General features: G+C 41.7%; 1 protein-coding gene across 4 annotated transcripts; it reads right to left on the minus strand.

Moving 5' to 3' along the window:
* Nucleotides 1-47,243: 47,243 nt before the first annotated feature.
* On the minus strand, nucleotides 47,244-113,707 carry DUSP10 (dual specificity phosphatase 10). 4 transcript variants are annotated; one of them, XM_058275248.1, is made up of 4 exons: nucleotides 112,028-112,224; nucleotides 109,041-109,894; nucleotides 80,706-81,077; nucleotides 47,244-47,319 (listed from the first exon to the last, which is right to left on the minus strand). In XM_058275248.1, the coding sequence occupies exons 2-4, from the start codon at nucleotides 109,849-109,851 to the stop codon at nucleotides 47,291-47,293; spliced, it is 1,212 nt and encodes a 403-aa protein (XP_058131231.1). In that variant the 5' UTR covers nucleotides 109,852-109,894; nucleotides 112,028-112,224; the 3' UTR covers nucleotides 47,244-47,290. The 4 variants fall into 4 exon arrangements, with proteins under 4 accessions (XP_058131231.1, XP_004484596.1, XP_004484595.1 ...); XM_004484539.5 differs by lacking the exons at nucleotides 47,244-47,319; nucleotides 112,028-112,224 and adding exons at nucleotides 77,115-78,303; nucleotides 113,617-113,707; XM_004484538.4 differs by lacking the exon at nucleotides 47,244-47,319 and adding an exon at nucleotides 77,115-78,303 and having other exon boundaries at nucleotides 112,028-112,222.
* Between the last annotated feature and the right edge of the window lie 30,472 nt (nucleotides 113,708-144,179).

The following is a 144,179-nucleotide window of genomic DNA, read 5'->3' on the forward strand; positions in this document are numbered from 1 at the left end:
ATTTCCCCTCCCCCTTTGCAGCTTGCTTGCTGTCTGTGCTCTGTGTCCACTCACTGCACGCTTTTCTGTGTTTTTGCTCATCTCCCTTTTTTTGTTGTTGTTGCCTCACCTTGCTGAGTTGCCTCTCCACGGCGCTTGGGGGCCAGGGGCACTTCACGGCGCCTGCAGGCCAGGTAGCTCTCCACAGCGTACAGGGGAGCCTGCCTTCACAAGGAGGCCCCAGGATGGGAACCCAGGGCCTCCCATATGGTAGATAGGAGCCCAACTGATTGAGCCACAGCCACTTCCCTGTCCTGTCAATTTTTTAATAGTCTCTTTTTACTTATACTTTTGATCAATCCTTTCTTGGCCTGAAATATATAAAATATACTTATTTTAATTCTATATTTAATTATTCCAATATTTGATATCTTTGTGGATCAATGCTGTGATTCTTCACATTCTGCTGACCTTCACTCTTGATGCCTTGTCTCTTGAGATGTTTCTGGATTTTTGCATTGCAAACTGCTGTGGGAATTCTTAAAGGCCGAAGCTAAAACAGTATTACTTCACAGAAAATATATGTTTGTTTCTTCCACATGTTGGGAATACTACAAGCTTGGCACCAGTTAAACTAAATTTTCTTAATTATTTGCATCATGCACATAATGTGAATCCAGGCCCCAAGCCAAATGTGAGAGACAGATTGTTAAGAATGCTCAAGGGAGATTTTTATTTCCTGGTCAGACAAGTTTTCTCCTTATATCCCTTTATTCTTTGCTCTTTCACTGAGGATACAACCCAGTGGTTACACCATGGGAGCGTTTTGGCCATCTGTAGTGATATGTACGGTTGTCTCATTGATTGGGGAATGCTACTGATATTTCCTGGGAAGAGTCCAGGAATACTAGGTTCTCTGGGATGTGCAGAACAGTAGTACACAACAAAATTCACCACTCTTATAGATGGAAAAAATGTTCAGAATTATATGGTCCGAGCCTGTATCTCCTGTACATATAAACCTGAAGTATTTTTTTCTCCATTTTAAAATATTCTAATTTCTTCTAGGAATAAAGCTATCATATGAATCATTATTTTATTGGGTTCATAACTTTATCAAGAGTTGGTTACCATTTCAGAATATCAATACCAATGGAAATGCGATTCATGGAAGCTTCAGATTGTGTCAGCTTCAGCCGGAACTATCACCCTCACGGGGAGTCGACGTGTGAGTGCAAACATCTAATTTCTTTCTTATGTCTTAGAGTGTGGTTTGATTTGTAATTTACGTATTCAAATAAACTTTAACTTATAATTTACTTTTTCTATTATTTCTTATTTATGTTTTAGCTAGGGCAATAAATTATTTTAATTGTACAAGTTATATTTTGAATTTTAATTCAGAATAGCAAAGGAAGAATTAATTACAAAATAGATTAAAAATAGTTTTTTTTTTCCCCCTGATAGGCTTGTAAACCACAGGGGTTGCCCCTCCAGGGTTCTCAGATTCACGTAGGAAATTCAAATTCTACCTCCCATTTCAAGGAGACTCTGTCCTTAGTTCCCACTTAAAATCAAGCTCTAAGTCACTGGGAGTGATGGAATCACTGGTTCTTTCTCCTGTTTTACTTTTGTTCCCTAAGGATTTTCCTTAAAATCTCACCAGCTCAGCCATATGCATTTTAATAGATTCATTTTTTTAAAAAAATATTTCATTTAGGATTTGTATCTGAACAAATTTTGACCCAAATTTTCCTTGGGTCAAAGCAGAATGCATGTAAAAGCACTTTATAGACTATAAAGTCCTAAATAAACACAAATAATTGGGAGCTATAGTACTTTCCTAGCTTAATTATTTACACAAGAATCTCTAAGAAAAGACTTGGAAAACGAAAAATACCAACTTCCTAAACTGAAAAGTTCACCATTCAATGGCCTCGAGGTTTGAGGCTGACTCCTATTACCTTAGAATCCTATGAAAATCACTGGATATAAGGGAGGGAAACAGCACATGTTTGGATTGTTTTGAGAAGAAACAGATTATGTCATAGTAGCTAAAGATCTTTGAATAGACAACAAAATCTCTAAATTTGAGGAAACCATGATTATTTCAGATTAGCAGGAGGTCTCCTGAAATCTCAGTCCCTGCGGTCAGGATCCACCTGGCCTCTTTCCAGACTAGATAATTAAGGTTTGCCTCCAGGCTGGCTCCCAGTCGCTGCTTCCCCTGCTGCCTGTGGAGCCAATTGCTCACGCTAATCTCAGCAGAAGGACATCACTGCCTTCTGGGTTTGGGGAGTGGAGGGAGAAGTGCCTTTTGGGTCAGAAGAGAGTGAATCTAATCCTCACATTATTCTGGCTTGTTATTCTATGGAATCATAATCTGTTCTTTAAAAGTAGAGGCAACCTTTAGAAATCAGTAAGACAAACCTCCATTTAGTACATCTATTCAGTAGTGATATTAGGTATGGGTGATTATGGGTCTTTGGATGGACTTCTACTCCTTGAGAGCAGATATGGGTAGCCAGATGCATGGGACTGAGAGAATGTTACAAAAGAGCAGAGCAAAAGCAGCACTGAACACAAATGCTGTCAGGTCTGCATGAGAAAGTTACAGCATGGAGTGGGGCTAATTCTGGAAGGTGTGTGGAAGAGACAGACTTTGAAGATGAGTTTGACGGACAAGGACAAAGAGCCAGGAATTGGGACTGATAAAAGGAAGGGCACAGGGGTGGGAATTAGCAGCCAGACGAGGAACGACGGAGGCTTTAGACTCAGAGCCCCCTCCCCGCCCCCCAGCGCACACTTTTTTTTTTTCCGTAGTGATTTAGGGATAAGACTGAGCCAAGAATTCAGGACTCCAGATTCCAACTGCAGTTATACCACCTCTCCCATTCCAACTGCAGTTATACCACCTCTCCCATTCCAACTGCAGTTATAGCACCTCTCTGAAACTTATCAAGTACGCAGTTGGAAAGATGTGGCAGTATTCTGATATAAAATTTTGTTCAGCTTTTGTCCATCTAAGCCACAATATCTTCTCCTTCCAACCGGTGGCATTCTGATTTCCCGTTGCCTTAGCTGGGCAAAATTCCTGGCACTTTCTTCCATGAGTATGGGTGGGCCAGGAACTCTAATGGTAGCTGGAAAGATGCTATGAGTTAAGGAATACTTTTAACTTATTCTGCAAAGTTAATGTTGAGCCTCAAAGCATTGGCTCCACTCCTGGAAAATTTAGTAAGTGGCTATGGGAGCCTGGCTTCACTGATTGCACATCTAATTATTGGCCAATAAACTAGACCACCATTCTTGAAGCTTCTCAGTTTCTTTGTTAGCAGCACATGAGACTTGAAAATCAAATTTAAGAAGATTTTGCTGCTTTAAATCTGACGGTTATTAGCAACAGAAAAGTGAATTTGAGAAGATGCATGTCCCTGGTTCACAGTCACCCACGTGAGGTTCCAGGGATGAGAAAGCAGGAGTCTGGGACTACGCCAGGCAAACAAGTTTAGAAGGGTTCTGAACTATAACTATACACAGTATGGGTGAATACCAGAAATATGATGTTGAGAAAGATGTCAGACAGAAAAGAGAGCGAACTATCTGATTCCTTTTATAAAAGCTTTAAAATAGAAAGAAAATAATCTCCATTATTAGGAGTCTGTATAGTGATTATCCTCGCTGAGGGTAGCACAAGAGAATTTGGGGGGAGAGAGGGCTTGAAAGCTTCTGTGTCTTAAGTATCATTGCCATTTACATGGGTGTGTTCGCTCAGTAAAATTTCATCAAGATGTAACTTAGGACCACTCATTTTTCATTGTGTATGTTATACTCTAATGAAATTTGCACACACACAAAATAAGTATTAATAACTGGAGACATTCTGATATAAACTGCTGTCTAAGAAGCGAGTAATGCTGGTAGTAATATGATTGCTTCAAATTCCTACTTTCAATTTTGTCTCTTTAATTTTTGATAATAAGTTTAGAGGGGGAAAAAGAGGAAAAGAAAAGAAAAGAAAAGGATAGTACATATATAATGCATTGGAATTGGGTTTGAACTGTTGGAACAAGTATATGTGCTCTAAAATGGAGAACTCGAGAAATCTTTAAAGCTGTAAATCTAAGTTAATTCAAATCAACCCTTCAAATATTCACTGTACTCTATTATATTCATTGAACAGAAACTATTACTATAGGTACCTTCCCAACCAATGAAAGAATATCTTCTCAGCTTGGATTCAAATCAGGGAGTAACTCTTCTCCAAAAAGAAGGAAAATTCTCTTCCCTTCACTGCAGGGTGACAGCAAAGACAAGCAAAGGGACACAGAGAGCTCAGATGAGAACTAGTTAACATGCCAAAATGAGAGAGAAGTATGGTAGAAAACCAGCATTCTGAAGTACTTAATGGATAAAGCAACTCTCCTTAGCTATAAAGTAGTACAGACTATACCAGAAGAAACTTCGAATAAATGTTTCTGTAGAGAATAAGAATTTCAAATCACAGTATAGAACAGAGAGTACCATGTTTTATCATTCTTTTGCTATGTGGCAAGTACTGAGAATATGACATAATTAAAAGGAATGAAGTTTCTGCTCTCAATGAATTTCCAGTTCTAGTGTAAGTGTTAAGAAAAGAGAGAGAACATAACTAAATAACTAAATATATATAATATGTCAAAAGGTAATAATGAGGGAGTCCAAAAATGCTGGGGAGTTTCTTTTTTACACAGTGATTATAGAAGCCCTCCCTGTTCAAATGACATATGAAAAAAGACTCGAAGTAACAGACTGAGTGAGATATGTAGATATCTGGAAGAAAAATGTTCCAGGCCAAGGAAAGAGCAACTGACAACGTCTTGAGACAGGGGCATGTTCGGTGTTCAAGGAAGAACACAACTAGTATTGTTGAAGCAGAGCAAGTGGGAGGGAGGATGGTAGGAGAGGAGATCACAAAGAGCACTGTGGACCATTATTGGGAATTTGCAGGCAGTCATGGAAAGCCATTGAAGAGCTTTAAGAAGCTGTGAGACATAATGCATCTCATACTTGAAAAAATTTATTTTGGAAGCTAGATTGAGAATATTCTATAGAGGAGCCAGTACAGAAGCAGACACCCATTTGGAAGTGATTGCAATTGTCCAGAGAAGAAAAAACAAAGGATTAGTTCAGAGTGGCAGCTGTGAAGGAAGTGAGGAGTGGTTGGACTCTAGATTTATTTTGAAGGCACAATCTATAGATATTCTGATGTATTAGATATAGGAGGTGGGAAAAAAAAATTGAGGAAGATATCAATGATTTTGGCCAGAGAAACTTTGGGCATTTTGTAGAGAATCTTGAACTAGAGTATAAATTAGTGGGAAACCAAAGTTTAAATTTATTTAAACTCATGAAACTAGATAATATTACGTAAAGAGTTGATATAAGTTGAAAAGAGATGTGATGGCCAAACTCTGGTGATAAGCCAACATTTTAAAGATTGAAGGGATTAGGACAACCAGAAGCAAACACTGGCTTGGAAGACCAAAAGAGACCCAGCTGTCTAACACAGAAAGTGTTTCAAGACTGAGAGATTTACCAACCCTAAAAAAAATACTGTTCATAAATCTACTAGGATGAGGACTGAGACTTAACCATTGGATACATCAATGTTAAGGTGTTACTGATGACTTTACTGAAAAGCAGGACAATAGTATGAATAAACACCTAATTTGACTGATTCAAGAGTGAAAAGTGTTTAAGACTTAGTAAGACAAATTGCAAAGTGACAGAAGAAAGTTCTACATTATCAGTTACTTTTAATGTAAATGAAATAAATTTCTAGCCAAAAGGCAGAGAGTGGCAGAATAGATGAAACAAAAGTATAACCCAACTATATACTGTTTACAGAGACTTGCCTTAAATTCAAAGACACAATTAGATTGAAAGAGAAAAGATGGGGAAAATATCCTTGATATTACCACCAACTAGAGCTGGGGTAGCAACTTTATAATGATAAAGGGGACAATTGGACAAGAATACATAACAGCTAAATATATATCTGTACCAAGTGGCAAATCCCCAAAATGTATGAGGCAAAAAATTGACAGAGTTGATGGAAGAAATAGAAAGTTATGCATTAATAGTAGGAGATTTCAATAGACAACTTTCAAGAATGGATGGAATATCTAAACAGAAGATCAATAAGGAGAAAGAAGACTTGAATGGTACTCTAAACCAACTAAACCTAACAAAAATATATAGAACATTCCCCCATTAGCAGCAGAATACACATTCTTCTCTAGGGCACATGGATCATTCTCCTAGAAAGTCATATGTTAGGTCGAAAAACAAGTTTGATTACATTTTAAAAACATTGAAATTATGCAATGCATCATCTTCAACCACAATGGAATGAAACTAGAAATCAATAACAGAGGGAGAAATGGAAAATTCACAGATATATGGAAATTAAAAAATGTATTCTGAAATAATGATTGGGTCAAAGAAGAAATCACAAGGGAAATTAAGAAACATTTTGAGGTGAAAGAAAATGAAAATGCAACCTACCAAAACTTACAGGATATAGTAAAGGAGTACTGAGATGGGAATTTATAGCTCTAAATGTTTATATTACAGAAGAAGAAAGATATCAAATCAGAGACCTAACCTGCCAACTAGAGGATTGAGGGGGAAAAAAAAGTAAACTAAACCCAAAGCAAGCAAAAGGAAGGAAATAATAGAGATTAAAATGGCGATAAATGAAATAAAAAATTTTTAAAAAGTAGAAGCAAGAAAACCAAAAGTTGGTAGTGTAAAAAGATCAATAAAATGAACAAATCTTTTGTTAGACAGACACAGAAAAAAACGAGAACACAGGCAACTAAAATGACAAATGAAAGAGAGGATATTAATACTAAAACTCAAAGAAATAAAAAAAGTTAATCAAAGGATACGATGAACAGCTGTATGTCAACAAATTAAATAACCTAGAAAATGGACAAATTCATTGAAATGAACAAACTACCTATGCTGACTCAAGAAGAAATAGAAGATCTCAACATAACAATAACTGGTAAAGTAATGAATCAGTAATCAAACACTTCCCAACAATGAAAAGCCCAGAACCTGACTGCTTCACAAGTGAATTTTACCTAACATTCCACAAAGAATTAACATGAACCCTGCTCAAACCCTTCCAAAAAATTGAAGAGAATGGAACACTTCCTAACTCATTCTGTGAGGCCAAAAATCACTCTTATATAAAAACCAGATAAAGATACCACAAGAAAAAAAATTTACAGATGGTTATCTCTTATGAGGATAGATGCAAAAATACTCAACAGAATACTAGAAAACCAAACCCAACATTACATTAAAAATTATGCATCATGATCAGGTGGGATTTATCCCACGTGTACAAGGGTTGGTTCAACATAAGAAAATCAATTAATGTGATGCATCACATTAAGAGAATGAATGGAAAAAAAATTCACGATCATTTCAACCAGTGCAGAAAAGGCATTTGACAAAATTTAGCACCTTTTCTTGATAGAAAAAAATACAACACTTAGAACACTAGGATTAGACAGAAACTTCCTCAATATGATAAAGGGCATATATGAATAACCCACAGCTAATAATGTACATAGTATGAATGACCAAAAGCTTTCCCTCTAAGATCAGGAACAAAATGGAGATGCCACTGTCACCATTATTATTCAGCATTCTACTGGAAGTTCTAGCTAGAGCAATTAGGCCAGAGAAAGGAAAAGGTAAAACTTTGCTTATTTGCAGAGAATATGATCCTATGTACAGAAAATCCTGAAAATGAATTCAGCGAAGTGGCAGGGTACAAGATTAACATTCCAAAATTAGTAGTGTTTCTATACCCCAGTAATGAATACTCCGAAGAATAAATAAATAAATAATTTCACACTCAATAACAACTAAACACCAAATATCTAGGAATAAATATAAGGATGCAAAGGACTTATGCACATAAAACTATAAAACACTGCTAAAAGAAATTAGAGACATAAATAAATGGAAGGGCATTCTGTGTTCATGGAATGGAAAACTAAACAATGTTAAGATGTTAACTCTACCAAATTAATTTACAGATTCAACACTATCCAAATTACAACAGCCTTTTTTTCAGAAATAGAATAGTCAGTCATCAAATTTATTTGGAAAGTTAGGGGCACTGAACAGCCAAACACATTTTGAAGAAGAACAAAGCTGGAGGACTCACCCTTCCTGATCTTGCAACATATTGCAAAGTCACAGTATTCAAACAACACAGAACTGGCACAAGGACAGACATAAAGACCTTTATGTCTTTATGACCTTTATGTCTGGAGGGGGGTGTATTTCTGGATAACTGATTTTCAGCAAAGGAAGAAAGATAATTCAGTGGTGGAAGAATTTTTTTTTCAACAAAAGTTGCTGCAATAATAGGATACCTATATGCAGCAAAACAATAATAAATGAACTTTGAACTATACCTCACAACATATATTGAAAAATACAACAAATATAAGACATTGGCTATAGTTAGTAGTAACATTTTGAGGATGCTTTTTCATAGTTTGTAACAATTATTTCATAACAGTGTAAGGTGTTGGTGGTGTAGGGATGTATGGGAGCCCTGTGTGATATGCATGTTTGTTTTGTAAGCTCACAGCCTTTACTATATACTTATTGTTTAGGTATGTTCATGTATGAATGATATACTTCAATAAAAACGTTTAAATAAAAAGACCAGTGGAACAAATTGAGAGTTCAGAAATCAACCCTCACCTTTCAGCCATCTCATTTTTTGACAAGGGAGCAAAGACCACTTTATTGGGGAAAAATAGTCTTATCAACAAAAGGTGCTAAGAAAACTGAATCTCCATTTGCAAAAGAATGCCATATTAAAAATTGTCTCAAAATGGACCAAAGAACTAAACACAAGAGCCAGAACTATAAAACTCTTAGAAGAAAATGTGGGAAGCATTTCAGGATCTTGTGTTAGGCAATGATTTCTTAGACTTTATACCTAAAGCACAAGCAGCAATATAATAAATAGACCTCATCACAATTAAAAACTTCATGCTTTAAAGGACTTTTAATGAAAATAAAATGACAAATTGTACAATGGTAGAAAATATTTGGAAACCACATATCTGTTAAGGGCTTAATATCCAGAATATGTATAGAAATCCTTAAATACAACAACAACAAAAAAGACAACCCAGTTAACTATTGGGCAATAGACTTGCATAGAAATTTCTCCAAAGAAGTTATGCAATTGACCAAAAAGCACTTGAAAAGATACTCAATAACATTAGTCATAAAGGAAATACAAAGTAAATCTACAATGTGATACCATTTCACACCCACTAGAATGGCTTTTATTTTTAAAAATCAGAAAATAAGTGTTGGAGAAGATGTGGAGAAATATAATGGACCAGTATGATGTCTTGTGGGAGGGGGAGACCATCAAGGTCCCTGTGGACAATATTATGACATAAGGCTGGAGAGCTGATATACCCTTCAGAGAAGACAGTGAATGTATATTGCTGGCCTTCCCAGCTGAAAGCAAACTGTTTCTGGTGGTCCATACTAATGGCAATTAAGAAAAAATATTTGCCAGATCAATAGCTGCATACCAGTTACCAGAGCATGTGTTGATTTGCTCAAGCAAAAATATCATATCTGGGACAGCAGCTGCAATTGGCGTCACCTCCTGGTTAAGTTTATGATAATCCACCATCATCCTCCAAGATCCATCTATTTTCTGTACAGGCCAAATAGGAGAGATGAAAGGGGATGTGGTGGGAATCACCACCCCTGCATCCTTCAAGTCATTAATGGTGCCACTGATCTCTGCAATCCCTCTAGGAATCCACTATTGCTTTTGGTTTACTATTTTGCTAGGTAGGGGCAGTTCTAGTGGCTTCCACTTGGCCTTTCAAACCATGATAGTCCTCATTCCACAATTCAGGGATCCAATGTGGGGATTCTGCCAGTTACTGAGTATGTATAATCTAATTATGCATTCTGGAACTGGGGCAATAACCACAGAATGGTTCCAGGGACACATTAGATGAACTTTGAGATGGACCTGATCTAAGTCTCCACCAATCACCTGACCTCCATAAGCTCCTACTCTGACTGGTGGACCATGCTGATGTTTTGGATCTCCTAGAATTAATGACATTTCTGAGTCAGTGTCTAATAATCTCCCAAATGTGTGATGATTTCCTTTTCCCCAATGCACAGTGTGGCAGTTTGATATTGTTTATGAATTCCAAAAATAGAGATTGGAGTTTGTTGGTAAACTGATCTGTCCCTCCAGACATATTGGATTATATTGGATTCAGAGGTTTCACTTTTACTTGATTAAATAATGATTAAGGCTTTGATTGGGCCATGTCAGTAGAATGTTGCATCCCTGCCCTCTTGGGGACTCACAGAAAAAACACACCTCAGAGAAGGGAGGTTGGAGTTTTGAGCTGGAACCCAGGAAATAAGCTTACAGGAGCAGAGCAGCTGAGCCTGGAGAGAACTGAGCCCTGGGGAGAGAGACAGTGGGTCACCTGATAGTCTGGAGCTGGCCTTGTGGAGAGAGCGGGGCAGCTGAGCCCAGAGAACAAGCCCCGGAAAGAGAGGAACCCAGGAAGCCTGAACTCTTGGCATATGTCAGCAGCCATCTTGCTCCAACACATGGCAACAGACTTTGGTGCGGGAAGTAAATTTATACTTTTTGTCCTGGTAATTGTAAGCTTCTACCCCAAATAAATACCCTTTTCTAAAAGCCAACAGATTTCTGGTATTTTGCGTCTGCACCTCTTTGGCTGACTAATGTACACAGTTACCCTGATAAAAGGTCATAGGTTTCTTTGGGGAAAGCTGGGAGGAAGATTAACAGTATAAACTTTTGACAGTTTAACAGGATCCTTATCCAAGGGGACCTGTCTTACCCCTCATTCACAGGGCTCTGTCTCATGTCTGTAAACTGTCTCAAGTCTGGGAATTGACTAAGGGGTCATGACTCTTTGTGCTTGTGATTCAAATTAGGCTTTTGTTCACTACCTAGAACTCTTCTGCTTATACAGATCAAGTATAAATCAAGTATAGACTGCCTATATATTTTACTTCTAGGTAACCCATGATCTATTAGCCAATGCTATAGGTCTATGTGACTCAAACTACTTTGATTGCTGTTTTGGGTCTGCCTATCATTGTGGTAGCCACACCCACCTTGTCTTTGGTGATTAAGTGCTACCTCTTGGCTTCTGGCAGCCAAGGATCCAATCATCCCCATAGTGTTTAAGGATCCTACTTCTGTGACAGCAGTTCCCACAGTAATATATGATCCACAAAGTGCTTCAGGGAAGATAAAGTTAGTCTCACAAATTTATTCCCCACAGTCTTGGTGAAAGTGTGTTCTATGAACATTCCTGGTGTGAATGGGCAGGTCTTAGTGGATAAATCCATCTACCATATCAGTATCTCTAAGCCTTTGGATCTCCTCATTTATAATATACCATGGCAACCTGAAGCATCTGCATCTGAGTTACCAGGCACAGCCTACAGAGGCAGAGGATCCCAACCACAAAGCATCGTAAGTCTAGCCGAGAGCCAGGAGGCCTTCATATACCCCAGGAGCAACAGAGATCAGATTTCTTAGGCTCTGGCTTCCCTGGAAGAGAAAAATTAGAGGCAGAGACCAGACCCACTGTTCCCTGGAGAAGCCTTCCTGGTCACCCTGACCAGCTGCCCATGGACCAGGTAAGGCCCCCTTTTCTTCTCCAAAGACACCTGATATTGGCATGTGGCCACCCTGAGGCTGTGAGTTTCCATTGTAACTCTGCTACTAGCACAATGAGACTCTGAGTCTGGTTTTCAGAGGTCTCAAGCCTGTGACTGCACAAAATAAGATTTTCTTTCAGGGCACTCATAGAAACTTTCATATCATTCCTGCAGCATTTAAATTGTAAATTTGAATCCTTTAGCTCATCCTTTTCTTTGTAACTATATCTAGTTTATTTAGGAATAGCCAGCCAATGTCATTGTACTTTTTAACTCCACAAAACTCTGTGAGGGTGTTAAAAACACTCTCACCCAGACCCTTGCCTCTTACAAGCAAGGAAGTAGTCATATCTAGTGGGGATATTTCATGTATCTCTATAGTCAACTCATGCCATGAACTGTCAGTGGCCTCTTCATTATTGGAAACTGAGTCATTAGAGCCCTTGAATCTGATCAGAATAGAGAGCCAATTGCAAAAAGTTCAGAACCAATTCAGAAATGCCATTTTAAAGACACTATTTCTCAAGAACCATGACCATGGGGATGCACAAGTCCAAAATCTGTAGGGCAAGCTGTTTGCCAGGGATTCCGATGAAGGTCCTCAATGAGACACTGGGGACACAGCATCCCCAGGAAACATTGGCTGTCTGAAGTAGAGATGGGAATTCTCTGTCTGAATGCTGAAATCACCTTCCCTTTTAATATTGTCAACTGATAGTATGAAAAATGACTTATTGCTGAGAACATGGACATTGACCAGAATAGATACTGATCCTCAGAGTTTTTTAAAGGGAGTATCTAGAGATCCCTTCCCTTCCTTTTCCTTCCCTTCCCTTTCACCTTTTTTTCTCCTTTTTCTGTTTTTGTTTTTGTTTTTTTTTCTGTGTAAGATCCTGATTAGCTCAATATCTATAGAAATATGAACACCCCCAAATGACCTGCATACTTTTCAATTCAGAATGTATAATAATTCTTAAAGAATCTTATTTTATCTCTTCAAATTTCTGAATTTATGAAATGCTCTAAGAATTGTCATATGTGCATATATAAATGGGATGGTTCCTAATTAAAAATGACCCCCCAAAATTCAATGATACATTCAACAAATATTCATTAAATGCCTCCTATGCTTTTGATGTTGGGCTTAGCACTGGGGATATGATAGTGAGCAAGAGATATAGTCTTCAACCCCATGGAGCAGTGTCTGGGGCATGGGAGGGGTTTAAAAGAAAATAAGAAACACTCCTTACCAACAGCTGTCTGTATGGAATAGCAGGGAGGTAGAGAGCACATGTTTTTGAACCAGACAGACCTAGGTTCAAGTATGGGTCTATTGATTATCAGTTGTGTGACCTTAGTAGTTCTCTAAACTCAGTTTCGCCCTCTGTAAAATGAAGTTGCTAATGCTATCCTGTGCAAACAATTGTATGGACTAGAGAAGATAAAGCATATAAAGCACCTAGCATGGTTTTGGTACATATGAGAGGTGGGTAAATGCAGCTGTTGGTTTTAAGTGTGTTTTTTCAAGAAGACCTAATACTGGGAGGGTGGACTCTATGTCACATGAATATGTAAACATTACTTTCACAAAAATCACAAATAACTACGTAAATAATTTTGTCAAGGTACAACAATGTCCAAAAGTGCACCCACATGTTCACTACCTCCTCCAGTACCTCCGCTGCGGGGAGCGATTCCGCAGGGGTCTCTTACTGTGCACTTCCACCTTCTTCTTTCCCTTCCATTGTTTGCTTTTAATGCTATTGCTTTCACTCCCTGTTTACACAGCTATCAAATGGAGCACTTGAAAAGAAAAACAAAACAAAACTTTAGCTTTGGAATAAGATTTAATAATCAATATGAGAAGCAATTGGTACAACTGAGTTGGAACTAAATATAAACTTATTTTATTCATCCTCTTTTGTGCTCCCAAACAGGAAAATAGAAACTTTTCTGTGATATTTGGTGTCCTTGATGGGAAATGACCTTGTTTGATGCTACTTCCAAGAAGGACAGACACCATCTCTGCATCTGATAACTCCTCTCACTCTGCTTCTACCCTCACCCCCCTCCAAACAAACAAACAGACAAAAGTGGGGGGGAGAAGAAACTTATCAGGAGAATGATGACAAACAAACTCATCAGGAAAAGTGATAGGGCATTTATAAAAAACATGACTTTTCTTTCATAGAAATGCTGTTCTCAAGGTAAAATTTTAACAAGATAATGTCAGCTTCCAGCGGGGCAAATAGTCACAGACTCCTAGTCTTTAAAAGTGAGTTACTGATGTGGAGACAGTGGCCGCGTGGGAGTTGCTAAAGGCAGGGAGAGGGAAAAAAAGGTATGCTATTGGGGCATTTTTGGGAGTTGAAATTGTCCTCAGCAATGTTACAGAGACAGATGCAGGACATTATATATCCTGCCATAACCCCACTGTATAGACTGGGAGAGAGTGTAAACTACAACATAAATTATAATCCATGCTGTGTAGCAGTGCTCCAAAATGTACTTATCAAATACAATGAATGTACCACATTAATGTAAGAAGTTGTCGATGTGGGAGGAGTGGGGGATGTGGGGAGTGGGGTATATGGGGACTTCTTATATTTTTTTTAATGTAACGTTTTGTGAGATTTAACACATTAGCTATTCCAAAGCCCTCTACTTTGCAAATGAGGAGAGTGAGTCTGACAGGGCTTGTATGTCACCTATGAAGTTACCAACTCAACCAATTAATACAACTAACCAATTAGAGGTCCAAAATATTCACTTCAAAATTTCTTCAAAAGAGTGGACTCCAATACTAGAAGAAAAGACTTTCTTCAAATGCAGACCTTGCATCTGTTCTGTCCTACTTTCACTAGGCCCTGGGGAAGGGGAAGGGGTAGCTGACAGGTAAGAACAATGGGCATGCGTGACTCAACTCTGCTCTCCGGAGGGGAGTGCCCTTCCCCCCACCTCCAGTACCAACACCAGTGCACGGAAACCAGGGTGGGCCCTGAGGTGAGCACCTTTGCCTGATTCTAGGATCCAATAAAAGGAAGCCTACTTGCCCAACAGCCCTGTATCCATGCCCTCCCACCCGGCCCCTCGCAGCAGTGTAGGTAATGGCTTGGCCTTCATCTGTCATTCATTTCTCCCACCATTAATTCAAAGGCAGAGCAGGAAAGAGAAGCACCATTTATTGGGCCCCCTAAGACACCTGCACTTGAGTAAATTTTAAATTATATTAGCCTAATAATGGGAATATTAATAACTTTTCTGAGAGCATAGCTCCTGAGGAGACTGGAGCTTTACTGTTTGACACAAAGCAAGGCACCTTTGTAATGTCTCCTGTTTCTGTTAGGCACAGAAAATCTGGAGGCAGAATTTTGAATATGAGAGAAATGGTCAGACATATAGAGGGTCCAAACATCACATCTGTAAATTTTTAAAGGTCATGAATCTGTCAGCTGGGGGTGTATGTATAGAGAGGGAGAAGATGCAAGTAGAAACAGGAAAATATTGAAAGAGATCCAGTCGGTTGAAATTTATTTAATAAGGTTCCTTTGAGTGGTCAGCTTTTTAATTCGAACTTTTAAATTCCATCAGAATGTAGGGGATTCATTTATTTAACAGTATCCTTCATTCATTCATCTAACTATTGTTAACCAAGCACCTACCCTGTGCCAGAAAGGACACACCTCTGGTGGAACTGATAATACAATGGGAGATAGGTAAACAAAAGACGTACGTCTTGGGCTAGCTAAGAAGAAACTCAGCAGAGGGCTGTATAAAAAAACAGCAGAGGAAATCTGGCTCTACTTACAATAGAGGGGTCAGGGAAGGCTTCTCTGAGAAGATAATATTTAAATTAAGAAATGATGATATTGGTCATCCAAAGAGCCAGGGGAAGGATGTTCAGTCACAGCGAACAAAACTGCAAGGGTGCAGAGGCAGGGCGGAGTTGGACTGCAGTTAGAAGGCCAGAAGGCCAGGGTGGGCGAGTGTAGTGGACAAGGAGGGGAAGGGGCTAGGACTAGGCTAAAGAGGAGGAGGGAACAAATACTGTAGGAGGAGCGTGATGGGATCAAACAGGCGTGTTTAGAGAATCACTCTGCCCATTGTGCAGGAAATAGATTAGATAGGGCAAGTAAAGAAGCAGGAAGACTGGGTAGTGTCTTAGGACAGGCAAGATAGAAGGTGGCTTAGCGGTGGTAAGAGGAAGAGAAAAAAGAGGAAGGAGCCTGGGGGAGGCGGGAGGGAAAGGCTGTATCTGCGCTGTCCTGGCTAGAATTGCTATCCCTGAGGTGGGCCTGTGTCTCTGAGTGTTGAATTGACGCAGGGCAGTGTGTTCGTCCTCCAATACTTCTCAGACAGACAAGAATACCGAGGGCTTCACAGGTGTCACAGAAGCCAGAAATGGGCAAAGCAGTTTGGTCCAGACCCTCCATCCCCCGCTCCAGTACATAGGTCTTGAGTGCTTGCTGTGCCCCAGGGACCGCTCGAGAGAGAGATGAGTGAGGCAGGCCAGGTCCCTGCCCTCCTAGAGCTCCCACCGTTGAGGGGCAATGGGCGGTTAACTGGTGGATAAATGCGTTTGTCATTTAGGTTGGTAAGAAGCTCATAATGTGGTGGCAGCGTCTGGACAGGCCTTGGATGAAGGCGGGAGCAAGCCCTGCGACGACGGTGGGGGGCAGGGGTGCTTCCCAGTCAAGGGGCCCCAGCACGAAGCCCCCGAGGGCGGACTCGCTCGGCACAACCCTGTCCTGACCGTGTGGGCAACCTTGCCCTTGTGTTCAGAGCATGGGATCTATCCAGCCTCAACAATGCTAGCTCCTTTAAAATAGGAGTTATCTGACAAGAGCTTGGGAACAGTCACAAATGTATATTTCATTAACCTGATATTTATAAATTCCAATTTCCAGCCATAGTCCATGTAAGCACTTAGACTTTATAACAGAGAAGAAAATCCTTTCTAAACCACTCCAGTTTAGACAGAAATGGCACTTAGGAAGTGGGGGGGGGGGGGGGGGAGGAAGAGAAAGAAATTGGAAGGGTGGGGGGAGAGAAAGAGAAACTTTGGAACTTCAGACCAGAGAGGCTTTGTGCATTACAGATGAAATAATTTGTTTATAATTGTTCAGAAGAGATGTTTACTCAAGGAAAGGGTCGTAACTCTGAGCTGTCAGGTTGGCGAGTCTGTCGCCCCAGTGCCCCTGGCCTGAATGGCGCCGGCAGGCGCGTCCACAGATCCTGCTGGTTCTGATCTGCTGTGCTGGGCACCAGCCCATCTCAGATGCCCCCGCCTCTTACATGCGTTCTTGAACTCAGGAAGTCCTTGACCAGAGTCACTGTGATAAGGGAGGAGGACAATGAGTCTTAGCCATGAACCAGGTTTTAAACTGAGAGCCATCTTCCTCTGGATGACTGGACAACGTGCTTTCTTAAGTTTCCCTTCTATTGCCTGGAACAAAAAAATTGTGTATCTAGCCCTTACTAGGGCCTCTCTAGGGAATCTGTTTACATCGAAATTCCTCTCTAATAAGTGGCAAATCTTATTTTCGCCGGATAAGCATGCCTTGGAGCTGTCTCTGTGAACCTGCTCTGGAGGGCAGGTGAGTGAGACCAGGGATGGCATCTTGCCAGGTACTCTTGGTTATCCCATCAACCCCCAGGCTTGGGAGTATTTTTTATTCACGTAGACCTGCAAGAGCTCACCACCAGCCCACGCCCGCCCCTTGGAGCAGTCGGTATTTTGCCAGGGCCGTGCCTGGGCCTCTCCGTCTCTCTCCCCTCTGCAGCATCTCAGGCTCTCCTCATATGAGGAACGTCTCCTCTCTCCAGGGCACATCTTAACCTGATTGTCTTCATCAGTGAGATGGAAATGCCAGGTGCCAACAAACAGACGAAAGGATCCTGCTGTCCCTTTGCTTTCCAGAGCCAGGAAATGGCCCGACTTTCCTTGCCGAGCTCCTCTCCTCTGCCTGAAGAGCTGGTGTCTGTCGTCTGGCTGGCTGAGGGCTTGGAGCTGGTACAGTCCACTAGATCTTTGCGGATAACAGAGAGAGAGATGCCCGCTACCTGCAGCGAAACCCCTGCCACCAGGTCAGAAATGTTCTGGCCTCTTTTACCAATTGACTTTAAATAGTAATGGGCACGTCCAGTCACACCTTTCTAGTCTCATTTGGTGCTGGAAAGGGCCAGGAGTTTTTCAATTATTCTTTAATAAAAGCATTACAAAGCAGCAAACTTCCTAGACCAAAAGGGACTTTTCACAGTGATGTTGCAGATAGTACATATTTTTATCCCTTGTTGAAAATACATAATTTATCTCTGGGGAAGGCACACAGAGATAATTGCTTGAGACAACAGACAAATGGTCTGTAAATTCTTCCAACTTCCCATGAGAAAGAAAAGAAACATTATTAAATGATATTATCAACACGTCCATGAAAAGAGGCGTGTCCCTAGAGTTACCTGTTGCAGTGGGGGTGAAAGGGCAGGACAGGGCAGACGCCTTGTCTCTCTGACTCCCACCTGCACGGCCAGCCGCGTGGACAACTCCATGGCTAAGCCGGAGCAGGTATAGATGGGCATTTCAGAGGAGTGGGCAATGCTACTCACCCCACTGATCAGAACAGTCATTTTAAAAATCACACCCTTTTTCCCCCATATCTATTTGAGACGATTTCTATACTGTTTTATGGTTCCGCCTAGTCTTCTGCCAATACCGTATTGTTTTCATTACTACGGCTTTAATACATATTAGTACTCGGTAGAGCTACTCCCTCTGCTGTGGGAACTTGAGGGGCTGATGCTGAGGAAATGCAGGAACCCAGAACTGAAGGAGCGCAGTCATCCCCAGACACAGACAAGGTGAGTATGTTCAATACATTCTGTTAAAGCTGAATATTATCTTATGAAATGAAATGTGTCCACGTGTGGTTTTACAAAGCTGATGAGCATTTGCAAAAGTAGGGAATTACATGAATGTAAGAACGGTGCAATATTAGGAGGTTAATATGAGTTTATGACAAGATCAAAGAGGAAAACATAATTACAGTAGATGATGAAATGGCGTTTGATTCAATTCCACATCTATCCCAGATTTTTAAAACAATCTTAGTAAAGTATGATAGGGTAACATGACAGGAAGATGTACATCTTAACCCACAAGCCAGAGAATGGTAGCCAGTACAGTTGGACAACAGACCTAACCAAAGTCCTAGATATGGAAGAGAGAGAGAGAGAGAGAGAGAGAGAGAGAGAGAGAGAGACATAGACTTGCAGACAATCTTGTTCTATACCTGGAAAATCTAACAACCTTAACAGAAAATACAAACTTGTTTAAAAACAGTAATTCTATTGCTTTTGGTTTTTCTAATTTATTAATTTCTCCATATGTCATTATCAGTCTCTTCCTTTGACTTTTCTTAGGTTTATAGTTTGCCCTTTTCAAACTTCTTAAGTGGATCAATTTCCTTTCTTCTCTATGATGCCAATGCTTGAATTATGAATTTTTCTATATGAAAACCTCTAGATATATTCCATAAGCTTTTTACTACATCTCATCAATTCTAAGATGTACATGTTTTTTCACATTTTAATGTCTCTGAGATAGAAATATATCTTATAATATCATTGGCATCTAATCACCATGGCCAGGAAGTAGCTGTTATGTGGCCATCATGGCACAAACTTGATCAAAGCTCTTCCTATTTTTACCGATTCACTTGAAATACATGCATTGTTGAAACTTGCCATTTTAAAATGTCTTTACAAAGCTTCCTTTATACAGTTATTGTATATGTAGAAATACATAGAAATATATCAGCAGGGCACATATTTTGTAAGTGACATAAATTTTGCCATTAGAAAAATAATTACAATTCCATATTTCCTTGCAAAGCAACTACTAAATGCTTTACTGGACCTAATAAAGGAATATATCCCCAAGTAGATTAAGCTGTATTACAAGTTTTTCCTGAGATGCATAGAAAAAAGGATTGTTCACTTCACATTAAACAATGTAACTGAGCATATGAGAAATTGCCAAACCTCTTGGAAGAGATAAAAAGAAATTTCAAAGCAATGAGAGCTGGTATGGCTCATCCATGCATAATGCCTATTGTCAAAGCATAAAATATGAATTTGGCCAAAACTTCTTGCTGATTTTGAACAGGAGCTACTTTACTTCTAGTTACTTATCAATCAATTGAGAAGCAATTTTGTGTTTGGTCAAATAAGAAACATTGAAAAGACTACAGAATTTTTAAAATTAATTTATTTTTTCTTCTTTATAACAGTATTTTTGACATGCCTTTAAATTATAGTGAAAATGGTAAGGGTGATAAAGAGATTAATATAACAAGAAGATTATACAAAAGCAGCAATCACTGCTTTATGATGTTTTGCATAACTGTTATTAGCCAAACAATAACAGAATGTATTTGGTTATAAATACCATGGAACAATATTTGACAATGAGATATTCCTCAAAGATATTATTAGGTGTGCACAGAAAGATGGCTGGACAGTGGTTGAGCCAGTGGAGAGCTGACTAAATGTCGTCTGGAAAAGACATGCAGGACAATTTTTTAAAGAATAAGTAGGAGTTTTCCAGAAGCATAAAAAGGTATCCAGAAGCATAAAAAGGAAGGGTATAACAGAGACACAGAAGAACATCAACCCATTTGGAAAAAGAGACAGATCCAGGTGGATATGAGCTTTTACACGGCCAGGGGCATGACTGCTTGATCACACCCTTTAACAGGACGTCTGAGCCCTTGCAGAGCGCAAAGAGAGCGTGTTGGTTGCGGAGTCCTTCAGTGACTGCACAGGCTAAATCACATCTTTTGAGGTGTCACCTACTTCCAATTTTATTCTTCTTTGTTCTACCTCATGCCTAGCACAGTGTTTAATGCTTATTGGATACTGAAGAAGTATTTTTGAGTTGAAAATATTATATGATTTTTGTAGCTGCGGCGTTGTCCTGCAGAAGACAAGCTTACAAGGCCTCAGTAGATGTGGTAAATCTGATCCGCCAGAAATTGTCATGAGTTTAGGTGGCAGGATTCACTGCCCAGCATCATATGTGCTGTATGTCTTTCTCCCTCACATTGCTTGCTGTTTCCACCCCACAGATGCGCTCCTGCAGGGTCCTTCCGTACTGCCGCCCCAGATTCCGTACTTCTAGGCGCCCTTGACCTCTGCCTGCTCCCCACTCTGCCTTTTCGCCCAAATGATTGCAGGAATGAGGAGCTAAAGCAGCATTGCCAAATGAAGTATTGTCTTTCCTTCCAGCAAGAGCTCTTTGGGCATCAGCTCATTTCACTAGATTTGTTTTTTTGAAACTCCTATAAGTCATTTATAGAAAATGAAAACATGCTTAGTAGAATCTTATTTTAGATCACTTTGTTTTTAGCAAAAGCCAATGCGACTACACTTTCTCCCCATCGCCACCAAATAAATCAAAAGAAAATAAAACACAGTTCAGTCTTTGGCTCGGGGATTAAATTGTCTCTCTTACATGAACAGGAAAGGAGGATTTGAGTTGTGCATTACAAATATCCAAGATTGGATGGCTCTTACGTTGACCTGAGAATTTTCAGTATATCTAACACAAAACTGAAGAACCATGCTCAGATGTAGGTGGGAGTGTGGAGAGATACAGACAGACAGTCAGACAGGCAGACAGACGTTGGCTACTTCATAAATATGTTTTATATTTTAGCCCCAAATAAAATATCATGATTAATGTAAAATAACGGCAGAAAAATCTACTTTCATATCTTTTTTTTAGATTTAGTTTATTATTTAGATGGTTGGTGGTGCCTTTGTTTTAAAGAGAATTTTCTGTTTCACAGAGGGAGGACTGATTACCAACTCATGTCAGCCAAGGGGAGACACTGAGTACTGTGACACCAGTCCACCATGCCACCAATTTGGCAGAATGGCATTATACTTAATGGAGTGAAAGTAAGACACCACTTTCCTCTGTGTCTCCAAAGCCAAAAGTTTATGCTTTTTGAAAGAGAAGCAATCTCACAAATTTCAAAACTATAACACAGGTTTAAGAACTGACAGTGGCGTTAAAGGGTAGTTTTGATGATGCTCTTGCATAATTTGTAACTATTGTTTCACAACAATGCAAGGTGTTAGTGGTGGAATGGTATATGGGAGCCCTGTATGATGACGTGCCTGTTTGTTTGGTAAGTTCACAACTTTTGCTATACACTTGTTGCTTATGGATGTTCATTTATAAATGATACACTTCAATTTTTAAAAAAAAGTTTAAAAAAAGTACTTAGTCCCTTCCCTCATTTTACAGATGAGAATAAAAAATGAAGTGACTTGTCTAAGACTTAACAAGTTGGTGACAGGGCTAAGTTCAGAACCCAAGTCTCCTGACCCTACAGCTACAGTTACATGTAACTCATCTCCTCAAAATGTTTTATAGATCCAAGTCAAATCTAGAAGAGATACCAGTGTTGCCCATGAGATGCACACTGGGCTTCAGTGAAGTTCTAGAATGCTTAGAGTATATCCTTTTGCAGAAATTCATTGATTCAGGAACTACAGGTAAAGAGTACTAAGGTACATCTTACATGGAGGAACTCATAAATAAATGAGAGAAGAAAAGTCTTCATCACTGCAGCATCCTACCTAGCCTAGGCAGTTCTGAGAAGGAAATGAGAAACTCCATCATGCTTTCCTCACTGTGCATCAAGTCCTGAGAAAAACCACATGGAGCGAAGGCTCCTCTCTCCTGGGCTGTGAAATGCAGCCCATAATTTGTGTAATTCTGTAAAGCATTCAAGATTCAGCGAGGACTCCAGCCCAATCAATAAATTGTATGTAGAGCTGAGCGATTGAGGTCTCCCGGCCGCTTTAGCAAGATCTATTAAAAGTAATTTCAGTTGCCTTTTGAATTGCAGTCCTTTTTCTCTTAGCTCTGCCAGGAGACTTTCATTTTATTTGTTCTTGCATTTTGGATAGCCTCCTTTGTTGGCTGTGGGGTGGATTTGATTATTTTATTTCATTTGGTCCTTTCCAGCTGGTTTCTGTGATTGGAGTGGGTTGAAAATGGATTCCAAACTTGCTGCCTCAATGGGAAGAAGGAGGATTTTCCCAGCATCCTTGTTCCCTCCGGTGGACCGGAGGCCTGCATCTCCATCTGGAAGAGTTCTATGGGCCAAGACACTCCCATTCTCTTCTTGCCCCAGCCATGCTGTCTCCATTATTTGGTGTGGGGCAGTAGGATACCCCCAAACCTTGCAGGTATTTTTCCTACTTACTTTGTGGAGAGGAAGGCCTGTTGTTGACAGGATTCCTAGTCAATTTAAACATCAGTCAGCAAATCAAAGAGCAACTCTTTGTTGAGCAACCTCTGTGTCCTTGGCATATTGAGAAGACCTATAGTGAGCCCAGAGGAAATCTTGTCTCAGAGGGTTTAAAGCTGCCCCTTGCTGGCTCCCACTCCTTGTCCAAGCAGGGATAAGTGGCATTCCATCTCAGACGAGGAGGTTAAACTGATCAAGGTCATGCAGCCATTTTGTGACAGAGGTCAAAATCAAAGTAAGGCATATCTCCTAGACCACGGTATTTTTTTTCATTCACGATCATCCAGAACATTGTGATGTTCATCTGCAAAATGGCATGTTATGCCGTACACAGTGTTCTATGGAAAAGCACCTAATTACACCAAGTCCCTGCTATCTGCTTCCTGGAATTCAAGATGGCCTGCACTTTTGCAGAAGTTTACCATGATTCCAGCGATGAGAAGGGAAGGCAGAAGCGTGCTTCAGAGGCCCTGCAAATTGACAGTCCCCTGCCAAGCATGCAACACTGTACCTTATTTCACAGAGGTAAAGATAGGTAATATACCCATTCCTGGAAGTGGCCCAAGATAGCTTACATTTCTTCTCTCACCACAGCATGATGGAAATTGTGCTGCTCCCTTTCTTTCAGAGGGCATATCCTTTTTCAACCAGACACTCTGGAAACATTCTGGCCACTCTGTCAGTGGAGGCTTACAAGGCTCAGGGCTGACTGCTGCATTCTCAACCCCTGCTCTGACTAGAGCTAGGACGTAGTGGACCTGAAGCAGGGGCCTGGGAAAAGCTGAGGTTAGGAGATATAGTCAGAAACCTCTGGTCTACTTGGGATGCTGAGGAGGCCCCAGAAAGGGCTAACGAGGACCCCAACTGCTTTGGCATTAACAATTCACCATATTGTGTCTCATACAGAAGCACAGATTACCTCAGAAGTTTAGAGCCTCTCTCAGACCTGGTCCTGATTTATTTCTCAATAGTTAGGAATATAAGCCAACAACTGTAGTAGTTATTAATAACTTTCTACAAGCTCAGTGTGGTTCTGAAGACTGCTCTCCCTCACATTATATGTCTTATTGTGCAGCCAAGATTTATGGTATTGCAGAAAATAACAGAGGCTAGCAAATGATCAAATTGCAGGTTGAATGATTTCAGCAACACATGCTCGAATACTTGGTAAAAGAGAAACTCAATGTGGATTATTTTAGGTGGGTTATTTTTGAGCAAGGGGTTATGGAGAAAAAGAAATGAGCCAGGTCATAAAATGTGAGTTGAGTTCACAAAGAGGAGGGCAGGGTGGGGATTTCAGGTCTGCACGAAGGAGGACCACAAGGGCTGGATGGGAGCAGCGGTTGTGCAGGTGCCCCTTCCCTGGCTGTGGAGTTCCTCTCAAAACCCTGGTGCCAGGGCTAGAAGGACCTCTTAGAGAACGGCTAGCAGTCTGGAGTTAGCTACCTACAAAAGACACTTAAGGCAATAGGATTTTCCCTCTGTCAATAACAGGAACTTCCTGGTGAGGTTAAAAAGCCAATTTGGGTCCATTGAAAGAATTGCATTACATGAAAAATGAAGGAAACACCCTTTTCATAGAAAGATATATTACAGCCACTGCCTCCCCCTTCTGTATTAACCTTGTAATTCTCTCAAAAAGCAATAATGATTAACTTTGCTCAGCATTAATCTTAAATAAAATAACATGTATAGCTTAGGAGTGGTTATTTCCTAGTTATTTATGGATTTTTTTTTTCAGTTTAAAGGTAAACTGTCATATCACAGAATAGATACAGATAAGCTATAAGAAGGAAAGGTTATATTAGCTATAAGAAGGAAACTATAGAAGGAGATGGACACAGATTTGAATCCCAACTCTTCCTTCCAACAGCTGTGAGACCTGGAACAAGAAATTTACATTCTCTGAGCCTTGATTTCCTGCAAAATTAAATAGAATCCAGTACTTGCCTCATAAGTTGATGGAACATTTAAGTAAGATGGCATAAAAAGTACCTAGTGCATGGATGTCCACTTAATAAATGTGAACCATTCTTACTCTTTTTCATCTGTTGTTGCAAGGAGTTTCCTCTATTTGTGTGACTAGGCAGGTGGGGTACTGTTACCTTACAATCCTTCATTAAATTTTTACTTTTTTTTCTTTCCTTCATTTTGTATTGTCTTTCAAGTCTTGTGCTAGGAGTAAATCCAAGCAACTACTGAAACAAATCCCAAACTCCGAAGACTAAATATTGTCCATTAATAAGATACCAAATCTAGATCAAATTACCATAGCATTTGCAGGTTATGTAAATAAACCCTAGGCTCCTAAATCTTCATTTACTTTAATATATGGGGGGAAATGGTCCAACTGTCTCACCAGTAACTAAAATATTAACTTATCAGCAAGTTGAATTGGAATCATATCATTACTACTTCACATGGGATGACCAGAAATCTGTAGGATAAAATAGCATTAAGGATCAGGAAGAGGAAATTTCTATTGTCTGCATCTTTCTGAACTGTTTATTAACTACCAAGTTGTCAGGAACGTGAGAAGAAATGAGTAAGGCACCCACAGATTCAGCATATCATAGTGGGCCAGGAAGATTCTAATGAGCTTTTACTCTACTGTTTGCATCTAGAAAATACTCCCTCCCACTTCAATGTCAGACAACATATGCCGTATCAGCATTCGGATCTGTTCCCCTCGCCTCTTCTCTATTGAGGGCACTAAAAGAGCGACGTGGTTACCAAGAAAACAAATGTTATCTTGAGCCTCTGGAAGTGTGGCCTCTAGAATGAGGACTATATTGGAAAACACATTCCTCTCTTTTGGCTGGACCACACTTAAATCATTGTGCTCAATATTCATTTCCTTTAAAAGGAATATTGGCAAACTGGAAGGAAGAAAAGACTCAAAAACCTGTTTGATGGCAAATGATTGAAGAAACTGAATTGTTTGTCTTGGATACGAGTGGAGTGTGAGGAGGGAGAACTTAATTTCTACCTATCACTATTGGAAAGTCTGCCGTGCCTCTGCCAGCAAGGGGCTAACAACAGTGATACTGACAATAACTAACTTACACTGAGCACTTACTCTGTTACAGACTCTGTTCTATGCTTGTAACCTAGGAAGTAGATAATATCATTGTAGCCATTTTATAGATGAAGAAGTTACCAAGACATTAACTTGTAAAGTAGGGCTGGTCCATAACTCCAGAATCTACACTCCTAAGATTTGTTTGATGGAGCCCTGGAAGAAGAGAGGGTGACCGCTTGGTGGGAATAACCATTTGGTGACTGAGCCAGGTGGATGGTAAAACACTTGGGAGCAGTTACCAAGCCAGTCAGCTGAAATTAGTTTTCTATAGTTCCCCCATTAGTTTTTCTCTGTCCTCCCTGTTAAGGTTGATGGGCACACCCTGTCTTTAAGGTGTAGGATGTGGAGCTAGAGTAGCAAAGTGGAAAGGGTTTGGGCCAAGTTCAATGCTGAACTGTTGTTTCTCAGCTATGGGACTTTGGTACAAAAAGTTACTTAACCTCTTATGTCTCAGTTTCCTCCTCTTTAAATGTGCTTTAAAATACCTTTATTAAGTTGTACATTAATGATTATTATCATTAATAATAGGTATTACTAGAAGATGAATGATCACAATCTAGTCTCATTGATATTAAGCTAATTTTCCTACCCAGAAGAGATGGGGAGAAAGACATTTGGAGGAACAACTCTAGGAAACTGCAAGGGTTCTGCTAGGAATGGCACATGATAGCTTCTTTCTGGATTGTTATCTTTCACTGGTGAAAGCTATCAACCAGGATGCCATGTACACTATGTACAGATGAAATTAGAGATAACAACTGTATTTCTCACTGCTGCAGTTTGCAAACTTAGTTTTGAGATGTTAACAGGTGTTACATGAGACAGGGGCTCTGAATTCCCAACTCAAATTCAGATGGGAAATAGCCCTACTCAGTATCACTCTTATGGGGTCAAAGGATCATCAGCTTAAAAAAAAAGATTCTGAAAATCTGCTGTAAGTAACCTACGTTTCCTGGAAACTACAGAATCTTTTATTATGATTAAGTAATATTTATTCTACAAAAGCATGAGGAATTCAATACCAAGAAATCTATATGTTAAACCATTCATATATTAAATCAGACCCACTGATTCTGAAAAAGAATTTGAAATGCATAGCCAATATTATTAAGCTATTATATAAGATAGGAATAAAAAGAAATATTTTATATATTGCAAATGTTATTTGCCTAAACAACAGCAAATATTGCACCAAATGGTAAATAATAAAATTGTTTCATTTTAAAAGAGAAACTGGACAGAGATATTTGCTAAAATCATTCATTTTTTACATTTTAATATATGCAATAACATAAAATAACTGATATAAAATACTGAGAAAGTAGGACATTTTATCTGTTTTTGCCAATCAACACTCAGGAAAATCTTATTAAAAATGTACTAGAACACTTTTGGAAAAGTGACTAGAAGCAAGATGAAATTAAAGTCAAGAAAATTTCTTTAATCTAACAATAGCAACTAGAGAAGAAAATGAGAAAATTGATTCACTTAAAAGAGCAACAAAATCTATAAAATGTGTAAGAATAAATTTAACACAAAAGTCCTAGGGCCCATATGGAAAGAGCTATAAAATCTTATTAAAAATATATAAAAGACTATCTGAACAAAAATAAAGGTATACCATGTTTAAGAAAGCCAATTCTCTTAAAATTAATGTATCAATTTGGTTTGATTCCAATTAGAGTTTCTTCTTTTTAAAATTAGATAGCATCCTAAAGTCAATAGTATTAATAAATGAGTCAAGGCAAATAAAAAAGAAGAATAGTAGGGAAGACTTGTCTCATTAGATGTCAAACCAAACCAAAAGCATGACCAAATTAATATGATATTGGTGTAAGAACAGATTAGTAAAGAATAAATAATTTGAAAGTGGCATATATGGTATATAAATACTCATAAAATATTCACTTCAATTCAGTAGGAAAGAATGGAGTATTTAAGAAAAGTGTCAGCATGATTGAGTCTTTCCTAGAAGAGAGAAATGGAACCCCATACGATGCCATATTCAAAGTCAATTTCAGATAAATTAAAGATTTAATTATGAAAAACTGAACAATAAAATTTTTGTCAGAAATATTTCAGAAACTACAGAGGCAATGAAACATAACCAAATTGTATAATACAAAAGCTATAAAATAATGGATCAAAATATTTAACTATACAAAAATTTGAAACAATTGTACTGCAAAAGATTCCGTAGACAAATCCTGTATGGTATGCATGATTGTTTTGTAAACTGACAACTTCTCAAATAAAAAAAAAAGCAAAGATTCCATACACAAAGTCAATGGACACACCATAGTTTTGGATAAAAATTATTTTTACCACGCAGCAGCAAAAGGATTGCTATCCTTACTAAACAAAATGATTAAGAATTAAAGAATGGGCAAAAAATATAAAAAGACGTACATGGATAATTCATAGAAACACAGATATGTGTCAAACTTATAAGTGAAAGGATGATCAAATTAACTATTCATCAGGAAAATACAAATCAAAAGAAATAATGAGATGTTATTTTGTATCTATCAGGATGACAATTTCTTTTAACTGTAAACATTTGTAGTAGATTTTCCCATTAGAATGAAAGCCCCATTAAGAGAGTAATATTTTTTATCAGTTTTATTTACTGCTGTTCCCTTGGAGTCTGGAATAGATTTAAAAACAAACAGTAGGCAATTTATCAACATGAAATGAAATGAACCACGGGTATAACTAACAATTGTAGAGCATTTACTATGCGCCAGGCACTACTCTAGCTGGTCTCCAGGTGGGAACTCATTTCATCTTCGCAGCCTCCCATAAGGTAAGTTCTGCTGTGCAGATGCAGCATTGGAGGTCCAGGGTGGCACAGTCACACGTGGCAGAGCTGGAAGTAAAGTCAGGCCGTGACACCTCCTGGTAAGGACACACTGCCTCTCTCCGTACCCACAGTGCTGGTGGAGCAGTGGGGAACGGGACAGCCCTTTCTAAAAAGGAATCTGGCAGGATTCCTAAAAATAACAATAGCAACAAGTAAGGAAGGTACTAGGACATTTAGTGCTCCATTGTTCAAAGTGGGGAAAATGTAAAAAAAAAAAAAAAAGGAATGGGTAAATATTGTATGGTAAATGGACCGCACAGAATAGTATTCAGCTAAGAAAATGAAAAAAAAACATAAAAAAGCAAGACGCAAAAATGTAAATAGAATGTTTCCTTTTTTTGTTAAAAATGACAAAAAGAAACAAACTTGTTTTGGGGGACAGGTGGATATCTTTATATAACTAAATTAGTAGAGAACTACTTCTCGGTTCTTCTCAGGGTAGCCAGGGGATTAGTGCTGGGTACTATTACAAGTAGAGCAAGGAGAAGGATGTGGAAGCCAGGCAAAAAAGGGGAAAATAAAGACTGAATTTAAAAATTGATCACATTTATGCATGTGTATAAAATTATGTACACCAAAAATAAACTTAAAGTGTTGGTTAAAATTTGTCTTTTTTTCAAAGTGAGTTGATTTTCTGAGTTAGAGTTTTCATAGTTTCTAGATACAAGTCTTTTATCAAATGTGTTTATGGAAAATATTACCTCCCAATATTTGTGGCTATAGTTAAGGTTTAATAAAATTTAGTTTAACATTTTTTTTCTTTCCTGGTTAAATGTCTATCCCCAACATCTTAAAGATTTTTTCCAATTTTTCTTCTAAAAGGTTTCTAATTTTACTTTTTCTGGTTACATCTATAATTCATTTAAATGAATTAATTTTTATGCATAGTTTGAGGCAGGGGCCAATGCTTGTTCAAAGTCTAGTCACCCTTGAAATGGAAATTAACATTACAATGAGATAACTACATATCCACTAGAATGACTTAAATAAAAAAGACTGGCAGTACAAATGTTGACAAAGATGCTTAGCAAATGGAACTCTCATACATTATTGGTGGGAATTTAAAATGTTAATACCACTTTGAAAAGCATTTTGATAATTTCTTATAAAGTTAGACATACATTCACCATGTATAGTGGGTTGACTTATGTCCCCACAGATACATGCTTGGGTCCTCATACCTGGTACCTGTGAATATGATCTTATTTGGAAATAGGGTCTTTGCAGATTTAATCAAGTTAAGATGAGGTCAGGCTGGGTCAGGGTGATCATGGAGGCAAGAGCGGATGTCTATAGAAGAGCAAGAAGGGGGAGATTTGGATACAGAGGCAGAGGAGATGCCGGTGAAGGCCTTGCAGCAGTGGAGGAGGAGAGTGGAGAGACGCTGTGTGGCCGTGTGACGTATTTATGAGTCCCCAAAAGAGAAAGAGCATGTTTGTGAACTAATCTGTTTCTCTGGGTGTGGTACCCTTTGATTTTATTAGATTCAAAGGGTTTAAGTTGACTTGATAAAACCAATTTAGGGCTTTTGATTTGACCGTGTCAGTAGGGCATGCTTCAGGTTGAGTCCCCTCCCCTTGGTGGGCCGATAGAAATGGACGCTCACTCAAGAAGACACATAGAAGAAGAGAGAACTTTGCCATTTTTCATCCTGTGGCTCCGGGGAGGGTGGACCATTTGCCTGATCCCCTTACAGCTGACCTTGGGAAGAGAGCGAGGCATATAGGATGCCCTGAGAGATGAGTCCTAACCAGAAGAGAGGAGGACTGGAAGCCCCCAGGGAAAGGAGAGACAGACAAGGGTCAGCGGCCATCATGCTTCAACACGGGGCAACTGACTGGTGAGAAGGTAGCCTCGAGTTGGACTCTTCAGGGCCATGGAACTGTGAGCTTTTACCCCAAATGAATCCCCTTTATAAAAGCCAACAGATTTCTGGTACTTTGCATTGGCGCCCCTTTGGCTGACTAACACATGCAGCTACAGGCCATGGAAAGCCAAGGACTGCCGGAGCAGAAGAGGCAAGGAAGGAGTTTTCCCAGAATCTTCAGAGGGAGCATAGTCCTGCTGACCCCTGGATTTTGGACCTGCAGCCTCCAGAACCATGAGAGAATAAAGTTCTGTGGTTTTAACCCACCAGTTTGCGGTCCTTTGTTAGAGCAGCACACGGAAACAAGTACACAATGTGACCTAACAGTTCTAAGTATTTACCTAAAAGAAATTAAAGTGCATCTTCACACAAAGATTTGTACGTAAGTGCTCATACAGCTTTACTGACAGTAGCTCCAAACTGGAATTAGCCCAAATGTTAATCAGCAGGTGAATGCATAAAATGTGGAATATCCATAATACTATTCAGCAATAAAAGAAATATGTGAAGTACTGATATGGATGAATCTGAACAACACTTATGCTGAATGAAGGAGTCTGGTAGAAAAAGGAACATACTGCATTTTTGCCATTTATATGATATTCTAATCTATAGTGATAGAAATAGAAATAGAAAGCAGGGTTACCTAGGGCAGGAGGTGGAAGTAATTGGTTACAAAAATTCACAGGAGAACTTTTGTGATGGAAATATCTTATATCTTGTCTGGGATAACGTTTACACTGGTATATCATTTGTCAGACTCAATGAACCTTTCAAATGGGTCTGCTGTATAATATAGATAAATTATCATTCAATAAAGTGGAAAAAAGGAAAACAAATTTTAAAAGTAAAATACTTGAATAAAATTAAATCCCAGATGAAGACTGCCACAAAATCTCTTTGTGACTGCTCTTATTTCATGGCTTCTCTGAGTCTTCCCAAACTGCTCATAATTATTAAGATAGAGTTGCTTTCCAAATGGATTGAAATAAATGGATCCATTTCTTTTTTAAAGAGGAATACTCGACTCCTCCAAAGTTTTAGATCCAGTTATTTCCAGGGCATTTCCTACAAATGTCAATGTTTGTCTTTTAAAAATTTTAAATGTGAGTTTCTTGGGCTAATAAACTTTGTAAGCAGTGGGCCTAATTTTGGCTAATCTAGACAACTATCGACTGTCAACTCTATAATTCTGAACACTTTTTAATAAAATATGTCAGGCACAGGTACTAATTTATATAGAATTTATGATCCTGCTCCTGCCTTTTGACTCCTTGGTCAGCCTCTTGTTAACAGCTAAGCCAGGGCAGCTCTGGGTGAGCCCTGGTCTCTTTCCATCCAACGTGGATTCAGTCAGATCCCAATCAGAGGGCTCCTGACTGGGGAGCTTTTCAAAACCCTCCTCCCAGGCCCAACTTCCACCCTACTCAATAAAAATATTTTGGGATGCGGCATTGGCATCAATATTTCCAAGAAGCTCCCCATTTCAATCAAATGTGCAGGCAGGATTAGAAATCACCATTTCAAAGGGAGAGAGAAAAAGGTGTGTCATCTGGCACCTTTAAAAATACATTTACCTCAATGACACGAAGACATATTTAGAAGAACAAGAAACGTGTGCCCTGGTATTGAGTAAAGATAAATATATTTTTAATGAAGTTAAAAAGAAAGAAATCCACCCAACCCCAGAATTTCCCTCCTTCATTTTCAGTATCAATCGACAGCTCCACAAACAAAGTATGCTCCAGTGGACACAGTCTTGCAATTGCTGGCTCAGCGCAACACATCTAGACCTCACAAGAGAACCCCTGAAGGGCCCTTATGTGTGACTTAAGTTTTTTAAGCAGTATGTGCCCACCTCCCTCGTATAACTGAGCTTATCATTTTCTTGCACCTGTCTTTTATGTTTCTACCTTTCAACCATCTTATTCCTTCACCAAGAATATTACTGCCTTCCTGTTAAATAATTTACTTTCCTCTTCCTCCAAACAGTAGTCTAACCTTCTCTTCCAGGGGAGCCTCCCCTGGAAAACGAAGTGCCCACTTCCATGTCACCTAGAGCCTTACCAAGTCAATGTGGTCACCATCATCCATGCCAGAGTTTGTGAGAAACGCCGAATCTCGGGCTTCGCACCAGACCTCCGAGCTCAGAACTGAAATTTTAACAAGGTTTACCAGATGATTTACAATTTATTGAGGCCTTTCCCATCACTCACTGAAACCTCACACTAAGCGAATGAGGAAGGGCATGTTATACCTCAAGGTCAGAGTTTGTTCTGAGCTACATTTTGTAGGCTATGGGCTGCAGTGGTGAGTCACTGTAAGTTCCTGCTTGTTCTAACCCAGTTCAAATGTCAGCAAGCTGAAATGATGATTCAACTTCTTTGCTTCTCTCCCATGTGTCTGGAAAAGAAAGTAAGACTTTGCCATACACAGGTTAGGAGGAAAGACGGGTATTCACTTTTTTTAAAAATTGAGATATAATTCATATACCATAGGGTCATCCTTTTAAAATATGCAACACTGTAGTTTTTAGTATGTTCCCAAAGTCACGCAACTATCAACACTATCTAATTTCAGCACATTTAGCAGTCACACCCAAATCCCCTCTTCCTGCAACCCCTGGCAAACACTAATGTATATTTTTTCCTCTGGGATTTGCCCATTCTAAACATTTCATATAGATGGAATCATTCACTATGTGGCCTTTTGTGTCACTTCTTTCATTTAGCATAATGTTTTCAAAGTTCATTGATGTTGTATCATGTATCAGTACATCATTTCCTTTTATGGCTGAATAATATTCCATTGTTTGGCTATACCATATTTTATCTATCCATTATTAGTTAATAGACATTTTGGTTGTCTCCACTCTTTTTGACTCTCTTATGACTAACATGGCTATAAATTGTTAGAACAAGTTTTTGTGTGGACACATATTTCCAAGTCTTTGGGATATATACTTAGGGATACAAATGTTGGGTCATATAGTAACTTTGATTTTAACGTGTTGAAGAACTGTTGAAATGTTTTCCAAAGTGGCTTCACCATTTTACATTTATGTTTACATTCCCACAAGCAATATATGAAGGCTCCAGTTTCTTCACATCCTTGCTTGTTATTGTCTGTCTTTTTGATAATACTATCTTCATGAATGTGAAGAGGTGTCTTGTTGTGGTTTTGATTGTTATTTCCCTAATACTAATAATACTGAGCCCCTTATCATATGCTTATTGGCCTTCAGTATTTCTTCTTTGGAGAGATGTCTATTTAAATCATTTTTCCAAATGACTTGTCTGTTTATTGTTGAGTTGTATGAGTTCTTCACATATTCTGGAAACAAGTACATTATCAGATACATAATTTGCAAATTCTGTGGGTTGTCTTTTCCCTTTCTTGATGGGGTCATTTGAAGCACAAAAGTTTTTAATTTTGATGATGTCAAATTTATCTCTTATATCTTTTGTTGCTTGTGCTTTTGGTGTCATATCTAAGAAACCATTGTCAATCCAGAGTCACAAAGATTTACATCTGTGTTTTTTTCCTAAAAGTTTCTTAGTTCTAGCTCTTAAATTTAGGTTTTTCGTCCATTTGGAGTTAATTATATGGTGTGAGATAGGAATCCAACTTCACTCTTTCGCATGCATATAACCACTTTGTCCAGCACCATTTGTTGAAAAGACTGCTCTTTCTCTATTCGATTGTCATGGCTCTATTCAATGACAGATGCAGCCATTAAATATCTTGCCATAACTTACAAAATTGTGTGGGAGAAAGTGTAAACTATAATCCATGCTTAGTGGCAATGCTCCAAAATGTGTTCATCAATTGTAACAAATGTACCATACTAATGAAGGATGTTGTTAATTTTTAGAAAATGTGGGAGAGGTAGGGAGCGGGACATATGGGAATCCCCTATATTTTTTATGTAACATTTGTGTAATCTAAATAGCTTTTTAAAAATTTAAGAGTATATAAAAAATGCACTTTGGTAGTCTGGACTGCAATCTGGGATGGAAAAAAGACATTAATAGAAAAATGAGTGAAATCCATTAGTAGTAATACTGTACCAATGTTAAACTCTTAATTTGACAATTGTACCATGATAATGGGAGATTTCCTCAGTAACCTTAGAGTAAACTGAGACTGGGACTCTCTGTAGCTGCCTTTGCAATTCTGTAAATGATTTCAAAATAAAAGATTTATTGAAAAAAATCAACTGACCCTAAATGTGAGGACTTAGATCTAGACTTTCAACTCCATTCCATTGATCTACATGTCTATCCTCATGCCAGTATTGATCAACTTGATTACTGTTTGTGAAGTTTTGAAATCAGAAGTATGGAATTCTCCAATTTTATTTTATTCCTCTTTATCAAGATTATAGTGACTCTCCTGGATCCCTTAGATTTCCATATGAATTTTATTTAAGTAGGAGTAGCTTATTAATTTCTGCAAAGAAGTAACCTTGGATTTGATAGCTATTTTATTGAATTTGCAAATCAATATGTGGAATATTTCCATCTGAACATATTGTTTCCCAATCCATGAATATGGGATATCTTTCTGGGTTTTTTTTTATGTCTCCTTTATTCCAACAATGTTTTCTAGTATGATGAATATATATTTTGCACTTGTTTGTTAAATTTATTCGTAAGTATTTTGCTCTTGTGGACGCTGTTATAAATAGAATTGTTTTCTTAATTTCACTTTGGGTGTTTCATTGCTAGTATATAGAAATACATTTGATTTATGTATATGGGTAAAGTATTCTGCAACCTTGCAGAATTTATTCATTAGTTTCAGTAGTTGTGAATGCTTGAAGATTTCTACATACAAGATCATGTCATCTGGGAATAGAGATAGTTTTATTTCTTCCTCTGGATGCCTTTTATTACTTTTTCTTTCCTAATTCGCTTTACTAGAAATTCCAGTACGATGTTGAACAGAAATGGCAAGAGTAAAGAGTAGACATCTTTGTCTTATTCCTGATTTTTGAGGAAACGTTTTCAGTCTTTCAGAATTAAACATAATATTAATTGTTTGGGTTTTTTTTAATAAATGTTCTTTATTAGGTGGAGAAAGTTACCTTCCATCCTAGTTTTTGGGTGATTTTATTATTAAAAGGTGTTACATTTTGTCAAATGCTTTGTCAGTATCTATTGAGATGATCAAGTAGATTGTGCATCATTTTTTAAAATATGATGTATTGCATAGATTGATTTCCATATTTTGAGCCACCTTACATTCCAGGGATTAATCTCACTTGGTCTTGGTGTATATCTTTTTTATATGTTCCTGATTTCTGTTTGCTAGTATTTTGTTGAGGATTTTTGCAAAGTCATAAGAGATATTGGCCTATAGTTTTCTTTTTTTTTTAAATCTCCCCACCCCTTGCAGCATTTTACTTGCTGTCTGCTTTCTGAGTCCATTCGTTGTGCAATCTTCTGTGTCTGTATTTATTTTTATTTATCTCCCCCACCTTGCAACTTACTTGCTATCTGCTCTCTGTGTCCATTTGCTGTGTGTTCTTCTGTGTTTTTGCTTGTCTCCCTTTTGTTGTTGTTGTTGTTGTTGTTGTGTCACCTCACTGAGTCGGCTCTCCCCAGCACTTGCAGGTCAGTGGCACTCTGTGGCGCTTGCAGGCTGGTGGCTCTCTGCAGTGTGTGGGTGAGCCTGCCTTCACAAGGAGGCCCCGGGACACGAACCTAGGGCCTCCCATATTGTAGATGGGAGCCCAACTGATTGAGCCACAGCCGCTTCCCCTATAGTTTTCTTTTTTGTGTGTGATCTCCTTGTCTGATTTTGGTTTCAAAGGGTCTCTAATACTGGCCTCATAGAATTGGTTGGGAACTGTTCTTGCCCCTTCTATTTAAGTATTCCCCCCTCTTCTATTTTTGGCACAGTTAATCAAGAATTGGTGCTAGTTCTTATTCACACATTTGGTAGACTTTATCAGTGAAGTTATCTGAGTCTGGTTTGTATGTACATGAGTATATGTGTATAGATTTTTGGTTATAAATTCTATCTCTTTACTTAAAAGTTCATTTATATTTTCTATTTCTTTTTGAGTCAGGTGTAGGTTTCTGTCTTTCTAGAAATGCATCCACATCTGCGTTATCTAATATGCTGGCATCTAATTCTCTTATCATCTTTTTTAAAAAATTTCTCTAAGTTTGTTAGATCTTTCATTCCTGATTATAATTATTTACATCTTCTCTCTTTTCTTCTTTGTCTAGCTAAGAGTTTGCCAATTTTGTTTTCTTTCCAAAGAATCAAATTTTTGTTTCATTGAATCTCTGTTTTGTTTTTCTAGTCTGTATTTCACTTTTTTTCTACTCTAATTATCATTATTTCTTTCCTTCTGGCTGTTTTGGGTTTAATATATTATTTTATGGTTCCTTAAAGTGGTATGTTTTTAATGGCAATGGAGGAATACTGGTATAGGATACTATTGACAGGTGATATATGGCTGACAGGGAGCTATACAGGGCATATGTCCAGGGTGCATGATAATGTTTGGATATACTCATAGTGGCAACAATTAAAAACTACAGCTGGGGGGGGTACTGGGATCCTGGCCGGTGGTGCTCTGTCGTGGTCCCTAGGGGAGCAGCGACAGTCTCCCAGATGCAGCAGCAAGGACCGGGAAGGAATGAGGGTCCAACAGTGAGCCCCTGATGCTAATGACTATACTTGTGAGCTGATATGCCTGAAATAAGAACAAGGCCTAGAGCAGCATTGTGCCTGGGAATTTCCTCCTGACAGCCTTCATGTTACTCAAATGTGGCCAGTCTCGAAGCCAAACTCAGCATGTAAATGCAATGCCTTCCCCCCAGCGTGGGACAGGACACCCGGGGATGAGCCTCCCTGGCAACGAGGGACCACTATCAACTACCAACTGATGATGCAACTGGAGAATGACCTTGAATGGAAGGTTCAATGCAGATTAGCAGAATATCCCTGTCTACATAAAATAGCCAGGCCCTGAGCCTCAACAGACTCCAGCACCTACAATCTGATTTATTGGACTCATCTCACTCAGCTAAGACGGAGTTGAAGAAGGACAACCACCACACCATGGAGCCTACAACTGAAAGTGGGAGGATTGCATCCAGTATCCGTGTGGAATCTGAGCCTCCTCATGACATAGAGGTGCAATGGACACAACCAATCCAATGTCCACAGAGAAAAGGTGGCATTGGAGTGGGAAAAGTGGACACGGTGGCTAATGGGTATGGGGAATGGCAGGAAGAGACGAGATGTGGAGGCATCTTTGGGACTTGGAGCTGCCCTGGATGGTGCTTCAGGGGCAATCACCGGACATTGTAAATCCTCACAGGGCCCACTGGATGGAATGGGGGAGAGTATGGGCCATGATGTGGACCGTTGACCATGAGGTGCAGAGATGCCCAGAGATGTACTTACCAAATGCAATGGATGTGTCATGATGATGGGAATGAGTGTTGCTAGGGGGGGGGAGTGGTGGAGTGGGGGTGGTGGGGTTGAATGGGTCCTCATATATTTTTTTTAATGTAATGTTTTATTCATTTTTTTTCTTCCATTACTTCCTCCTATTGTCTTAAATTTTTTTTCAACTTAATTTTAGTAATATAAAAAATATGGAAAATTATATCTCCATTCCCTCCACCCCTTTTGTGCCATTATTGTCATACAGATTACATCTTGTGCATTACAAACTCATCAACATGGTTTTATCATCATGCTTTATGTAGTTGTCTTTTAAATCTAATGGGAAAACAAGAACTGCAAATGAAAAATACATTTATATTGTCTTCTATGTTTACATATATTGACCTTTACTAGTGGTGTTTATTTGTTCATGTGGATTTGAGTTACCATTTAGCATACTTTCCTTTTAACCTGAAGGACTACTTTTAGTATTTCTTATAGGACAAATCTGCTAGTAGAAAATTCTCTCAATTTTTGTTCATCTGGGAATGTCTTCACTGCTTCTTTTTTGTAGGACAGTTTTTGTGAATATAGAAAAGACTTGGTCAACAGTCTTTCTCTCTCAGCACTTTGTCTATGTCATCCCACTGCCTTCTGACCTCCATTTTTTCATGGAAATCAGCTGTTATTCCTGAAGATTCTTTTTATGAAATGAGTCACATTTCTCTTTCTGCTTTCAATATTCTTTTTTTTAACATTTAACAGTTTGATTATGATATACTAAGGGTAGATTTTATTGAACTTTTTGGATGTATAAAGTTTTTCACCAAATTTGGGAGATTTTTAATCATTATTTATTCAAATATTTTTCTGCCCTTTTCTATCTTTCTATTCACCTCCTGAGACTCTGTATTAGTCAGCCAAAGGGGCACTGATGCAAAATACCAGAAATTGGTTGGTTTTTATAAAGGGTATTTATTTGGAGTAGGAGCTTACAGATACCAGACCCTAAAGTATAAATTACTTCCCTCACCAAAGTCTATTTTCACATGTTGGAGCAAGATGGCTGCCAACATCTGCAAGGGTTCAGGCTTCCTGGGTTCCTTCCTTCCAGGATCTTGCTTCTGTCTGGGTTCAGCATTCCTCTCTTTCCAGGGTTTGCTTCTTCCTAGGCTCAGGTTTCCTCTCATCCTGAGGCTTGCTTCTCTTTCCTGTGTGAGCTTGCTTCCTGGGGCTCCAGTTTAAGGCTTCAGCATCAAACTCCAGCATCAAAAGCCCTCAACTCTGTCCTTTGCCATGCCTTTTATCTGTGATTCCCTTCCTACCAAGGGATGGGGACTCAATACCCTAAAGACATGGCCCAATCAAAGCCCTAATCATAACTTAATCACACCCAGGTACAGACCAGATTACAAGTATAATCTAATATCTATTTTTGGAATTCATAACCATATCAAACTGCTACAGACTCCCATTACGTATATGTTCATATGCTTAATGAGGCTCTGTTTATTTTCATTAGTTCTTTGTAATTTCTGTTCCTCAGGCTGGATAATCTCAATTGAGCTATCTCCAGGTGCATTTTCTTTCTTCTGCCACCTCAAATGTGCTGTTGAACTACTCTAGTGAATTGTTTATTTATCTTTTTTTTTCCTCTCTCTCTAGAATTTTTCTTTCTTTCTATCTCTGGTTCAAAATTCTGGAAATCAGATTCTCCTCCCTCTCCAGAGTTTGTTTTTGTATAGCTATTTCTTTGTTTTGTATTCATTGTCATGTGTAGCCATTTAATTTATGCTTATTTAGATTAATATTAGCTAGCAATTTAGCAGAAGTTTTCTTAAGCTCCTTGAACCAATAAGTCTTCTACTCTTTTCTGAGGGCTCTGTTTGTGTATTAAGGTACATATTCAATAGTCTAGCAGGCAGGTTACATCTCTGCCTTAGCCTTCGCTTCTTGCTTATGCAGAAACTTAAGGTCAGCCAGATATATTAGATTAAAGTCTCCTCAGATCTTTCCTGGGCATGTGGACAGCCCTGGACATGTGCATGATCTTTAAATTATCAGGAACTTTTAAAGCCTGCTATGTACATCTCATTTGCCAACTTTTGTTTTTAACTCTTTTTATTAGGTTCTTGTTTTGCACAACTGTTATTGCTTCTTCAGGGAGTTTCCATGTTAAAAAATTGACTCTGATTATTTTCAACAAATGTCCCAGGGGAAAAAGTTTTTTATCACAAAAAACCTTAGAGTTAGGTCAGATAAAGACAAGTCCTGAGAGGTGGAGTTTCTAGGAAATTTCCAGACAGGTCTCTGTTCGGTTCTCTGGGGTTGGAGTTTTAGGGAAACACTAAACCTGTTTTGCCCCCACCAATGGTTGCTAGGCTTCTGGTTTCCTTGGTTACCAGGATTGTAAGTCTGTTGGTGTTAAAGGCTGACAACAGAGCTGGGAAGAGGGGAATGTGAATAATGTAAGTTAAAATGCCACATGGCTTACTGTTCATACCAAGATTCATCCATTTTTCTTTTGTAAGCACTTCATATTATGACAATCTTTGGACAATTGGCAGATTTTGAAAAAGCTGATGTTGACAATTGTTGAGAATGTTTTTACTTTTTACAGAGAATCAGATTTTCAGAGGTCCTAACTCCACCATCCAAAAGTGCTCTCTCTAGGACTTTTGAAATTACAAATGACCGCTTCTGCTAATTCATAAGCAAAACCACCTATCTCAACCATAAATTTAATTTCCTAAGGGCTTTAGAAGTTGTTAAAATGATTTCATTTTGTTTTGTTTCTAACTTTTATCCCACAGATGATAGGGAGTAATATTGTAAATGCATTCATTGCTTCACTTCCATCTCAGTCATAAGTAAACATAGGAATGGTTGAATGAATGAAAACAACATGATCCAGGGGAAAAGAAAAGAAATGAGTGTCAGATATAAGTGAAATAAGCAGATGTTTGAGATCTTTTTATGATGCTGTATACAAATGAAATAGAGCTGTGTATGTATGCTTTAAAACAGTCACTTCTTTTTTGATTCACCATTAGCAATGTCTAAATTTAGAACCTAAAGTTTCATATGCCTAAGAATGGTGATTTTCTTTAAGGGGTAAAGTTTCAACATTTTAGAGAAGATTGTCTGGGTAATAATAAATCGGACCTTGTTAAGAATTAAAAGGTCAGGCAGAAATGGACAAGATTAATGGCTACAAGGATTATCTGAAAATGGAAGGGGTAAATAGTCTAGGTCTCTTGCCTTCAGCTGTTGCATTGGTTCCTTCCTATTATCTCTTAATTGAGTCCCTCTTTCTGCCTTCTTATGCTGCATCTCCAGTGAAAACTGTCCAAGAAAAATTGAAGAGACCGTAGAGTGCTATTCAGAGATTGCTGGGAAGCAATATTGGTGATTGAGAAGTGGTGATACCTTTTATTCTCTCTCTCTTCTCTTTGCAATTTATTATTTTTTGTTTTAAGTTTTGAACAATTAAGATAATAATTCCTCATTTAATTCTTTTCTGCTGATGGGAAAAGTTAGATAATCATTCCTATAGCCTTTACAAGGCAACTGGACCTACAGGATATATGACATTTTTCCTTATTTTATATACTTTTTAATAAACTATTCAGGTACATCCACAAAATGTACCCATTTTAAGTATACAGTTCAAATAGTTTTTGGAAAATATTCAGACCTGTGCAACCATCATCACGTGTGGCCCTTTCAGTAGTCCACACTGCCTTCCAAGTAGCAGTCCCAGGCAATTGCTGATCTCCTTTCTGTCCAATAGTCATTTAACTTTTTCTAGAACTTCATGTACATGAAATCATATAATATGTTCTCCATTTTATTTGGCATCTTTTGCTTGAGATTTTTCTTTCAGATTCACCCATGTCTTGTGTATATCAGTAGCTTATTCCTTTTTAATGCTGCATAGTGTTACATGACCACGTGTAACACTCTTGATTCATTCACAAGTTAAAAGAATGCATCTTTTATAAGCATTCATGTACAAGTCTCTGTTTGTACATATATTTTCATTTTTCTGTAAGGTTAATGCCAAAACGTGGGATTATCTAATAAAAATATAACTATGTATTAAATTTCTAAGAAACCTAACTTTTCCCAAAGCTTTATACCATTTTACACTCCCATCAGCAATATCTGAGAGATCTAATTGGTCCAAATCCTTGCTAACATTTGGTATTGTCTGTCTTTTTAATTTTAACCATTCCAGTGGATATGTAGCCGCATTTTAATGTGATTTTAGTTGGCCTTTTCTGGGTGATATTGAGCATCTTTTATGTAAATATTGCTCATTTGAACATGTTCTTTTTTGAAGTATTGATTCAAATCTTTTATTCAGTTTTAATTGGGCTGTCTTATTGAGTTGAAAAGTAGATATGAAATGGTTGAAAAAGTATCTAGATATGAGATGGTTTTTAAATATATGTATTTTGAATACTTTCTCATAGTCTGAAGGTTGCATTTCTTTTTCTAAACTGTGTCTTTCAAAGAGCAGAAGTTTGTTTTTTTTTAAATTCACAATAAACTTTATTTTTAACTTTATTTTACACCAAAAGTATATGGGATTCCTGTAGAATCCCCTCCCCACTCACAAACACATTCCCCTATTATTAACATCTTATATTAGTGAGGGATATTTGTTACAATTGATGAAACAAATTGAAGCATTGCTGCTAACCATGGTCTATAGTTTATGGTTTACACTTTGTGCTGTTCAGCTTTATAGGCTTTGGCAAATGTATAATGTCATGTATCCATCACTGCAGTATCATACAGAACAATTCCAATGCCCAAAATGCCCTGTGTTCCATCTATTCACGGCTTCCCTTCCTTCTAAACCTCTTGTAACCACTTTCTTTCTATCAATGTTAGAAGTTCTTGCACATAATAAAAACTGCAGTAACAATAAATGTCCATTGGTCCATGGTTACCCCGCCCACTTACATTTGTTCATTCCTCAGTCTTGAGGGAGTCGGGATGATGTAAAAATGAAACTTAGCCTAATTACAATAATGCTTAAGAGTTACCTCCTGAAAACCTCCTTGTTACTTAAACGTGGCTTCTCTCTAAGCCAGAGTCAGCGAATAAACACTACCAACCCCTGAAATGGGACATGGTGCCTGGGGTAGAACTTCCCTGGCACAGAGGGCTTATACCAAGTGCCCACCAGCAATGCATGTGGAAAAGACCTTGACCAAAAGGGGGAACATTAAATAAAAACTAGTTTTTATGGCCAAGAGATTTCAAAGTGAGTCAGGAGATCATTTTGGATCTCGCTTATGCAGGGGTCAGGCAGATTTCACAAATTGCCACAGTAAACAAAGCCTCAAAAAAAGGGCTCGAGGACCTGGTCACATCTGCACACTGTGGGCAAGGCACACAGCCTCATAAACAACACCTCTTCAGTGCCCCTATTTGGGAATATATAATAAAGTATTTCCCCAATATAGCAGAGTTAGACTCATTTATAATTTCCCTACACATGATTCTTCTACCCCTTTTATTTGAACCTATACTTATCACTATACCCATTAAACATATGTTTTAGGGACTTCAATCTTTGTGTTGGTCATATGCTAGTGGAACCCTGAACCCTAGCAGAGTCGTGGCCAATACCCATCTCCAGTTCTTTAGACTTGCCCAGGACAACTAAAAAAAATGATGATGATATAGGAGTCTCATTCCAAAAAGCAAGGAGTATCTAAAACTACAAGCAAAAGTTTCTTCCTTTTGCCCCATAATATCTAAATTCCCTCTCAATCTCAAGCAGTGAAAGCAGACATCAAAGAGAAAAGTTTTTAATTTAGATGAAGTCCAACTTCTCAGTTTTGTCCTTTGTAGTCCATGTTTTATGTCAGGGGCTCATACCCTGTTTTTTCCATGGACCCCTTTGCCAGTCAGGTGAAAACCATGGACCTTTCACTAAACCCACAGTCTGCTGTGTGTTATTTAATAAGTATATCACACTTGCACCGACACATCCCCACAAGAATAGTGGTGTTTTTTGTTTTCTTTTTTTACTTTCAATTCAAGCTCACAGCCGCCTGGTTAAGAACCCCAGTTTTATGTGTTCTAAGTTAACTTTGCTTAAGTTAGTCTTCTCCCATGTTTTCTTTAAAAATGTTATAATTTTAACTCTTACATTTAAGACCATAATCCAGTTTGAACTAACTTTGAGGCATATTTAAGACAAGGGTTAAGGTTTCTTTTTCTTTTATCCCCCCTTATGATACCCATTTGTTCTGGTGCAATTTGTTAAAAAGACTATCCTTTCTCGCATTGAATTACTTTCGTACTTTTGTAAAAAATCACTTGCTCATTGTTACTTTCCTCTAAAAAAAGTCTTGAATTTTGCTTTGGCAGACAGATTGGTCTTTTCACTGTTTATATTCAAAATTTCTAAGGGCATGTCCAGAGGAGCATTTAGTCATTGGCTAGCATAGCCCTACTAACCCCCCCCCCCCCCCCCCCCCATTCTGAGGTTCATAATGAATGGTCCAACTAATCAATAGCATCTCTCTACTCTGGCTCCTGGAATTGGAATATCCACCACTCCTCTGTGAGCTCTAGGGATTGTTCAGTGTATAACTCTTCAGCAGTTACTCTTCTCCTGGCCTCATGAAGTTTCACCCCATGCAAGCTCAGCGAAGATTTAAAAGATCTTTATGTAGATTTCTGGAAATCTTTTTCTTTAAAGCCCCCTCCTCTCAGGTATCAAGCCATTTAAATTTGAGCTGCCTCAGCCTCCCTGAATTCAGATTTATATCTTCTCACCCAATGGAGTGTCTGCTCTATTTTCATGCCTCTTGCCTGAATGCTGGTCCAGAAAGTGCTTCCATGAAAGAAAACTGTGGTGATTGTAGGATTTACCTTTTTAATTCCCCTTCTACAAAGGATTACAGTCATGCACTTCCTACTGTGCAGTGTCTGAACATACTGGGTCATAGTGCAGGGGAGCAGGCTTAGTATCAGTTTTTCCATCATCATTGTAAGTGGAAGACTGTTGGGAAACAATGCTTCATGAGTAGGTTCTTTCAGCACTCTCAGGGCTTTCTGAGCCAAAATTAATATTAACCTGGATTAAGGGATGATTGAATGGTAAAAATACCTTGTAGGTTAGAGACAGTGAATTGTTGTGGAAATATTTAAAGGTTTATCTCTATAAGAGTTATTTGCTTACATTCTAAGAGTAATAAAGAGCCTAAAAAACTTTCCCTTCTCTCTACAGAAGATGTGTTTGATTAGATAGATATGGAGAGAGAAAGTGAGGCAGATATGCCAGCCATGGTACATAAGCTTCGAGTCTCACATTTCAGTGTCGCTCTGTGGTGGACCAACCCTGTGCCATGCAGGAGCCCATGCACAACTGTGATAAGATGTTCTGTGAGTAAACGATCTGTTTTCTGACCCCCTGACCTTTTATTTCCTGTCAGGAGAAACAGGCAGTCAAATAAATAATAAATAAACAATAAAGACCCTTTAAATTTTTTTCTGATCATAAACTTCGCTCATGCTCCTATTAGAAGTTTTTTAAAAATAAAAATTTAAAATATGAAGAGGAAGTACTATCAATATTTTGGTATGTTTCTGACAGAGAAAGAAAGAGGGATAGATATAGAAAAAGGAGAGGAGAGGAGGAGGGGAAAAAGAGGAATTTTTAAACTGTGTTAGTTTTTCATTTGATGTTCTACTGTGAGCGTTTTCTATGTTGCTAAATACTCTTTGAAAACATGACATTCAATAACTGAATAATATTCCACTTACTAGCTCTCCCTTGGTTTACTTAAAACTCACCCATCACTGAACATTTAAAGTAATTTCAAGTTTCATCAGCTATAAATAATGTTTTTATACACCATTCCTTAACCACGTACCTGCTTAAATCATATTCTTAGGATACAATAATGAAAATGTATATCCTGGGTCAAATGACATGAACTTCTTAAAGAGTCTGAAACCATACTGACATCCTCAAATCATTTGACAGTAGTTGGGAAAGGCTTCTATTTTATTTTTAGGAGAAACTTCTGCCTCTTCTTTGATTGTTAATAAATAAAGTCTTACTGTTTTTCTAACAGAGGACATAGCTTCTTATCACCATGTTAAGCCAATTAAAACCCAAAGCTTTCTCCATATACAATAGGCAGCTTAAGCCTGGCCACCATGTTTTATATATCTTTATATCACTGGCATATAGCATAGTGCCTTGGACATGTTGGGTGTGCAATAAAAGTTAAGTCAAATAAACATGATCAAAATGCAGATGTCCCCATGGATATAATACTTACTGAACCTCCTGATGTGGAACAGGGCTTTTCCCAAACAATCTCATTTTTTTTTAATAATAATGCTAAGGAGCGAGTCCTTATCTTCCCCATTTTACAGATGGGGAAACCAAAGATCAGAGAGGTAAGCACAATCAGCCCAGGCAGTTCATAGCAGAGCTGGGGTTCCAAGTGGGCACATGTGACCCCAAAGATCACAGACTCCCAATTGCAGTAGGGGCTGAGCTGGAGGCCTAGGTTATCCTCTCTAGCTCCCCCCTCTTCCAAATCCTCTTTCAACTCCTATATCCTCTCTCCCATATTTAACATATTTATTGAGATGCTAAATACCAGGAAATTAAAGTATTTACATAAATGCCATTTAAAAGCTCAAGTGGGAGAAAGAGTATGTGTCTGATACTCATGAAAATGTATGCAGATTTAGGCAATATTATCAGTATTGGTACTGATTAGGGATATTGGAAACCTAACACAGGAGGAAAATGTAAAATTTGGGGGGGTTGGTTGTATAAAAATAATACTAATTATAATTATTTACAGGAAACTGTTCATCACCATGACTAATTACCATGAATTACAATAATGTTTTACGTAAACATTTAAACATGATTTTGATTACCTTGTGTAGTTTCTGTGAATCTCAGTGTAAGCTTGGGTCAAGGCTGCTCACTCTTTGGGTGTGTTGTCCGTGAAGTCTGAAAGAGAAGGCACAAAGGAAGGAAGCTTGCTCAGAAGGTAAAGGTTAATTCACATCATCAAAACAAGAATCATAAAGCTAGTTCTTTCCTCCATCCTTGCACTGCTCCTCCTTTCCCAACCTAAATTTTAATATTTCTGTTTGAAACAAAAAAGAAAAGTTAGAACACAAGCCCTATGGCAAAAATGTCCGTGGATTTATCCTTTTATTTGAAAAAAACCATTCTTTGTTTCTACTTTGCTCCTCATTGGAACTAGTGGCTTCTCCTTAGAATTCCGTCAATTTCACAAGGTTTCACAGGTACATTTTCAACTCTCTGGTGGCTTTTTCAAAATGATGTTTTAGCTTGACATAAAGCCTCAAATAAAAGGAAAACACAGTCAAAGGAAAATCTTATTTCAAGAATTAATGTGCCATCTCAGAGTCTAAGAGTGTGTTGGATTTCTTGCTCTTGGATATAGAGTCATTTGAACAGCTCACCGCGTGTTCCATCATAAAGATCAATTTGTAAACTTCCACAGTATGTTGCCTCACTACTATAGGTGCATAAAAGACAGATATTGGGGAAGCAGCAAGCAATGAAAGTTCACTATGGCATAATAAATACGGGCACCTTGCTAAGCTAGAAGCAAATTAGTAACTGATAGTATAATTTGAAATAAAGTTGGTGTTAGTTACTGAGCTCTAACTTAGTTTAGCAAAGAATTAAAAAGCAGTGGTTGTTCATGCCCTTCCAGCTTTTCCCCCTTTTCCCCTTTTCTCCTTGCATGAGTAATTAGTATCCATAATATTTGCTCAACAATATAGTAAGGGCTTTGGTGGAGAGGGCAGGGTAAAATAAGAAGCAAGCAAAGCCACAGACGGACAAATGCCAGGTGACAATGCACCAGCTTTATTGATGATCCCTGAGGGGAATGGACTACAGTCAACTTAAAAAGAAACTAAACCAATATAATCATTAGGAATGATCAGCCTATAATGAAGTCAAAATGATTTTAAGAAAGCAGACATGGATTAGAAGAGAGGAATGAGAAGGGTGTGCAGTCAGAGGAAAGAGCTGCCTTGGAGGTGATGCAGAGGCATAATATGTTTTTAATTTGGAAGATGCTGCTAAGAATATTCACAGCCGTGAAAAAGTAGAAACACCCTTAATAGCTAACAATGTATTAGTAAACAGAGTACCCATTCACGCTCTGGTGTGTCGTACAATTATTTAAAATGATCAGTAAGATTAATTACTTAGAGAAATACTTTTGATGTAAAGTTAAGCAACAAGAATAATTGCAAAATTGTTACATACAGCATGACTATTACTATATTAAAAATGCCCAGAAAGAAAATATTTGTCAGGAAATACACCAAAATTTTAACATTGAGAGTAAGGAGTGGATTTTTTCCTACTTTCCTATTTTCCAAATTGTTTTTAATGAGTGTGCCTTATATTTATAATTAAAACTGTTTTATACAGTCCCATGTTGCACTTTTTAGCTTTCCTTTTAGTAATATACATGACCTTAGGCTTTCCCTTTCAACCATCATGCCCATGTATGAGCACTGCTAGTTCCAAACACCACGATGTGCTTTACCCTTTGCCGCCCCACATGGGAACACAGAGGTGCCCCGTCTGCCTCTTCCTCCCTATTGTAATCAACTCTAAGACGTTTTCTCTTCACGTCAAACTCAAGAGAAGTGGGCGGTAGATGTGCTTCAATTTAAGAGAACCATTCCAGAAAAATAGAGCTAAACATTCAAATAGGGGAACATATTGTTATTTTGGGTTTCAGTATTAAACTTGACTGATTTTTTCCCCCAAAATCATCTTTATTTGAATTCATAAACATGTTAGTGTAATAGGCTAATCTACATTGTTCTTATTCTCAGAATATATGGGTTATTCAGTACATTAGATATTAAAACTGGTATACGGTTTTGGGGTGATCTGAAAATTTGCATTTCTAGCCATTTCCCAGGATTCTGTCTTTAAGCCTGGAATTCCCTGATTTACTCATAGACTTATATGATTTTTAGAGTGCATTTTACCATAGTGGTGACTGACCACCATGAAACTGGACTCCAGAATGTCATCTCGGTCCACACGATTTTCTAAATAGACATTGTGGATTGGTTGTTTAACATTTCCTGCACAAAAATAGCATCACATACAATAAAAATATACAGGTGCATGAAAAGCAGTATGTCAAAATATTAGTAGAGGTTATTTCTAGGTGGTTTGACTGCGGACATTTTTGCTTTCTTCCGTAACTTTCTTTTATCTCCATTTTATATTATTTTTATTTTACAAGAAAGGATGTTATGTTCCTTATGTCAACAGTAAGCTATAGAGAAATACCTTAAGTTCAGCAAGCTTGATTTTACAAAGCCTAAATATAGACCTGCATACACACATGCTTACAATGTATGAGGACCTGGAAGTGGTTCTCGTTTGCTAATTATTCTAGAGAAAGGCATGGAGGAAATAAATTTGATAATTTTCTTTCTGTGTCTGTATGCTTCTGTTGGAGAAAATTAAATAAAACATGGAGAGCCTTAAAAAACAACAACTGTGGATGAGCATGGCATAGACTGCTCAGGAGAGAAGGTTCCTATGGCATTATCTTCTTAAAAGATCCCCAAAACTGTCTTTGGGCCTCAGCCACTCCATTTGAGAAATCTGATACCTGTTCATAACACTTTCACTGGGTTGCTGTCAGGATAAATTGAGATGAGCTAGGTGTACACAAATGGCAACATGGTGGCATCTTGTTTACTGAAAAGCCTGAGTTCTCACTTTTGGTCATTTTTGGTACCTATTCTATTATGCTTCTGTCTTCTGTTCTCTTAGGATGAACAGTCACTGGGAACAAATCCCCACAATCTAAATCAAGGAGTTTGTGAGCTTAAATTGAAAAAAAAACCAGCTTATTATCTTTATTTCTCCAACCTCCGATGTTGAGTGTCATAAAACTATCTGCTGCTCCATTCTGAGAAGGGGTCTGTGGTTTTCGCCTGACTGGAAAAGGGGTACTTGGAACAAAAAAAGGTTAACAACCCCTGATCTAAAACCTAGTAATAATGAGTATAATGCATCTAATTCTCCTTCAAATTCCACCCTTCCAAATTAGGGTTCACCTATTAGTAATAATTACCAACAAAGTCTATAGAGACTTGAACAAAGACAGCCATTGGCACAATCCAACAGGGAAGACACTAAACACTGGTAAGATTTCTCAGCTGTCAGCTGGCCCAAGTTTCTTGGAATAACAAGCAATATTTTTGAGCCACTTTCCAAGTTAGGATTCTTGAAGGTACTAGAAAGAACCACCAAGGCAAGCTTAAGAAATAAGAGGGAAAATTCATATTACAAAGATTCAATAATAACTCAAAGAGATCCAGAAAAGATAAGCCAGACCTTAGGAAAGGAACAAGAAATAAGCAACTGAAGAAGCTTCAAAAATCCAGGCAGACCTTTCTTTATAGCTATTATCTCAGTTCTCTTGGAATATTTATTTTCTTTTCTTTTTCCACACACCAAAAAATATGGCACGAACATCTCCCACATTACATAGTACATATCCTACCATGCAGACAGAAACTAACTGCTTGTTCCTTGCCTAATTTCAAAATCCTGGAGATGTGACTCTGAAGAGCTCAGTTTGCTCAAATCCCCATTCTAGATCCAGTAAACAGTGGCCCAAAGTAGAGGTACGGGGGTGGGGGCGGGGGGCAGAGTTATGAGTTCCCAGCAGCTCTGGGGCTCATAGGGCTACTATCTTGTGATTTGGGGGGGAAGAGGCAATCCTCATAAAATTGTGTGTATGTGTTGGGGGATGGAGGGCTGGTCAAACAAAACAACCCAGTAAGAGACTACAACCACTTTGAAGTAGGGAGTTACTGTTGTATGTAGCCCGTGGCAATAGCCTTGTTAAACTGGCACTGGCTCAGAAACTTCTCTGGCTTGTCCTCTCTAGACACTGTAATCTTAACTCCAGTGGTCAGTGGGATCCACATAACCAATTATCCATGTCTACACTCCCTGAGGGTTGTAAATAGCCTTCAGCCCCCATGCAAGCCATCCCAAGTAGATGTACCATGTAAGTAGAAGACTTGTGCTTACTCTACAAATACAACATCGAGTGAAGCATCCCAGCTAACCAGTTACATCCAGATCATCAGCACTAAGTCTTTCCTCTATTTAAATTCAAGGGTCACCTCTGTGTAAGGACTACACAGTTTACTATACAATTAACTCCAGGATAATTATATTTAGCCAAGGGATACTATAAACACAGCTTCGATGTTAATTTCCCATTGCTAAGGGGCATGTGAAGATCTCTAGCCAGTTCAATTAGGAAATCCTGTCCTGCTCTCATTGAGATGTAGCATCACGGAGGATGTCTTAATCCTTTCCTAGGCGCCCCTCCTAACTGTGCCCTCTACAGTTCCATGCCAGGGTATTGCTCGCCAAAGTCTGGCCGTCCGGCTCAAGCTTCAAACTTAAAGTTAACATTCAGCAACGTGTAAAGAGAATCTCCAAAAAAAGGTGTGGTTAAGGAGATTGGGATTTGCTTCAACAAACTCAGCAAACATGGGCTACACGTACTTTATTCCCAGAGAATGTTTTTTCTTTCCTTCTATTTAGATTACACTGTATCTTTCTGTCTCACTTCCTTGGGAATATGCTTTGATTTCTGGTTGGTTGCTGCAATCATCTTTGGAAGCTGTGGTAACAGTGCAGATACTTTATTACAGTCTATAATGGGAAGAGAAACGCAGATTAGTGAAACTCGGGGTCCCCCTATTGTGCAGAAACATCGGTGTGTGGGAACACCCTCATCCTTCTATTAAATATCTCCCTTGGCCTCTAACATTCCTGTGCTTTGCCCTTTAACCATTTCATGCCCATGCATGTGTGGCCTGCATTTAGATTTTCCACTGCCTATTCTTTCTGCTCACTAAACTGGTAGAGTATACTGGCCATGAAGTAATAGACAAATGCCAATTGATGAGAGCACTTTGGACACCCCCTGGCTGGAAGACAGAGTCCTGGATCATCTGTTCCTTCTCTTTCTGAGCTCCCATTTTTCTATTTGTCTACCAATGCAATCCATCCTCCCTATAAATTCACCTAACGGTTAAATCAAAAGGGCAGATAAAATGGGGCTGTTTTCCTTTGGAATGTCCAAACAGCTTTTGACTTCCCTCTTCTAAGATGTATCAAGGTCTTTTTGCAAAGGGAGTTTTGTGTTCAAAACTTTGGCCTGGTGGTATCCTAATCTGGGATCCCAACAGTTGTCTGTACATTCTTCCTCATTTCCTGCTGGGAACAGCTGTGAGATGTTGTTTATTAAACAACTGCCCAATTTGTCAGCCCACTCCCCACCCCCAGCACTAGGAAATCACTTGTGTTTCAAGGTTGGATAACAGGAAGCCTGTCCATTGTCATGTTTACAGAAAACGCTGTGTTTACTTGCAAGGAAAAGATACTTTATGTCTGTTATCCTACATTATTGAGGTGAGTGTGGCCCAAATATAATAAGATAATTGACCAACAACCCTTCCCTCCCTTCTGTAAGAGGTTTTGAGTGTTATCTCTCAGGTGCGATACACACTGGGGTGGACCTTGACGGACTATGTGAGGTTCCAAAGGACAGAGTAATGTCACCTTTTCCTATTGACTTACCTTCTGAACATCATTAGCAGTCTTCTTTCTCTTTCTGAATGACGACACTTAGGATGTACAAAACAAATCCAGGGTGTAGTTTGATACCACTGAAAACAGCCCAAATACCTCTCCAGGGACGTTGACACATCTCTTTGTGATGGCTTTATTAACTCCACCCTATGCCAATAAAATGCAAGAGTCCATTCCAGGCTGTGCACTCTAATTGCTCCAGGGAGCATGACTTAGAATTTTACCTGTAGGTCATCTCCTGCACAGAATCCACAAGGCAGCTCCATTAGAATCAAAGCCTTCTCTCAGAGATAAGCCCGCCAATGCCCTCAAATTACATATTGATCACATTGTGTGGTTTCATGTAAGGTATAAGTGTTTTTCACATTTTCCTTACAGGAAAACATGGAGGAGAGAAAGGAGTTAAATTCAAGTGCGGATTGGGGTATATGGAAACCTCATATTTTTAAATGTAACCGTTTGTATGATTTGTGTATCTTTAATAAAAGTGTGTGATCTATGTATCTTTAAAAAAAAAGAGAAAATAATAAAAAATAAAATAAAATATAAAGAAAAGAAAATATAAGAATTTAAATCGGCCATGTTAAATGTCACTACAATATATTTCAGTTACTCCATAGTCCCAGAGCAGTGCCTGGCACATAGTGACCACAAAGTATGTGCTTATTGAAAGAAAGAATGAGCTTCCACAGCAGTTGATAATTAGGGAGATCAGTATATCTTTGGCTGACAGCCAATGGCGAGAAACCATGGGGACAAAAATGAATGATGACATGACAAATAAATAGAAACCTCACATTCCAAAAGCACAAAACTCTTTAATGTTTATTTGTCATTCATATTCCAAAGAGATGGAGAGAAAATGGGAATGGCGTTCTCTGGAATTCAAGACTCTTTGAGTACATCTTCACCTGAATGACTGGCTAATTTTGGAATACTAATTTAGAGAAAAAAGTCAAATCGCAGCAAATAGCATAGATGACCAATTGGACTCTGCCCCCCCCCCTTTGTTTTAATCTCCGGACAACAACTTCCACAAAGTAGGCTCAGTCAACATCAGGCCCCAGAACAGATTTCCAGGCTCTTGCCTCACCTGCCCACTCTGTTTCCCTCCAAAACTTGACGCTAGGCCAGAGAGAGCCAGTGAAATGCTGGAAGACTGAATAATGAATGAAACCTTCCATTGGGAATCCTAGCCACCCCATCAGAGCTCAGCCCATACGCTAATGCAGCAGCTGATAGGAGCAGGACAACAGGTAATGACAAGGGAGGCCATGGAGGTCAAAGCAAACCTAGAACACGCGCCCTAAAAGGCAGCGTCCTCAGCAAAGAGGCCTCCCTCTCCTCGCCAACCGCCCATTTGCATTTCACTGGAGATTTTTTCTGAGATGCTATGGTGATGGGCCCTGCCCTTGGTTACGTGAAGGAATGACTGCAGCTCACTTTCACTCAGGTACAGTGGCCAGTTCTTTTCACAGAATACAGTCGTCTATTCAAATATTTATTTAGTCTGCTCTTCTTCATTCCCTCTGAAATGAAGAAGAGCAGAATAAATAAATGTCCTACCGGACAATGCATGCCAGGCACTGCTCTGGGACTGTAAGTAACTGAAATATATTTCACATGTGGATGGTGGCATGTTCAAACTCTTTGATAAATTGGGTTCTGATCATTGCAAAGGAATTTTTTCTTCTCTGCATCATATTGATATCAGGAGGGATCCAATAACAGAGGAGATTACAGCTATTCCCTTTCTATGTCAGTTTTCTTTACCAGGGTGACACATAAATAATTGATGCGATAGACTCACATCTCACTTCTTTGCATTTGGACCCATGTCCTTCCTTGGGCTCATAGTGCTTCTTAAATCTGTAGTTTGATATTGTATATAACTTTAGAAAAAGTCATTATTTATACAAATATTGCTTTTTTTCTATTCTCCTTGGATTCCAACTGTATATGTATGGTAGACCTTTCACTGTAGCACATATACAGTTTCTCATATACATGTCACTGAAACACATGTATGTTTGTGTATGTGTGTGCATATATATATAATATACATATACATACTCATATATGTATATATATCACCTTATCCATATGTATTTCCCATTGTCCTAATTTGCTACAGGGCTGCCAATGCAAAGTGCCAGAAATGGGTTGGCTTTTTTAATGGAAATTTTATGAGGGGAAAATTTTACAGTTCCAAGTTCATGAAATGTCCAGATCAAGGCTTTATCAGAGATGCTTTCTCAACAAATGAGCTACTGGTAATACTGGCATCCAGCCATGTGGCAAGGCAAGATGGCAGGAGATCTCTGCTGAGGTCCCCGCCTCCCTCTCAAGACTCACCATCTCCCAGAATTCAGCTATGGATGATCAGGCATACGGCAGAGCTTGTCTCTTCAGCCTTAAGTTGCTCCTCAGGCAAAGACTCTTGGGGGCCTCTTTCTGTGCCTCTGTGCTCTGTTAATTCCATACTCTGGGACCTTTCTCAGCCTCTCAGTGCTTCTCTGTTTTCCCACAGTCCTCTCTTTCACATGGCAGGATCAATATGGTGACTTCCTTTCTCTGTGTCTCCTTTCTCTTTGGTTATCAGTTATATAAGACCCTGCAAGAGCATGGAGACCTAACCTGCACTGTGTCTCACTGACATGTTCTAGTCATATACCCTAAAGCAATTGAATTGAAAGTGATCTAATCAGAGTGAATATAATGTAATCAAAAATATCACAGTCACAGGTATGGACTAGTTCAAGAACCTAATCTTTTGGAATTCCAAAAAGAACTTGAAACTGTCACACCCATCTTTCTGGCTTTTCTTCCTTTATTCTAGAGATTTTCTTTTAAACTATCTTCCAGCTCCCCAGTGCGCACTTCAGCTATGTCTAATCTTTTGTTAAACCCATCCATTGAGTTCTTAATTCCTCTTATTATTTTATTAGTACTAAAATTTTGATTTGCTTCTTTTTAAAATTTTCCAGTTCTCCGCTGAAATTTTCAACCTATATTTTTTAAATCAATTTTATTGATACATATTAATAAACATACAATTCCTATATATAATCATTGGTATGTGCTGTAATCACATAGTTGTACATTCATCAATTCAATCATTATTAGAGCATTTTCAATATTAATAATAATAAATAAACAGACAAAAAGACAAACAAGAAAAGTCCTCACCTTTCAATCTCTCTATGCTTCCCTCAATGTGCCTAGCTGCTGTTTCTGTCTATTCTATCCAAAGTGTATAATCAATGGCTTTTAGTATTCACAATTTTGTATATTCATCATCCTAAAAATTCTAGAACAATTTCATTACTCCAAAAAGATAGACTCCAAACCCCTTAACATTCTTTCCTCAGACTATATAACAATCTTTCATCTTTATGAATTTATTTATATTTACATTTTATATAATGGAATCATACAATATGTAGTACTCTGAATCTGGTCTCCTTCACTTAGTATAATTCTTTTTTGTCTGATATTAACTTTGTGTAGTATTAACTTACATTTGTTCAGCTTCAAGGAAAAATGATCTTATATATACAATTCTAACCATATTTATATTTCACATGATATATTTAGTTCATAATAGGGCAATCATACAGTATTTTTCCCTTTCATGTCTGGCTTGCTTCACTCAACATAATATCCTCCAGGTTCATCCACGTTGTCATATGTTGTATGACTTCATTTCTTCTTACTGCTGCATAATGTTCCATTGTGTGTATACTCCACAATTTGTTTATCCATTCATCCATTGATGGACACATGGTCAACCTATCTTTTTTTTCATGATTTATTTTTTATTCCCCCCCCCCACCTCATTGTTTTGTGCTCGCTATCTGCCGTCTGTGTCCATTTTCTGTGTATTCTTCTGAGTCTGCTTGTCTTCTCTTAGGCAGCACTAGGAATGGATCCTGGGACCTTGCAGAGTGGAAGAGAGGCGCTCAATCTCTTGCACTACCTCAGCATCCTGGTCTGCTGCATCTCTTATTGTCTCTCCTCTGTGTCTCTTTATATGTTGCATCATCTTGCTGCTTCAGCTCTCCATGTGGGCCAGCTCTCTCTGCTCAGGCCAGTTTGCCATGTGGGCCAGCTTGCCTTCCCCAGGAGGCCCCAGGAGTCCAACCCTGGACCTCTTATATGGTAGATGGGAGCCCAATGGCTTGAGCCACATCCACTTCCCCTATCTTTTTTTTATTAACTAATTGAACATATAATTGAAAGTCTGTGTCCAAAAATCCATTATCTAAATCCCCTATGGCTCTATTTCTATTTTCTCTCATTTATCTCATTTTTCAGTTGTGTTATCTCCTCATATACCTGGTTATATATGGTCAGGCACACACATACACATAAACAGTATGAGTTTATATATATATATATGTATACACACACACATACACACACCTACACATATACATATACATATATATATATATACACACACACATATACATATGAGAAGTTGTAGAGCTAATTTGAAATCTGGATAACATTTTTTCTATCTGCTAGATTAATCCTAGGAGCACTCTCAACCTCAGGCTCATCTTAATGGAATAAGTGAGATGATGCAAAACTGGGCTATAATCTCTATGAGGGTTACTACAGTATATTCATTATATACCCTTTAGTCATAGGCTATGATCCCTTGGGATACCAATTCAAAATATAAGTGATTTATCAGTGTCCTTACCTCCTTGAGTGACCCAAGTATAATGTTTTTCCTAATCCCCAAAGCTTGCTCAACTTTCTACCTCTCAGTTGCCTGTCCATAATGGGAATATACATAGGGACAAAGAATCCCCAAATGCTCTGCTTACTTCTCTAACTATCCTTCTTTGGGACCTTCTCTCCATAATTCAGAATGGCCTTGGCAGTTCTCTGGTGTTTACACACTTGTTGTTTATATTTTATCCAGATTTACTAATTACTTTCATTAGGAGAAACTATCTCCTACTATGTCCAATAGTTCTCCATTACTAGAATTAAAACCTTCTCCAGTAGCTTTTAAGATTTCCTAACTTTCCTCTATATTTGGTAGTTAGTGTATGATGTCAATATGTATCAATTTGTTGTTATATATCCTTTGGTATTCATTGTTCTTCTTAAATCTATACCCAATGTCTAATTTTTTTTCTTTATTTTCTTTTAAATGTTACATTTAAAAAATATGAGGTCCCCATATACCCACACCCCACCCATACCACCCCTCCTACATCAACAAACTCTTCCATCATTGTGGCACATCCACTGCACCCAAAGAATACATTCTGGAGAACAGCTGCAGCACATGGACAGTGGTCCACATTGTAGTCCACACTCTCCCCCAGGCCACCCAGTGGGCCATGGCAGGACACACAACGTCCAGTATCCATCCCTGCAGCACCACCTAGGACAAGTCCAAATCCTGAAAATGCCCCCACACCATATCTCTTCTTCCCTCTCCTGACCATCAGCAGCCACTGTGGCCACCCTCTCCACATCACTACTATAATTTCTTCCCTTACTAATCACAATAATTTCCCAGCAGAACAACAGTAATTCCATTCTAATCCATATTCTATTCCTCCATCTCGTGGGCCTGGGATGGCTATGTCCAGTCCCTCTCTACATCACGAGGGGGTTTAGATTTCACATGGATGATGAATGCAATTCTCTTGCTTGCAGCTGTAGGCACTCTTGGCTCCCTGGTGTGGTCCAATGTCTCATTTTGATTCCTAAACTTTCTAATGCCATCTTTTTTAATGTTATGTATCCATAATCCCTTTCTCTCCCCTTCTGGAAATTCTATTAAACATTTGTTGGGGTCTCCTCTTCTGTCCTCTGGGTATTTCATCTTTTCCTCCAATTTTTCTATTTATTCCTGTCTAGTACATTCTAAGTGGTTTACTCAGGATTATCTTCTAATGTATTCTCCTCTTGTTTTGGTTATCGAATACTGTTTAACCTGCCCATTGTGTTTATGTTTTAATGACTATATTTTTCCTTTTTGAGAATTTCTATTCTTTTTTTTCAAATATATTGGTTCTCCTTTATAATTTTGCATTATTACTTTCTGTAATTTTTTTCTTTCTCTTAAGGCTTGGCATAATTTTAAAATCCTTTTCAAGGTGACACTTTTTTTTTTCATATTGAAAGAACCTAAATCTTATTAGGCCCTGTTTTTTGAAAAGTTCCCATACTTTCCCATGGTTGGAGTAGTATCCCTAAAGCCATTTCATGGTTGCTTCTGCTGAGACCATTTTGAGTCCATGAGTTCTGGACCAGTTATGTGTTGTGTTAGGGTCTTATCTCTGAATTTCCTCATTGCATAAGTTATACATGTTTCATCTCATTCCAAAGAATGATACAGGCTAAAGATTCTGATTTGTTATGGTTGAAGTTGTTTCCGCCATGTTTAAAACAGCAGCCTAATTCCATGCTGCATCCTTGGCCAGGCACCAGAGTTTATCTGGAGATTGGCCTTACTATAAGGAATCTATTTTCAGCGACAGGGTCAAAGCTTGCTGCCTCGGCTCCTGTTCTCACTTCAGTTTTCAACCCCTAGTGTTACATCTGGTTGTGTAACCATTTGTGTCAGGGGGCTTCAAATCCTTCTTACTCCATATATCTGGATAGCCTTTATTTACGACACCTGGAGACTTAGAAGTGTGTTTTTAAAAATTTACTTTAAACTCTTTTCCAAATTTCTACATGTTTGGAGTTGAGGTTGGAGCAGGGAGATTTCAGAATTTACCCAGGCCACTCTTGAAAGGGAGTAAGAATTGTCTTTAAACTTTTAAGTACCATCATGTTTTTTTCAAGAAGAAAATGCTGGCTCTTCTGCCAACAACTTACTATAAATATTCTAACTCTTATGGGTTCTCCTAAGAAAATAAATAAGTAAATGAATTAGATCAATAACCTGAACCCAGTTTCAAATGATATACATTATAGAGCATATTTACTGGTGGCAGTGGTAGAGGAATACACTATTTTATATTGCATTCCAGAGACGTGTATTATAAAGTCTTCAATGGACTCCATCATCAAACGGTGTCTGTCTTCTGACTTTTAATTGTTGCAAGACCTCCATGGACCACAGCCAGAATGCAGAAGGCATTTGAAAGCATAACCCTACAAACAACCAGATTTTCTTGATGGACCTCATAGAAGCCTATCTGAAGAAACCAGAGCACTCACTCAGCAACAAAATGGTCATCAACCCTGTTTTCCCCCAAAGAATAGAAGAGTACCTAGCCCATAGTGGGATCCTAACAAAAATTAGGTGGGTGATTAGAGGAAAAAATGATTGGGGATGGGGGGGTGTGAGTATGCTAAAACTACAGTCTCGCGACCACTGTCAATGGAGATAATCCAAAATCATAGGCAGGAGGGAAGCCTTAGCTTCATAGTCTATGGGTATCTGGAATATAAAACCAATAGGCCACTGAACTTCCTCCTAAGCATTTTTGCCACATTAGTAACCTAATGACTTCAAATCCCTTTGGTTCCTTGTGTAAAAGTCATACGAGGAACAGTAAAAATTATTTTTTATTCTGCAATGGAAATAATCCTGGTTTAGGAATTAAAAGACCTAATCTTGGGTATATGACCTTGAGCAAGTCCCCCTTTTCTGGGCTTCAGTCTCCTCATCTGTAATTATACAGTAAAGAGCCTTGACTGGCTGACATTCTAAGGCTCCTTCCAACCTGAGTATTCTCCAATGGGTTAGGCACCTCCTAACCAAAGTACTGATAATAAAACTGATGATTGATCAAGTCATTTTTCAGCAATATGGCTATTTCCAAATAGCCAGTGGTTATTAACAATGTGAATACATCTCCCAGTTCATTCATCCATGATTCTCCAGAATCAGCAACTGGTTCATTATGTTCTTTGAACAGCACAAAACTCAGGGCTTACACTGATATCAGCTTCCCTTTACAGAGTGCATTTTATTTAAAAAATGCATTATGAATTAACATAAGATATCATGTTGCTCAGCAATGAAATGCAATTATTTCAGTAAGAAGAAAAAAATCCCTTCTACTCAATCATGACTCTCTGTGGCCAGATAAGAAGTTGAAAACAATGCACCTGCTGCATTTTGGGGAGGGACCTCCAGCAGAAGAAACGAAGCAATTAAAAGACCTTCAGCAGGGATCAGAATCCTGACTCCCACCCCTAACTCTGGCACTTCCAACTGTGTGGTCTTGAATATGTCACTTCACCTAGGGTTTCTAATGAGCGCAATGGAGGGTTTCTCTAGTGATTTTCTAATTCTGACTGTGCAGCAGAATCACCCACATAACGTTTTAAAATGCAGGGTCCTGGGTACTGTCCAATATATTTCTGGAAGTGAGACCCTGTCTATTATTAAAAATCCTTCCATTTGATTCTGGCTATAATCACAAACCACTATTCTAGAACCAGGTTGCTCTTAGAGCTGATTTTCCAGGATTCTGTTAATGAATCTTTTGGATGAATTGCCCCCAAATCACCTAATGGTATATGATAAAACCTCAAGTATCAATTATAGGTTACTCTAAGGAAAATTAAAAACAAATAATCAACAACAAAAAGTTATAGTAATCCATTGCAGTTATTGAATTTTTTCAACAAATATGACCATGAACAAGCCTCATACATCTTACTTTATGTTGGGGACCATAGACAAGTAAAGAGGCTATTAAAAAGCGGGGTGATAATGCTATGATGAAAGAAGGGCAGAGGGTAGGGGGAAGGAGGTATTACAGGGGCTTCCTGCAAACAAGGAGAGAATTGAGAAGAGTGTTCCAATTGGAAGGAGGAGTTTGGATGAGCACACGGAAGTCTCTGCTTGGATGTGTAGACTCTGCTGGATTTGGATGGAGCAGGACAGGAGCTGGGGAGTGGGAGTGAGACTAGAGAGTGTGTGGGAAAAACAGGGACCAGATCATGATGTCCCGCCCTGTGGAAACTTGCCAAACTCCGAAACAGGGTCAGGTAGGTGCGCCATGCACTCGGCTGAGTTGGCAGTTGTGGTCCACATAATGGTTTATGAACCCTGTGCTCTTTCCTTCTCCATGAGGAAAAGTAGAATGCAGCTTGGTAACTGTAGAACTGTTATTTTTTTCCTTATAATTTGCATTTTGCTAACTAGAGTTTATGTACATCATCTCATATAATCCTCACAGCTGAAACCCAGAGATGTTTAAGCAACTTGCCCAAAGTTACAGAGATTGAAATCTCAGTGTGATTCCAAAGAGTCATCTTTGCCCAGGGCATCACACAGAACATATATAAGATAGTGAATTTATCTGACAAAGACCCGTGTATCTCCCGGCACTGAAAGAGGAGGGAAGGAGATCTCTGGCGCAAGATCTGTCATTTGCTAACTGTGTGATCTTGGGGTACTTACTAACTATTCCTTGCTGATCCTCAATTTCCTCCTTTATAAAATGGGAATAAGGCTTGTGATTCCTTTTTCTTGAAGTTACTGTTGTAGCCTCACAAGGTTGCTATGAGGGTCACAGAATGGGTGTGTAAAGGCAAATAACCTTTGAGAATTGTAAAGCTACAAACGTGAAAAACCTACTAGTAGCACATTCATATAAGGTGGAAGTGACTGATATCAGGCCCTACACTGAGTAGATGCAGAAAGGACAGAGCCCCAAGAACTGCTCAGAGTAACACTGTGAAAATATTGGTCCAGAGAGGTAAACGGGTGCAAGAACAGACTGGGGCATTTGAAGGACCTGCTGCAGCTCCTTCATAACGTTTCTGAACCAGCCTTGCCTAGACCCTGTGTCTTTACTCTTCTGCATCCCGTTGCTATGTTTACCGAAGATTCCAGAGTCCACAGGCCGCTCCCCGCCCCCAAACTCACGCACCCACGGACGCACGCGCCCCGTCCCTGGGGAGGAGATCCTTCCCAGTCCTAATATGTACAAAACCACCAGCCCCAAGGCCGGCTGTGGGCTGGCTGCGATGAGGGCTATTCTGGGGCAGCCGGTTTGCGCGCTGATAGGGGAGGATTAATGAGACAGTCTGCTCATCCATTGCAATTAGAAACAACACTGCAACTATTCTGGGGCTATTTCTATGCAGGGAACTTGAACTGCTCATCAGCCTTTCTCACTCAGAGACCTGTGGATAATTAGGGCCGTGTTAAATATAGGAGGATCAACCCCCAGCAGCCCCATCTGTGCCGATGCCTCTGGAGCGAGGATACTCTGCTCTCAGCGCGCGCTCCAAGAGCAGTAAAAGGGGGATTTAGCTTCCACCTGGAGGATTTGGGTGTTGCTTAACTAAAGCTAAAAATGCCCTGGCCTTTTAGCCCCACACGGGCTGACAGAGACAATTCAGGACTGCACATCACATCAGCCACCGAAAGCATCCTGACATTTACAGGGCCTGACCTGATTAGCCAGGTCACAGGTTTGCCACCAGCCCATTATAAATGACAGTTCAGCATAGGGCTGAGGGCATGGGGTGAGTGCCGCCCATCTGTAAATCTCACATTTGAACAAGAACAACTGGGATGAAGAAACAGGTGTAATTGCAATATCACCTTCAAACTGTTGGGTGGCACTGGGTCGTTACCAACCACTTTTCTGTCCTTAGGAAAAGGAATTCTTAGTAAGGAGCAACTAACCCTGTGTTTCTCAGTGTTTTCTTCTGAACAGCTTGAAAATACTTAGCAGACTCTCCGTTATTTTCTCACAACGTTGCTGGGGGGCTGAGAAAGAACAGGTAGTATTATCTGCATTTTACGCCTTGTATGAACCTCTCTGTTTTCTTGAAATTGGGACGTGGAGAATAAAATGAGATGAGAGGACATGGGTCCCAGAGAAGCCAGCCTGAGCTCCTTGGCCACTTGTCTCAATGGCAATTACCCCTTTTTGTTATCTCCTTGGATTGGCAGCACTGGCACCCCCTGGAAGCATGTTAGAAATGCAGAATCTCAGGTTCAATGCCATGTCTACACTGCCAGAACCTGCCTTGCAACAGGGTCACTGGGTGGTCTGTATGCGCAGCAACACTCTCTAGGAGGCCTGCTACCCTATGACTGGTAGGGGTGTGGATAGAGGTAGGTTTTTCCAGTAAGCCTCTGCACTTACTGTGAAGCCATTTGACTGCTGCAATGTCTTACCTATTTGTATGTATGTGTGTGTCGTCATTTCCAAGTGCCTGAAGATCCAAAATTCTACAACTCCTCAGGTTCCCAGGGTAGCATCTGGATAAACTCAGCTCATCTAACATCTACACTGGAAGCCCTTGATTGAGTTGATTTCAAGCTACCAACTGTTGCCAGCTCACAAAATTCCAGAATACTTACTAATCTGCTCTCATGAGGCATTGGGAGCCAACTCCAGCACACCGCTGGGTCTTGCAGAGAGTAAGAGAGAGGAACTGAACTGGGGGTCAGAAATTTCCTAATGCAGTGGAATTTAAGCTGAGACTTGAAGGTTCAGCAATAGCGAGCTAGGAAAAGAATGGAAGCAAAATACCTTGCAGGCAGATGGAATAGCTTGTACATAATCCAAGAAGAAACACAGTGTTCGAAGTAAAGAGAAAAAGTAAATGTGCTGGAATTTGTGTGCCCCCAAACCAGATGAGATTATTAATATTGTTATTATCCCCATTTTAGACTTATGGAAATGGAGCTACAGTCAGGTTAAGAAACCATGTAACTTGCTCAAGGTCACACAATGAATGAGTGGTGGCGTATGGATCAGGATCCAAGCAACTGTTCTCTAGAGTCCGCCGTATTATCACAGATCTCTGTTGCTTTTCAGCTGAGACTAGAAGGGGTTGTACACAGGCCAAGCCACGCAGAAGCTAGTGAAATCTGGGGAAAAAAATTTTTTTTGGCTTAAGAAAAACAAGTTTTTCTTATTTTTTTTTTTTTGGCTTTATTTATTTTTTAATATTACATTAAAAAAATATGAGGTCCCCATATACCCCCCACCCCTTTCACCCCACTCCTCCCCCCATAGCAACAATCTCCTGCATCATCATGAGACATTCATCACATTTGGTGAATACATCTCTGAGCACCGCTGCACCTCATGGTCAATGGTCCACATCATAGCCCACACTCTTCCCACGGTTCATCCAGTGGGCCATAGTAGGACATATAATGTCCAGTAACTGTCCATGCAGCATCACCCAGGATGACTCTAAGTCAATCTGGAAATTTTAAGGGTAATGTCAAATCAATGTTTTTAAGGTACTTTTCTAGGCTTGCAGTTCTTAATCCATCTGGTCAAGCAACCACTGGAAAATCTGATGGAAGGCAACTCCATAATCATATTGAATCTGTTCAAAACACACACACAAATTTACTTGTGGTTTCTGAGGGCTCATAAACACACTGAAGTCTAGTTATTATCTCTCTAGTGGTCCTAAGACTTCAGGAAAGCCTCCTGTGGGCTGTGCCTTCCCCTGCAGCTTGCCTCTTGCCTACTCTCTTAGATCATTCTTTGGATATAATTCTTACTCCCTGCCTACATCTAATAAAGCGTTTCTAGCTTCTCTTGCTATTCCTGGAACAGAAGATTTTGTCATCTTCCAGAGTCCTGGGGCCACATCATTTAAAATACCTCTAGCAAGGTGGTCTAGGGCAGGGGTTCTTAACCTTTTTTGTTCCATGGACCCCTTTGCCTGTCAGGTGAAAACTATGGACCCCTTACTAAGTCCACACTAGACTGTGTATTATTTAATATAGCACACCTGCACCAACATGTGCCTATAAGAATAATGCTTTTTTGAATTTCAAATCAAGCTCACAGACCCCTTGTAAGAACCCCTGGTCTAGGGGTGGGAGATGTTAGTTTTTCATCAACCTGCTACTTGGTCACCTTATCCCTTAGCTTCCCTATGTGTTACATGGAAGTGTGTTAGTACCAATGTTTAATGCTTTTTTGAAGACCCATACCCTGGAACTTCCTTTGTCAAAAATGCACAATAAGATGTCCATGTGAAGGTCAATAATTCAATTTCTAATAAATCTACTTTGTACTGAATTATATTTCAAAGTGAAGTTCTAATATAATTAAGCTTTGTTCTGCCTTCAACAAATGCTTTTGAATTCAAAAGGAATATTAAGGAGAATGTTATGAGACCTTTGGAAAGAAATTGCTATTTAAAGGCAGAATATTACAATTACAATAATAATTATTTTGCTGCTACTCCACCATTGACTCTGACATTTCCCCTCCCCTTACTTTCAATCACCTATTTTCTTCCTACTATCCAAAACAAGGAGATATAGTTTTAAGTTAGGTAAATACAGAAAAATAGTCATTTGGGGTGCTGTCTCCATGACATGCTTTATCACGTAAAGGATGCCTTCTTGACACCATAGCAAGTAAATGAAAGATTCATAGCAAAAACCAATGTGTTAAAATGCTCTTAACTACTGATCTCCTGCTTCAACCAAGGCACAGACCTGGATGCTCCCATAGGATAGGCCAACTGCCTTCTTGCCCCATGGAAGTATATCAGAAACCCCACCAAGGACACATTCTTCTTAATAAGCACTTGCCTTGCCTTGGGCCACTGTAAGATACAGAGGAAGCAAATGTGTGTTGAATTAACAAATAAATGGATAAACTTTTAGGGCCCAGTGATGCCTGTCATTGGGAAAAGCACCTTCGTGACGAATTCCAGTCACTTATGGTCAGATTAGGAAAGGAAATATCTCTCTGATGACCCTATTGGAACTGACATATCCAAGGAGCAGGAGTTAAAGTATGAATCCTTTTGATTTTTTCTCTTCTTTGGAACTTTGCCTCTGCTTCACTAGCTTCTTCTCCTGAATTGGTAGGATATAAGCCATGAAAAATATTGTTCAGTGGATCCCCCAATGATTTCATGGATCTGTGGAGTTTGATATTATTTTCTTACAAAAACTCTTATGTGGGGAAAGAAACATGTATCCTGTTTTGTGTTAGTCTCTATGCTAGTTTCTTTGCTCACATTTGCTCCTTTAATCCTCATAACTCTGTGAAGTAGGAAACTAAGATGCAGAGAGGTTGAGAAAGTTGGTCATTATCAAACAGGATTAGCACTTTTAGGCCTGTTTATTTTTTACTATACAAGAGAATATCTTAAGGGTTTAGCATTTGATGGTCTAGGGCATTTCAGTTGACATTTTTGTTCTGAAGAGAAAACATACTTAATCTCCTAGGATGAGAATGTTGGTAATGCAGAAAAAGCTGACTCAAATACTGTTTTTTGTTTTGTTTTTTAAAAAAATTTATTTATTTTATTTATTTCTCTCCCATTCCTCCCCCCCTTCCCCCAGTTGTCTGTTCTTTGTGTCCATATTCACTGTGTGTTCCTCTGTGACTGCTTCCATCATTATCAGCGGCACTGGGAATCTGTGTTTCTTTTTGTTGTGTCATCTTGTTGTGTCAGGTCTCCATGTGTGCGGCGCCATTCTTGGGCAGGCTGCACTTTCTTTCGCACTGTGTGGCTCTCCTTACAGGGCGCACTCCTTGCACATGGGGCTCCCCTACTCGGGGGACACCCCTGCATGGCACGGCACTCCTTGCGCGCATCAGCACTGCACATGGGCCAGCTCCACACGGGTCAAGGAGGCGCGGGGTTTGAACCATGGACCTCCCATGTGGTAGGCGGAAGCCCTATCCATTGGGCCAAGACTGCTTCCCATGTTTTGTTTTTTAAATCATATGTATCCCAGGAAAATATGTTCCTAAAGCTAATCCATTCCTGTAGGTTTGGACACATTTTAAGTAGGACTATTTAATGAGGCTACTTCAGTTAAGGTGTAACCCACCTCATTCAGGATGGGTCTTAATAAATGGGAGTCCTTTATAAGTGGGATGAATTCAGATAAAGTGAGAAAGCCACAGAAACAGGAAGCTGAGAGCAACGGAACCCAGAAGAGAAGTAAGAGGCCAGCAGATGCTGCCATTTGCCTTGCCATGTGGCAGAGGAGCTAAGGATCACTGGCAGTCCATCTTTGGGAAGAAAGCATCACCTTCAGGATGCCTTGATTTAGACATTTTCCCAGACCCTAATCATAAGTGAATAAATACCATTTCATGGTATTTACTTTGAGCAGCCTAAGAAACTAAAACATGTGCTTACTTCCCCTTTCGAAGTTGAGACTTAGGTACTCGGAAAACAAATCAGAAGATAATTATAATTTAAATTTTTCCTAAAGTGATCATATGTTAAATTTACTTGCAAAAGAATCAACAGCCTCATAGTAAAGACTTCAATTTTATTCTGGCACCAAAGACAACCAGCATTTAGAGATTTCTCCTCAATCACATCTCTCCCTTCAATATCCTTATCACAAAAGAACACTAAAATGGATGTATGAAGAAATCCAAGTTTCTGAATGTTCTTTGCTGCCTGCATGCATGATGCTGGAGCAGGGAAAGAAGAGAGCTGCAGTGTCCAGAGCTGAAGCCTTGGGCTGGAATATGTGCAAAGCCGATTAACAGAGACTCCCTTTGGAGTAGAATGTGACTTATCAAGTTCAATTATCTTAGTAAAAAAGAAGAGAGAAAATGATATGAGAAATCAAAGAAGGAAGGATGCGGGGTCTAGATGGTAACAAACAGGGTAAAAAAATGGGACAAGAAAGAAGTCACTCTGGATATCCCCCCTAACGTAGAAAGATTTCCCTTTTTATTTCAACGTCTATTTTAACTGGGACTGAGTAGCTGGTCATAGGACAAGGGACACCAAGGAATCATCAGTCTTCTGCACTTGTCATGGGGTCTATAGCAAAAGCAGTTATTGCCCTGCTTTTATTCCCCATTATTTCCCATTTCCAGGGTATGCCAGCCTGACTTATAAGTGCCAACACCTGTGATTCTTTGCCAGTGGGCTTACTGTGATCACTCTGCTGCCCTCTGAAAAGACTGGAAGTGATTGGGAATTAAAGCCACCCCCACAAAAGTAGCCCTCACCTAATGGGAGTCAATGAATAACATACCCCAGCCCTCTCACCCCTTGGTAGGATAATACCAAGTTTCATGTTCCACAACAACTGTCAGAGTTCCCCATTAGAATTAAGCTCCAGTTGTTCACAATGGAACTTTGTTGCTAATTTATTCTTTATTGGCTTCTCTCCCTACCCTGTCTCAATTCCCCTCTCCTGGCCAACCAGTTATTATGACTCCCTGTCTCACAGTTTGCTTCCAAGAAAGCCAAAGATAAGGCTAGGGTTATTCCAAGATCCCACAGTTGACTAATAAACATCAAGGACCCTCTAGAAGGCACGAGTCTGAAAGCTCATTCTACGTGCTGCTTGGTGGGGCATCTACTTTCCCAGTGTGATGACTTATTCCAAGTTCCAATAGTCAATATTTTGGTAACTGACTCGTGAGTTGTTATCTAATAGAACATTGAAATAAGAAAGATCTGTATTATTTATGCTTTTTTTTTTCCTATAGGAGCTTTCAGATTTGTCTTTGTAAATCAAGCAAAAGAGAGAAGAAGAGGTTCAAAGAATTAGCATTGAGTTATGGAGTATAAAATGCTTCTCAAACCAGTTACCTTCAAAATCTATCACATATTGGGAGTCTGAACTGGGTGAAGTAAAGAGACAGGTTGTATGGTTCTTAGAAAATGCACTCTTGGGAAGCGGACTTGGCCCAATGGTTAGGGCATCCATCTACCATATGGGAGGTCTGCGGTTCAAACCCTGGGCCACCTTGACCCATGTGGAGCTGGCCCACGTGCAGTGCTGATGCATGCAACGAGTGCCGTGCCACGCAGGGGTGTCCCCCGCGTAGGGGAGCCCCACGCACAAGGAGTGCGCCCCATAAGGAGAGATGCCCAGCGCAAAAGAAAGTGCAGCCTGCCCAGGAATGGCACTGCCCACATGAAGAGCTGACACAACAAGATGACACAACAAAAAGAAACAGATTCCTGTGCCACTGACAACAACAGAAGCAGACAAAGAAGATGACGCAGCAAATAGAACAGACAGCCGGGGTGGGGGGTGGAGAAGGGGAGAGAAATAAATAAATAAATCTTAAAAAAAAAAAGAAGAAAAAGAAAATGCACTCTTCGCAACAAGGTCATCAATCAAGGATTCATCAGGTAGGTCTAACTCTCTCCTGATGTCCTTTGATAGGCCTTGACTAGAGGACAGTTAATCACATGGACCAGAATGGATATAGATCACTTTTCCATATATTGATTTATTGTGCAAATTAAAAATAGCTACACGTTCTTCACTATGCTTCCCATTGAGAGGTGGTATCTAATTCCCTTAGTGAAAAAGATGAGTGAGAAATGATATGAAAAATTAAAAAAGGAAGGATGTGGGGTCTGGGCTTTCATTAGTGATTTACTTGATAAATAGTCTGTGGGAGAAGTGATATTTGTAGGTCTCCTAAGTTTATGTGATTTCCAAGCCCTGCCAGCCTTCACCTAGGCCTCATGGAAGACTTGTTCTTGGAAACCAGCCCCCATGTTTTGGAGAAGCCCAAGCATCTCCATGGAGTGGCCCATGTGGAAAGGAGCCAATATCTCCAGTGGACAACGCTGGCTAAGCTCCTGGGCAACTACATGAAGCAACTTGCCAGCCATTTGAGCTAGGCATCTTCTACGTGGGTCCTCCAGCCTGTCAGAGTACCCCAGATGACATTTCTTGAGGCAGAGATGAGCTCTTCCTGTTGAATGGGAATTTCTGATTGATGAGCAAACAAATCCCTTTTGTTTTAAGCCTCTAAGTTTTAGAGTAGTTTGTTACACAGCAGTAGGTACACTACCTGCAAAATAGGAAACAAAAGCAATACCGCATTCTTAAAGGGATTAATGCTATCAAAAAGAACTGAAAAAATGCAGAGATGGAGATTCCTACTATTTTCCTATTTATCTCACCTGTTTGGCCTATGCAGAATGAATCTTAGAGAATAACAATGGATTTATGAAGTCTCAGTCGGGTGTTGGCTCCAACTGGTGCTGCTGTCCTAGGTGTGGTTTTACTGATGGAGCAAATCAACATGTGGGACTTGGTGTGAATCTATGATTTGGCAAATGTTATTTCTCTACCCCTATTACTAAGGACAGGAGCTGGAAAATGACAGCTTGTGGACCAAATCTAGTCTGCTATGAGTATGCGTTTACAAATAAACTTTTATTGAAACCAGCTACGCTTACTCATATACATATTGCTTATGGCTACTTTTTTTTTCTTCTTTATTTTCTTTTAAATGTTATATTTAAAAAATATGAGGTCCCCATATACCTCCCACCCCCCTCACCCCACTCCTCCCACATCAACAACTTCTTTCATCACTGTGGGACATTCATTGCATTTGGTGAATACATTTTGGAGCACTGCTGCACCGCATGGACAGTGGTCTACACTGCAGTCTACACTCTTCCCCAGTCCACCCAGTGGGCCATGGCAGGACACACAACATCCAGCATCCATCCCTGTAGCACCAGACAGGACAACTCCAAATCCTGAAAATGCCCCCACATCATATCTCTTCTTTCCTCTCCCTGCCATCAGCAGATACCGTGGCCACTTTCTCCACATCAATATCACAATTTCTTCCCTTACTAATCACAATAGCTCCCCAGCACAACACCAGTAAGTCCACTCTAATCTATACTCTATTCCTCCATCCTGTGCCCCCTAGGATGGTTAAGTCCAGTCCCCCTCTACATCAAGAGGGGGCTTAGATTCCGCATGAATGATGGATGCAATCCTCTTGCTTGCAGTTGTAGGCATTCTTGGCTCCCTGGTGTGGTGGTTGATCTTCTTCACCTCTCTGTTAGCTGACCAAGGTAAGTCAAATAAACCAGAGGGTAGGAGTTGCAAGTCTGCTGAGGCTCAGGGCTATGGCTACTTTTGAGCTACAAAAGCAGGATTGAATAATTGCAAAAGAGATGATATGTTAAACCGAGGACTATAGTTAATAGTTACCAAAATGTGCTTTCATCAATTGTAACAAATATTCCACACCAATGCAAGGTGTTAATAATAGGGTGGCTTATGAAAATCCTGTATTTTATGTGTGATTGTTCTTTAAACAGAGAACGTCTCTAATAGAGAAAAAAATTGTTAAAGATATTATATGTCCCACAAAGTTTAAAATACTTAAGCTCTGGTTCTTCACAGAAAATGTTTGCTGACCCCTGGTAAGGATCATTAGAAGCACTTTGTTTTTAGGTGGAAGAGCCAGAAATATGTCTTCATTGTAGTACCTTAAGACTATTTCAGTTCTACAGTCCCAGGTCATAATCTAGCCCACAAGGTCCTTAATTGTCTGTCCGTTCCACAAGACATTACACAAGTACATTCCTTTGGTGATATCTGGTCAACTGGACCTGGTGAGCAGGATGTCCTAACTATTGTAGATAGCTTGTTAAGATAGTTGTATGCCAGAGATTGGGGTTAAAAACACACACACACACACACACAAATTCAGGGGCCTACATGGAAAGAAATTTTTAGAGATCCACTTGTTTGGAACATGTCAAAATGACCTTTTCACAGTAAAGGACAAGTTGATGCATCTGACCCCTCCTGCCATTAAGAAAGAGGCCCAATTTTTAATGGGCCTCGTTGGATTTTGGAGGGAACATATACTTCATGGGTATCTTCTTTAACCCATTTACAGAGTAAAGTGAAAGGTCATCCAGTTTGAGTGGGTCCCAGAACAAGCAAAGACTGCAACAGTTCCAGGCTGAGGTCCTAGCTGCTCTGACAGCAGAACCCAGTAGATCCAGTGGGGCTTGAAGTGATTGCATTAGACAGGGATCCCACATAGAGCCTTTTTTACCCTATAGATGAATCATAGAGCAGACATTTAGGCTTTTGGAGCAAAACTATGGTAGCTTCGATGGAAAAACTCTTCTTTTAAGGAACAACTTCTCATTTTCTCCTGGGCCCTAGTTGAAACTGGAAGCTTACTCATGGGCCATCAAGTTACAATGACACCGGAGCTTCCAATGGTGAACTAAGTGTTATCTGACCCGCCAAGCCACTAAACCGAGCATGAGTAACAGCATGCCATTATCAAGTGGAAGTAGAATATATGAGATCAGGCTCAGGAAGGTCCTTAAGGATCTCTAAAAATCTCACTGTGTGTAGGCCCCTGAATTTTTTTGTTTTGCTTGTTTGGTTTTTAACACCAACCTCTTGCATACAGTAAGATATGAACATTGCTTCATGGGAAGTAGCTGGAGGATCAGGGACTTAATTGGTGATAGGAAAGTCTGGAGAAGAAATGGACAGGGCTGACTGCATTCCCAAGGAGATATTGCAATGTCCACTGGGAGACACAGCATTGGTTTCATTAAACTAGAAATTGATACTTCCTGTGGGCCACTTTGGGCTCCTTATGTAAATGAATCAACAGGCAAAGAAGGGGGTTACAATATTGATTAGGATGATTGTGACGATCAGGGGAAAACTGAAAAAGGAGCATGTCTGGAATGCAAGGGTATCGCTTGCATTCTAGTCTTCTGTAATGAAAGTAAATGGAAAACAACTCAATTCAGGCAAGACTGCCAAAGGCTCAGATCCTTCCCAAATGAAGATTTAGGTCACTCTAACATATAAGGCACCCCGACCAAGTGAGGTGCTTGCTGAGGACAAAGAATATATGGAATGGGTAGCAAAAGAAGGAAGTTATAAACACCAGCTCTAACCACGTGATCTGTTGCAGAAATTAGGATGTTAGGATTTATGAATATTTATTTTCATATTAATATATTTAGTTATATATTAGCCAATTCTTTTTTTCTCCTTTATCTGCCATCTAATATAAAATGTGTGAAAGGTAGTTATCCTTATATATCAGTTTTTATATTACAGGCTATCAAAGGGAGAATGAGTATCAGCTAGAAAACAAAGAACATCATCTGAAATTGGTAAATATGGGACAAAGTCTCCTATTTTGGGGAAAGGGTTAGTGCTATCAACTGTAAAAGTATAGAAATGACAGCTTCACCTTATTAGGTAGAACCATCACTTTTGTCTTTATTTGGAAGTTATGTGTAATCGAAAGACATCTAGACGGACGCTAAGGTGCCAAGGGGTGAATTATGGTGGTTTTGTGATGATCAACTTAAATAAAATGGAAATGACAGTTTTCAGAATTCCTATCTCTGCTTCACACTGGGTTAAGGTAAACTTCAGAGGAAGTTTTCATGAGATTGGGTAGGCAGAAGTGAAGCAGCAACCAATCTCCTTTGAAGGGGCTCAGCACTGTTGCAGCTTGCGTGCCTTCTCACTGATGCACGGGCAAGTAGGAGGCCGGAGGCAGCGGCCATCGTTACAGCTTCCAAAGCTCCTCTTTCAGCATTGCCGAGTTCTGTGCTCGTTACCTGCTCAGCAATATAGCAAACAGCACAAGATACGTCTCCAAGTCACCCATATCATCGAGTTTGGGTAATGGGGGCTTATTTTTAATTCCTGGTTCTAGTTCTTCTCTGTTCCCTTCTGAAACTTTAAGCCTTTACTTCCTGACGGCCGTCCCTGCTGGCCTACAGAGGCTCCAGGCCCATCGTTAGAAACAGAGGCAACCAACTCCCATTGACCTCTTTGCTGGATCCCACAATCGCCAAAGCTCTAATCCCCAGAATAAACCCTTCATTCCGTTTCAGTTTTCTGCTTCTGATCAAAACCTGATAACTTCTTTCTTGCCCCCGAACATTGACAAAGGCTATCACAGAGAAGCAAAGAGGTGACCATGTAAGGGTTGGCATTCACATCTTACCACCTCCATAAAGGCAGGAAGTCTTCTATAAAAGACTTTGGTACCTGTTCTAGATACTTCATTATTGCTCATCCTTCAGAAGGCCATTGTTTAAAAGTCATTTTCTCCCACTCCTACCCTACCCCCAATCTATGCATAACTACTTCTCCAATCAGAGCTGAGGAGCAAACATCAACCCACATTTCCTGATATTGAATGTTAAAAATATAACATGTTTTGGCTTATTTACAAGAGTTCATCCCTAAACAAAGTAAAGGTTATTGTTGCTTGATTTGTATTCCATTTGGCTTCCTAGACTTCTTACCTTCCAGGAGAGCTGCTTAAAACAATTTATTAGCATTCTCCATCAGTCAACATCTAGAATGTGATTCAGGTACTAGCTCTTTACTCTGACACATTTTTTTACTACCATCTCTCATGTCCTCCTGTCTCATATTTTCCATTGCCCTTTAGAAGCTCACCCTGTCCTCATTTACTGCTGGGTGGTGTGTAGTTCTTCTTTCACATCTACCCTTGTTCATGTCCTCTGTTTATCAGCTTTCCTGCCCCACCTCTGCCCCACCCACCCCTGATCCAGAAGGAGCTGGCACCAGCTTTTATGAAATGTCAACTCTATATCCTGGTTAATATGCAATTGATTGGAAATGTATTAACTATGGCAGTAGAGGAGCTGGGCTGCTGTTCTGCTCAACTGAAGGTAACAGTGCCTTCTGTAGAGTTTTCTGTTATCTAACAGAATATTAGTCATCCATTATACCATGAAAGAAGTCATTCCACATGAAACCAGCCTGCTAGATTCTAAGAGTGATGCCAGCACTGGCCAGGCAGAGCTCTGCTTTCTCAGGAAGACACCCTCAATTACTTCTCAGCTCAGCCTTAACACTCCCAGGCACCAAGGGAGGCCCAGAAAACTGGGGAGTCTGGTTTCTAGCCTAATGACATGGCTAATCCGTATTATTTTCATCAAGTGGTTAGTGTTCCTCTTGGAGAAATGGAGGCAAATGACTCAAAGCAGATTAGTGAGAAGGACCTGAGTCCTTGCAGAATTCTTGGTATGCCGGTTGGCAGGATTCCTGTCGCCCCAGGACAGACTTTCTCTCAAAATCATGAACTCCCCAAAACATAAATCATTTCCACATAGCTAAAAACAAAAAATTATACTGACGCTTCTCCTCGTTTTCATTTTTTGCTTTTTTCAAAGAGAATAACCCTTATGCACTATCCAAAATGTAACATTTGGAGGACTTAGAATAAACAAACAGAAATGTCTGGGAAATCACAAAGCATTTTAAAACGCTAATTTCATATCAACCTGACTCCTTAAAAAGGCTTTCGCTCCAAGGAGATTGTTGGTTTGAAGAGTAGAAAGCACCAGAAGACACATTTACTTTTCACGTGATTAATACATTGTACTAAAGCCAACAGCTCTCAGTTGATTCCTCTGAATTCAGCGTCCACTTTCATAATAAAAGAAAAAATTTTAAGTGCTTCCATTAAAAAAAGCTAATTCAAAAACTAAACGTGAAAATATTTCAATATACAAGCTACAAGCAAATATATGTTCACAAAATTACTATGTCAAATATAGTCATACAGAAGTGCATATGCTAGAATTCAACTCTTTTACTCACCCCAAGCAAATTTAACTTTGCCGTGAATTGTCCCTAGGGCCAATTCCCCTGAACACCTATTTGTAATAAAATGTAAGGAATATTGGATTGTATTTCTTCCCCTACCTCCCAACCCCTCTGTGAATCAGAAAGCCAGCTATATATCAAACAAGTGTTGTCACAAGTTGTACTTATGAAACTGAGTTTAGTTTGCTGCGAAAAGAACAGGAAAGGCAATTTTCTGTAGCGCGCTATGTTGGCTGAAGGCCACCAAGCTGTCACTTGAACACGAGACCCACACATGGCAGGTTGTCTTGAATGAACACACACACACACGCATTTTTAAACAGCCCTGGTAAAGACCACTGGAGAGCTAATCACTCCATCTTGCAGTGATTTGGGCACCAAGGTCCAGAAACTGGCATAGCATCTGCTTAACCTGAGGTCTGCCTAAAGCTAGAAGGATCCACATCTGTAGAAGACGATGAGTTTGTGGAAAGACAGGAGTTAATACCTGAGCAGAGCAATACTGGAGCTCTTTTCCTTCCTTGCTAATTCTCTTTGGCTTCACATTCAGAAGTGAGAATATTTTCCCTTCTTCATATGTTTCCCCATATAAAAATATGTGTTTTATTTCCAATTGTGCTATACATACAATAGATGACAAGAGGTAAGAGATGCTTAAAGGTGTTGAAGAAAGGGGGGAGTCAAATCCCAAAATGAGTTTCATTTATATATTGAAAATAAATTTTTACACAATCAACAGACACACGCCAAGTATTTTTTGCGAAAAATATTTTTAAATAAATTTTTGTCTTTTTTTTACATTCTGATATACATATGTAACAAGGTTTATGGCACTGTAACCAGAATCAAAAAAAAAAAAAAAAAAAAAACCTAAACAAAGGAAAAAGGTGGGAAGGAAAGTAATTCATTGTATTTATTTCCTTTCTATCTCCAAGCTGGCAAATTTGCACTATTTCTCTCTTATGAGGCCGCCAGCTCTAAGTTGTCTGCACACTCAAAACACCATATTATTGCACAAGAAGCCAGTGAAGGCATATGGTATAATGGTCAGAAGTTCCTTGCTATTGAAAAGGCCGCCTCTCCAACTCAAAGAGTGAAAAAATAATAATCCCAAGCATGACACACACACAATCAACATTATCCTTGCCTCTTTAAAGAATGTGGGAAGGGTTCTTAGACCACTTAAGCTGCGCTCCTCTTCTCTTTGCACCAGTGAGCAAAGCAGGGCTCGATTTGGTTGGGTTTTTATTTTCTATATAGGTAGGCCCAGCAGATCCTAGGCCTTCATGAGTCAAGGTCTTTTCTACTTACTTTTGGTTTGTTTTAATTGTTTGAACGTGTAGTATCTTCGGTCTATGAACCTGCACAGACTATTTAGCCATAAACTCTACAAATAGCTTGAAAGGAAAGGGGAGGGAGATTAAGGTTTTATTATCGTTTTATGGTTGGCTTAGGAAATTACTTCTTTAGCCTCCCTGCTTTAGCAGTTTTGGGGAAGTGAATCTCAATGGCATCAAAAGTTAAATTCTTCTCACGCTTGTTAAAAATAAAAAAGTTTTTAAATGAGTTTGTTTCCATTCACAAACTGTACCCCCCATCTAAAAAAAAAAAAAGATAATCCTCTTTTGCTCCGTCTCCCAGTAGAGACAGGCAATCCCTGCGATCCAGCTGTCGTCACACAACTGTCTCCACACCCGTCAGCTTTGGTGTAAGGATCCGTGGTGTCACGCCGTTGTTGAGGTCTTCCTCAAACTCCAGCAACTGCCCCATGAAGTTAAGGTTTGGGGAGATAATTGGTCGTTTGCCTTTGACAAATTTGTAAGCATCAGTCATGGTCATCCGTGTGTGCTTCATCAAGTAAGCGATGACGATGGTGGCGGAGCGGGACACCCCGGCCTGGCAATGGATGAGAAGCCCTTTGCCACACTGGTGAGCTTCCTCTGGAAGAAGGGAGAAAGACAGCAGGTGAAGGGGGGGAAGGAGAGAGACGAGAGGACAGAGGGGAACTTTTGCACAGACTTGACACTGGCATATTTTGTAGAGAAAGAATGAATCAAAATGGGTTTAAACCCAACAATAAGTTACTAATTATGTCAGTTTATGTCACAATCTCCAGACCTGACTAAAATCAATACTAGCCTGAGCAATAAGATGCATTCCTATATTCAAACAGAAAAATAGGTGAGAAAATCACACATAGTAGCAGTTTACTTCATAGGCGATGGCAGCAGACTTAAGCTAGACATGCAACACAATTAGCCTACATCTTAAACGAGGCACTGATGAAGTAGTCCCTAATAGTTGTTCAACGTCTCCCTCAAATATTTAGTTTCATTTCTTTTCTGGAGTCATATTACTGAAAAGAGAGAGAGGCGGAAGAAGAAGGGAAGGAAGGAGGAAGGGAGGGAGGGAGGGAGGAAGGAAAGCAAGAAATGGGACTACGGGAATAATACCATCTGATTCAGGAATAAATACACCAGCCTAGTTAAAGCCTAAACATAGACTCTGCTTAGCTTAGACTCTCAGCACACATTATTATGTTTATAAAACCTGCTCTATTTTCCCTAAAACAAGTCTGTGAGATTTCAGTTTATACAATGGTATAACGATGAAAATACAATTGTCCCTATGCAGGCTTTGATTCTGAATTGTTCTACAGGCTAAATGCTATTTGTGATTTGTTTTGCTTTTCCTCTAAAAAAGGCAGGCAAGCCTGAATAATCTACAAAGAATGTAAGTGCTTTGGTTGAAATCCTCTTAGAACAGGCATATCTTATGCTACTCATTAAAAGGAAAACATTTTCTAACTTCCCCCAACTGGAATTTTCAGGGTGTAATTGTAGTCAGAACACCATATACCAACCAGGAAGTTTCTCATCTGCTTGATAAATATTTCTTCCTTGGGGCTCAAGGGTTGGCTAAAAATTTATTAATAAAGAATGTGAGGTATCTCTGCATCCAAAAAATGTTGCCAGCTGTGAACTAATAGGGCAATGTAAACACAGCCCCAGGGTGCTGCAGAAGGGCCCTTAGAGCCAAGAGCCCTGGGTTCCTGATGCTACAATTCCTCCGACCTTGGAGAAATCACTTTCCTTCTCCGAGTTCAGTGACCACTCAGAATTTCCTTCCAACCTGAACATTCCATGGTCTTGAGTTTAAGGCACAATTGGCCAGAAAAACAGTTGGGCTAAGTGACCAGAGCTGCCAACTCTCCAGCAAACCTACCAGACCCGATGGCTGTTAAATCCAAGGCTTGTTTTCCCTGACAGTGGAATGCCAAACATGCGTGTATTCTTTCTGGGACAGAGGCCCAGTAACTACCTGCTGCAATATTTAGGAGAAGTACTAAGCGACTCCTTTAGGGTGGAAAAGGTTAGCATCACCTAAAAAATTGAGGACCTGCTATGTGCCAGGTCTTGCCCAAAGGATCACTTGAGCCTTACAACAGTTTGAGACTTTAGAAATACCAAAAGTGAAGGGTTAGGCTGACAGCTGCTTCATTCAAGAGTTTAAGCCCTGCTGTCACTAGACTACTCTTCTTTGGGAAGAGCTCGGGACCCATGCCTTGACCCTTCCTACTTCAGTGAATTTGGGGTAAACTATATAAAGGAATCTAGTATCATCTCATTAACACACACCCCTCTCTGGTACCGAAAGTTTAAGAAATGAGACAACCCACTTAGAGGGGAAATCAACTCCTCACCCCTCCTCCTATCTCCCTCCTCTGCACCAATACGATGACTACTCTGAAAACGTTTCTTCAGAGCCAGCTCTTCAGCCAGTGCTGCCCAGATCACAGCCTCACGTAAGGAAGCCTCCTTACCAATTGCAAACCAGATTAACTCAAGGTAAGGAAATCAAGACACCTCCTACGCTGGCTGAAAAAGCCTTCATGGAGCGGTAGGGAGATACACATGTGCTTGGAGGTGGTGTCAGTGAGTCACTATGTTTTATTTCCTGCAAGGACTTAGGGGTGCTGGTAGGCCAGGCAGCAGCAGCAGCAGCTCCGGCCTCCAGTCCCTTACTCTCCATCAATCCTTCCGGCCTTAGGGTGTATGAATGCTACCTGCTACCACTTTCTGAGTATGAACTTGACAGATGAAGACTTCTAGTTGAACTGATCCCAACCCAGTTGAATGACGCTTCCTTCCCATGCAGCCTAAGGGCTCAGATGCACTAGGTGGGCTACGACTTAGGAGAACACTTCGGTCATCAGGTGGCAGAGCCCCCAGAACACCTCTGAACAACTTTTTTTTTTTTTGCAACCCCGAAGTAAACCTTGGACTGGAGAGGGAGGCGAAAGGAAGGCAGGGCAGGAGCATTCCTGGCGGGGGATAGTTACCGATGAACTCGAAAGCCTCCTCGAAGTACTGCCGCAGGTTCTGCTTGTTGCTGTCGGTGGCGGGCAGCCGCTTGTAGTTGAACAGCCCCTTCTCGTAGTGGTAGAGGGGCAGGTGAGTGGTGACGTTGATGACGTAGCCGATGTTCAGCCGCTGCATCGCGTCCAGGTCCTGCGCGTCCTGCTCGTTGCCCAGGAACAGGAAGGGCAGGATGGGGGTCAGCTCGGCGTTCTCGATGTCGGGGGTGGTGGGGATGCCCTGAGGTAGCGCGCTCGAGGCGGCGGACGCCCCGCCCCCGGCCTCCGGGCACTCCTGGAGCTGGAGCGAGTTGTCGCAGAGGTTCTCATGGTTCTGCTTGAAACTGCTAAGTCCACCTGGAACCGAAACACAGAGAGCAAGGTGACTCTCCCGAAGCTTCCAGAGCGGCCGGACGAGGTCGCCCGCCCCCTAGGGATGCGCGTGCGCTGTTGCTTAGGCTGACTTTGGAAAACAAAACAAAACAAAACTGAAAGTCTGTTTGGAGACCCAGGACAAGCTTGGGGGGAGATGACTGAGAGTAGTTATTTTGTTTGGAAGTGTGCTCTGTATGCAAACTGGGGCATGTTCCCCTGGAAGGAGCTCCACGCGGCATCAGGCGATTTCATCAGTAGCAAATTTGATCTGCCTCAAAGAGCCAGATGCTCAGTGGCCTACATAGTAGTTCCCCGCACTTTGGGAGCTGAGAAAAGCAGAGATGACCTCTTAGGGTGGAGGACCTGCGGGGACCTCGGCAGCGCAGGCAATGCGTCCTGCCCCCTTCGTAAGCCCACCCCACCCAAAATGCACCAGAATGGCTAAGAACAGGGACCCTGGCAGAAGAGCCAGACTACCTTGGCTATCATCTCCATTCTACCATTTCCTGGCTCTCTAGCTTGGGCAAATTAATTTCTCCCCCTGTGCTCCATTTCCCTCATCTATAAAAGGAAGGTGCCTTTCGCAAGTCAAGAATGAATGTATACATGTAAAGTGCTTAGCAAATTGCCTGGCACAATATGTACGCCTAGCAAGTATTAGCTGTTTTTATTAAGAGTATTTATATTACTGCCTATAAGTACAGGCAGCTGAGAAATGCTTGGGGGATAAAAAAAAAAAAAAAAAAAAAAAAGATGGGGCAGGACAGCAGCTTGTCCTTACGATCTCTTTCTAGATAGTCTCCATGTGGGGGCCTGACATCTGTCAGCCCTGACTTCCAGGAGAATAAAGTCTGACAGCAGCCCAGTGCCTGGGACTCAACTTTCTGAGGATTGTGTGAACAGAAACCCAGCGGGAAACTTCTAATGGATCCCACGGGCCCACGAATCACCCCCTCAACAGCCGCAGGCTCACGTAAATACAACTTCAGGAAATAATCTGACCAAGTGTGGTCAGCTAGATGCATAAAGATGTTCACTGCAGCACTATCTGCTTTATGGAAAAGTCCAAATACATAACAAAAGGAAAGGCCAATGTAAAAGGTATCACATATATTTCATGGGATACTGTGAAGCCACTACAAGAGGAGACTGTGAAAATTATGAGAAAACCAAGAAAATTTAATAATTAGCAAAAAAGGCCAATTCAGAAACATTCACCATACTTATGCTCAAAAATGGAAGGACCATGCAAAAAAACAAAAGAATAATTGCAGTTTGGAAATTTATGGATCATGGCTTCTTATTCAAATTTTCCCTTTATTATTTGCTACAAACACTTCATGCAGATACCCCCAAGGGGTTATTTCGAGGCTCCAGCTATACCATAGACAGGTAAGGGCTAGGAAATTTGACGGGACATTTTTACTACCAAATGAGCTCTAATTCTAATCAAACAGAACTAAATATACTCTGCCCTTCCCCCTTTGAAAAGAGGAGGGCATTGGAAAAGTTCTGTAAGCTAAAAGCCACAAGAACAAAATATTTGCACCCAAAGGTAGTCAGGTGCCTTATGACCATCTTGATAAGACAGGAAATGTCAAGTGTGAACAGGATATGATTATGCTGAAATAAGTCTATCAGCCTACTACTTTCTGAACCTAATGTGTGTTCTTCTTCATTTCAAGTCTTGTCTTTGGAAACCAGAGCAGGAAGCTCCAGATTGTAACCTAGACTCTTCACAACTGAGGGACATGGTGAGAAGTCATTCTTACTAAGGCATGATAATGATCTGAAGAAAATTCAAAGGGTAATATCATCATCACTTTTCTAATCTGTAAGCATCAAAACCTACCTTTGCTGTCTGTAAAGAAAAACAAGAGAGCTATAAATTTATTCTGACAAATATCTAGAATTACTAGTCTTATATATTATTAGTTGATTCTTCTATGGAATCATGAAAACAGAGTTTGACTGGGCCCAAAGAGATAGTTTTTAAAGTGGAAAACCAGAAAAATATTATTAGAGAATCCTTTAAAAAAAAGGGGGGGGGGGGGGGGTGAACCCACTGTCACCGTCACAGGTCCCACAAAAGGGATGATAGTTATTTTTAAATCTGCTTAGCTTTACCTCCATAAAATACAAGTAAACAGTTCCACACAGATTCTGTGACAGGAGACTACTTCACTTATTTTCCTAAGAAAAACGTAGTTGTTACACTTTTTATATAAGATGAGAGAACAACAAAACAAACTCAATAAAAGTGTCTAAGGGAAAGGACAGGAAAAAAACAAACAAACAAAAGCCACTTCTCTCTGTTCTTATTTAGGGCACCAAAGCCGTAATTTGTCTTAAATGCAGCTAGTTTTTTTAAAAAGCATGTCAGAAAACCCCCCACACAGAAAAAGCAGCACACAGCTTTTTAAAATTCTGTCTCTACACCTCCTTTTGCGATGACATCAGCTGGAGGCTCCCCACCTGCCCAGTTGCCATAGCAGTTACACAAAGACATACAATGACATCAGTTGGCATGATATCAGCTCTTTGAGTGCAAACAATACAAGAAGAACTACTTTGTTTAAGGCCTTTGGTGCAACTGTGTTCTGGGGAGCCAATGATGTAATGCAACAGGTGGCATGGGCCCTGCATTTGCCTAATGGGGGGAAAACCCATGGGGGAGGGCGGAGGGCAGGGAATCTGAGACAGACACGCACAGAATGCTCCAATTCACAGGGGTGCATACGTACAAAATTATGCATACGTGGTATGCTGAAGCCATTGGGGAGCCCTACGCACACTTGGAAAGAGAATGGAGAGAAAAGGAAATACTGGCATTCAAGCATGGACAGGGAATTTAGCTGGACAAGGAAATTCTCATTGAGAGGGTGAAAGAAATAGTCTCCTGTTCAATTGCAGCCTGCTGATCAACCTAAGCCATTGGTTCTCAGGAAGGGTTCTGCACATCTATACTTTGGGATGCAAAACTCTCTCAGGGTGGTGCTTAAAGCAAAACAAGGCAGAGGGGAGTGGAGGGCCGAGTGCCATCTTCTGGGGGGGGCCTGGAAAGTGGAATCGGAGCTGGCGGGGGCAGAGCAGGGCTGGCCCAGGTTTCCAACTATTTCCCCCACCCTACCCCATCAAGATCCACCAGAGGCCAAACGGAACCCTCACTGAATCAGGAGCTTTGATTATTTTGTATTTGTTATTACCATTATGAGAAGCTGGAAACATAATAATTAGCAAACCATTAAGGTAAAGGCAGGTGTCACGGTGACTACGAGCCCAGGTGTGAAGCAGACACACCCAGGCCACAACTGCGGCTCTGCCTGGCAGCAATCCTGAGACCCGCACAAGCCACGTTCCTTCACGGAGCCTCAGTTTACCATCCACGAAGTAAAGATAACGTCACCTACGCATAGGGTTGTGGTGCAGATTAAAAAGAAGGCCACGCAAACACGCTGGTATATCAGCAGGTGTTCCATAAGTAACCCCGTGTAGCTCAATATCCCCGCAGCCACTGAGCTCGTCTCCAAATGGCCCAGTGCTCATGCGGTGCAGGGAGCCAAGGCAGGGACCGGGAGGCCAGACCAGCGCATCCCAGCACCGCCACACGCTGGCTCTGAGCCCTGGGGCAAGCTCTTGCCCATTCTGCATTTTTCCACATACCAAAAGGGGATAATAGCAGGACCTACCTCCCAGTACCTTTGTAAAGAGTAACCTGGAGCCCCGAGTGAATTTGAAGTCATGTCTGGCACATAGTATGTGCTACACAAGTATTGGCTTTTATCAGTTTTTGTTACTTTGGGAAACTACCATTTTAAAGACCTAAAACAAATCTGTTTAATATAAAGACCATAAATGATAAGTTAGTGTTCCCGAGTTTCACTTTTAAATCTTTAATAATGTTATATGAATTTTGCCTCAATAAAAAGAAATCATTTCTTCTCTCAAAAGCTTACTAACAAGCAAACAAACAACAACAAAACAAGAATTAGGAACCATGATACCTGATCAGCTTTAAAGTCTGAATAATATTTTTTTTCCCAGAAAAGAAAGCAACAACTTGCTATTCTGATTTCAGTTTTCCGGCCTAGCTTTCCTAATAAAGACTGCATGTCTCTGGATTCCTCATTTTTCCAGAGGAGGACTGAATTTTTTAAATAACTGCTCTTCTTCCCTTCACCCCCACTCCCAGTTCTCACCCAGCTGAGTGAGCACCCTATGCACACAAATACTTGCACTTAATCAGTGCAAATATTTTCTAGGCATAAGCCACAATTCTGGGGGGGTGAACATTTTCAAACCTTATCTCAAAACTAGGTCTAGCTTGGCCAAAACAAGTACCGTCAGTATGTTGCGTCAATGGCAACAGCAAAGAATACTTAGCCCCACTGAAGGAAGAAAACATAGAAATGCCAGCCGCCAGTTTCTTCCAACAGGAGGCCGGTTGAGTGACAGTCCCTCTGAAGTAATGGATTTCAGTTTTAGTGGGAAACAACACTTTGTAGATGCATTTCAGCTTCTGTCACTGTTTTGACTATTGCAGTCCTAGAAACAGAAGAGCTCTCGGTAATGCAATTCAGAGGCCTGTCGGGCAATCTAGAAATATAGAATCTATAGGCAAGAGAGTCCCGTGTTCCAAAAATGGTTAGCACTTCCACACATAAGCATTTTGGTTTTATGTTAGAATGAAGGTAAGTAATTTCCAGACATTTAAGGGAAACTCTCACTGAAGGTCAGCCAATAGAACTAAAGCCAAAAATAAAGAAATGAGAGAGAGAAAGAGGGAGGAAGGAAGGAAGGAAGGGAGGGAAGGAGGGAGGGAAGGAGGGAGGGAGAGAGGAAGGAAGGAAGGGAAGGAGGGAGGGAGGGAGGGAGGGAGGAAAGAGGCAGGGGGACTAATTAGACTCTCCTACAAGTTTGCTAGAAGCATCTTCATCACTCCTTTTGTTACCTAGTCTTTCTTACTGGGTGACTAATCTTTTAAAGATGGTACTTTGATGATAGTGGTTAAGAATGCAGACCCTGGAACCAGACCGCTTGAGTTTAAAATCCAGGCTCTTGCCACTTACTAGCTGTGTTGCCATGGACAAGTGATTTAATAACACTGCACTTCAACCATCACACCGTTAATATGGAGATAATAGTAGTATCCCTTTCACAGGGCTCTTAATATGGAGAAAATGCTATATGAGAGTTGGACATTATTATAAATGGGAAGGATATCAGTGTAAAATGAATCCCTAGTGGATACCTATTTTGTGGGTCCTCCATGGAAACTGGAGTATATCCTGGTGCACTATCAAGATTTTCTTCACATCAGGATCCTCAGGGAAGAAACAGAGCTTGGATGAATGAAAGCTGATGTCAGGCTTCTAGGCTGAAACTCTCAAAGATGGAGGTCATAATTTTCAGGGCAAAATATCACCCACTCACCAGGAGAAATATTTAAGGTACCAGCTAGACCACAAAGACTGTTACCACTTCCTGTCTTCTATGAATTTGTCTTTACAGCCCATAGGCACGATTAGGTATTTTACAGTAGGAATGATTTCAAGGTCAATACTGTATGGTATCTTAAATTGTCTTATGAGCCTATGCCCAGAGAACCTGTATTTCTTTCCCAGAGAGAAATACAGAGGCTATATTCAAGAGAAAGAATGAGTCAAGTAAGAGTTCTGTACCACTAGTTATATGACAACAAGCAAAGGGAAAAAGAAACATTTCCAATACAGGGAGGCAATGGGGGAGGGGGTGTAAGGGAACAAAAACAGAGCTTTAGTTAATAAAGAAAACTTAGCAAGGAGTAAATGTAGCTCAAGTGGTTGAGCACCTGCTTCCTATGTATGAGGTCCTGGGTTTGAACCTTGGTATCTATCTCAAAAGGAAAAAAAAATTTTTTTTTTAAACTTTAGCAGCAGTTTTGCTTATGGGGACTGAGTCAGAGAGAAGTGTTCCTATGATCATGTCTTTTAATCACTTCCCTCAGAGCAGTGTGGCCTGGCTTACACGTGAAATGTCTATTGTGTGAAAAGACATACTGAGGTACCATAAGCTTAAAACCTGTAAGAAATCTCAGGATCCTGGAGTCATTTGAGGCCATATTGATTATTTGGGCAAGGCACATTGTTCAGTGTTCCAGGAAGACATATCTATGTGTATGGTAGTCCCTCACCTGCTAAGTTCTTATGGTCTGGTTTCTCAGGCAGGAGAGACACATTATCTACAGACACATTTTTAAAGCCAACTATAGAAGCCAATCTAGGACGTATAAGGCAACATGGACAGAGCTTCAGCTTGGATTTAGAAGAGTGGTTCTGCCACATTCCAGCTGTGTGACCACGTTAAAATTATTGAATCTTTCCTGGCGAGTTTCCTTAACCATAAAATGGGGATACAACTACTCAGGGCCATTGGGATGATTCAAAGAGATTGCACGCAAAACGCCCAACCTGGTGTCTTTCAGAAGACACTCACAACCTATAGCCATTTGGATAATTTTCCAACAGAGTAGCAAAGATAGCAAGTACTCTAAGTAGTCAGATGCAGGAAGGTTTGGCCAGAAGTGAGACCACGAAAAAGAGTAAAGTTGGGTTGGGTGAAAGGAGATCATTTGCCAGAGGCAGTCTGAATCAAGAGCATAACCAGGGCAAGGCTGGCAAAGCAGAAGCCATGGGGGCACCCTGGCTGCATCAATACTGCTTGGTCATCGTTTAGATGCCACACATGCAGGATGAAGTGGCATGCAGGCTGTGCACTGGGGTTTGGGGTTGATGATCTCCGTTGGAAACCTCATTTCATCTTAAGAGTGCAACAGAATTTTAAAAAGACACCTAGTTTTACCGAATGGCCAAAAATACAAACCTGGCAAAATTTCTAGGGCTATAGAGACAGATTGATACATATGTTTTTTCTACACCTCTGTTCTTCAATAAATTGAGGCATCCAAAATTTTTCTCAAGGTCACTCTATAGAAAGTTCCAACAACTTACTTGTATGAATTTATAATCTCACTCTACAATTAAAACCATGTTATTAATAGATGTTTCTGCATTTTTCATGTTTTCCTTCAGATGAATATGTAAATTAATGGCTTTGCTAGAAATTAAGTTCTTATTTAAATCCCTTTGTACATAGACCTAAGCCATGTGACACATGAAGATCAGAGGTTTGCTAATATGCTAGATAACAATGAGAGCTATAAGGAAGAGATATTGAGATAGGTAATGAATCTATTTTCAGAAAGAACTTACAAAAATTAAAAAGGAGCTCCCTAGTGCATACTTCACCAAGTGACAAACGATTTTTAAAAATTACTTCATGAGTGTCTTCCCATAACAGACTAAAGATTATTCCTGTTCTTCCCTAATATATTAATCTAACCAAGTTGTGATTAGTTAATAATGTTTGGGAGAAAAAAGAAAATCCCGGAAAAGTTCACATTAGAATTTGCTTGAATTTTGAATTAATGAGAATGTCCTCTCACTGAATTTTCTGCTAGAGAAAAAAAAAAAAGGACTATTAATATTTACATGAAATAGACTTTAGCATAACTTGGAGAGTCATCGGAGCTCTGATTTCCCTCAGATTATGTGCCATCCCTCACATCCCAACAATCTGCAATATTATAAAACCTCACATTCTAGGAGTAAGCTAATACTTGGCTATAACCTAACCCTTATCAAGAACTAAAAAGTGTACATTTGCCCACTCTTAAATCTTTGCATAATTTGCCATGTGCCTTTTTCTAAATTTTTGGTTCTACTTGACTTTTACAAACATTTTTTACCATTAAATTGTTTGGGGGCTATTGTAATTGTTATTATTAATATGTTTTAAAATATATTGCTTTCTTCTTCAATTGATAAAATCTTTGTAATGCCTTCAATAGAAAGATTTTTAAAAATTCTTATGTAAATATGTACCTCCCAAAAAAAAGCAAACTGAGTCAGAAAGTTCCAATGATTTAGAAACTGTGATTTTTAAAAACTGAAAGTAAGCCTTTAATTTTAAGCCTTCCAAAAGACTCTGACCCTAGAATGTTTGCATGAGAATTTAAAGAAGTTCTCCCTCTCACCCCACTATCTAAGGCTCCCAGCTCACAGAGTCTGGCATGTGCAAGTCCTCTAACTACAGAATTGATGCAGAAAAGGGCTGGGAATTAAATTTCAGCCTGCTGAAGTAGCTATGTCCACACAAAATGCCAGCTTCATGTTACTAGCCCAAGAAGGGAGATGTACTCCTAATGCCCATTCTCAGCCATCTCTCCTTTAAGGTTTTAATGAGTAACCAGTATTTGGAATACCGCAAGTTGAGTTTGTGCGTCTTTGAATAGCACAGGCAGATTGTTTGAGAGGATACTTCACAAGCATGTAAATACAGCCTGTTCCTTTAAATCTGTTAGCTCATTTATTTACATTGGAACAGAAAGCACTGCCAGAAGTAACAGCTGATGACAGTCATGTAGTTTTCCACAAAGACAACAATTAAACAGCTCTGTGTCACTTCAGTGAGCAGGAGGACTTTTATGGGAGCAGGATTTAAACTGTTAGACCTCAGAGTTCCCACAGCCAAGGACCCCTCAGGTTTTGGAGAAGTCGGTGTAACTTTAAGGAAGATCACCCTTTGGTGCTCCTTCCCCGTGGCCAGCTGGAGCTGGAGCTTCCCCTCTCTCCCTTCTCCACCCCTCTCCTCTCTACCCTTCTGGAGGAGGGAGGAAGGGGGGATTCTTCATAGACGACGCTTTGATTCTTGAATTTCTAATGAATCCATGGAAAACCTTGGAGCCTGTTTTTCAGGAAGCAGGGGTGGGAAAAGGTGGGGGCAGTGGTTGAACCCTCATCCACCAGCCCACTTCCATATCTTAAGGGAGGCAGTGTTCCATCAAAGAACCCCATCTCTACACCCTGTCTCAATTCGGTTTCAGAATGAACAGCCTGGAAGTTAGGGTAGGGGCCAGCCTTACTGACTTCTCTAAGGCTTCTGCCAGAGGAGAAGGGAGAAAAATGTCTTTGACTCTCATCAGACCTAGACTGGAGTAGACGGAGCAGACGTTTCTGGTGGGTTCAGCTTCCCCTTTTCTCCCCCAACTTCCCCCCCGCCCCAGGCCAGCCTGTGAAGTCTCCTTCTTCACCAGGAGTTCATGCCTCCCTCCCACTAACGAAAACACCAGTTACAGAAAGTAAAAGGAATTGCCTTTCCTCCTGGGATGGGGGTTTGGGATTCAATCAGGAGAATGGCTTTCTAATGACAAGTGTGCCTATCAAAATACAGGCTGGTGGTTTAGCCAGGAAGACGGGGCTACAGAGGGACAGCAGAGTTCAAGCTCTCCAGGTCCCTGACAACTTGCAAGTGCAGTTTTGCTTCTGGTTTCTCTAACCTTACTTAAGTCACTCTGTAATCACAGCCCAGTTCCCAGGGAGAAAAGACCAACGTAGTATTAACATAGTTTTCACTTTTCTAATCTCTTTTATCTAAGAGCAAGCTTAGGAGCTTGAGGAAGTAGATGACATTCTGATGATATCCCACCTCTTCCTCCCAACTCAGCCAGTTCGGATCTAACCCGAGAAGACTAAAGATAAATGTGAACACGCAGGTCAAGAAGATAATTATAAACTCTGATAGGGACCAGGGAGCTGCCCTCCAGTTCCTGGGTACTATGAGATACCAAAACTCAGGGACGAAGGGTTCAGGGAAGGCCTCCCTGAGGGATAAGAAGGGATTTACTGGTTTGGGAAAGGTGTACAGAAGAGCAAAGAGGGTCAAGGAACGGCCCAGGCAGAGTGAACCAGCCCACGGGACAGGTGGGAAGCTCACGAGTGACTCCGGGGAGGGTGAGGTGGCCAGCAGGAGCTCAGTGGACGGGCAAGAGGGAGAGAGTGCCCAGAAGAGGTTAGAGGCCCCAGCAGGGCCCGTCTGCACGGGCGTGCGCAGGCCACAGCAGCTCGTTTGGATTTTATTCTAAGACCTGTGGGAAGCGCCGGCGTGTTCAGAGGTCCGTAACGGGGCATCAGTAAGGGCTGGACAACGAAAAGAGAGGGAAGGGGAGAAAAGGCATTCATTTACCAGATGGTGCAATTTTCCGATCCTCCAAACCCTGGGCAAAAGTCCTAACTTTTCTTCCCCAGAATTCATTGCTTTTCACCACTTTTAATTGTCATTCCCAAGGAAAACTGGCTTTTTCAAAATATTAACCTTAATTCTCGTTTTAAAAGAGCCACACCAAAGCCTGTGGGCCGCCCAGGACGCAGGCCCCCAGGAGCGGCCCAGGTTGGTGCCATACCTTAGAGTGAAGCCAGAGATGGCCTGGGGCCAGGGTGGGGAGGCTTGCTGAAGGACCAGCATGCCCTTGAGTGCCAGCGCATGGAGCCTTCTAGAACCTCAGTTCCAGGAGCCAGGGCCAAGCACCAAGACGCACTCCTTTCCAGAAGACACACATCTGCCATTACGCGCACTCCGCGCGTGGTTCCTCTCCACAGCGCTTCTCCCTGGACCCAAGGGCATTTCAGCTGGAGGCTTTCCATGCGTTTGGGAGGCGGCTCTAGATCATGTCAGGGCTCCACCTTCTCTGCTCACTCTAAAGCTCGATACTGGTTAATCCATCAGGACAGATTGAAGGAGAAAAACAAAAATCCATGAGCTCATACTGGAAGGCTGCAGGAGGAGAGTGCTATAAAACACAAAGCCATATTTTTCCCAAGAGCTCAACCAGATACTCTCCATTATTGTTTAATTCTCTGAAGAGAGGGAAAACATTCTTTGCTTTTCCGTGCAGGAGAAGTTTAAATAATGAAGCATTGCTAAACAAACAAACAGAGGAGAGCCCAGTAAAGCTACTCATTAAACAAGCCCACTGTACAAAAGGAAAACTGTTGCTTCACAATCCAACCCCCCTGACGACCGACATTTATCTTAGACCCCAAATTAAACACATCACAACTTCACAGCAAAAGTATGTTTCCCAATGGGATTTAAGTACAGTCCAATTAAATAAATCTCTGGAAATGTCAAGAGTAAGCCTCAAGGGAGAGCATACTTCTACCGTGAAACAGTCCCATTGGAAATTGCATTCACAAAAGGTCATCTAGAAACACTCGCGACAAGGGAGGGGAGGAAAAGCAGGAAGCAATGGGAGGTTTCACCAGAGGAGCCTGGGTTGGGGTCCATCGCTACAATCGTGCAGGCAAGTGCTTGGCCCCAGATGTCACATGCATCTCAGCCAGCTTTGAATGCAGCCGCCATGTCCAAACCAAGCGCTTTGATGACTATGTGTTTGAGTATGAACTGGAGGTCAGAGGGCTGTGGCTTAGGGGATTCGGGAAGCGTTAGGGGAGGATCGAGTGTCAGCATCAACATTTGAATTGCTTTACTGAACTAATGCTTTCAGTTCACAAAAGGCACAGCTACAACTTCCTCAAGTCACTGAGCCAAGTTCTATATTTGGCAAGAAGAGTAAGCAAGGCTGAGCAATAACGATCAACTGTCAGAAAGAGAAGGTGTGAACGATCCTTTCCCATGGACTCACCTAGCCAGCCATGCCCAACACTCAGGCATTCCATGTGCCACGGAAGGGCCAGCCTGAAGTTGAGCGAGGCCTCTGCACACTGAGAGACGCTCAGGGTGGCACCAGGTCAGCAGCTGGCGTGGACCATCATCTGGGATCAAGGGGATAAAGCCCAGCCCCGAAGGCCGGCCCATCTCTGGAGGCGGGCTGGGACTCTTCATTGCCAACGAGGCCGTGAGGCTCAGTGGAGGACCAGCCAACGCACAACACAACAGGCTCTGTCCACTTCCCAGCCCCACCACCCTGCAGCCTCAGGGGGACAGAAGCCCTGATAGCAAAGACTCGGCACGCAGCCCTCTTTTCTAATAGCAGTGACCCTGGGTTCTAGCTCTGCGACTCTGGTGCCACCTCTGTAAGATCAGCAGTTTACAGTTCTCCCAATCCTAACCCTCCATAACTTCCACCCAGCTTTGGTAAACTGGATATAGTTGCCAATGGCAGGAACGTAAGCAGCCACCTAAGGGTGTGTGAGGCCTGCATGATCTGGTTCCCACCTCAGGGCTTTGCACATTGCCCCCCCTTCCTGGAACTCTCCTCTCCTAGTTCCTCAGGTACATGACTCAGATGCCAGATCAAATGCGACCTCCTCAGAAAGCTCTTCCCTGCCATTCAATTTACAGCCAGCCTCCCAAATCTCTCTCTGATCACATCACAGTTTTATTGACTTCTCAGTCTTTATTACCCTCTGAAATTACCAGTTCATTTCTTCATGTGTTTATCATTATTAAAATGTGGACTCCCAAGAAAGCAGAGATGTTTGCCTTAGAGGAAATTTGAGCCTAATAGCTAGGTGTGCTGTGGTCAGGCTCTTTCCAGCAGTATGACCTTGGCAAAATTTCTAAACATCCTTGTAACTTTGTTTCCTCATTTGTAAAAATGGGGCCAAGAGTGCAAAAGGTAATAATAGTGTTGTTGAGAGAATTAAATGAGATGGTACATGGCTGTTATTCATAGAAGTTCTAAGTATTCACTGTTTAGCTCCTAGACTAATACCTGGCTTGGACGGCAGGTGTTAATTAAATATTCCTAGATTAAATGAACACCATTCAGCACTATGCTAGGGACTTAGGGGATTAAAGAATAAAACAAATACATAGTCCCTGGAGTGAATTATAATAGGGGTAAAGAAGGAGGGGTGAAGGAACATTAGAGCAAACTTAGTGAAAGGACTGGCAGAAGAAATGTTTTGCAAACACTGAAGATCGACCTGAAGCGATGTCCTCTGGTTGTGGCTCCGCAAGGCACGTGCTGCACCACGCAGGTGTACTTAGCATGAGGACAAAGGAGTCGTGTCCCTCCCCTGGCTGGGAAGGAAGGCTGACGGTGCTCCTGGGAAGAGGCAGCCTGCAGCAGGGCCAGGCCTGCACATTCAAGGGCAGACGGCCATCCCAGGAGCGCTGGGACCCAAGACGAATCCTGCCACGTGGTCTTTCACCCTTTCCCCTTCTCCATGGCCCCTCCTGGGCCATTCCACATGAACCATGAATGTTGAAGATGAATGGAAAGCAACCATGAAAGAGAAACGTAGGCTTGAAAGAGAAGACCTAGCCTACGAGATGTAAGGGAACAATGGGAAGGGCTCTCTGTTCACACGGTAAACACTAAACACGGGCCGGGGGGTGAGCAGAACGGAACAAGCTCTGGTTCTGCCTGCTCAGGCATGGTGTGCAGTGGCAGGTAGACAGTCCAGCAGAGTGTTTCTGCCATCCCCAGGTGGTTGCCTTCTGCTGATGCAACCCTGGATCCAACACAGGAATTCTGAGTTCCTCTCATGCCTCTTAGTAACGTGCTGTAGGGCAGGTCACTCAATTTGGAGGACACTTCAGAGCATACAATCATAGGATAAGAGGCTTTTCTTCACACACACGAGTTTCCAGAGGGTACTGCACATTACAGGAGCTCACAGAAGGTAGATAAGGAGCCTTGGAGCCTCTGGCCCTCTGGGACACCATGAGAGAAGGCTTAATTTTCTGTACTCTTTGGTGAGTTCAGATGAACCTGCTCTGCCTCTCTCAGAACCTGGGATTGACACTCCCAGGGTTACTGAGAGCAGCAAGAAGAGCTGCCTTACAGCTATCTGCTGCGAACTGCCACCAACTTTAAAACTGAGCACCTCTAAAGGCCAGCCTGGCGCCATGGCAAGATGAAAAGTGTCCAGGCTGGCCTGAGTCAGAAAGGAACCGGGTCACCTTGAGTATGATTTGAGAGGCCTCTAAAACCTCTTTGTTCATCCCTGGTTTTCAGGGTTGAAGGAAATTTCCATCACGATAACAACAGGGTTTAGGTTTGCCTTTTCTTAGAAGCTTGTCCATGTAGGAGGTGACTTTCTAGGAGATGATGACCTAAAGATGCCTTTCCAGCCAACACCAGGGCCTGGACACAAAGAGAGGGGTCTGGTTAGCAGGACGCTAGGTAGGTGGGACAAAGCCGACTCAAGCAAAAGAGAAAACGAACGCACAGGGGATCATGACTTAAAATACAAACAGGCTCCTCCAGAAAAGACAGTTGATTTGTGTACCATTCATGAGATGTACTGGCATGTACACCCCTAGAGTAGGATTCTAGGCAATGCAAACTGTTAAAAACAAAACAAACAAAAAACATTCCTGGCCCACATCATCATCCTGTCTTTGCTGGGAACTCAATCCCGACATCGACGTTGATGGAGCCCTTGTCACAAAGGAGCGCCAGAACACACGGGCAAAGCTCCCATCCCTGTGAGGAAGGGGTGTGGGGCTCGGGGGGCCCTGCCTTGGTCAGAGCAGGGCCTGGTACCTCCAGGAAGGGTCCAGTGGGCACGAGCACCTGCTCGAAGACTGAACCCCAAGTCTAGAATGTAACTGTCCACCATTGCCAAGGAAATGGGGAGACAGCTAAGCAAGTTAAGTTACAGCACTTCGCTTTCCCAACCACTGTGCCCCTGAAGCATATGCCCCAGGGAAAGGCAGCCCAGCTCTGCTGTGAGAGAGTGCGGGCACCACAGTCAGGCAGGCCTGGCTTGGGCTTTTGGCCAGTCTCCATTGAGCGATTTACCTAACCTCTCACCAACTTAGTTTCATCATCTAAAAAACTGGGGATAGGGACATGGATGTGGCTCAAGTAATAGAGCTTTCGCCTACCATGTGGGAGGACCTGGGTTCAATCCCTGGGACCTCCTGGTGAAAAAGAAGAGAAAGTGTGCCCACATGGCAAACCAGTGCCCGCACGAGTGCCCGCGTGGTGAGCCAGTGTCCTACATAAGTAAGTCACGCAGCAAGATGATGATGTATCAAGAGAGAGACTAAGGGCAAAGTGAAGGTGAAGCTCAGCAGAGACCAGGAACTGAGGTGGTGCAATTAACAGGGAACCTCTCCCCCCATCAGAGGTCTCCAGGATTGAATCCCAGTGAATCCTAGAGAAGAGAAAATGAGGCGAGACGATAACACAGACAGCAAAAATGGCTGAGCAGGAGGAGGGGAAAGGGGAAAACAAACAAACAAACAAATAAAATAAATCTTAAAAAACAAAACAAAACTGGGGATAATAGTATGGTTATTATGATAACTCAGCACCATTCATGAGAAAGCTACTATGTAAGATTTTTTCCCTAATAGCCACATGTGAAAAAGTAAAAAGATACAGATAAAATTAACTTGAGTGATATATTTTTCTAGTGCAACATATCCAAAACATTATCAGTTCAAAATGCAACCAATCTTAAAACAAGGAGTAGCGAAATAGTTCACGCTCTTTTTTTCTATAAGGACTATGAAATCCACTGTGCACTTTACACTGACGGCACATCTCAGTTTGGAACGGCCCCATTTAGAGCACCCCAGAGCCCCCCATGGCTTGTGGCTATCATATTTTTTTTAACATAGAGTTAATAATACTGTTGTTACCACCATTACCTCAGCTAATGCGCAATGTCATTATCACCCCTCATTTTATCAATATTAACTAAAATATGTCTGAGTGTGTGGGGAGAGTTGGTGCCTAAAATCTAAGGCGCTACAGAGCACACTATGCTAGAAGTCAGCTCCCAGAACATCAAACAGCCTCTCCTTCCCCAGGAAAACAAACACTCTGACCTGGAGAGAGGCTGGAGGACGGACTAGCCTCAGCATGCTCTTCTCCCGCATTGCCGCATTGCCCAAACACACGTTTACATGCCAGCAAAATCAAGGGACCGTGGACAACTGCTGTCAATGGGAAAAGAGGCCCCCAGAGCACTGTGGAGCTGGGTAGGGAAGCTTGACTGGGGAGTGGCAAAGACAGACAAGCTACAGGGCAGAGTATCAGCTCCTGAGGCATTGAGCAGCCCCTCCTCACCCCCTAAGGCCCCCTCCCCAAGTCACTGCCCCGACACCAGCTAACTGGACATAGCCATCGCTCCCTGGAGAAGGCTCTGCAGTATGAATCCAGAAGAATGTCTCTAGGAGGTTGACTTCAAGGCATTGATTTAGGAAGTTTGGGAGCACCTGATGCTCAGGCCCCAAAGCATTCCCAAAGTTTTGATTTGTTTTTTTAAGATGTTGGTATTAATCTGAAAGTTCTATGCCTTGTAATGGCGGTGTCCCTCTTGCAGTTTCTCCCACACTTTGCATCAGAAAGGTTCCAGAACACCAACCATCACCCTGCTTTTCACCTAGGTGGATTCTCACTGGAGTGGGAGGCAGAGCTTCCTAGTCACCCTCAAGGTAGGAATGAAGAGATTCACCTAATAAGGGCAGACAAAGGCATTTTGACATAATATGCAAGATTAATTATCATAAATTCAATCCAATTCACATGCTTTATCAAGGAAGACAAGCTAATTATCTGTCAGATATTATCTCCTATTTAAAGGGCATTTTACCTCAATTTGGCAAAAAGAACTAATGGGAATTGTCTTTCCGTTCTGATGTATTCTTGCTGCCTGCATTTGCCTAAGTATCCAGAAGACTTCAGCACTGCACTAAAATCCCAGGGCTTAAAAAAAAAAAAAGAAAGAAAGAAAGAGAAAGCAACAACACGTATTACTCAGCATCTCACAAATTCTAGCTCTTTCTGCTAATCTTGCAAGGATGTCCCTTTCAAAGTGTTTTATCAACAGGGTAAAACTGGGAGTGACTCATATTTATGAAACAAGAAGCTGGTGTAGGCCCTGCCAGATCATTCACTTCCACAGTAGCTTCTGTTTTTTGTTTCTTTTTAAAATAGTGCTGAGTGGTGCCTGCAAACTTCCTCACTCTTCCCACCAAAGTAGTAGTCTAAGATGTGCCTCACGCATATTAAAGTACGTGTGGTACACAAACACACTCCGGAACTGTGGGAAGCCTGCGATCAAGGATAAAGACGTCCCTAAAAATGAACAAACTTAATAAGTAGTGGGCTCTTGTATTCTGAAGAGCAAAGCAGGCATGAAAAAGTAAAGGGGAATTGGGGGAGGGGAGAGGAAACCAAGATGGCTGGCAAACTAGCGTCCATTACTCTAAATGGGGCTGGAGAAGTATTCCAAACAAGGAATTCCCCAAGAGGTTTCAAAGAAATATTAAAATATTGAAAACAATCTTCATTTTCATTAATAGGGAAATCAGTTAAGTCAAATATGGTACACCCATAAAATAAGGCATGTGATAGCATTAAAGAAGTCCTATGATGACTATACTCAAAACAAAAGTATATACACTATAAAATGAAAGTGAATTTCAGTTTCCATATGAAAAAAATTGTGCAATATGTATAAATATGGGTAAATAATGAAGAGAATATGTAAAAATGAAACTAGGCCAGACAGGGTGGGATTATGATGTCTTTTATTTCTAAAATTCTCTTAATATTCAATGGACATACAATAAAGATCCTTTGCTAAGACTTAATTTTATAAAGATTTCATTGATAGAAATACTATCATTTTCCATGATGATACTGTCTCAGAAAAGGACAGATGTAGTTATCTGACCACCCCATAAGAAACACTGTGTTGTCTAATCCTTTCAACAGAAAGATCTTCCAAGCATCCAAGAGTCTTTCCTACTTGTATTGTACCAGTGGCAATGTCAAATCATTTTCCTGAAATAGACCATTTATATATTTCAAATATAAGCAGATGATGATGAAATTAACCATCATCATGGTAAATATTCAATACCACAATCGTTATTTTTTAATAAATGCTGGATATTATAGGTCAGACATGGTTCAAAGCACTTACACATACATTATTTAATTTAGTTCTTAATTAATTCCATGAGAAAAGTGCCATTATCCACCCCATTTTATGGACAAGGAAACAAAGGCATAGGAAAGTTGATTTGTTCATGTTCATTCTTCAAAAAGGGCAAAGTCAGAATTAAAACTCAGAAGTCTGGTTCCAGAATCTGTGCTCTTAACCTCTATACCCTCCTGCTTGAAAAGGTATAAATTTCTATAAAATTCGTCCTTTTGTGTCTGGCCTATTTCACTCAACATGATGTCTTCAAGGTTCATCCATGTTGATGCATGTATCAGGACGTCATTCCTTTTTATGGCCAACTACTATCCCACTGTATGTGTGTACCACATTTTGTTTATCCATTCACTAATTGATGGACACTTGGGTTGCTTCCATCACTTGGCAATTGTGAATAATGCTGCTGCACATGATCTCACTGAGTTGAAGTAATTAGAATAAGAAAACTCACAGAGTCAGGTTACCAAGGGACGGGTAGTGAAACAGAATGGGAAGTTAAGACTTCAGATGTACAGGACTATTTGGAACAATGGAAATGTTTTGGGAATGGATAATGGTAATGGTAGCACAACATTTTGAACGTCATTAATAGCAGTGAAATATTTATATCTGAATGTGATTAAGAGGGGAAATATTAGATTGTGTATATGGTAACAGAATAAACTTTTTAAAAAAATCCATGTAAGTACTTTACATAACAGTGAATCCTAAGTTAAACCATGGACTATCGTTAATAGTACAATTATAAAAGTGCACTTTCACCAATGGTAACAAATGTTCCACACTGATGCAAGGTGTGAAAATAATAGAGTGGTATATGGGAATCCTGTATTTTATGCATTTTGGTTCTTTAAACCCACAACTTCTCTAATAAATAAAAAAAATAAATATTTAAATTCCTAATATGAAGGCTGCATACAAATGTGCAGGAGCATCAGCAAAATGACTCATTAAGAAGTCACTTGATAAGCTCAATCTAAAGATAAAGAAAAGAAAACATGGAGTGACCTGGCTGAACACTTATGCACCGGAGATTTTGTTTATTTAACAAAAACTCAGATACACATGAAAAGAGTATACTCCCTGGGACAAAAAAGTAAAATAGAGAGAAAACAAACACTGAACTGAGAATTAGGAAGCATGGATTCTAGGTGGCCTCTGCTACCAGCTCTTCATATGCTCCTGGGTAAATAACCAGTTTTTCTATATGTATAATGGGACCACTGGACCAAATGCTTGAAGGCTCAATAGGGTCTCTTCCAACTCTGCAATACTGTGCTCTATGAAAAATATTCCTGTTTTAAAATTCAACCGTTAGTGAGCGAGTGTTGGTGCAAGGTGCTATCACCAACATGGTTTTTCACAATCTCTCAAGTTGCTGGGGTTGCTGGGGTTCTGAAAATCCACCTTGATTTTCCACACGTAAACACAAAAACCCATAATCAAGAAAGTTCATATCCTTGAAATTGTTTAGAACGTCATTAAAATCGATCGCTTCTACTTTTTTTAGATTTTCACCTCCATTGACTAATTCTAGCACCTTGCTCATTCGCCCCTATCCCCTTACTGGAGGACACAGGATATTTGCAGTGTAAAAGTGCAACTTTTACAGGCGTATCAGAGAGGGCAGTCACGCATTTCACGGGGTGAAGAGGGGTGCCCTGCCAGGAGACAGGGTACCGCCTCAATGACTGCTGCTTCTCCCTAGGGTCCCCAAGGGCCCACCCTGCTATCAAGAGTGTCAATCTCAGTCTTTCCCAGCCTTGGAAGGGAAGGGGGGGGGGTCACAAAAGGGTGGGAAGGGTAAACAGCAAAGAGTTCACGTTTGATGTTCCCCCTGATCACTTCTCCCAGAGAAATAACTTTCCCCAAAGGTAACAACAGCCTACTAGAAATCCTGTCTTCTTATACTGGGGGGCAGGAAGGGGGGCAGAATCTATAGCTAATTTTGTTATTGGAATGAAAAGAATGGATAATGAATAGAAAGCATAAGCAATGTAACGCCCGTCTCTGGAAAGGAGTCATACATATACATTAGAGATGCCTTCTCACTCACTATACCTAACGTTACTTGGGGCTGTGGTTCAAAGAATGGGAGATGATTTATTCTGCAGAATAAATACAAGCCATGAACGGACCAGACAGTGGTGTTCTGAGGACTCCTCACTGAGGACACAAAATAACAGCTGAGCTCATGTTACAACCCGGGAATTTTCAATTCCTCCAAGGGAGGACCTGCCTGACACTGTTCCCGGGATTGGGTGGTTCTGTTTATTTGCTTGGGATTGGAAACGGGTGACACATCCTGGGGTCCCATCCAGAGAAGCAAGACAAAGACAGCACCTGGAGCACTCAGGGAGATTTTGGCTTTGGTTTGTTTTCCATGAAATTCAAGTCTTAGGAGGGAAAAAAGATAATTAGGCCTCCACCACAAATAAAACATGAAGGGCAACAGGGTAATTTGATGAGTATGCAAACCCTTTTCTTCCTGTTAGTGATCTGTTTTGCCAGAGGCTGAACATGATGAGGTAATAGGCCTCCACTTACATGAAAGCACTGGGCATGCCATCTCATTTCCTTATCTGAAATCACAGGCTCACAGCTCCTTTTCCTTTAAGTTTCATAAAATATGGGTCCTGCTAGGAGAAAAAAGTATATATATATATATATATATATATTTCCCCTAACTTTTAAGTAAAAAAGGGATGATATAAACATAGCCTGGGAAAATAACTGATGCTAAGATCTTGCTCTTGGAGTAAAGATGAAAACTTCTAAAGACTCAAAGACTTTACCGTTAGAAAAGAAGATTGCATTGACTTGAATATAAAATGTAGTTTTTCAAATGTTCTACAAAGAACCTCAGGTCATGATTCATAGTCACTGTTTTCTCCTCACCCCAGTTTTTCTGAACTAGTAAGTTTATACTGCTTGAATGTAGAGTACATGGCATATGGAAACAAAACCAATGAAAATTTGCCCAAGAGGGATCCATATGGTTGGGGGGAAGTGTCACAGGCTTTGAAATCACAGAGACTTGTGTTTTCATCCCAGCTCTGCCTCTTAGAGAGATTTTTTATTGTATTTGCAAACATTTTTTTAAAAGCTGGCCAAAATCTTGTCTCGGATATACTGTTGACAACCTTCTTCTCATAGATAGCATACAGGAAAAAGAAACACAGGCTTTGCTCCTATCAGCAACATGTCCAAAATTAGCGGGGTCCAAATCGCAAGGTTCCTCTCCACTGTTAAACACAAAGGCCTGTCAGCCTTGAACTTCTGGGGCAGAGATGGTCATAGCTCCCTTTCCATTAAGCCAACAAATGATTTCTCTGGGATCAAGAGTTTTGGAATGAAATTCTGTTGGCCCATAAAGACACACCTAGAAAAGGCCAGGCTCTTTCTTGAAATGGAAAAAGAAAGGAGAAAAATGCCACATAAACATGGACTTCCCAAGAGAACATTCCCTGAAGAGCAACGTCTCCCTCCACAAGATCACGTGGCAGAAGAGGATGGCGAAGAATACAAGAGCACATGGCTTTCACGGCTGAAAGAATGTGGAAGGCTGGCTTCTTGCATATTGGCTCTCACCCAAGCATTTAGATCCTGAGCTTAGCAGTGGCAGATCCCCCAGCCTGGCCACTAGCACTTCGCTCGCAGAAGGCATTCAGGGATACCTGCCGAACAAATGAATGCATTTCTCTGCACCGATGGTTGTACGAGCCCTGGAGACCACCAACAAAAAAGACAGCCCCTGTTTATCCCCAGAAGGCTGAGATGCTGGGGTTCAAGGGTACATTTTGATGACATGCTCTTCTGTCATCCTCAATTCACTAAGTTTCCTAGAAGATGGGATTAAGCTGATGTCCGTATGTTTCCCCTATTTATTGGACCCATGTGTGTATCTGGACCAAAAGCTTCTGGTTTCAAAAGTTCTTAGACTTGGGTCCTTTTAGTTCCACACTGAAATCTCAAAATTCAACAAAGTGTGAATTCATCCTTAATTGTGGGTTAAATATGCTATTTTATATTTTCATTTTATACTTTAGATATTGTAATGTTAGATAGTCATGGACACATCAATTCTGTCAATCCCAGCAGGACCTTTTTTCACACTAGGGACCAAGGCTCCAAATTAATCATCCACGTGACCTTGGACAAGTCATAAACCTCCCTAGGCCCTCATTTCTGTAACTGCATGATGAGCAGACTAGACCAACAGTTCACCAATTTGCTGCATGTTCGAATCCCCTGCGGAGCTGCACCACAGACCAAATAAATCCGAAGTCTGGAGGGCAGACCTGGGCATCATAGATTTAAAACCTCTGCCAGGTGATTCCCATTAACAGCCTGGGGTAAAATCTACCAGACGAGGGGGGATCTCCGGAAGCTCCTTCCAGTTCTAAGAGCTGGGACTCTTGCAGTCCCAGGTCCTGTGACTGCTCCTGAAGTAGATACTGCTCACAGCATCTACCTACCTGGACTAATTACCTAGGTCCTGCAGCACCATACATGTTTACCCCAAGACTGCGCCCCAGCAGCTGGGCCAGGGAGGCTCTGGCTGCTGCTAACCTGGGGTCTAAGGGAGCAGTGTCTGCTCTTGGTCAGGGGCGGGCACTGAGCACCCGGGGGCCTGAGCACCAGAAGGCTCTGGCAGAGTTGTTCTGCTCCTGTGATTCTGTCCAGATGGGTTTGCCTAGAGGGGAAGTAGAAAGCTGCACATGTTCACCATGCTTCCTTTCTCCCATCCACACACATTTTTTTAAAAGCAGAATTAGGCAAACTGTTTAATGCCCTTCCTCTACCCTGTTCTTTCTAATCTGGAATCATTACCCACCAGTGCCAGGAGAGGAGATTCTTGAACTTGTCCTTGACAGTCCAGATGGTTGAATTAACAGCTTTGAATTGGTAAGCACCAGGGTGTTCCTACCAAACACGCTCCCCCAGGCCTGTGCACAGACCCACTCACCACTTCCCCTTCTAGTGTGAGACATCCCTCAAGAAGAGGGTGGAAGGAAGCAGGGGCCAGGGCCTCCGCGACGAGAGCTGTCCATGTGCCAGGCACTTGATTTACATCCTGTCATTTCATCCTGTGATGGCGGAATGATTCCTGCTTTAGAGTGGAGGTAAACTGGGCTCTGAAAGGTAAAGTGAGCTGCTGCCAAAGGACGCACACAGTTGGTCAATTAAAAAAAAACAACAAGACTTGAACCCAGGTGTAAGTGAGCTGAGCACACAGGGGAGGAGGGACAGGGGTGCACGAGAGGGCTCCCTGGCATCATCCTGTCACCTACAATTTAATTTGGATGGTAGACCCATAGGCTCACATAGAGTGCAGGTAACTGAGCCAGTCCAGAGTAAGCATTCAGGTTCATGGAAAGAAAGCAGCAGGGTTTCATCTCAGTCCCTCCTTTTTCCTTCCCATTCCAACCCTTCACAACCCAAAGCTTCATGAAACTTTCAAAACGAGGCACCCAATCCCTCCCTCCACCCACCCTTTTATAGTCAGACTACAATCAGTATTCCAAAAATAGATCAGCCTGATGAGAGGCCAGGAAAAGCAAAGCTTAATCATTTTATACTTTCATTATTTAGTTAGATGACGTTAGCTAGACAGATTTATAATCACGTTTTTTACAAATTCCCCTACAAATAAATAATTCTAGGATATGCCCAAATTACTATGACCTCTCGACCCAGCATGTTTTTGTAATTACTTGGCACTCCAACTGTATGCTACTTAAATTAGTTAACAGTCACCATGTTATTTTTAGGTCATAGCAACACACACACACACACACACACACCACTATACCTACAGAAATGTGTATTCCTTTGGAAGAAGAGCCCAAATTGCCTTTTTACTGCACCATCATTTCTGTTCAATCCATAGTATTGAGCAACACTTACTGAGTGTTCAGCACACACAACGCACTCTTCTAAACACTTTGTATACATTAATTCATTTAGCAACCAAACTAACACTCAGAGATATAGTCACAGTTACATCCTCTTTTTGCAAGTGAGGAAACCAAGGAACAAAGATGAAGCAACTTGGCCAAGGGCACTTTGCCAGGAATAGGAGAACAAGCTAGGACTCAGGCAGAATGGATCCAAAGTCCTCTTTTAATTTCTCCACCATTTGCTAAAAAGAGGTTCAGAATAACCACAGTCAGTTGGTGAATGTAGACATGACTTTGTTTCTTTTTAAAGCCCCTCATAACTTCCCCGAGAGGCAAGAGGGGACTTACATTCCCCCACAAAACCAAGCAGGAATAGAAAGAATATTTTCACATATTCTTTCTGAGCATAGCCTTTCACTTTGTTACCAAACACTGTATTGCCTCCAAGTGTTTATTTCAGAATCATTTTTGATGGTGGAGAAATATTCAATTTATGTTGCTCATTTCTCAGGAGCTATGATAGAAAACTACACAGTACAAAATTCTGACTCCATGGGCACTATGTACCAGCCTCCTAAACTGGATTCCCTTTTCTCCCCTCATTGCTAATAAATCCCTCTATTACGGAAACAGGCCTGTTGGAGAGTGTACCTGTCAGTCAGTCTTTGTTTTCTAAAGGCACAGAGAAAATACAGGGACGGGTCTGACACACTGGTGTGGAAAGGGGGCGATGCATGACTCCGTGGACGAGTCTTGAGCCTCCCACTCTGAGGGAAGGAAGCTTCTCCATGGACCTGACGGCCACTTGGTCACATGGGATTCTAAGTTTGGAAAAGATCTCAAAGTGGGCACATAACACTGAATTATTTAGGGGTGAAACTGTTATCCATATTATATCATAAAATATCCCAGCTTGATTAAATTTATGTCAATAATTTTAATATTAAATACATGTATTAACTTTTAAAGGTTGTCTATACTATAAAGTGTTTCAGCAAAAAAAGGAAGAGAAAGCAAATAAGACCAAATATGACTAGTTGTTTAACCTCGGTGATAGGTAGATGGATGTTGGTTACATTGTTTTCTACTTTTCTAGGTTTACAATTTTTTATAATAAAAATTTTTAAAGGCACATACTGACTTGAAGGAGGAGGAGATAGGTAGTAGATTCTCCTTTCCTTCAGAGGTAAATGACAAAATATTTCTCTGAACCCACCCTTCCTGAGAGAATGAGAGTCTTATAAACATCATATCCAAGTGGGAGACCCTCATTATGGAATACCCAGAACTGTCTAGTCTTGCCAAATATTTTGGTTAGAAACCCTATTCACATCAACTTTGGGTAAAAATGGAGTGTAATTCTTTCGAAGACTTCTCAGATCCCTAAATATTTATACATTTGGATCGTTTTCACCAGGCGGTGAGAAAGCACGTCTGATGCCATTTATGCTTCAGAAGAAGAAAATAAAACATGGATTCAGACTCAGGTCACAGCAAGGAGGGGGCTGAAATTAGAACCGTAACTTAATCCCAGGGGCTTCTGCACCTCTGATCAGTTTCTCCCCAACCTGACACAGCATTACTAAAATGGCAGCGGAGCAGCCACCCACTTGACAGGCAGCACCAAAAATGGAGAACATGGCATTGAAACAGGGGGACGTGGAACTTGGACAGGGAGGGTAGCAACCAGTGTTTACAAACAGAAGCCAGAGAATCAGATGGGCCAGCCATAAATTACCTGGGATCACACTGAAATCTCTGAAAATAAATTGACGAGGCCTTAGAAGTTTCTACCTTATATTCTAACTACCTCTGCACCACACTTCCTTGGCAAAAATCACTCATCCCAAAATGGTACCAGTAGTACTCTTGCTGAAATAAAGTCTTAGATCACTCCAAGGGAGGGGATTACTAGAGTAAGCCTCCTCAGAGAAGGAAGACCACAACGGGCTGCTTGACCCAGGGAAGCGTTTTCTCCAGGAGAACCTAGGAGCAGTGGCTGGCCATGTCCTCTGAGGGAAGCCCACCCAGTCCTTCACACCAGTGGTGTCATGACCTTAACCACTGGTTTACCCAGCAGAGAGGATAGCTCGGGGTATTCTAAAATCGATCCCTTTCCCTTCTTTCCCATCTTGGTTCCAATATTAGGCCATACCCCCCAAAGAGACCAAAATAATGACAACCATAATAACAAATCAAGTAGATTACAGACTCTTTTGCTCCTGAGCTCCCAACCAAATTCCCAGATATCTCAAGAGAAAGCCCCCAAAGCCACACAAAGAGTCCAACCCCTACCACCAGAGTGTCTTCCGAGTCGACCGCTGCCGTGCCTCACCAACCCGAAAATGACGAGCCCTCGGAGCGGCCTCCCAGGGCGCTCAGTGGTGAGGTCACCAGCGTGTCCAGCTCCGCCCATTGAGTCAAGCCTACTGTCTGGACACTGGGGAAGAAGCCCAGGCTGCCCTGAATCTCAGCTGCATCCACAGGAAAGGGAGAGAGGAACCCCATTTTCATCAATAGCACCAAGGAAGATTCATTTCTCAGTGACTGACAAACCAGTCACATACGCAATAAGGCCCACCACAAAATACAGGGTAGGCTCTACAACTCTTCCCAAGCACCCCATGGTCAAGTCCAGAGTCCTCAAATCAAGCAGACAAACAAGACCTGCTTTCAATCAGGAACATCTACTCTAAATGAGGAAACAAGGGAACATCAACACCATCGGCTACCCCTTTGGAACCTTCCCAAGGTAAATGATCACAATTGGGAAATCTTTAGACTTTTCATCTGAAAAGGAGGAGAAAATCAAGATTATGGTAAGAGAGCAATAGCTGGGTACATGCCCTGGGACTCGCTCAGGGTGATCCAATGAAGACCCAATAAAGCACAGAACTACATAGGAAGACTGAACCTATTTGTCACCTCAAGAAAACTGATCTGCAACAGAATATGCCCGAGCACTGCTGAAACTCTCTGGATACAACCTCCACGGCACCCCTCTTCCCAGCAGAGCCCTGTGGAAAGTTGCACCTTTATGGTAGGTGTGAAAGCAAGCTTGAGGAATGGGACAGAGGAGGGAAAAGAGGGACACGTCAAAGGAATTCAGAACCATTTTCCCAAGAACATTACTCAACAAAAGGTAGAATGCATCATTGGAAAGACAAGGAGGAGAAGGTCAGGGCTATCCTACAAAGACAAAACCACACAGCCCAACCAAATGGCCTATTCCAATTCAAATGTGTAAGATGTTCAAAGAAACCCACATCTTTGGTCAGCATATTTCATGAGACTGGAGATGTGGCCCAGAAACTGTGCACCTTGGCTCATCGCATGAGAGTAGAGAAGAGAGATGACTAACTCTCACCACCACCACTAGGAAGAAGAGGCTGAAGAAGAACATCATGCACAGAACCTTATAGGGTGATGTCAGAGGGAGAAGATTCCCAAATGGAATGGACATAAAATGAGAGCTCTCCTGCTGGATAAGGGAGCACTGTGCAGAAGGAGCACAAAGAAGAGTGAGGAATTCATTCCTTCTACATCTAATGTACCAGGCAGGTGGCTCCCCACCCCACCTTGGGAGGGGCCATAATGCCAACCGTTGTCAGGTAAGACCAGAAGGAACAATGGGCTGGGGTGTATTTCATGGGAAAGTCTCTGTCACCTTGGAGCTTTGACAGAGGGATGGATGTATTTAGTGAATACATGCTTTCCATGGGGCCTTATAAATAATGTTAAGGGTCTCCACCCTTCTTGAAGGTCACTTTGCAAACCTTATAAACGCCAAGTTGGTCAGAGAGGTGAGATGGAGGAAGAACTTCCGAGATTTATGTATAGTTCATCATAGTTGCTGTTTCCTCCATTCCGTCAACATTGGTTAAGTCTGAGAGACAAGAACTTTCCAATAACTGTTGACTAGAATAGAGAGCTACCAGACCAGGCACAAGTTGAAGCACCTTCTGGTATAAAGCCCCTTTTTAGAAAAACAAGACAACTTGGAGAGGTGAAGTGACCTGCGTCACGCAAATCAGAAGCAGAATCAAGACTAGAACCCAGGTCTTCTGGCTTCCAGTTCCACGTTGCCAATATTGCTGAGCTGTTTTTGTTTTCTCTCTCTTGCTATACCAAAAATAATTTAAAAAGCACATGGAAGGGAAGACAAGAAGAAAATCTATTTTGATCTTTCGTAGCTGGGGTGAGGAAAGTGCTGTGACTTCTAAGTGAAAACCCAAAGTGAACCCCTGGCTAACAAGAACTGTGCTTGGGAGGGGACCAGGGGCATTTACCTTTTAACACCAGAGGTTCTTTGCCTTCTCTCTTCAGGGACTCAAGGACTATGTGAAGTGGCTGGGAGGGCATCACTCGGCTTGGCTCATTGGTATTCTCATCATAAACAATAATTTCTTTGGAAAAGATCCTCTTGAAAGAGTCCTTGCCTTCCCTACAGGAAATCAAGTCTAGCACAGTGATCTTGCCCTGCTGCAGTCTCCGCCGGCTGATCTTATCGGCACAGTTAATGTGGACAGCTCCTTGGATGTGACTCTTGTTGTACTCCATGAAGGGCCTGCAGTCAATGATGACGGGGCCCTGGCTCGGCAGGTGGCTCTTGCATTTGGTCATCTTCTTCGCCAAGTCGTTGGGGTAGATGATCTTGATGCTGGCCAGCTGCTTGGGAGTCCCCGACACAGGGCTGCCCGCCCCGCCCGATGGACTCAAGGGACCTGAATTCTCATTGTTGTTGACCATCTGGTTCGCAGGGCAGGCAGTGGAGGTGCCGATGGCGGTGGTGGCGCTGCCGGCGGCAATGGCTTGGGTTTGGGCCTGATTGTCCTTGTCGTAGGTTGCCACAGTGCAGCAGCTGGCACTGCTGCATCCACAATTCAGGGCGCGGGCAGAGCCGCTGGATGAGGGCATATACGTCAGGTTCGCAGCCTTGAGGGACACGACGGCGGCGGCGGCGATGACAGGAGGGCGGCTGCCACGGCCCGGGGCGGCAGAGCCAAGGGAGCCGGAGTCTAATCCGAGATTGAGATCCTGAGGTCGGACCGGCCTGGACAGTGCCACTACCACCCTGTCGTCTAAAGGAGACGGAGGCATGAGGAGGCTGAAAACCGGCAATGCAGGAAGAATCCAAGACCTTCTGTAAAGGGGAGGGGGGGGAGAAAGAGTAAAGTCATGTGACAGGAAAGACGGCCTAACCCAGCCCCTAGGGAAGACCTCCGCCCCCTCCAGCCAAGCCGTCCCCGTGCCCTCCAACAGGCCCCTTCCAAAGCCCGAAACCCATGTTGATGTATTCAGAGAGGATGCATGGCTGAGGGCCCGCATCTATTTTGATTGCTAAGTCTAAGGTTAAATATATGATCTAGGCAAATCTGGATGAACAGCATTTCAGGGACTCTCCAAAAGGGAAAAATACAAACCAAAGTATTATAAAAGCTGAAGGCAGAAAGGGCAGTTCTTTAAAAGGCCATCTACGCTTGGCTTTCTCTCCGTGGCAGAAGGATACGGCAACCACCTGAGAAAGCCCCATTTGTCCCCCACTTGCCTGCTTTCCATTTAATTCCTTCACCCACTGCAAAGGCAAAGGGATGCCCAAGAGCGCTGGCATGGCTCACAGAAACATACACAGCAGCTAAATATACATCTGGGGCAGAGAGCAACTTTCTGCAAATCAGAATGCAAGTATCCCCCTCCATGGATCTCTTTGACTAGGAGCTACGCTTGCTGTTCATTTTGCCGGATCCTTTGAAAAGCACAACCCAGTCATATTAAAACCTTGTACATTAATCTGCATTTCCCCTTTTCACTACAGACCTGGTGTCCTAAAACAAAGCCTCAAGCCCCAGAACCCAGGCCTGGAAACCCCAACCCCGGCAAATGCATCGCCCATTGCCTCCCTCCCACACCCCCACTCCTGCCTCTAAGAAAAGGGCCATCTCAACTCTCCCCCTGGCTGCATCTCCCCCACGGGCACACACCAGGAATTGGAGAGCTGCTTTCAGCTGAAGGCAGCAGCTCTGGATATTTTCGATCCCATACAGACATCAAACCCCGCCTCCCCCCCCCCCCCCCCCCCAAGGAGGATTGAACCTCGCAGGGACGAGATAAAGAGGACTTCCCAGTCAGCCTGTCTCTGCTGAAGGGGGCCTGAGTGTGCCCACCAGGACTACCTCGGGGCTCCTCAAGGGGACGCCAAGGCACGGGTCCTTTCTCCCCTGGGCGCTCTGCTCTGCGAGCGGGCCCTGCTGGCTCCTCGCCTTCTACCAGGCACGCACACAGAGAGGAAACCAAACCCCCAGCAAAAGCCGCTCACCTCAAAGAACTTCAAGAGCTGCCTGGACAGCTGCCATCTACCATCCGTCTCCACACCTCCATCACCATTCCCCGACACAGAGCCAAAGTCTCAGGCAGCGCACGCACACGGACGCGCGCACACGGGGGCTGGCACCCGTCACGTCCGCAGATCCCCGCCGACTCTGGTTTCCCTCATCCACACACACACACACACGCACCCCTTGCGTAGTATTTTTTGAAGAGCGAGTACTATTCCAGAAGCTCCAACTGTTTCCCTTCAGGACCAACCGCTGGTCCAAGTCTTCGAGGTTGGTTACCTGGGAGGCTCCGTCCCAGGATCAACAGTCTTATTTCCTTGGAGAGGGACGGTATGCGTTCAGGGAGACACACCCGGGACCCCCGCCTCCGCACCCGCGCGGCTCGCACACACGCACGGAGTGTGGAAGGAGATCTGCATCCCTGCAGCAGAGGGTCGGCCGTAGACAGTGCCCGAGAAACCATCCGGGCTGCAACAGGAAGCCTCCCCGAGAAATCCAGGGCTCTTCCACCCCGCCGCCCCCCGCCAGGCGCACCCCCACCACTAGGCAGGGGCCGAAAAGAAAATCAAGTGGGTGGAGAACGCTCCCTCCCGCTCCTGGGGCACTTCACACCCCCCTTCGCCACAGCGCACCAGCCAACCCCGGACATTTAAAACTGCCGCAAAGCACCCGACAAACCTCGTTTTTTTCCTTGGTCCCCAATCCAAGCGGACTGCGGGGGCTAAACGCACAGGGCAGCAGGAGGGTTTCAACAGCCGGGACCCCGAGCCTCACCTGCTGTGCTGCCCAGCAGCAGAGCATTCTCCCTCCGTCTCCCTCTCACTCCCATACACACACTCACACACACACTCACACTCACACACACACACACTCACACCGCCTCGCGCTCCTGCACCTCCACGCCCGGGCTCGCAGGAGCAGCCGCGGGGACTTTGACTTACTTCCTAGATCAGCGCAGCCCTCCACCCTCCGGCGCTCGGCGTCCGCTCGGGATCCGCACAGTCCTCCCCCATTCACCGGGCTTCATTGATCTCCAGCAGCAACATAGTTACTTTCTCTTTTGCTACACTGTAAATGTAAGGTTCTCAGGGGGCGGGCCGTCCGCCGACCGACGGCCCCGGGACCCAATGGGAGCCCGGAGAAGTCCCACCGCCACCTCCCTGCGGCCTGCCGCCAATGGGCGGCCGGGGAGGGCGGGGCCGGGGGCGGGGCCTGGCCGCCGGGAGGCGGGCTCGGCCGCCGGCGCTCCGGGTGCTCTAGTGTGACAACACGGGCGGTGATGTCATTGGCAGCCAATCACAGAGCGGGAGAGCGCGAGCCCGGCGGCGCGGAGCAGCTGCGCTCTATTGACATGTAGAGTGGCCGGCGGGAGGCAGTTAACCCCTTGCGGGGCCGGGTTGTCACTGCGCCCGGCTCTCCGCTCCCGCGGCGCCGCCTCCTGCCGCTGGACGGGGTCCCCCCGCGGCCCCGGGCCGAGCCGCGCTCTTGGATCTTGCCCTGGATGGAGCAGCAAAAGTATCGGAGCAACTTTCCAGAGGCGGGAGAGCGCGCGAGCCGTCGCCGTCGCTAGTGGAAGCCCGGGGGCCCCGAGGCGCTCGAGGGGCCCGGACCAGCGCCGTCCCCGGTCCGCGGAGCTCGCCCGGCCGCCCGCCGACGCGCCGCCAGGGGCGCCGCTGCTGCTCGGACCCCCGCCCTCCGGCCCCGCCGCGCGCCCCCGGGCGGCGGCCGCCGGCCCGCAGATGTCGCTGCCCCTCCGGCTGCCCTACTGCCACCCGGCGCCCGCGCCCGCCCCGTGGCGGCAGGCGCGCGGCGCCCGCCGGTCCCCCCGGGCGCGCGCCCCCGCCACGCCCCCGCCGTCCCCCGCCGGCCTCCCCGGGCTGCAGCCCCAGCGCCGAGGCCAAGCCGCGGGGGGCGGCGCGGGGCAGAGGGGCTGCGCCCAGGCCCGAGGCCGCGGCGCCCCCCACCCGGGCGGGGGTCCCCGGGGCTCGCCGCGCGCCCGCCACAGCCCCGGAGCCCGCCGCGCGCCCGCCGCCGCGTCGCCCGCCCCGCGCGCGGGGGTCCCAGCGCCGCGGCCGCTCGGCCCTCGCCGGCTGCCGCTCGGCCGCCCCGCACTGCGCGCGGCGAGCCGAGGACCCGCGGCCCCGCGCTCCCCGCACAGCCTCCGCGGGGGCCAGGGGGCCCGAGGGCAGGCCCATCAGCCGGAGGAGCGGCCGGGGGCCGCCGCCGGGGGCCGCCGCCGGGTCTCCTGACTTTCGCCGTCCGAGGGGTCGCCGGCCAGGGCGTGCGCCCCAGGGAGAAGAGCGCTGGCCGGCGGGTCTGCTCCGCGTCCGGAAACTATCAGGGAAATTGCGGGAAAGTTGCCTGGAGGTACGAAAAGAAGTGGCAGAGCCAAAACGAACTGCCGCGAGTCTACATCAAATAGCGCCTTTCTTCGCTGTTTCGGAGAGGCAGGGGTGAAAGAGTGACATGATTACCGTGGAGGAATACATTATGAGAATTTCTGAATGTTTGGCTATGCTTTTTCTCTTACCAGCTTGGAGGTGTTTGGAGACCCGCTTCAAGCTCCAGGCAAATAAGTAAGCCAAGTGGCAGCTACATACTCCTGTAGTTTCTTTAAGGGCAGATCTGAAAGCAGGAAATGCCAGTCCGTGGCCATGCGGCCAGCTACTCTTGATGAGTTGTTGAACAGAAATCCCCTTGGGGTACCTCTGGATAAAAAGTGTATCGCGTATGTGCATACACGTGCCCATTCCAGCTTTTCACACCAGTGTTTCACCATGCACCAAATGCATAAAATTATCTTTAACAGGAGAGGTGGTGCCCTCCCTCTCCACCTACACACCAATACAAGCATTTCTTTCCCCCCCCTCCCCCCACCTCCCCTTAAATGATACGGAATGTTTAGGGCACACCATTTGGTCACTGTGCCTTTGGGGAGATCTGCAGGAAAGGGCCAAGAAAGTTGGAATCTGGGTCATTTAAGTAAAAAATCAGAAAATTACTTCCCACAGGGTCTACTCTGGAATCTATTTGGAATCAGAATGCTGCAAGCTTGCTTTTTCCTATCAATAATATGAGTGTCGAAAAAATACTAACTCAAGTTTCAAGAGTCTGGATGTAAGTCCTGATTCTGATTATCATACATGTCTATTCATCCAGAGTCACTGTGTTCCCTTATTTTAAAATCTAAAATGATAATACCCAATCTCAGAATAAAAAGGGAAAAGTATTTGTGCAAAGTGTTCAGGGGAAGAAAAGAGTCTCTGCTAATAAAAAGGCATTCAGTAAAACATCCTTCCTTCAGGAAAGGGGGTGCCTCTATTTAAAGAGACTTATCATCTATAAATTATGAATTTATTGCTAATGTCTAATAGCTAAGCCCAAATAAACTGGGGATTTATACAATTGCACAAGACCTCTTAACTTTTCCCATGAACCCCAAAAGGGGAACTGACCTCCAAAAGAAAAGTAACTCATTTAATGAGATGATTATTTTATTATAGTTTCAAATTAGTGGATTCTTATAATTTATTGTAAGAATTGACAATTTGAGCCACCCAGGCTGAAAACTTGGGAAAGATGGCAAAATTCCCTATCATTTATCAAACTAAAACAATTACCAGATCATTGACATATTCCAGGCTTTAATTTTTTTTTTTTTAATTAAACATTTCCAAGTGTATAGTCTATGCTCAAAGTATAAAGTGGTAGAAAAATCAGACAGCAGGTGGAGGTTTATTCGCTCACTACCCTTCTAGGCTTCTTTTGTACAAGAGGTAACTTCCTAGTTTTTAGTCATAAAAGGGAAAATACTGTTTGAAATACTGCCCTTAGTGTTCAAATTTGCAATACCTGGCAGCCAATGGCTAGGTACCTGATCTGTGTACAGATAACCAACAAAACCTTAATGTTCAAATTTAGTCCCAAAGAAAAGTCGAGCATCTTCATTGTATTTGGGTCCTGTAATATGTAATTGTATTTGGGTGGTGTTTTGAGCCATCTTTGTTCCTACAAAGTTACTAAAAGATACTGATTGGTTTCTTTTGGTGCATAGTGCAATGTGTTTAATGAAGCAGAAGATGAAGTTTACTTAGACCAACATTGGATAATGTCAAACAAATATATTAAACTACTTCCTCTATATACACTCAAATGGTTAAGTGTGTAGGATAATGACAGAAAGTGGGCACCGGATGAGGCCAGATATTCAAAATTATCCTCAAGGTCAAGGTGGATGTACAAAAAGTAAGGCAGAGAAAGGCTTGAGGAAAATCTGGAAATAATAAATCCCAAAATAGAGGTGATATTAATTCAGCAAGAAATGGGGAATGAGCTGAAGAACAGAGAGGGGAGGAGGCAGGCAGCCGAGGTCTGTAAGGCTTGCCTGGTGAAACATCCTGCAGCACATTCCAGGGCTACAGAAGGGCTGAAAAGTTTCAGGCAAAAAGAGGTGGTGCTGCTTGCTTCACTTTCCATGAGTTTTGATACAAGAAGCCTGCAGATCTTGCCCTCTAAATTCAGGGCAGGGTGCACTCGTCACTCAGGAGAAGGACCGAAGCCACTCAAGTCTCTGTGTTGTCTAGTATGGTAGCAATCTGTCATGAGTGGCTGTTGTGCATTCGAAATACTGTGAGTCTGACTGGAGATGTGTGCTGTACGTTTAAAATACACCCTGGGGTTTGAAGAGTTCATATAAAAAAGAATATAAAATATCTGTTATTTTTATATGGATTACATGTTGAAATGTTTGTTTTTTACACATGTCGAGTTAATTAAAATATACTATTAAAATTAACATCACCTGTTTCTTTTTAGTTTTTAAAACATGGCTGCTAGGAAATTTTCAATGGCATTCATAGCTCACATATTGCTACTCGACAGTGCTGTTCTAGAACCTGTAATTGTTCTTTTGATTTGAGGTCACTTGGATGCCAAAGACACCAGAACCAGAGATTGAGAGCTGGAAGGGACTGTAGAACTTATCTAGGGCAGTGGTTTTTAAACTGTTAGGATGAGCCAGAGGGAGAAGGGGCATCGATGCCAGCAGGGGTAGCAGCAGGGACAGGCAGATGGGGCTCTGTGGCCACTCTCCTATGCCCCCATTGGACGCTTAACTTATATACGTATGTATGTTACATATGCAACTTCAAGTACAATTTCATTTGAACAAGGGATTCTGTTTGTTTTGCTTTTAATGACCCACCATTTTACCATTTTCCCTGTGATGAAATTTGAGGTCCTGAGAATGGATATGGATGGCATGGCCAAAGTCATGCTTGACCTCAGGGCTTGGCCGCAGAGCTCTTCTCAAGGTTCAGCCCCTACTGGCCACGTGGAAATGACTGGCTGGGGGAACTGATGCGCGCTCCGTCTCACAGAGGTGGGCAGATCCCCTTTCCAGGTAGGTAGACTCTTCCGGTCCACTCCCCCTCTCCCGTCTGTGACCTCACAAATGCCTGCTGCTCATTGTCAGAAGAGAAATCTGACTAGGCGCGGTAGTGTGGGCCGTCTACACACACCTATTGGCTTTGTGAAAATAACGAACAAAAAACGAACTCACCAGCAATAGTTCTCCAGCACTACCTTCTTCTGTGATGGATGGCCCATTATCATGATGTGTGGATACATACAGACGTAAACGTTTTTCCCCTTGGCCAAGCTGAGCAATCAGGTTTTATTACTGCGAGATGCCATCAGGCCCACAATCCCTGGACCCCAGGAAGCCATGTCTGACTTGTGGGATGCAAAATTAAAAGTTACCAGGTGCTCTAAGCATTCCTAAATTCCTGTAGACGTGCTTCAGATCTGACATTAAGGAATTAATCTAACCTTTTCAGGATCTCTTCATAGTTTATGACTGTACCACATCTAGATAAAACAAGTTCCTGGAAATTACCAAGTATGCCACCTGTGCCTTATCTTTACAGTTGAACCTTAACTGAATCCAAATTCTAAAGATCTAGAATTTGGAAAATAATAGTAACACTTATTGTTCTGCTCTGTGTCACATTCTATTATGATTTACAGGTGTTAGTTCATTTAAATCTTCACGCCGACACCATACATATACATTTTTATTAGCCTCAATTTAAAGATGAGGAAACAAATACGGATGGGTTAAGTAGTTTTCCCAAGGTCACACAGCCAGAAAGCAGCAAAGCCCACATTTGAATATAATCTGACACCAGAGCATCTGCTTTTAGCCACTAAATTTACATACTGAATTTTATAAACTTCTATAATATCCCCCTCTGCCTCCAGACTCCCAGTATATTTTAAATTGTTCTTCACGAGGATTTTCTAATTTCGTTTGTTTCCCTCTGACCTTCTCTGGTACATTATTCCCCATGTGGTCGCATTCAAACGTGTTCCACTTCCGAGACTAGATGACACCCTCTGCATTGTTTCCAGAATCATCCCAAGTATTGCTTTAAATGTTGCCAGTCGTTTCAGTTGCTACTGGAAGTTGGACTGAACAATTCAGGGAAGAGCCTGTAACACCTGTATTTCCAAGACCATGTCTGGTTCACCATTGTAGCCTCAGCACCATGCCCAGAAGTGGCCTGTGGTATGAGCTCAATAAGTTTCTGAGCATTTTTCTGATATGATCCCTTTGAACTGTTTTTTGTTTCTCTAGATGCACACGTTATCTCATCTGATAGCTTTTGAGCTACTGATTTGGCAATTCAGGAAGCAAAGAGATCTCCAAAATCCCTAAATTCATTTGCACCCCCATCTGAATTATTTTTGCATATGCTAACCAAGGATTTATCTCAAGGGAAATCCAGTATCTTCACATTGTTTTGTTTTGTTACCAACAAATTTTGTTTTGTTTTGTTACCTCCAATTTCTGTTTTTTTTTTCCCTAGCATCAATGGCATCAATTTCTCATTAAAATCCTTCTTGTTACAATCCATAACAAGATCAAAACACACACTTGTATTTTTCTATCCATCAACAGTCTTCATAATTATAGTTGCCTTCCATGCTTACGAAATTTTCCCACTTTTTGTTCATTGAGTTCCTTAGAATTAAGCTATGTTCCTTTCCTTTTTCAGTTTCTTCCTTTTTATAGCACTCAAAGGCGCACGTTTCCTTGTGGTTAATCTCTCTGACAGACAACTGGTCCAGTATTTACTTTCTAGCATGTGACTGTTGCTGATAAATAGCTTTTTTCAGAAAAAGGCATTTAGCAAGGACCTGTGCCTTGGAAGTCAATGAGTTCTTCATGGAACTGGGAGTTAGGTGGATGTACTCTGAAAGGAAATGTAGCACCCAGTTCTGGGCTAGATGGGGACCAGCAAACCAAGAAGTTTTGTTTCAAGTGTTCTGTGAAGGTGGCCCAAGTCCTTCAGGATTCTCTACCCAGGAGAACTGAACAGTACAGTTCCCTGGTTTATGTCATAGATAAAAGAAACCACCTTAAAATTCCATTCTTGGCCTGTCAGGGCCTAGAATGCACAAATGTGGTAGACGAGTCCCTTTCCAGGGGAATTTAAATGTTGTGTGCTGGGTACTGAGTCTACAGTATACACAGTAGGATTTCAGATCTATTGAAGTCAGATTAGGTCAAGTCAATTCAAGGTATTCCACAGGTAAGAGAAAAATCCCTGTGGGAATTGATGAAAATTTACTTCAAGTAGGAACCTTGGAGAAGGAGGAAATGTTATTGATGCCACAAACTTCTAGCTCACAAAGTTTTGAATTTAAAGAAGGTAAATAGACTGGATAAGAAAGTAGCCAGAGAGCCGATGCACAGCGCCTAGGATAAAAGTGGCGTGGGTGCCTGACACCTATCACCTTGCCATAGGAACACACTAAGATGTATGATTCACAGGGAACGCTTAGCCCCTTCATGTTTCGGTTTGCAATCCCTCTTCTTAGGAACTGGGAAAACAGATGCAACTCTGCAAACAGCTCTTCTGAACTTTAAAGTGCATGAACACTTACGTGATGAATGCACAACTGTATGATTATACCAAATACCATTGATTGTACACTTTGGATGAATTGTATGTTTTATTAATATGTGTCAGTAAAATTGATTTGTTTAAAAAAAATTGAAGTGATTAACAACAGCAACAACTACAGCAAATTGTTTTCTCTGTATTGTGCACTGAATAGGAATATCAACAGATTTTAACATGCTTTTCAACACACAGTCCTAATCCTCATGTAATACATAGCTCTGACATATGGACTAGAGAAACTAGAGGTGTAGATATTATACTCATCATGATCTCCAAAAGAGTCTACCAAAGTTTGCTTCTAACCCATCTAGCATTAGTGAAGACTGTAAAGGCAAACTTTTCTTTTCCCCCTGCCCATCCTCCAGACATCAAAATAATTTATGGAAGAAAGAAGGATGGAAAGCAGGGGGAAAAGCACGTAGGCAAATGAAAGACTGGAACTGCTGTTTTTTGTTTTGTTTAAAAATTTTGGCTTGTATTTTTTATTAAAGTGTCGGGAAGGGTGGGTGTGGGCAGAGAGAGGGCAAGAAGTGGGCACTTGGAGGAAAGTTTGCCAAGTCCAGAATTTTCCAAAGCTAAATAGACTAGAACAGGATATGGCCACAGAAAAGGGTTGTTGAATGCTTTGCAGTCAGAAAAAATTTGATGTCACTGATGCTTAATCCCATGTCCTCAGCAGACTCTGGGATGCACAGGGCTGCCAGTGTTGGTGTGCTCCTGCAAGGCACAGCCTTGACTCCGGCAGCAGCCGGCTGCTTCTATGCCAGGCCCAGGGGCTTCGCAGGTGGCAGAAACCAGACCCTGCCTTCTGGGAAATCTGAGATGTTCAAGAGTGTGCCCAGAGCACTATTCAAATGTAGAAGAACCCCAAAGACACGTTTCTCCGATCCCATAGTTTTGGGAGCAAATTCTGCCTTCACCCTGCAAGGATGCTGAGCTTTTCCCATTGTGTGTTGAAGGTACACCCTTTGATGGACAGAGCGGCATAAAGCCTAAGACATGAGTTTTGCATCAAGCATCAGCACATCTCCGTTCCTGTCTTGCCTACTAAAGTTTCACCGACTTGAGTTCTGCTGACTCTTCGGATGCCTTCATTTTCAAGAGTTTAGAACTACCTGAAGGGGTGGATGAGGTTAGAATTAATAAATCTAAGAAAGGATTACTGATGGAAAGGAAAACAAATCCCACCCCCCTACAAGTTATTGGAGGAAAGTAGAAAATCCCAGTGAAGCTTCTGGCTTTGGGATTTTAAAGCACTCTAGAGACTTCAGAGATAAAAATAAACCTGAGGTATGTTCAAAGCCTCTGATTTGTGTCCATTTAGCCTGCAGGAAGAAAGATATGAATCTTTTTGCTTTCCCCCAAGTGCATATTTAATCTTTATCTAAACACTGAATTTTGATCTTGTCAGGAGTTTCCATAGCAAGTACAGATTGCTTTCCCAATTTTATGGCATGTATTAAGAAAGCTATTTTAAATTCCATGATTAATGTTGACAACTTGTTGCAGTTATTTATTTTGTGTTACCTCTGCTCTCCTAAATTAATGACACATGGCTGAATTACGATAAAATCTCAGCATAGGAACCTAAGGAGTGGATTTCTCAAAATGAGTAAGTTTAAGTTCACAAAAGCACATCAGAGACAAGAATTCACTCCATTTCCACAGCTCCCTAATGTCTTAGATTTTCCTGGCTCTTCATTAGGAATGTATGAAATGCATGACCATAAACATACAGCCCTGGCTTCCTCCCGCTGGTTTGCGAAGATTGGAAGCCCTCTGGCTGCTATAGACCACTGTTTCTCCAACTCTAAGGACGTTCAAATCACCTGGGGACCTTATACCTGGGGCTCTGGTTAAAATGCCGTTTCTGATTCAGTAGGTCTGGGGTGGAGGCACTACAGTTTGTTCATGTTTTCAGGTGATTTTGATGCAGCTAATCACAGACCATGTTTTAAATATCAACACCTGCTCTGTGGTTATTATGCACTTGAATTGTGGGTAGTCTGAATAAAGATATACTGTAAGTATAAAACATACCCGTAGGAATGAAATAATACCTCTAATTAATAATTAGCTATTATTAGATTATAAGTTAAAATAACATTTTAGATATATTTGGTTAAATAAAATAGAATGTTAAAATTAATTTAACTGGTTTCTTTTTACATTTTTTAATATGGTTACTAGAAAATTTTAAATTACCTATATTGCTGGCATCTGTGGCTCACATTATATTTCTATTGGATGGTGGTGCTATAGAACAGCAGAGAAAAAGCAGCATACCATTTATAAGGGAATAAGTCAGCAAAAAGCATATGGACCTTGGAATCAAAAGACACTAGAAATAGACTGGGGAGAGTGTAAACTACAATGTAAACTATAATCCATGCAGTGTAGCAGTGCTCCAAAATGTATTCATCAAATGCAGTGAATGTGCTGCACTGATGAAAGAGGTTATTGATGTGGGAGGAGTGGGGTGAGGGGGTTGGGGGGTATATGGGAACCTCTTACATTTTCTGAATGTAACATTTTTTGTGATCTATGTATCTTTAAAAAAAAAAGACACTAGAATTTAAATTGACTAGTTACTTAATACAGTAAATATTCATTGAGCCCCACGCGCAAGGAGTGCGCCCGTGAGGAGAGCCGCCCAGCGCGAAAGAAAGTGCAGCCTGCCCAGGAATGGCGCTGCCCACACTTCCCGTGCCGCTGACGACAACAAAAGCGGACAAAGAAACAAGACGCAGCAAATAGACACAGAGAACAGACAACCAGGGCAGGGGAGGGGGGGACATTAAATAAATAAATAAATCTTTAAAAAAAAAAGTATTCATTGAGCATTTACTATGTACCTAACTTCTAGTTTGTAGGAGTAAAGCAGTGAAGAAAATTAGTATATTCTCTGCTCTAAAGAGTATATAGTTTAGAAGAGAAAATAGACATTAAGCCAGAATGCACATCGATAAATGGATAACTGCAAAATGCTACCCCAGTTTCTCTTTTTTTCTTGCATGAAAGTTCCTTACCCTCTCTGAACATCAGTTTAAATTTTGGTAAAATGGGAAAGAAAGCACTGCTTTGCAAGAAATTTTGAGGATTAGATATAATGAGTATATTTGTGTAACTATCTGATATGTACTGTTAAAAAATACCTGTTAGCTGGCTAAATAAAAATGAACAGTTCATCGTATTTATTTGCTTACTTATATGCTGCCTCATTCTGCAAAGTGTAGTAACTGACTCTTCTTACATTGCAGAGAGTTGTGAACTTTAACTCCTGGTAGAATTCAAACTTCTTCAAGGCATTTCTTAGATCTATCCCAATTCTTAGTACATGAGAAGCCTTCAATATTTCTTGGACTAAACTATAGCTGGGAGTCTCCTACTATAAACCTCCTCATTTTGCAGAAAATAGAACCCATAGGCTTGAAGTGACTTGCCCAGGAACACACTTTCAGTAACAGCTCCCGAAACTATCACACTGATCATGTATGTTAGGCACTATGAAAGAAGAATTTTTTTAAAGTGGTCAAAAATGAGAGGAAAACTGAACGAAAGAAGACCTTAGAAGTGAGAAAGTTTCCAGAAGAGGGAGTGATGAAAAGGGTCAGATTTTGTAGGGAGCATTAGTAGGTTGAGGGTGGCGAAGGGAAGTGGACTTACATCCGGGCACTTCAACCAGAGCAGGTCCAGCCGTGCAGGGCGGTGGCCACCAAACGACAGTGGAGGTAAGGAATGGGCAACGGAGGGTCAACTTTTCTTTCACATTTTGTGATGAAGGAACAGAGAGAGAGATAAAGAGATGGGTGGAGGAAGCATCCAGGGGACTTTGCTTTGTTTTGTTCTGAAATAGAGCACTTGGGCAGTTTGGAGGCGAAGGTAAAGGATCTTGCTGGATGAGATGTAGAAGGTAGGAGAGAGAAGAAGGGATCAGTGGTCAGCACCAAGTCTTGGAGGTGAGAGACTTGGATAGGTCTGAAGGACGGGCAGCATTATTAACCTTGGGAAGTGAGTGGATGCCGTTGCTTCTGAGACAAAATCATTGTGGATAAACATTCAGTTGTATTTTGAGGGGAGAGATGGACAGCTGAGGAATAGGCACTCTCCATTAAAAGGGAGATAATCTGGGGGAGCAAGGAGGGCACTCTTTGCTGACAGTCTCCTCGCACTTCCAGTGCAGACTCTACTGAACTCCTGACATAGACCTGTGCAACTCAGACTGGGCCGTGGACCAGCACATGTTTGCAAACTGTCCCTGGTACAAATTGAGAGAAGGAGCTTGTGTAAGAATACAGAACCACAACTTTACTAAATGTTTAGTTCAGATGAATTCCTTTTCTCTCTGAAAGAAGTAGAGTACTAATTGATGTCCTCACAAGGGTTCCTTGTCTCACTGAGGACCCATTAACAGTTTGCAGAGCAGGTGCTTTTGAGCTGCATTCCTCTGTACAACTTATTACTGGCATTTCAACCCCATCTCCCCATAGGCATCTCTAACCAACTGAACTCATCACTTGATCTTGTAAACTTGCTCATTCCCCTTACCCTATTCCTCAGTGAGTTTGTGCAACCACCACCACGTCACTAAGCCAAAACATGGGAGTGGAGTTTATCATATACCCTCTTTTTCAGCTCCTTCATCCAACCATTCCCCAGTCTTGTCTATACTCTCTCCAAACAGTTCTCAAATCTACCCTCTCTTCCCTGTGTTCATTACCACCAGTCTAGCTAGGGGCACCATGAAATCTTGCTTGGATATTGCCAAGGCCCTCGTTGCGTTTTCGATCTGTCCTCCACTCTGCTGCCCTTGTGAGGTGTCAAAAGCCCAGTTCGAAACCCTTCACTCTCCTGGTGAACCCTTCAGTGCTTCCTCACAGTCCATGTAAACATTTTAGAATGGCTCACAATCCATGCCTTGCAAGCCAAGCATTTGCCCTTTCTTTGCCCTCTGGGCTTTCATTTATGTTGCTCCTTTCACATGTACATTTTGGTTTACATTTCTGTCACCTGAGGTCTCTTATCCTCCAGGGAAAGCTCAGTCTTCACAACCCCAGCACCCAGCAAAAGTAGGTACCCAGAATATGTTTGTTGAATAAATAAATGAGGTCAAAGCAAGAAGGGACTAGCAAATTAGCTCATTTCATACTGAGTAGAACTCAAGAAACTGAGCTCATTAACTGGTGCCTGATGATGATCGGGATGGTCTTGGAGCCTGGAGCTGGGCTAATCCTGTGGATGCAGAGCCACAGAACCACAGCCAAAACGGGAAGGAGGCTGTGGGGCCTGGGAGCCAGGAGTGCCATTACTGAAATGCATCATACATTGGTTGCAGCTTCTTTACATGAAGCTGATACATTCATGAAAACTCTCCTGGATCACATCAAAAGCAGCCGTGGCTGACATCATCTTCCAAAATATGAGTCCCACCATGCATGTATTTTGTTTGCTACTCTGTATTTCTAGGCTGCCTTGGTTTTTCTCCCTTCCAGTTCTAATACCACCTCCCACCCCATGCCAACACCATCACCATTTTGGCTTCTGCCCTTGACTTAGGCCCTGTTTACTTACCATCTCATCTTTATCTTTGCATTCCTATATGGCATGACTTGCAGAATCTGGCCACCATCCCCAAACATAGCAATAAAATGTAAGATGAACCCATTTCTCCCATTTTCTGGTCTTTAGGACTCTGCTTGCTAGGTTGTTACTTTATTTCAAAGGGATGGTAGCTAGGACAGAGAAACCAGGGTGGGAAATTAGCACAACCATTTGGGGCCAAATAAAAGATTATGGCTGGAAATTCCCGTCTTGATTTGACTCAAGGGCCACAGCTATATTTGGCTGGCCCCTGATTGACATAATTATTATTGCCAGAAGGTAATTTTAGAAAGAACTTAAAAGGAGGACATGGGTGATTAAAGTTCTAATAATAACATTTCTGAAAAGTCTGGGTTAATGAATCTGTAACTCAGGTAAAAGAAAAGAGGCTTCAGGTGTTCAGGGATTAGGACCTGGGACCTTGCTTGAAAGAAAATATTCTGTTGGGGCATCAAGTAGGGCAGGGATAGATCACATGCCCCTAAGACAACCTGGGGAAACAGAGTCACTCATTTTCCATTGAAAGGTCTTCTAAGACATGGGTGAGCAAAATAACGCCTCACAAAGCAGATAATGGTTTATTTTTTTTTTATTTTATTCATTTTTAAAAAAATATTACATTAAAAAAATATGAGGTCCCCTTTCACCCCCACCGCCCCCACCCCACCACTCCCCCCACAGCAACACTCTCCCCCATCATCATGACACATCCATTGCATCTGGTGAGTACATCTCTGGGCATCGCTGCACCCCATGGCCTGTGGTCCACACCATAGCCCACACTCTCCCACGTTCCATCCAGTGGGCCATGGGAGGACATACAATGTCTGGCAATTGTCCCTGCAGCACCACTCAGGACAACTCCAAGTCCTGAAAATGCCTCCACCAGATAATGGTTTAAATGCATTCACTGGGCACCTCCTATGTCCAAGCTCTGTGCCAGTCCCTTTGGACAGGCCCCATGAGGTGAGCAGGGCTGGTACGAGCAGTGGCTTGGGCATTCTGGCGTTTATGGTCAGCACCTGTTTCAGTTCAACTAGACTGATTGGCTGATGGCCTACCACTTGTTAAACATTTTGAAAATCACCCTTGGATATATGGCAAACTTTCTGTCCTAAAATAGCTTGTAGTTTTGAAGATAAGAAATGACCACAAATAATCATCATGCAATATTGTGTCATAATGGTTTACGATTGTATTTCATGCCATTGGCAGTGTTTTCATAGACTTTATCTCATTGGAACTTCATAACAACTCTGTGATGCATGTTCCTAGTTTCAATTCGCAGATAAGAAAACATGAAGTTCAAGGAGAGAAGCCGTCTTTCATTTTTCATATAGCAAGAAAAGGTCCTGCCTTTCCAACATTCATTGCACAGCATCCATGGCCTCCCTACTTAAAACAGCATCTTCATTAATGCAAACAATGACTTATTTCTTGGATTAATTTTTGATTTCTAAATACAGATTCCCATGCTCAAGGAAACACACAATTATTTGAAGGTCAACCTCAGGGCCCTGCTATCCTAATTGAAAGTTTAAAAGGCCTCTTTCCAAGAAAGGATATGTCACACAGTTCAGGTAATATACATTGGGGAAACTTGGTGTCAACCTCTCCCCCGCTCCTAGATGGTCACTTGTAAAACAAGGAAATGCAAAACAAAACATAAACATAAAAAGCAAGGACAAGGAGAGAGTTAACTGCAGAGGGAAGAAGGAAAACCAGCAAGCAAGCAAGCACACAAACAGATGAGAGCTTTTAAAATAAAGAGGACCCAGTAATCTGGGGTCAGATTGCACTCTAAAACAAATGGAGAGCCTCCGCAGATTTCCACACCAGACACTACAGGGTGTTCCCAATAATAGTCCTGAATAAACTAGGTTAGAAGTTGGTGAAAGGAGTATTGATGTTGGCAAAATTGGCTTCTGTTATCTGCGAATTCACTCACGCAGAACCCAGCTCTTCCAAGGGTCGACAGGCGAGCCCAGCTCCTCTGAAAGTGCCTCCAAACTTTATGGACAGGGCCACGCACAGCCTGTACTTTCTGCCCACTGATGAGCATGCTAACAAATCATCTCCCAACCAATAATGCCTGTCATCTGTGCCAGAGGTGGGCTGACGCTCTGATTCAAAAGGGAGCCCCAGTCACAGCTCCAAGAACTGCAATCTTCCACATCAGGGGTTCTTAATAAGGGGACTGTGAGCTTGAATTGAAGAAGAGAAGTGATGTGGGGGCTTTTGGGGACTTGGAGTTGTCCTAAATGATGTTGCAGGGACAGATACTGGACATTATATATCCTGCCATAACCCACTGAATGACTGGGGAAGAGTGTAAACTACAGTGTAAACTATTATCCATGCAGTGCAGCAGTGCTCCAAAATGTATTCACCAAATGCAATGGATGTGCCACAGTGATGAAAGAGGTTGATGTTGGAGGAGTGGGGTGCGGTGTGGGATATATGGGAACCTCATATTTTTTTAATGTAATATTTTTTGTGATCTATGTATCTTTAAAATATAAGGCAATTGAAGTTAAAAATTAAAAAAAAATAGTGATGGACACTGAAAAAATAGAAATTAAAAAACAAACAAACATTCTTGTGGGGATGTGTTGGTGCTGGTGTGATGTATTTATTAAATAATACACAGTATAGTATGGACTTGATAAGGGGTCCGTGGTTTTCACCTGACTGGTAAAGGGGTCCTTGGAATAAAAAAGATGAAGAACCCCTGCTCTGGATGACTCCTGACTTTTCTTCTGCATTTGTCCTGCATCTCCGTCACCTTGCATCCATGCTCCTTGCCTGGAGTGATTTCCCTTGTGGAACCTTATAGAAACACGATGTCCGAATGGGAAGGAAACTTAGCTATAGTTTAATCTGTCCCCTCTTTTTCCAGGAATAGAAAATGGAACTTAAGAAAGTGAAATGACTTGTTCAAGGTCACACAAGAGGTTAATTACAAAATCAGTACTAGCGACTATAACTGCTGATTATGGTGACTGTGCATTTCTTATTTAATGTGTTTGGAGTAACTTCAATATCAAAGGACTTGTGGAACTGGTAACTCCGCTAGGTATTATAGTGACAGTCACTGAAATGAGGCCATCTCATTAGCATCTGCTTACTAGGACATCCTGCTCCCAATGTGAGGTGGATTTCTGAAAAGTTAGGCATAAATTCACTTTTGATTATTTAGAGTCCAATTTGCCTGTACTTAGGGATCTTTCTCTAATGCAGGGGTTCTTAACCTTTTTTTGTTCCACAGACCACTTTGCCAGTCAGGTAAAAACCCCTTACTAAGTCCACACTATACTGTGTATTATTGAATAAATACACCTCACCCTCACCAGCGCATCCCCACAAGAATAATGTTTTTTGAATTTCAATTCAAGCTCATAGACCCCTTGTTAAGAACCCCTGCTCTAGCTCATCTTTTGAAGGACTGCAGAAGATACATTTTTTGTGTGCATCAAAGAAGCATGTGAAAATTTGCCGCCTGATTGATTCTTCTGACAGCTATAACGGTGCTTCTCTTCGAGGCTGGCATACATATGTCACCATCGTCATCTGGCCATTTTTGGTCACTGATTAATTCGCTTTGCCATAAGAGGTACACAAAGTAAACCTCCCCAAGGGTAGGGATGTTGTCTATTTTGCTCAATCCTAAATGCTCAGTACTTAGACTAAGCCCTGGGACATAGGAAGTACACAACGAATATTTGTTGACTGAAGAAATGAATGGATTTTCAAGAATGGCGTTCCTGATCCTCGATCATCTCTGTCACAGTGTCGACCTTCTCAGATGCTCCTCGTACCTCGACCTTCTCAGATGCTTCCTATGAGGACTGTGGCTGTGCAGCTCGAAACCATACTTCTCTGCTGCTCAGGCACCGGCAGTGCTATCACCATCACTAAGACAGCCTGGACTTCGGCCACCCCTTCTCCTGGAGTCCATGCAGCCAATCACACCAGCCCAGCAGGGTCAGCTGCCCCTGGCATCGCCTTCTAGGCCTCTGTGGAGTGTGTCTTCTCCCTGCTAGAAGCCTCTCTACGGAGGCCGTCCCACTGCTGGAGTTTTCTGGACCCCTCATCTTGGAGTCTATCCCCATCCATTGCTAAGGATTCTGAGCACCCCTTGCATAGTGGTAGGCCCTCTGGTTCTCCTCCTGCTAAGAACCCAGCCCCTTCCTGACCACAGGAAGCAGAGCTGAAGCTGCCACAACTACCCTCTGTATGAGCAGGTACAGTTTAGTTAGAAATGGCTCAAGGGTAGCATAATGGTTAAGAGCATGGCCTGAGGAATCAAACAGACCTGAAAGCAAGTCTGGAAATTTCTACTAACTGTGTAAACTTAGGCATGTTACTTCATTCCCCAAAGTCTCAATTTTCTTATTTGCTAAATAAGGCAAATGATAGAAGCTAATTTTAGGGTAGAAATGAAAATTAGATATGAAAAATCATTTGATGTCTGGTACATATAAATAGTTAAAATAATTTTCGATGCACATGAGAGGAATGAAAATAAGTAGTTAGACAGCAATGCAGATTGGAGACACAGAGAGAGGGCCAGATATTCAATGTGAAAAACTGAAGGAAAAATTAGGGATGGAATTGGGCTAGAGGGGATGTAGGCAAAAGGAAGACAGAGTTTGAACAGGTTTGGAGAGAGTGAGAACAAGGAATTGGAGTCAGAAGAAGCAGAATAAAGGAAGAGTAAGAGGAGGAAGGTACAGTAGCTTCTAAGGAGAGAAAATGTCAGGGAAGAGTCTGGATGTTTTCAGAGACTTTTCTGACCAGCTCTCAATTCCCTTGTCCCCCAGACCAGAGTTTGTCCTCTCAGACTATGAGATCATACAGCATTTTTCTTAATTTAAATTTTTTGTTTATTTAATTTTCTACCCCGAGACTTGAAGCTCTGTGAAAGTATTAACTCTGCCTGTTTTGCTCACTCATATATACCAGTCTGACTTAATCCCCCAAGGCCAGATGTCTGACAGCATATAAACCAGTCCAGGGTCTCTTTCATAAAGCTTTGAGTTTCAAATCACTCTGACTTAAAAATGATGATTGAGGGACGTGGTTGTGACTCAATTGATAGAGCATCCACCTACCATATGGGTGGTCCAGGATTCTATACCCAGGGCCTCCTGACCCATGTGGAGCTGGCCCATGTGCAGTGCTGCCACGCGCAAGGAGTGTTGTGCCACACAGGGGTGTCCTCCACGTAGGGGAGCCCCATGTGCAAGGAGGCAAGGAGCGTACCCTGCAAGGAGAGCAGCCCCATGCAAAAAAAGTGCAGCCCACCCAGGAGTGGCACCACACATGCGGAGAGCTCACACAGCAAGATGATGCAACAAATAAGCAACACAGTTTCCTGGTCCCACATGACAAGAATGCAAGCAGACGCAGAAGAACACACAGTGAATGGACACAAAGAGCAGACAATGGGAGGAAAGGGGACAGAAATAAATAAAATAAATCTTCAAAAAAAAATAAAATAAAAATGATGATTGAAGAGGTGCAAGTAGTTCTCTTTCTTGCTGGTTTTGCAATGAATACAACACAAATAAATAAAAGGGAGATATTTATTCTCCTTAATGTCAGTTAATTTTGGGTTTTAGCCTCCTGTTTATTTAATCTCTATAGTTTTGCTTTTCCAGAAAGTCATATAATTGGAATCATTCAGTATGCAGACTTTTCTTTCTTTTCCCCACATCCATCTGGTTTATTTCACTAAGCAATATACATTTAAGGCTCCCCCATGTCTTTTTGTAGCTTGATAGCTCATTTTATTTTGTTTTGTTTTCTTTACCTGCTTTTAAAATTTTCTCTTTAGTTTTGGTTTTCATCATTTGACTATGATATGCCTAAGTGTGGTTTTCTTCGTATTCATTTTGCTTAAGGATTCTCAAGATTCTTAGGTTTATAAATTGATGTTTTCTTCAAATTTACAAATTTTTCAGTATTTATTTCTTTAAATATCTTTCTGCCCCATTCTTGCTCTCTTCTTCTGAAACTCCAATTTCATGTATGTTGGGCTATTAATATTGCCCTAGAAGTTCCTGAGGTTCTCATTTTTCTTTCACTTTTATTATGCTGATTGGATAATTTACATTTCTCTGTTTTCAAGTCTATTGTCTCTTCGTTTTGTTATTCCCAATTACCTGTTAAGCTCTTCTAGTGAATTATCATTTCAGTTATTTTACTTTTCAGTTCTAACATGTCTGCTTAGTTCCATTGTATAGTATTTTTGCTCTACTAAGATTTTCTATCTGTTTAGCCATTAATATAATATTTTCCATTAATTCTTGGATTTATTTTAGGTAGATGCTTTAAAGCATTTGTCTGCTTATTCAACATCTGGGCTATCTCAAAGTCAGTTTCTACTGATTTCTTTTCTCAACCACAGATCATATTTTCCTAATTATTTGCATGCATAGTGAATTGGGCATTGTAATTATACACTGGAAATTGCAACTTGTATGTTGTGGAGACACTAGATTCTATTATCCTTCTCTAAATTGTTGGGTTCAATTTGGGCAGATAATCCAAATACTGGCTAATAATTTTGAATTTGATTAGGCTTGATTTTAGGCTTCATTAGGGCAAATATGTGGAAACTATAAAATGTTTCCCAGTCCTTTATGTCTTGGTGGGTTTCAAACTCCTAACTCTGTCTCCCATGCAGACTGTATCAAGACTTGGTTTTAGAGTTTGTTAGTGTGGGTGTAAAATCGGCCTAGGGAATCTTCCTTACCCCTAAGATGTATCTTTTCTAGTATCTTATCTGGATATTTGGGGAGTTAACAAGGTTGGAACACTCACCTTTCCCAGAACTATTCAAATATCTTTGTTCTGTTAGCAACCCCATAGGAGGTACTTTCTTGTAAGACTCTGGTTGTCTTTGTGAACACAGTCCAGCCATCACTTAATCCAAATAAATGTAGGACCCCCTGTGTCCCACTGAGTTCAGTTCCTTCTGTGGCCTTAAATACTGATCCTTAGCTAATAGGAACCTCTGTCCTATCTTTATCCCCAGTTATCTGTGCTACAGTGGAGATATTTTCCATGTAAGACAGCTGGGGCAAATATGATTCTCACCTTATGAGTTTCCTTTCTTTTAGGGATCATAGTCAGGTACTATCTATGGTCAACATCTGAAAAACTGCCTCATATATTTTGTCTAGTTTTATATTTGTTTATAGTAGGAAATAATAGTTACTTCATCATAACCAATGATAGAATTCTCAGTTAAGCTAGAATTTAATCCTGACCCATCTGACTCCAGAATTAGTTATCTCAATCACTAGGTTATATTTCTTCTCAGAATAAAGAAAATAAAATTAAAATCCATAAATAGGCTGAGGAACAACACGAAGTACATGATTAAAATCTAGATCAGGAATGGTGACCAGGGTATTTCAAAATTTCAGATTAGATGGAATGGAAAGAAGTTCTCAGTTTGAATAACAATAATAATAATACCAACTTAAGATTTCAGTATTTTCAAAGCGGTCTATGACTGTAATTTTATCCTCACAACATACCTATTTATACCTCAATAGACTAGATGTCATTTTAGTATGACAAATGAAGAGTGCAGACATGGAGAACAGTGAGTGGCTTGATTAAGATCACACAGCTAATTAGTGAGCACCAAAACCTAGGTCTTCTCACTGCCAACTCTTTATTCTCTCCCATACTCCCCCAATTAAGGACATGCTCATAGAAAGAAAGCTTTGGGGTGTGGATGCCGTCTTACATGAAGAAGGGGGACCCAGGGCACAGCTTTGCAGTGAAGATTAGCACCAGCCTGCCAGCCTATTACATGGATGATTGGCCAGAGACATCAAGGGATGTAGTCTACTTCTTCAGAGAGAGAAGCTGGGCTTCCCCAGTGCATATGCCCATGAAAGAGGGCAAGAAAGCTTTCAAAACCTTTTTAACAGCTCATTACTCATTCTCTGCTTTTTCTTATCCAGGAAAATTACTGTTCAATGTAAAATAGCTATGTAATAAATAACTACAAGTCACTTTGCACACATCAAATGCTAAAGAAATAATTATTAATATCTCATCATTCTGGTTGTGTATTTGTAGCCTGTATCCATCAAATGAGCCTTGGAAAGTATTTACCTAGTGCATACTCATGCATGCATTTTGTATTACATATATTTGTATCACCTTCTGGAGGTGAGAATTTATATGCATGTCAGATGGAATTAATTATGGTTGAATAAGCAAAAATCCAAACTATCAAAAGCATCCCTGATAGAAATGCTCATGATCCTTTATCAAGAAAGTTTCTGTTGGCTCAGCTAATATTTTATTTATCATATTTAAAAGTAATTATTTTCTTCTCAAGACTCTGTCCAGCTTCTCACTTAGATGGGGATAACAGGAATTATAAAATATGCAACTGATTTGTTTGAAAAGCTCAAAAGCTGGGGCAGTATGACCCTGTTCTCCTTGGGAAGAGTAGGAAGACCCTACAAGAGGTCTAGATGCCCACACTCAATGAAGATAGAGCCTAACCAAGCAGATTTATTATGGTGTTTCCATTTGTTTAGTTTCCCAACTAGGGGAAAGTTCAAAACTCCAAATAAAAATTAAACTAAATTGCAGGGTTTTTTTTTTTTTTTCTATATAAGAATGATATAGTGCACTACCCCCTAAAAAAATCATACCAGCCATGGGTGGGTATTTCTACAACAAACAGAGAATGTCAAAGTGTTTTCAATGACTTTATTTTAGAGTTGAAGAAACTGAGATTCAGAGAAGTCACACAAGGCCTGAACTTACTTTTCCTTCTGATCTTAATTTTAGTGCTTTGAGTTTTGGAAGACCCCACATTCATTTAGTTTAGTTTGTCAAGAAGAGCCCTAAGACAGCACTGATGGACAGAATGGTTAGATGACATGTGAGGTTTCATACATCTGAGGGAAGGAGAGGGCCAGCTAGGGCCATGTAGGTGTAAAAAAATCAGTATTATCTCTTGTATCTATAGAGTGGTTTATAATTCATGAAACCCTTCTTCAGCTCATGTGCTCATTACTTCACCCCTCTGAAGAAGTTAATATAATCATCTTCATGAAGAACATAAAGGCTCAGCAGGTTTACAAAACAATGGCAACAGTACATCTAAATGTTGCAGACCTAGAATTTGAATCCAAATTTCAGCACCAAATACAGTGCTTTTCTGAGATTCCATACTCCGCCATCTTGCATTCTTCAGCCACATAGCCCAAGATACAAGAATGCCCCAAAGCAATGGTGAGGGCTTTCAAGAACTGCTGCATGAGCATACTGCTCTCTCTGCTATTTCCCTTGTGTTCCTTTATCAAATCTTGTTCAAATGAAAATTTTATTTGGGTTAAGGAAAGTGTCCAGGATTCTTGAGCTTTCCAACAACATCAGCAAAATCAGTACAGAAGACTGAATTTGAGCCAGTCCAATGGTGAGCCCAGGCTGGAAGTCTCTGTCCACAAAGTGGCTTTCTTTCTCCCACCAGCCCCCCCTTTTTAAAGGGGGCACTGGGGATTGAACCCAGGACCTTGTACATGGAAAGCAGGTGTGCAACAACTGAGCAATACCTCCTCCCCTTTCCTTCCCTTTTGTTTCTTGCTTTTCTCTCTGAATTTGTCTCTTTCTCCCACCAGAATTCAAGCACGCCTGCGGACACAGAAACTGTCTTATTCATCTTTATATATCTCCCTTCCTGAGTCCTGAAGGAGAGGCATGGGATGGTACAATATTGCAGGCATCTACTCTATGTTTATTAAGTAAAAAGTCAGTTGTGTGCATAACTCTACCACAGCCCAACTCTGTTAGATTGAATCTTGTGCCCCAACAAAAGATCTTCATTTTAATCTGTTCCTGTGGTTGTGAATCCACTTGCAAATAGAACCTTTGAAAGAAGTTATTATTAGTTAAGCCATGGCCAAATTGAATCAGAGGGAGTCTTTAATTCTGTATTACTGGAGACCTTAAAAAGAGAGAAAATTCTGACATGGTCAATTGGAAAAATACAGAAACCAGAAGCCAGAAGATAGAGAAACCAGAAGTCAGAGGAAGCCACAGGAGTCCGATGACTAGCCCTGTGATGGAGGACTACCATCCAGGGAACACCACCAAGCACGGGAGAAAGCTCACCTTGTCGACACCTTGCTTTTAGACTTCTAGTCTTCCAAAATATAAGTCAATAAATTCTCGTTATTTAAGCTGACTCATTGTGTACTGTTTGTCACAGCAGCTCTGGCAAACTAAGACACCATTGAAAAAGCCGCAATTCAGTGGAAACTACCAGGAGATGCTTGTTCACATGGCAACACATAATCGATTAGACTTTTTGTCTCCTTCTGAACTTCTTTCCCATGCCTCACAATGACAACATTTTTGGTGCTTTGGAAATAGAAATTAATTTTGTGCCTTTAAAATATGTAGGTATAATTAAGGAAGCTCGAGACTTAAGACAACTCAGGGTTTTTCCTGTGGGTGCTAAGATAAATGGTCAATTCAGTTGTTCAAAGAAAAAATATTCAAACAAGTTGCTAGGTGGTTTCCACAAAGATTACTGTGCACCAAAGATTTCACCAAATTGATGAGTAGGAATGCTTAAAAATCTTCCATTATTATCACCGAACAACTAGATGGAAAGTGGGGAAAATATATTTGAGTACGTATGTTTGAAAATTCCTGACTTTTGATTAAATTATACATGGCTAGCACTGAGGAGTCAGGTTTTCATTAGGCAAAGCCATCAGTTGGAAATTAAAATTTCAATTAACTGGTTATGTGCTCTACATCTTTGCTTCCCAAAGTGCGGTCAGCAAAGTGTGCTTTTGGCAGCAGCATTAATATCACTTAGAAGCTTGTTAGAAATGCAGGATTTTGGTTTCTGTCCCAGACCTAGTGAATCTCAATGTGCATTTTAGCAAGATCTGTGGTGATCTGTATGTATATTAACATTTGAGAAGCACGAAACCTAGCCTAGAGCAGGTATCATATGGGGATATGAAGGGAGGGAGAGTTGGAGGAATTTTTCACTCCAAGATCAGGTTAGGGTAGCTTGTTTTAGGCACTTCTCAGGGAGTCAGGGCTAGAGAGGAGGTTATGACAGCCACAGCCCAGAACCAGTTGTGTTCTTTTCTAATATAGCAGCTTTATTGAGACATGATTTACATACCATACAATTCACCCTTTTAATTCAATTAAAAGTTTTTATGAACCTTACGATTCAACAGTTTTATGTTCAGTTATACACACATCACTACAACCAATTTAGAACATTTCTATCACCCCAGAAAGAAAATCCAAATTTGGTAGCCATTGCTTCCAATCCCTCTAACCACCCCTCCAGCTTTAGGCAACCCCTAATCTACTTTCTGTCTTTATAGAATTGTACATGCTGAATATTTCATATAAATGCAATGACATGATATGCATCTTCAATGTCTGACTTTTTTCATTTAGTGTAATGTTTTCAAGGTTCTCCCATATTACAGCATATAGGTACTTCATTCTTTTATTGCTGAATAATATCCCATTGCATGAATATTCCACATCTTATTCATCCATTTATCAGTTGATTGGCAGTTGGGTTATTTCAAGTTATTACAAATAAAGCTATTATGAATATTCATGTACCAGTTATTGTTTGCACCCTAAACAGGGCTGGCGGATGTGACCTCCAGCAAGAGGTCAGAGATGTAGGCAAAGCTCCTGGGAAGAACACTGACCTATTAAATGAAAAATCCAGGTGCCAGGTCCAATCCACCATCTGCTACCTATGCAAACCTTATCAGAGCATATCTCAGAGCCCCATCAGCAAAATAGACATACATACTTGCCATATCTACCTCACAGGTGTTTGTATAACTGCTTTATTGAGATAATGATCCTGAAACCATTTTTGAAATGCAAAATGCTATGCAAACATAAGGTCTCAGTGGTATCATTCTTATCACATTACACCATCACTCACTTGATAATGCTTGAAATTGCCAGTAGCTACTGAGGAATGACCTCTTTACGCAGAGCTTGAGGAGGACAACCCCTTGTAGGTTGTGCTATCCAGTACCTAAGAAGGAACCCACATGAAGTAGAGAGAGGAACTCATTATGATCCTCTGTGCTTCTTTAGGTTCTTGAGTCAACAGACAACTTCTTTGGGAAGACAAAACATCCCACCGACAATGGCTATAGACATGCTATAGTAAAAAGAAAAAAAAAAAAGGAATAAAAAGAACTATTTAATTACTCAATCCCTGGGAAACGGACTTTGGCCCAGTGGTTAGGGCGTCAGTCTACCACATGGGAGGTCCGCGGTTCAAGCCCCGGGCCTCCCTGACCCGTGTGGAGCTGGCCATGCGCAGTGCTGATGTGCGCAAGGAGTGCCCTGCCACGCAGGGGTGTCCCTCGCGTAGGGGAGCCCCACGCGCAAGGAGTGCACCCATAAGGAGAGCCGCCCAGCGCGAAGGAGGGAGCAGCCTGCCGAGGAATGGCGCCACCCACACTTCCCGTGCCGCTGACGACAACAGAAGCGGACAAAGAAACAAGACGCAGCAAATAGACACAGAGAACAGACAACCGGGGGAGGGGGGGGGAATTAAATAAATAAATAAATAAATCTTTAAAAAAAAAAATTACTCAATCCCTTAATTATTTTTCAGCATGCACAATGTGTTCGGCAGTGAGCTAGGTGCTGGTAGGGCTTGGGGAAATGAGAAGACAAAAGTACCAGAGGAGCATCTGAAGTGTGCTCCAGCTCGCAGGGGCAAGCAGTGCGGTCACTTCAGCTTTCTTACCGACTATCAGAAAGGCAACATTGTTTTAGTGAGGAATGGGCCCTGGAACGAGGCCTGCAGAAGACGGTGTGGAAAGAGTGATTCAGGAAAGCCTGCAACTGTCTGAAGAGAAAAGGAAAAGGAACAGAGAAAGAGAAGAAAAAATATGGGGTGGGGAGAGAGTGAGAGAGAGGTCGAAAGTGAGAAACGACAGCTCCTTCCATTTTTAAGGAAGGGATGGAGCCCACATATAGCCCTGAGTTATTTCAAGCTAAGTATGAGGACTGTGGATTTCCCCAAACCCCTGCTTAGCCCCTGGGAGCAGAGAAGAGTGCAATGGCCACAGAGTCAGACTCTAGCTTCACAGACGGGTAAGAAGGTAGGGTGGGTGTGTGGGTGGTAGGGAATTTACCTGCTTCCTGTTCCAGCCCCTTTTGCTAAAGTGAAATGCTGTGGTTTTACAATTGTCTGCCCTTGCAGGATATGTGTGTGGTAATGGCACCATCTGGGTTAGTGAAAACAGATACTCCCAGGTATATCAGACTAAACACAGCAGGTTGTTCATAAAATTTTTAATCTGAGTCCTTTGGGCCACCAAGAAGAGGCACAGAGGTTATATAAGCAAATTACTAAGTCAGGCCGAAACCAGACATATGAACATTTGCATTTTTGAAAAAAATTCGCCCACACCACAAGAAGCCCGCTCCAAGATCACTCTCTGAGAAATACGAGACCACCCTGCGGTGCTTGTGCCTTAAGCAAGCACTGCCGCTTTTGCTGCTCATCAGCCTCTGCCATCAGCCCAGCTTTGAGGAGACCAGCCCTCTCCAGTGCCCTGGGCATCCAGGTCAAACTGGCTGGACAAAGGTTTCTTTCCAGAATGTGCAATTGCTAAATTGTTGTATTGATTTGTACAGGGGGAAAGCGATTTTTCATTTGAAGAGTTCAAATCTCCTTCTGCGTGAGATAACGTGGGGTGGAGGAAATGGACTCAGGAGTCAGAGACTTGCATTCTATTCCCAGGTCCAGCATCTAACTAGCAGATGGGTCCTGGGCAAGCAACTTTGCCTCTGGGAGACTTTGTCTCCTCATCTGTGTCACAGCCATAAGAGCATCTGTTTTTCCAGAAGGGTTTTAAAGGGAGCACCTGCTTCTGTGTACGAAACATGGTAGGCATTCCAAGAAGGCTAGTTCTTCCATTACACCCTGAGAACGTTCCCTCTTGCCAACCAATCCAGCAGGAAGCCATGTAGCCCAAGGTTCTCACACAGAGAGGAGGCACCAGAGAGTTACCATCCTCAAGCCTTCTCACCTCTTCCAGCCACTCCCAAGGTCACATTATACAGGAAAGACAGGGCTGCTCTGCAAAGACCCTGGAAGTACACTCCTACTAGCATGTTGGACTACACTGAACTCTGACCAGAGTGCCTGGCTCAGGTAACGCTCCGGTCTGCTCAGCATCTTGAGCTGGAAAGGGTTTTGGCTAATAAGGTACATAGGATCAAATGAATTTCCCATCCTATATTCAAGACTGCTGGGACAGTCAAGTGCAGCTGTTAGATGATTAAATTGATAATAAGGAATGGCCTCTTTGGGAGACAAAAAGGAAGCCCACTCAAGAGTCCACATGTGCTCAATGTCAAATGTGCAATGAGCTTGGATATAGGTGTGCCAAGGGAGGAACGGTGAGTTACATTTTTACAAATCATAAAAACGTACAGAACTAAGACCAGAAGTCCTAATGACATTTTTTTTTTTTTGCAAGATTTGAGTCTTTCTCTATTGTTTGGGTTTCCAGATTTTTCCCTCTTCCTAGTGGCATGTGGCACACAACACTTGGGTAGGGTGCTTTACTGACTGCAAGGTCAAGGCATGCATGGACCAAGGTCAGGGTGCTGGGCTCAGCCAGGTGATCCTGGGCAGGTTGTCTTGCCTCAACTCTTTCATCTGTCTAATGATGCCTATTACAGCTACTCCTCTCTATTCTTGTCATGTGCTCTGAGTCTCAAAAGAGAGCATGTTGTTGAAAGGACTTTGGAAAGCTGAGATTTTGGCAGAAATGTAAGGGGACAATTTTTGAGACAGTTCCCTGTGTTGAAAGGGAAGGTACATAAGAAGGTACACTGGGATGATACTTTTGAGCTTGCTTGCACCTTTAGTTTTCTCTTCTCTAGGGTACACTGTCTGCTCTTACAGTTGCAAACCAAAGCCAGTCATGGGCAGCCATGAGCCTCCTCAGGACCCATGGCAGAGCCCACTATCCAGCCACAAAACAGACACTGCCAGTACCGCTGTCGCTTCCCCAGCCTTTACATTCTCCCTGCACAGATATCCCTGCCACTCCCCAGACCAGTCCTGATATGAGAAAGGGAGATCTTAAACAGCATCAGCCTTGCCCAGTGGGCTCAGCATTGAACCACAGCCCCTCTAAGTCTCCAGGGAAACCAAGATGAATTCTGGGCTCCAGAATTCCAGACAAATCCTCTGACAGTTAATCCAACCAGAGCCCAGCCAGGGCTGCCACCTGTGTCATGCCACCTCCTTTGCAGGCTCTCCTTTGCTGCCACTTGCGGATGAGTCTCCTGTAATGGAGCTCCAGTTTGCATCTGCTGGACTAGGGCTTGGGCTCTGTCCCTAAGTTCCTGTCTGATATCAGTCTACTCTTCTTTGTCCTTTCCCTTGCCACTCCTACCCTTCAATTCAGTTTGCCTGGATTGAAAAATAGCACCGTCCCCAGCTGTGGTAGCAGCATCTGAGATGGTCCCCCATGATCCTCACCTTACATTGTGATATATACCTGTGTGTCATTTTCACCCACCCTGAATCAGGGTTGACCTATGTGGTCTCAATAAGTGCATCTGCAGTGATGGTACGTCTCTTCCAAGGCTGGATCATAAAAGTAACCACAGCTTCTGCCTTGCACTCTTGGATCACTTACTCTGAGGGAAGATAGCCACCTTGCCACAAGAATACTCAAGAAGCCTGTGAGCATCCCATGTGGAAAGAAACTGGAGCTTCCCACCAGCAGCCAGCAATGATTTCCAGCTTGGGACCGAGGCACCTAGGGAGCAGATTCTGCAGGTGCAGTCACGCCTCTAGCTGAATGTCATCTAGTCTACTTTGGATTATAATCTCAGGAGAGACTCTGAGCCAGAACCACCAGACAAGCTGCTCCTGAATTCCCAACTCACAGAAACTATGAGAGATAATATAACAAATAACAATTGGTGTTTTAAACCACTAAGCTTTGGGGCAATTTGTTACACAGCAATAGATAACTAATGCACCAGTTTCTCCGGTTTCCCCAAGGCAGTGTTCCACCTACCCACAGAAGACCCTGTAACTTCACAGATGGTCCTCAAATCCCTCCCTATCCCAGCCATGTGCTAGGGATCACTTTATGGCCAATTCTATCTCCTTCCTATTTCCTTGTCTTGCTCTGAGTAAAAATTTCAGCCTTTTGTATGAGCTCCAGAAAGACTTTTAGGTAGGCAGGATCCCTACTGCCAAAACAGAATTAGCACTAAGAGGATGCTCATCAGGGTGGAGTTCCCAAGACCAGAACAACCCCATAGCCTGGGTTGGCTCTGATTTTCAGTCCCTTTTCTAGAGTCACTCTATGGGTTGAATGACAGATGCCTTTTCAAGATATGCCAGGTGTGCCTGTATCCATTTTACAGATGAGGGAACTGAGGCTCATGTGGGAGCCCCTGCTGGGCTTGACCTATATTGGGGTTCATCCCCTTGACCGGCTGGCCTGCTCTTGAGCCTCTGTCCTGCCAATGGGTTGCACTTCCCATTTCAAGGCCCCTGAACTGGTATTGAGCCACACATGACCTTTTTTGCCTCACTCAGCCCAGTTCACTTTGGGGGAACAGTGAAGTGAAACTGCATGATGTCATCTGGCCGCCACCCAGCTGCAGGCTGCCCGGTCAATCCTGGTTGCATCGTCTCAGAGGGATCATCATCCGACAGAGGCCAGAGCCCCCAGGGTAGGAGGATGGGTCAGGGATAAAGGCAAGCAAGGCAGAGGCATTAAAACCAGAGCCAGGCCTGGGTGTGCGGTCCCTACACAGCCCCCAGCATTAGTTGCCAAATGGGTATAAATAAAAACGATAAATCGTCTCCTCAGTCATCTTGTGAAATGGCTTCAGAAATGCAGTGTCATCATCAATTCCCTGACTGGCACTCATAGACACATTTAAAAATGTCAACCTGAAATGGAAGCTCCAAAGCCTAAACATTATAGGAAAGTGGAAACGACAAGACATTTTCTCATTTGGGCTCTTCCTTCTTATCTGCTGCCAAGATGCTCTCTTGAGCTGACTCTATTATATAGTTAAATACTAGAAAGGCAAGAGGTGAATTAAAGAAGTGAAAGATTTGGGATACAACCTGATTTTGCCAAAGAGATGACAAGTTTGGTACACTCCCCTGGGGTAAGGAGTGAACTTCTGGTTGAAGGAGCAGAGGTCAGGTGGCTCCAAAGCCACTGAGAAACCCATGGCATTGCCATGTGGGCTTGGGCTACTGTTGGTTGTTTTCATTTTCCAGCACTAATTTTCCCTTCCCTCCTTCTTTTTGGCTCTAGTCTTTTCTGACTCTGCAAAAAGGATGGCAAGTCACAAAAAGGAATGAAAATCATCATAAGCAGTGGGCATGCAGGAGCACAGGAGGTTATATGCTCTGAGAGCAGGGGATGATAGGAAAATTATGGGGAGCACAGGGGCACTCACCCTGCCAGCCCCACCCCTGCTACTAGCTTCTTCTCTGAAGGCAGTTTTCCCATCTCCCCTGGGTTTGAATGAGTAACTTGGGTGTCAAGTGCACCCACGCTATGAAGCCTCAAGAAAAATATGTGGGCATCATGTTTTAATTTAAAGTCTGATGCTTCTCTGGGTACATCTAGGCCCCCAGAACAGTACTGGACCTTTAGACCCGCCCCCCTCTACAGGAATACAATTTTGGGGATCCCTTCTCTGGAGTGGCCCTTACTAGCTGAGGGTCTAAAGGAATGTCCTCAGGTCAGACATGCCTTTTCCGTGTTGACCACTGTATTAATCAGCCAAAGGGGTGCTGATGCAAAATTCCAGAAATCTGTTTGCTTTTATAAAGGTCATTTATTAGGGGTAGAAACTTACAGTTAGCAGGCCATAAAGTATAAGTTACTTCCCTCACCAAAGTCTATTGCCATGTGTTGGAGCAAGATGGCTGCCGATGTCTGCCAGGGTTCAGGCTTCCTGGGTTCCTCTCTTCCTGGACCTCATTTCTCTCCAGGCTCAGCTCCTCTGTTTTCTCCACAGGGTCACCTATAGACTATGAAGTTCTCTTGACTTTGTCGCTCTCCATAAGACCATCTGTAAACTATCAGGTGAAGGGCTTGTTTCTCTTCCTGGGGCCTTCTCTCTTTCCTCATGACCAAGCTCCTCTGTATGCTTCCTTCCCAGGGCTCCAGCTCAAGACTCCAACCTCCCTTCTCTGTGGTGCAGTTTCTCTGTGAGTTCCTGCCCACCCAACCAAAGACTTAATCATTATTTAATCAAGTAAAAGTAGAACCTCTGAATCCAATACACTCTAACACACCCAGAGGAAAAGACAAGTTTACAAACATAATCCAATCTTCTTTTGGAATTTTTCAATAATATCAAACCACTACAGTCACTATGGATTTACAGGCCTGTTTCAAAGATCCACATCTTGTCCACAACAGTGGACATTGTGCTCTCTGACCACCTAATAAATAATTTGAAAAAATAAGTACAGCAGTTAGCACTTACATGGCACTCACTGTGCAGGCAACATTATAAGTGTTTCACAAATATCAACTCATTTAATCATCCTCCAAAGACGTATGATAGGAGAATTATTGATATCCTCATTCACATACAAGAAAACAAGGCTTAACGATTTTAAATTAGCCGTCTGAATCCACGTGGTTGGTAGTGGCAGAGTTGGTTTTCCACCTAGCAGTCCTGCTCCAGAGTCCACGCTCCCCTCCAGGACACTCAGTATCCAGCAGCACAAGCTCACCAGAAAGGTAGAGCTGCTCCACTTCAGAAAACCTTTGAGACATGCTAGACTGAGTTGTGTCCTCCACAAAGGTAAGTTCAAGACCTAACTCCTTGTCTTGTGGGTATGGAATCGATCAGAAATAGGATTTTCAAAGATCCTATTAAAAGGCCAAATTAAACCACAGTGGGCTTTAATCCACTATGATTAGAGTCCTTATAAGCAGAGGAAATGTGAATATGGAAGCACAAGCCACAGGAGGAAACAGAAAGAGACAGATGGCCATGTGACAGAGGCAGAGACTGATCGCCAGCAAGCCACCGTCAGAAGGCTACAGACTTTGGAGAAGGCATGGCTTGCTGATACACTGGCTTTTGGACTTCCAGCCCCCAAATAGTAAGCCAACAAATTCCTGATGTTAAAGGCAAATAGTCTATGGTATTTTTCTATAGCAGACCTGGCAAACCAAGACAAAACGCTACACAGGCCACCCCTGTCTCGCTCTGCTCCCCTTGGGTAAGAAGTAAACTCCTAATTGGCCCTGAAAGAAGAAGGGAGCTCAGTCAGGCTCTCAGTTGCTGAGAACCCTGTGGCATTGTCGTGGTTTGGGCTACAGCACTAATTTTCCCTTTCCCTCCTTCTTTTTGGCTCTAGCACCATGAAAGTGAACTAGACTGCTGCACAGAGTCGCTGAAGGTAAGTGACCCAGAAGCCCAGGATACAAAC

The sequence above is a fragment of the Dasypus novemcinctus genome, chromosome 13, assembly GCF_030445035.2.
Source record: "Dasypus novemcinctus isolate mDasNov1 chromosome 13, mDasNov1.1.hap2, whole genome shotgun sequence".
Lineage (NCBI taxonomy): Eukaryota > Metazoa > Chordata > Mammalia > Cingulata > Dasypodidae > Dasypus > Dasypus novemcinctus.

Bases quoted from the DNA above. Each gene is read 5' to 3' on its own strand.
- DUSP10 (XM_004484539.5), bottom strand. From the start codon at position 109,851: ATGCCTCCGTCTCCTTTAGACGACAGGGTGGTAGTGGCACTGTCCAGG. The intron at 81,078-109,040 runs GTAAATGCCCCT...TTTCGGTTCCAG, and splicing joins AGAACCTCTGGTGTTAAAAG to GTGGACTTAGCAGTTTCAAG. The intron at 78,304-80,705 runs GTAACTATCCCC...CCCTTCTTCCAG, and splicing joins GGAGGCTTTCGAGTTCATCG to AGGAAGCTCACCAGTGTGGC.